Consider the following 144179-nt stretch of genomic DNA (forward strand, 5'->3'; position numbering starts at 1 on the left):
AATTTAGACTCAGAATAAGTTTTTTGCTTAATTTCATAGCGCAATTACATTTTTTTTTACATGGAGAGTTCTTTGTGGTATTTTTGTTTTAAAAAAAAGATACCTTTTGCAATGGAAATATTTTAAAATGATTTCTTTAAAAAAAAAAAATGATTCCTTTCCTCATATTTCTTTAGGTTTCTTTCAGTTAAAACAAATAACAAAGCCTTCAAACTCCACCTAGTGAGTCATCTTGAGTTTCTCAAACGTTGGCCAAAGGTAGATATTTAAACATGAAAATCATATTGGAATGTTACAGCCATACTGTGTCACAGCCAAAGTCTGCTTTGCCAATGGTCTTCAGAAGCAAAATCGTGACTCCAGCAAAATCAATTAGAGCTTTGCAAACAACTCTGAAAGGACTGGGATTTCATGGAAATTTCATTCTGTAGTACTCTTGCTGAAGCAGCTCTGAAGTCTCACAAGACAACTCTATTACATCTGTTTGTTTTTAACCACATCTGTTAAGATTATTGATTACGTGCACAGTTACAGGAAAGTGATAATGAAGAGGAATCAAATGTTGAAATGGATTGTTTTTCTGACATTACCATGTAGGAAGGAGCAGCTGTTGACACTGCATCAGCAATGCAACTCTTCTTCTTTTAAAAATTATAACATTTGTATAGAAAACTAATTTATGTGCACATATATACACTTTTCAAGGGCATAAGTGACAAAGCAGAACTGGCTATGAATAGCCATTACAAGCAGCTCTTCTCCTTCAACGGAGAAAAATGCGGCAAACTGCAAGTTTCCCCTTACAGACTGGCAGAATTCCAGCCTGCAAGTGGTGTTTTGGGGCTTGGGGGAGCACAAATCTGGGGTTGCCATGTTCATGCGTGCATGCACACATGAACATGGCAGCCAAGCAGCATGGTGGAGAGCAGCTCCTGCAGTTCCCTCCAGGTAAGTCTATGGAGGAATGGGGTGGCAGGGGGCAGAGGCAACATCCAGAGTACGGGTGGGCACAGGCAATGCCTCAGGATGGGGGGGAGGGGGGGGTAGATTTCTGCTCTCAGTGGGGCATGGGTCTCAGGGCTGCAGCCTGACCAGACCAGCTCCAGGCAGGAGCTGCCTCTGCAGTCCAGCAAGCAGGACCCGGCACAGAAGGAAGCACTGCACTGCCATGGCCACTAAGGTGAGGTTTGGTGGCAGTGGCACAGAGTTGTGCCACCTACTGCTGCCAGGCAGGCAGGGGGCACCTCACCTTGGCAGCACAGCCCTCCCTCCTGCACTGGGTTCTGCCAGCTGGACTGCAGAGGCGGCTCCCATCTGGAGCTGGTTTGGCCAGGCTGCAGCCCTGTGCCCTGCTGTGGGTGCACAAATCCAGGGAGGTATATATGTTCCAACCTCTGAGGCATTGCCTTTGCCCCCTCTGCCCCCACAATGCATTGCATATGCCCACACCCCCTTTCCCCACACACTGGAGGGGCTGGGGCATCGGCATGGGCAAGGCACTGGCATATCAGGGCTGCTCAGCACCACAAAGCAGCAGGAGGGACAGGCACAGCTGGAACCCATGTCCTGGTGAGCAAAGGGGGCAGGAGGAGCTCTAATTTTTTATAATAAGGAAACCAGAATCAAATGCCAAAATAATAGGTATTTACAATTTATTTTGTTATAATGATTGAGGCACTGGTAGGCTTTCAAATTGCTTTAAAATTGTAAATACATCAATAAAACATTATGTACAACTGATACCTATATAGTGGCATTTCACTTTAATAGCAGAAAAAATGCAGATTTGGGTTTTAAGTCAGGGAATCTCGGATTTTTTTTTTTTTATCAAAGGATCTTGGATTTTAAAATAGAGAAAACCAAGATCCCTGGTTAAAAGTCAGAGGATAGGAAGACACACAAATCAGATGTATTAAAACAATTTTAGAGCTAAAAAAATATCTTAAGGTAGTGAATAATGGGAAATGGAACACATAAAGAATAACATGAGAATTAACAAATCAGTATCTGCCCTATGACAATCACTAGAACACAATACTAAAAAGGTAATAGGGAAAGTCTTCTTGAGTCTCTAATTTCATCTGACTATTGTAATTACATACAATAACTTCTTGACTTAAAACACAGGTTGGCTGAACTATAACAGGTGAGAGGAGTTAGAATTTCAACAGTCTGCTGTTCACTGCAACATGTTTTATGAACACCAGCAAACAACTACTTGGGCAGACTTTTTGCTCCTTTTATATAGGAGATGCCTCATTCCTTACTCTAACTTCCAGAAATTATTAGGCTTTAGCAAAAATAAACAATAGTCTGATAAATATAGTAAAGATCTGACTTTATATAAAATTAACTTGAAGAGCTGCTTTTGCATAGGATAGAAAAATAAAAGCAATATATCACCCTAGTTTTACCATATGATATCACCAGAGGTGTAACTAGCAATTTTGGCATCCTGGGCAGAAGTGTGTGTGGAGGAATGATTAGGGGGGTGGGGTAGGAACTCATGTTGTTAGTTATTAGAAATTATTTTACCTTTAATATTTCCTCCCATATTCCAGCCCATTTGCCTGGAACTAGTTTCTCCCTCCCAGGATTTCCATAATTTTAAGTTTTTGAGTGGTTTCAAACAGCTGTTGTTTAAAAATAACAGCACTCCTTCCCCCCTCCTCTTGGCTTAGACATGGAACAGCTTCCAAATCACACTGATCCCAGGTTCTGGATGAACAACATTCAGCTGCATGACAGGTGTAAGGCCCACATGTATCGAAATCGAACAGAAGTGGGGGTTGGGGGAAAGTCAGCTATGGTAGATCAGTATATTCAGACCCTCAGAAAATGGGTCTGAAATCACAAATTTCTGTCATTGCTGAGGTTTTAAGTTCTCTCCCCTAGAAAGGCAAGTACAATTTGGAAGTGAAGGAGCTAAGCTTTTTAGGCAGGAGGAGAGAGGGATTCTAATAGTGATATCATGTTTCAAAGCTACCGTATTGTTCTCCTTATAAGTTGACACTGTATATGGGTTGACCGTACATTTTCAGGTTCAATTTTAGGAAAAGCCTCTTTTTACCTGACTGTAAGTTGATAATTTCAGATAAAGATCTTGAACTGCTGTTGCCCTTGCGGGGGGGGAATTGAGAAAGGAGAATCAAACAACAAGGAAAGGACCCCAAAGGTTAACTGAGCTAAAATACAATAAGAAAAACTGAATCAAAAACATTTCTGGCCTGTTATTTGTTGCATATATAGAACTACTGCAAGTGAAAAAGTCAAGACTGCAGGGTACAGGTCAACCCCAGCTATAAGTTGACTGTCATATTTATGGTTATTTTGGATGGAAAGAGAAATTCACAATGCTGTATGTAGGTGGTGTCTATGTTAGAGTCACTCAACCCAGTAGGTGGATTGAAAGGATAAAAACTTTCAGTCATTCAGACCCATTCCCGACAAAAAAAAAAAACCTCATTGAATTTAAACCACCAAAGGAATTGCCATGAAATTCTTCACTATGCTTTTAAGACACGGAGCAGAACACCTGCTTGCCAGCACATGCAAATGCAGAGTGGCTTTGTTTCATTATTGTCTGACCTATTGGAGCAATGGGATCATCAGTATGAGCAGCGTTCATGGTTACATTCCGCTTGCTGGAAAGCAGACACATTCCTGAAGCTGTTGCAAGCTAAAATCCTGGGCTCTGAGAAGTCGCATCAAACCCTGCCCATTCAATACTCTGTTACGGCTACAACACAAATATCATATCAACTTCTGGGCACTAACTTGAATCTTACAGAAAGGCGGAATCGCATCTTCGAATCTCCTTGCTCCAATGACCACAAAGTTGGATCTGTACCTCTATTTGGCACCCCCATGAGGTGCACAAAGCAATCCAAGCGTATGTGTGGATACCAGAGCACTTATAAAAATGACCTTTAAACAGAGAGGTGTGATGGGGGCTAATTCATCTCACTGTGAAGTTCTCAGCAGAATGAGAACAGGCCCTGGAGATAAATACAAAACAGGTCTGGGAGGTGTGACCTGTTCCCTACATCAACATCTCACTGCTTGAGCACCTGCTATGTGCCCCAAGCATGCCTGTTCCCAACACCTTACAGTAGTCTCAGCACCGTGGCACATGGCGATTGGTTTCGGCACACCTGTTTTCAGCTGCTAGGGATTTCCCAGATACCAGCTCACCTGGATAATTGAGGGAGGGGTTCAGACATCCCCCAGAGGGGCAGGGCCTCCACAGATCCAAGCTCACGAGCAAGGGGCAGGGAGAGACAAGGGCATGAACAAGGGACAGTTTCATCTTCCCTCAGAATTGCAACCACCCAAAACCCAGTTCTCGCGGTAGGAGCTCATAGACCTTTTGAAGCACATCCCTCCCCGCCAGATCCCTCCTTATATGGGTGAGCAGAGAGGATTCATGCCTCAGATCCCACGAGGAGCAGATGGAGCTGACTTGTTTCCACTCTAACAGCACCACCACTATGTCACCCAGTGCTCCTTCCTAACTTCTAACTTTTCTCCTGCACTGAATCCCAGAACTTGTGTCCTCCCTTAACAGTCATGCCTATTCACCTGCCTTACCCTCAAAGTCTCCTAACCCTTTCTCCCATTCTTGTCCCTTAAAACCCTTCCCAACAAGCAGCTGCAGGTGTAATTTATTTTCTTTTTGAAAACTAATTCTGAGTTCATTTGTGCTTAGTTTACATTTCTCTCAAATCTCTGTCCCTTTAACAGTCAGATTGTAGCAAGATGCATTTCATTCCTAGTTTCCCACTTCGTTCCTAGCTTAAGAGTCAGAACTGAATTAACACTAGCTGGATCCAACGGCTAGTCCACGTCCCCACCATGCCAGCCAGCTCATAGGAAACTGGGACTCCAGAAATCTTTTAGTTCACTCTTTGCACGCACAGTACAGCTTATCTGAGGAGATAGCCTCATGCCTTCCTTACAGAGCTTACCTTTTTTTGCAGTTTTCAACACTGCTTCCCCAGAAAAGGCAATGGATGCTAGACACAGCTAGGTTAAATGTTGGTGAGTGGGCCGCAACTTGGGCTAGTCCCTTAATCATGGCCAGTTTGATATCTAGTTATGGACAAAAAAAATTAAAAACCTATACTGGCAGAATGCCAACCTTAAGAGATGGTGTTTTTTAGGAAGGCTATATCTAAGGAACATCATATTTGGGACATGCTTTCTCTGGTACCCTTAGGAGGCACATTAAGGTCAATCCAAGTTAGCATATGAATTTGAGAGCACTTTGAAAAATTGACCTTTAAACAGAGAGGGTTTCTTTTTCTATAATTTTTCAATAAGCAATTCACTACACTGTAGTTTGAATGTCCATTTCATAAAGTTGTGTCGACACCTTGGTTTCAATCAGAATCGTATTTGGAACCACTCAATTAAATGACCATTTCACTCTGAGGCCTAACTGGAAATTTTAACTATCTGACCAAATGGCTTGAGAAAGCTTTAACAATTGCATATACATGCGTAAGCAATTTCATTCAATGAGATCTCATCTGTTTCTTCCCAAGATCCAAGTCAGTCAACAAATAAAAATATACTCTTCCACGCCTGATGCTCATAAGAAAACAAATGTGAACAAATCAACTTGTTTTTTGGATATCCCCAATTTCATATACTGAAATGAAACTCATTTGATTGGAGGGGGCAGTTCTAAACAAAAGGCACTTTTCCACCAAATACACAATAACATCTCATCGCTGAATGGAAGCTACTGTTCTAATGTGATATACCACCACTTTATTTTTTGTAAAGTATTTAAGGAGACCCTCTCATTGAGTAGATGGCAGAATGTATTCTCATAATTGCTACTGAGAAAATTAAATTAATAATTAAACCTGCTGGTTTTACTCTTCCTGAGAATTAAGTAGTAGATGGTAATGCAGAGAATGCTGCCACCTTCTGTTTAAATGCTGGCAGCCATCTGCTTTGTTTTGCCTTTTTTGGGTTTTTTTATATCTTCAACTATTGTGTAAATGCAGGCTGCTGTTGGCTACAGGAACATTACTATTTCAGTTATTTGCTTCTAATTTCTATAAATTTACAATTCAAATCTCCACTAAAAATCTGTACTGATGCCAGATCTAACGGTGGATAGTGGAGAAGAGATTTGGCAGCAGTATAAAGGGTTAATCTGTACGGCACAACAGCAAAAGCTGCACTGTAATAGAAGCAGTTTTTAACACAGGTAGGCAAAACTGCACTTGCTTCCCATGGTGCACAGCCCCAGCAGGCGGTGGCAGCGGCAGCAGCAGGTGGAGCACTTAGGGCGCAGGCACCTAGCAGGACACGCCACGTCTGGCCAGCGCTGAACATCATAGTGAAGAGTGCAGCCTCCACTAGGCCATATGTATCGCTGGTGCTCCCTGCCACTCATGCACAGCCAGACACAGAGGGAAGCCCCGGAGACTGGAGCCAGCTGCCTTCCCTCCCCTGCTGTACAGCCCCCAGGGAAGCCCCAGGCACCTTACCCTGGGGGGCAGGGAAGGCAGCTGGCTTCAGCACCTGGGGCTCCCCACCATGTCTGGTGAGTGCAGGGGCTGTGCAAGTGTGCTGGCAATAGAGACGGCCTAGAGACCACGTACCTTGCTGTGATGTGCAGCACTGGCCGGAGCTGTCCTGGCCAGGCACCTGCTGCTGCTGCACCACGGGAGGAGCATGGGGAGTCACCCCACATATATACAACCCTTCAACATACTCTGTGCCCCCTGCAACACACAGCCACCCCCCCCTTCACCCCCTCCCCCCAATATAAAAGGTTAAGAATTTATTTTGGGGTTATTATGCAATCCCTTTTATATACAGTATGCAAACACAAGTCATGACAAAAATATTTTTCATAATAAAATTAGAATGTGTTGTTGTAGACATTTGACTTCTAGTCTATGATTTGGTGTTTTTCTGGTTCTAAGATGGCAACCTCCCCTTTCAAAAGAAGTATTTCCAGGGGGCACAAGAAGGGACTTCCAGTGGCCAAGGTCAGGGGTTAGGGGTGGGACTTCCAGTTCCAAGATGATGAGAAGGGGCAGGGCAACATCAAGGTGCAAGGCTACCCATGCAGCCCTCGACAGCTGACCAAAACTAGTTAAGCAGCCCTCCACCTGAAGTAATTGCCTACCCCTGGCCTAGCTGGAAAAGATTCTGTGGGCTGGACTGCTGCATCAGCTGCATAGTGCCTGTGTATATTCTTGGCTTGTTGGCCACCTGTTTGGACTAACAGCCACTTCCTCAATGCTATTGGTCATAGAATCATAGAAAATTAGGGTTGGAAGGGACTTTAGGAGGTCATCTAGTCCAATCTCCTGCTCAAAGTAGGGCTATCCCCAACTAAATCATCTCAGCCAAGGCTTTATCTAGTCAGGTCTTAAAAACCTCCAGGGATGGAGCCCACAACCTCTCTGGGTAACCTGTTCCAGTGTTTTACTACCCTCCTAGTGAGAAAGACTTTCCTAACATCCAACCTAAACTTCCCTTGCTGATATGAAATCATTGCCCTTTCTTCTGTCATCTGCCACCACTTAGAACAGTGTAGCTCCATCCTCTTTGAACTCTGCCCCACTTCAGGTAATTGAAGGCTGCTATTAAATCCCTTCTTGAGTTTTCTCTTCACCAGACTCAATGAACCCAGTTTCCTCAGCCTCTCCTCAGAAGTCATGTGCCTCAAGCCCCCGAACCATTTTCATTGCCCTCCACACAGTTGTATCCAGATGTGTAGAGAACCGTCACTTCCCTCAATCTGCTGGCACCACTCCCACCAATACAGCCCAGTATGCCATTAGCCTTCTTGGCAACAAAGGGCACATTGTTGGCTCATATTCAGCTTATTGTCCCCTGTAACCCTGTCTTTTTCTGCACAGCTACTGCTTAGCCAGCCAACCAGTCCTCAGCCTGTACCAGTGCAGCTGCTTACCCAGCTCGACTCCAACCTGTACCAGTCTGACATCCACGATTACAAGTCAGAATGGGTACTGACTGTGTCATAAGCAAATGACTGGACTGAACTAAGAGGAATGTGTGCTTCTTGGGAGTGTCTTAAGGCACTAGCATCTTTTTCTGCAAAAGGAAATAGTTCACTTACCAGTCAGCTAAAAAGGATTTCTCTCTGCCTATTTTGTCTCAGAAGTGTTCACCTGCCTCAGCCTGACCATATAAACCTGCTCTTTTTTGGACTGTGAGCTCCATGTTCTGTTGACTTTCATATACGTTTTAGGAAATACATATGGGGGTTGAACAGCATATTTTCAGAGTTCTGCAAGACACAGAAAACATCCTACATAGCATAATATTTGGAAAGAGTTCACATTTGAGGTAGATAAAAAAGTGGGCTTCTGAAATCACTGTAACAGAAAATGAGGTTGAAAAAGAGTGAGCACACAGGAGAATGCGAGGCTGCCTGTAGAAATCTAACTGGAACATAAAGCAGGGGAAAGTCTTTATTGCCCTACCCATACATTTAAATTATTAGTAATTCAGGGATCTGGCCTGTGGTAGCTTGAGAGCTTCATGCACTGCCTTGCATGAGAAAGACCAGAATATTTTTAATACTTTCAAATTCCACCCCCACCTCCCAACTATACAAAGTACCTGCATAATATTGAGTTTTTCTGCACATAATTTTGAGTTTCTAGCTGTGCAATTAAAATTGTAATTGCAACATTTTTTTAATCGCACAACAAATTCTGTGGTAGCAGCTCTGAGAGCTGCTCTAGTTAAAGCACCCCCACACCCTCCACCCCAGAGCACATGCATAGACGTCCTTAATAAATTCATCCCAGGAGCTGTTTTTTTCATTTGTAAAGGGGAAACTTCAGAGCATGGAGAGATGAAGCGGTTTGCCCAAGTCAGGGTCAGAAACTGAACCTTTTCATCATATGTTCAGTATCTTAAAATCCCAGGACAATCCTTCTTTCCTGAAAACAGGCCACTTGTGCGCTGCCAACATGCTAACTAAGCATGGTCACAAAAAAAAATTCATTAGCCCATTATAAAAGCCTTAAGTCTAGGGGGTGTTTTTCCTGCAGTTAGGTATATTAACTATTTCCAGGTCTTAACAAAAATCTCTCTTGGCCATCAGAAGAAAAGAAACTTGTGCCACTTTGCATATGAATGTTAGCTTGGAGCCCCTGAAACCCTTACTTTTAACACCCCCCCCCCCCAAAAAAAAAACCCCCAAACAAAAACATAAAAAAACCTCTCTCTCTCCCAGGTACGAAGCTCTTTCTCCCAGGTATTTAGTTCTGTAACTTTGATCTTGGAAGTTCTGGGGCATCTTCCTCCAGGACTTCCTTACAAGAAACCCCTGCCATTGTTTCTATCTGGTATATGCCAAAAAGCCATAATTACCTTTTCAGTGATATTTTATGAACTAGTTTTTAAGTTCACCATCTTCTTCCTGGGTTTCAGCTGCTACAGAAAGCATCATTAGCAGGACTGGACAACAACAGAATGGCAGGAGAAATAAGCCCCCTAAGCTAAACAGGCCAAAATAATGGTGGAGGCGTACCCATGTTTTTTTCCCCCAATCCTTGGACAATATACAAAAGCTCCCTTATCACACTATAACACAGCTACAGAGAAGCTACCATTTTAACTGGCTCAAACTGGCTCTGTGAAGGTCCAGAGGCATTTCAGATTGAAGAGAGAGCTAGAATGGTTTTGCCTATCAAGTGAAGATTAGTTCTCTTCGTGATGTTTGTAAGCAAATGGTCTTCTCATTGCTTCCTCAACATCCACACCTCCTTTTGAGGCACACTGAGAGGTATCTACTACCAGCTCTTAAACAAGTGGAGGTTGTTCAACACTATTTAGGAGCAAGACATTGGTAGTGATGTTAGCTGTGGACCCTTGCTGTACATTTCAAATCCTGTGATTTCACTGGCTATTTTTAAAGAAGAGTGTAAAAGGGTGAGTTGTGAACTGTATTTTTTCATTTGAATAATGTTAGTTATTCCAGAGATCTACTTTGAAGAAAAAAAAAAAGACCTGATGACTGCACAACTAAAAACATTAAAATTATAGGAATAACTTGTGGTCCAGAATCAGGGGTTTGTTGTTCTCTTTTCAAACTGTTCAAGGTTTTGAACACTTCCCTGCACGTGAAAAACTGCCTTATTTTCACAGAGCATATTAAAGACTGGAATATAATGCACATTTCTAACATGAACATTTGTTACTAGTTAAAAGAGTGAGAGAAGTTGCCAAGAGCAACAATTGAGAATCTCAGAGAAATGAGTGTTGTGTAAAAAAAGAGCATGCAGTAATATTTCAGAAGCACTCAACTTCTAAGATCTTAGTAAGAGGTAGCTTCAGCCAAACAGTCCAGCAAATGTGAGATACTAAAAGGGACTAGGGAAGAGGGGAAATCCACCTGCATCAAGGAGAGATCAAATGAATTATGTCCTTAAAACATTTTAGGAAGCTGAGGTCATTGTACCTAGTAGAGGCCTGGATATCTTAGGAAGGCTAGGTTTGTGAGTAACTTGAAAGTTTATACATAGGTGTCTTTGATAGCTGGCCCTCTAGGAGGGGACTGCTCCCACTGAGCACCTACAACAGCACTCTGTGGCTTTTGGAGCTCAGTGACACTGCTCGATGCTAGCTGCATGAACTGGGAATAATAACCTCTAAAATATTGGTAGAGGTTGGTTATTTTGATACTGTATCTACTGTTCCCCCTCAGGTGTAAGCAAAAGAAAACCCAGAAGTTGGTTGCATTATATTTCTCTGATTTAGAGGACCAAGTGCTGTTAAGATACCTATTAAACTATTTGCATTGAAATTAGTGGATTGAAAATGTCCTCTTGTTTCAACATAACATTAAAAAAGGAATCTAAAAGGGAGACTGTTTTTCCAAGGATCTCTTATTCTTGTCAGGGATAGTTTTAGGATGACACCCCTTGATCTAAAAAGAAAAACTGGAATCCTCTTCACCTGGGACAACAAATACAAGAGAAGAAAAAGCACCAAGACGACAGCATGAACATGGTTAACTGGCATGAGGATGAAGTGACCTAAGGTAATAGATTGATTGATTTATTCTTTTGCTTTTGTAAGTATTTAAGGCAGTCTTCCAAACTGATACTCTTCAGAAATTCAAGTAGCTTTGCTTGACAAACTAGGGAAACAGTTGATCAGATACTGACACCACCTAGTGGTGTTCCACAGAGATGTAGCAAGGTAAAAAAAAATATTTAAAGCCACCTAGCTGAGAAAAAGTAATATTCAGTCTGTAATGAACCAAGATTTATTGTATTAATTCATGTTGGAAATAAGCAGGTATAGATCCAATAATGGCAATACATCATCAGAGCTCTTAATTATTCAGGCATTTTAATACTGGATCTTTCACTAACTGGAAGAAAACCCCAACTTGTTAAGCTAGGTGCTATCAGGTACAGACCACTGTATTTTAGAATTGTATAGACCAGAACTATTACTTTTTATACAGTTGTCTGTATTGGTTGTTAAAACATTACTGAACAGGCCATGTCATCTATACCAACAAACTGAAGTGATATAGACTGTGTATACTATTACAGTGTAAATTGACTTTTCCCTAATTTAAAAGATGGACCTTGCACCTTGCATTAGAAAGTTTAGGAGATGTTTAACTGTGAATTCAAACTTAGCCACATAAGTTTTATAGGCTGATTTTCATTTAAAAAAAAAAATGAACAGAATGAAAAAGGTTTTTGTTCAGTGCTTTCAAATCAGCCTAATTCTTTAGTCCCCGATGTGGTCTGCTCACTGGTATATAGATTGAAGTGTGTGCGTGCGTGCGTGCGCGTGCATTTCATGGACTACCAATGAGTGGAACGAGAAGGTCATAGTGCTGTAGCCAGAATTATTTGTTGGTAAGTTCCTTACCAGTTTAGGAACCACAAATCAAACAACCTGCTTTGAATTTAACCATTTTATTATACAGGCTCACAGTTACTCTGAAGTGGTTACAATGAATACAACTGATAGTTTGAATGTATTCAAACAACACATTACAAACTAATGTATTCAAACAAAATATTAGATAACAACCACTGTTTCTTCATGCTAGGTGCTGTCATTAGTTCCAAAGCATTTTACTGGTTATGTAAAAGAAACTGAGTTTTAGCTCTGCAACTGTCTGGAATAACTTTTTCAAGAAAACTGCTCTTTATAGACATATGAAGGGTATGAATATCTGGCATACAGAACCAAAAAAAAGGTCTCCGACTTTTATAGTTATGTCTTATTCCACTGTAGGAAAGTTTCAGCATAGGTTCAGACATACAGAAAAGCACACTATTTTAAATGTGAAAAGCAAGAAATTAAAGCTGGATGAGATTTCTTTTTTCTCTGAAGGACAAGTCTTCTGATGAGAAATACTGATCCCACTAGGTTGACACTTCTCTTTTAAAATACTTTTTTATACTACATTAATCTATAAACCCTAATATATTGGGTTTGTATCAGGTATCTAGTGTTATGTAATATAAAAAATATAAACAAAAAGTTTGCTTATGGCTTATGGCTGTTTTGATATTTCTACAACTTTGAGGGGGGGAGGATTACTTTTTGCTGGCAATGGACTTTTATACCAATTTGAAATGAAAGACATTATTGGAAGGCAACATACTTGTAATCAAAATACATACAAGCCCTATAAAATTTACCGTGGGAAGAATTTGGGCTAGGTTAAGGAAATGTCTTCTACATTATTACAATATTAGGGGTTTCTCTCAGTTCCCAAGGCTTAAAGGAAAGATATATCTATTTCATTGGGAACAACATTCTGGAAGTTAGTGAGGAGTTGCATATGGCATGTTCCAAATAAATTATTCTGTGTGAGGTGGCTCTTTAGGAGTGAAAATATTAGCATATGTGGAGCCTCACATAACAGATACACATGAACCAAAGACAGAATGACAACTGGCTAATAAGTAAACTTTGTATAAATATCAACTAACCTAATCCAAGGGTTCTGCATACCCTTGGGGGTACACAAGACGTCTCTGGGAGGTACGCAAGAGAAATCGTGCAATGGCGGATTTAATTTTCGTTATAATTACTGGCATTTAAAGGGTTAAAATACAAAACATGCTGGAAGGGGTATTTAGGCAGCTGGTAAATCTGAAAGGGGTATTCAATAAGAAAGTTTGGGAACTTCTAACCTAATCCACATATATTATTAAACCATTATAATAAAAGCTGGTAACTGTTTACAGTGTCACATTGCTGGTTGTGCTAATTACTATCCCTTTTCATGAAGATGGATTAAAACCAAGGCGGTACAAATGCTCATTTTTGATAAAGGTATTTACAAATGACTTAAAAGTTTTACATCACAGAATGTCTATCCATTCTGCACAAAAGAAATGCATCAGTTAATGTTAACTGATAAAGATATCATTAATACTAAGACCCCAAAGCAAATAACCAAAATCTTCTCAACCCAAATCAGGCTTATAATCATATCACAGTAACACTCTCAAGAAACCAAATTACTTGTAGGATTTTCCCCCTTCTAGTAAAACTCACTTTAGGTTACAAAGAAGATAGTGCTGTACTGCCCAGATTTCTCTATTTTAATTTTCTAAAAAAAAAAATAAAAATATGCAGCTCCTTCTACTCCCGTGTCTCTGCAAAGACAAATAAAGTACTGAACTGAACTGAACACACACTTTTAAAAGGTTTTAGCACTTTAAAATCTGTACTTTTAGCTGAGTGCCACATACCTATTAAATTAATTACTTTAATTTTTATCTTTATGTAAATAGTAAAATTATTATGCAACTCCACAGAAGAGACACATCAAAGTACAATAATTAAGGACAATAAACACCATATGGAACAACACACTCCTCCCCAATAAAGCAGATCAGGTAAGTGAAAAATACTATGTTATGGACAAAGCAGGACGTGTAAGACAGATTAGTACCTTTTTGGGACAAGACATTTACATTTTACAGTTTCAGGGCACAATTAGTCATTATACCTCAGTCACTTACAACTGGTCTCATTAAGAAGTCAAAAATGCACACAGTGAATAGCTTGTGCTCTCATTCAACTGGGACTTCAGATCTACTAACACATTAAAAGCAAGTTGAATCAAGTTCAGATGCAAGTTAAAAACTTAAGTTGAAATAATTTCCCAAATAAGCACTAATACATGTAATTTCTTGAAAATCTATCACACATCAGCATGTTACATCACAACATTGTTTATTATGTGACTTTTTACAATACAAACAAAAATACAGAAATGCAATATATGAATACAGCTAAATGCAAAATGGTGATGTTTTTTTCCCCAAGAGGTCATGATTCCCATTTCTAGTAAAATAAAGAAAGACTGCACACAGGTAGAAACAGGTTGGTAGCTAACTCCACAATTTTGTCTAGAAATGACCTATAAATGCATTTTCTGCTACTTACCATAAAATGTAAAAAGGGAGTTAAAGGAAAGTTTTACTCACTGGTTCCTACCATATGAAAGAAGCTATATTCTATTTAGCAGGGCCAATATATGGAAAAATATCTAAATTAAACGTTATTACAAAAATGAAGCAGTAACGAGATTCTTCTGGCTAAAGAAGTTACTAAATGAGAATAGCATATATTTAAAGAATCCAAAACAAAAAGGATTGTTATAAAAAGCTTTAGGTGCACTGTAAGCCTATAAGTTTGTTTTTCCATGTGTACTTTTAAACAATGGAAGTGTCAAAAATAGGGTCAACTGTGTTAGACTAGATTACATTATTGTATATGCTGCACTGAATGGAATTCTTGTATTATAACAGAGAAGCATAGTTTGTATCATATTATGGCAATTTATCCTCACTAAAAACCTCCTAAAATCCTCATAGTTTGGAAAATCCTGTAAACAATCAAACCACCAGAACATGATTGTACAACAGTAAAACGTTTTGTGTTAAAATGACAACCGTTTAAAAAAACAAACAAAAAAGGAAAAAATGGTACTTAGAGCTGTTATTTTCCAAGTAAACAACACCCTGACAATTCAAGGCATCTCAATTTCCATCAAGCTTAACAAAAAAAATTTGTCATGCTGTTAAATCCATTGTTATGGATACAACTGGTGCAAAACTGGTCATATGGATCCAATGAACACTGATGTCCAGGCTGGCATATTGGCAACTAATACATAACTGGTGGTCAATAGATGCATTTAAAAGATCTTCCCTTTCTTCTTGTTCTTTTCCAAGGTTCTGAGAAGATAGTACAAGATTAAAGAATGTTCTGACAAATAATTTGTACATAATTTGTGTACATTTTTAAAACATCCATTCATGATCAACATGTAGGCATCTGCCTTGCTTGGTTAGATATATAGTAATAAGATTATTTGCCTTGGCATACTACATAAAGAGTAGGTAGGGCAACACTCAAGCAGTAAATGCATTATTTTTACTCTGGCAGACAAAACTCTTAGGGTAGAGAAGTGATATCTTTTATTAAACCAACTAAATAGTAGCAAAAACTATTTCTACTTTTGCAAGCTTGTGGGCCCAAACACCCTTCATCAGGCAGAGGAGAATATTTTTCATATTTTTACTTTAATTTTCAGGAGTTAAAAGACTTGACAGCTTCCAGTTACAGAAGTATGAGCCCGTCCCTCTGATAAGATCCGAGGAAATACGGGCAAAACAGCCCTCCAATTCTAATAAATTTTTTATAAAAAACATGAAAATTATCTGTGGGGTTATACTTTTATTTAGTAGAAAGTAAGTATTTGCTCTGAAAGTGTAGAGTTTTACCACTATTTCCAGAAAATGTTTGTTTATACCCAGCAGCAGTTTGACACTGTGTTCCATTTAAAATATTGAAACTGATGGTCAAGCACTAGAAACGCATACATTTCTTTTGAAAGAAAAGCAAAGAAAATAAAAAACTTTCCTTTCAACAAACATTAGGTACAAATAGCAGAAGCAAGAATAATGCTTACCTGGAGGAATTCTGTTGTTCCAAAATACGTTGCTGAGTTTCCCAGTTTGCCTTCTCATCCTCAAACTGGCGGCGCTTTTCCTCCAATTCTTTGTGCTGTGCTTCCAGATTCTTTTTCATTTGCTCATGGCGTCGTTGAAGCTAAAGTTATAAAGCAAAATAATCAACAAACCGCAAAAAAGCAAGAACATTAGGGGTTGTAGTGGCTGATGATGCACATGCAACAGTACAAAAGATGGAGGATTCTGATAGGGAGACCAAAATGACAGTTACAGTGAATAGACTGTTTAGAAATGCAGGAATAGTATATTTGAGTTTTTAGATTTTTTTTAAAACACTGAATTGCTTAAGGAAGGCTATTTAAGTAAAAGTCAGTCTTTACTTCAACAACTTTCCATTTAGAGTCCAAGTGAAATCTATGTAACAATGGAAACTGTACTATAGGAGACTTACTAATTTAGGGGCAGGCAATTATTTCGGATGGAGGGCCGCTTACCCAGTTTTGGCAAGCTGTCGAGGGCTGCATGGGTAGCCCCGCCCCTTGACAGGTACCCCGCCCCCTGGTCACTATCTTAGGACCAATGTCCTAATGTCTCTGGTCCCAAGACATTGGGACACTGGTCCCATATCCCAGGGCCAGCACCGGTGGGGCCCAAAGCAGGGTACAGGCTGGCAGGGGTTTGTGGAGCTGGGCTGGTCTGCACCAGCAGGGAGGGAGGGGGAGCTGGCCTGGCTCCATAGAGCCCCTGCCTCCCTGCTCTGGGCCCCACCGGCACTGGCCCCAGGACACTGATGCAGGCCTCGTGCTCCTGCACCTGCTCACTCCCAGTGCCCCACTGCCTGCCCCACAGTACAGGCAGGGGGCAGTGCACAGCCCCAACAACTTGCTTGCCGGCAGGGAAGAAGCTGGTGCTCAGTGCAGGGAAAAGTGGCCCCTCGCCCACCCCATGGCCAGCATTCCTTGCTGCAGCCGCTCGCAGCCCACATAGGGCTGTCCTGAGCAGGCACAGGCAGCACCATGTGGGCTGTCAGCATCTGCTGTGAGGGGCGCTGGCCACGGCGTGAGTGAGGGGCCACTTTTCCCTGCGCTCAGTACCAGCTTGTAACCCGGCTTAGCCTGGAGCTGCGCGGGACCCAGGCTGGCAGTGTGGCTGGGTAACAAGGTGGTGCTGAGCATAGGAGTGGGGAAAAAGCGGCCCCTTGTCCACCCCAGGGCCTGTGCTGCAGCCACTCGCAGCCTGCCTGTGGCTGCCTGTGCCTGCTCAGGACAGCTGTGTGTGGGCTTCTTGTGGCTGCAGCAGGGAGCACCGGCCGTGGGGCAGGGAAGGGCTGCTTTCCTCTATGCTGGGAAGGAGCAGGGGGAAAAGTTAAGCATGGGGGGGTGGGGGGGGAAAGCGGCCCCTCCCCCGCCCCATGGCTGGCGCTCTCTGCTGCAGCCGCTCACAGCCCGTGGGGCTGTCCAGAGCAGGCACAGAGCAGGCTGTGAACGGCTGCAGCGTGGGGAGCCGGCCACGGGCTGGGCCAGGGGCCGCTTTCCCTCCTGTGCTCAGCTTTTCCCCAGGCCACTTTTCCCTGGGCTCCTTCCCTGCCCGGGGTCCTCCCCTGCCCTTCCCCACTCTTCCCTCTTACCTGAGGTTCTGGCCAGGGCAGTCACGTGGTCCCAGGCGAGAAGCCCCTGCTGGGGCTTCCAGCGCGGGGGGGGGGGGGGGGGCGGGCCGGGCAGGCCTGACGTTGTGGGAGCCCGCCAGGCTTCCCCTGTGTCCTACTATTCTTGGTTCCTGTCATTTTTGACAGGAACCAAGGGCAGAGTAATATTAATTTCCTAAATTTTTTAGGACCCCTGCGGGCCGGACAGAATGGCCTCACAGGCTGCATCCGGCCCACGGGCCATATTTTGCCCACCCATGTACTAATTCATACTAACAAGCAGAGAATGCATAACTAGTTAGTGGTCATAGTGAGTAAATGAAAAGCTAAGATAAACTACAACAAAGCAGTAGTCGGTATTTGGAAACTACTTATAAAAAGAATTCCATAGTATATTCTGAAATAGCAAAGTTTTTGTAATTCAAGGCATCACAGCAGCAACCTTTAATTGAGTCCCCTACTTTTTCATGTTTTTTTTCACTTTTAGGTTAAATGATTTCTCTTCACTCAATCAGTCACTTCATTTCATCCTCTTGGCGTCCTGAGTTTATTTCTGGATGAAGAACATTTGGCCACCTGACAACTTTCTTCCATCAAGCACTATACCAAAGTCCACCTTATGGCTATTAATGTTACTTTCCCTACAAGAATGCAGTACAAAGACTGGGGCATCACAGGGAATTGTAACATGAATTATAAAAACCACACTTCTGAACAATCACACATTAATCCATCCATCTCACTTTTCTTCTGATTTTAGTAGTCTCCTTCCCTTACATCTCCACTGTCCATCTAGTGTTACTGGAAATAGCTTTTTGGAAGCTAGCAAGAAACTAACATAGCTAACATTTAACCCCACCTTTCTCTTCTAGTCAAGATGAGGTTAAAATCATCATTGGTTCACTACAAATCCTTTCCCTCCTACTTTCAAATCTTCCACCATCGGCCTCCTGCTTGAAACATTAGTGATCTATACGACTCTTCTCCCCATCCATGATATCAATATCTATATCAAGATGGATGGAGGGATGGATATTCAGGCAAACTCTTGACTTTTGTAAATTTGTATTCTCTGCTTTGTAAGATTCCCATACAGCAGTTGTTTTGTAATCTGCAGCTATGAACTGTTGCACCAAGTTTACTAGGAGACACTGCCTCCCTAGCAGAATGAAGGGAAATGAGAATGAGAACTGTGGGAAACGAGGACATAATCAAATGTATGTAACAACTTCATACAAATGCAAGTTTTTAAAAAAAATGACAGTTGAAACAGTCGTGGGACATTCCTGGATACTCTTAAACTAAGGATCATTAATTAGTTGGCATCTTTTAAGTATCATGGCATAAATGCTTTTGAAGAATGGATTTCAGGAAAGGGTATGTAAGGCTTCAAGTAGTATATGTGGGTCACAAATCTCAAATAATATTTAGGGAATTTTAAAAATGCCTTATTTTTTCCAAACAAGGAATAGATTACTTTTAACAAGTGATTACAGGAAGGAAATCAGTACATACTTAAATGTGAAAATTATCTTGAAAGTTGGTATTTATACCATTTCAATAAGACAGAACTTTGGTAAAGGTTTAGCGTGGGTTTCATTTAAACTCTTCTTCCCCGTATAATATTACTTTGTGATACTAGGGAGCATTTAAAACATGTGTGTTTACAAATGTAAAGTCTCTGGGGAAAAGGACTCTCTCTACAATAGTTCAGTACAGAACATAATCCTGACATTTAAAACATATTTTGATTACCTCAGCTTCAGAGTCCTTTAGTTTCTGAACTTTTTCTTTGACCTTCATCTCAAAGACCTGCTCCATTTCCATCTCCATTTTTTTCATTTTGGCCACATGTTCTCTCCTCTCTTCTTCCATCTGTGCCAGGGGGCTCCTACCATTAAACCAGTGCAGAAGATTAACCAATATATTTTTCTCTCTCCCACACAACATATGAAAGCAAGGAGAAAAATTGAAACATTAAACAGAATGACGCATCTAATTGTGCTGCCAGCCTAAATGCATTCTGCATCGTTTCAGTGGCTGCAATTTTTTTAAAAATCAGCTGGACAACATTAAATTTCTAATAGACACGGTCTATTTTACAATATAAAATATTTTTTGTTCCATGCTTAATTTGTTTGGGTTAGAAATAATGCAACCATATTTTGAAAATACTTTGATTTCTGCCTTCTAACAGAACCTCTATCAGGCAGGGAGTAAGAAGCGGGATCAAATCAGAAAAATCTAAAACTACTATTTCAAAAAATAAGGTAACACCTTTCAAGTGACCTTCTAACTCTCAGCTCTTTCACCCTCAAAAAAGATTTGTGTAGGCAAAAGAAGAGAAAGTCTTAAAACTAGAACATATCAATAGAAAATAAAGTGTGAAAGGTAGAGAGCATCGAGATTTTTCAATTTTTTATTCCTACGGGTAACACCAAGTCATTACAAAACAATATTTTCAAGATTTGTCTTAAACCCAATCTCCTCCTGTACAGTTTCTTTTAAAGATGCAAAAAAATTTGCAGAGAGCTTTTTGGGCAGCTAGGCTTAAGACTTATTCATGACAGCACTGAACATGGAATGCTTATACTTAGTAAAGCATGCATTATTCAAATACTTTTAAAACCTTTTCCCCCCCCATATACTTTAAGGCAACTAATTTACTGTTTTAGAGTGTAGCCTGCATAATAGGATTAATGTGGAGGGTTATCTGCAAAACAGCATTTCAGATCTGTAATAATCTTTACCAGTCTGTAAAATTTACCACATTATAGATGCTACACATTTCATTTTTTTTCCTGGTGAATGACTAGATAATGTACAAAGTCAGCCCCATTGCAGGGGTAATTTACTACTCAAATAGCAAGAGCAATGAGAAAAATTAACTTCAGCCTGTTTCAGCATTGAAGTATGCTGTGAAAATGTTTTTTTTTTTTAAGGATCTTATTAGTACATGGATAACACAAATGCTTAAAATGTTTATATGAATATTATCAGTCTTCTGAATATTTATTGGCATGCAAATAAAGCGATCAATAAGCAAGGAGTGCCTACCCATTTTAGCTCACCTAACCCTCCTCTAGGACAGAAACTGTACCTGAAGTTGCTAAAATCTGAATAAATAAAAAATAAAGTAGCTGCTTTATTCCCCTGAGAGTCTGAAAACAGAAGCTTCCCAGGTTAATTATAGGCTTTCAGAATCCCTTAAAATATCTGTGGTAGATTAAAAATATTTCTAATATAAGAGCATCCTTTTCAACTCAAAACCTGCAACTCCTTTAAGAGTGCATCTGTTAGAGGACAGAATGTTTTCCAAATGCCTTTGAAAATTGTTTTGCCTACTGATGGGTCATTCTACACTCATGACCTGCATGCAATGACCAATAAAGTCTACAATTTTGGCATGGTGACTTTTAGTAAATTTCACAGCAGAAATTCTCAGATTTTTCTTCTTCTGTAAGGTTATTTATGTTGTTTTCACTACATCAACATAAAAAGGAGCTAATAAAATATTTGACATCAACTTCATCAATGCTAACTTTGTATAATTACAATAAATAGCTAGTGAAAAGGGTAACTGATTACGAGGAAAATATGGTGGTTTGTACTTTCAAGTAGATTTTCTTCTGGCTGTGAAACGTTATATATGTATATAGTGAAGTTATTATCCTTGATCCCAGGACTGCAATCTCAAAACAACTTTGATTAAAATAATATTTTCTCACTGTCTATGGTATAACAAACAACAAGAAACTTCTCAAAAGAGTAACATCCAGTGTTGAAAAAGCAATCTTTTAAGTCACACCAAAAGTCAACAATATTTAACCAGTTCTTAACAGAAGTTACTCTGATTAAAAGCCCATGAATTTGGCTTTTGCCAACACATCATCTTTGACACATGGAAACTTGTATCAAAAATGCTTCTTGATGTTGCCTTGACTGTGACTGAACAGTTGTCATGCCCTAAAAAGTTAGCAGTGAGTTGACAGGCAATGTACAGCACTGTGTAGGTAGGTTTCAATTTTCTTACTACTTCCAGTAAGAGGTTAACCAGTCAGCAAGGTCAGCCAAATGATTTTCTATTTTATGTGCTTCTGTATCTGATTATTCATAAACAGTAAAACTCAACATTCTTGGATCAAATGCTTCTATTGCTTAAACAGCTGTGTGTATTTTTAACAGCCCATGCAGGAAGACCACATATGCAACTGATGAACTGGAAAATACGCTCGAACGCTTCTTCACAAAAAAAAAATTCTCAATATGGTTGACACTAAAAAGGAACTGCTCAAACCAACTATTCCACTTTGTATATGACAGTGAAAGTGGTATTCCAGGTACTTCTCACTATCTGGAGGGGCTGACAAAACGGCATCTTATATGCGCAGGCAGTCAAACCTATTTTACTCAGATAGCAAATAACATTTGTAAATGCATTTTTCTATATTGAGGTGTTAAACATATGGCCCATGGGTGTGGTTCTGGCCCAACCTACACATTGCATATGCTGGACCTGGCACTGCATGTGCCCCATGCAACAAAGCAAGTTATTCCTGCATGCAGCCTACACCTGGAATCCCGTGCTGCATGCAGCAATTGGGTCCACCTGGCACACCACAGGCACCATGTACCCTGCGCACATGGCACACGGACTGGATCTGATGCTGCACATAACATAAGGGGTCCAGGGCACAGACTGTATGCAGCACCCTGGACTGACCCCCTGTGCTGCCTGTAATGCCAGGTCCAGCTAACATGCTGCGGGCAGTGTGTACTCTGTGCTGACCCTGGGGACTGGCTTGTGCTGTGTGCAGCGCATGGCCAGGACCTGGCATCGTGGATGCTCCACACGGAGTCAGATCTGGGCTGGTCTGCCGATCTGCTCAGATACACTCATTCAACCTGTGGAGCCAGATAAGATGATACCCCTGTTTGATATCATTAGCTGGAAAGTGCTTTTGGCCAATCTAAGTCACACACCGCATTTAAAAACAGCACAGACTTCAGCCTCACATTTTTGTTCCATATGCAGTACTACCACTTAACAACAACAGTAAATTTTACTGTTGCCCCCCCCCAAATTCTGTACAAATCTGATTACGGGGTAAAATACCTCCTCAACTCCAAATATAGTGATTGGTTTGACCCCAATCTAACCCCCACACTCTAGCCAGGAACTTCCAGGTTTTAGTCCCAGAAAGAACACTCCAGACAATCCCCAGCCTTGTCTGTACACAACACACAATGCTTTTGAGGAAGGCAGAAAAAGCAAGTGAACAAAAAACCCAAAACCCCTCACACAAATAAACCAACAACAAAACCAAAAGCTCTGACATGCATAACAACAGGAAAGAAAAAAGGTTCTTCCCAGGCCCATGTAGCAACCAGCAAAGCCCAGCCCAGCCCAGCAGCAAGAGAAATACCATGGATATCCATGCAGTGGGTACCTTGTTCACTATTTAAATCTATGATTTCATGTAGTTTATCAGGCAAGACTCTAAACCTGGGCTATCCAACTTCCAAGTGGCCAGGGGCTGCACACCACTCAGGCCACATCAACAGGGTCTGTGAGTGGAAGCCATGGGCCCCAGGGCTCCCTGCTATACCCTAAACCCCCCTGCTGCTGCACCCTGCTCCCCACTGCTGCCTGCACTCCCCCCAAACGTGCTGCTGCTCCCCGCACTGCACAGGGTGCTCCCCAGCTGGTGCTCCCCACATCCTTACTGCACTCTGTGCCATCCCCACCACTACTACTACCTGTGCCTCTCTGCTGCATCACATGCTCCGACTTACCTTGGCTTCTCCTGCTGTGTCGCACTGCTCAGACATCCTGAGCTGTGGGCTCCCCTGGCATTGTAGCCTATGCTGTGCTGCACCAGCCCACCTCTTCAGGCATAGTCAGGAAAGGCAAGTCAGAGGGAAGGGGAGCCTGGAGCTGAGCAATGTGGGAAGAGAGAGCCCAGTGGGAACCCAGGGGCCACAATTTAACTCGTTGCAAGGTGGCCATCAGCTGGATAGCACTATTCTAAAAGCTCCCCTCCGTACTAATGAGGAAATGCCTGCAAAAATAATATATACTACTACACTGCTAGAGGAGCATACTTGCTGAATGCTTACAACAGAAAAACAGTATCCTTAGCAAGGGAAAACCAGTGGTCCGACATCACATAACACAAAATTCTTTTTTTTTAGTATGAAAAAAATCCAAATTAGATGCATTATTAAACCTATAACGTTTTATAGAGTTTATTCAAATTCAATTTTGTGACTAACAAAAATCATAGCCTTACGGATAGTAAAGTGAAAAGTAAATATATGCTATGAGCCCAGGATCATTTGAAAAGAAATTCTTGTACTTTTAGAATATGCTTTAGAAGTGGTATAAGATATTATTAGTTGAATCTGAATTGAATTTTGCAATATTTGAAGAAGCAAATCAAGGGCTTAAAAAACAAAACAAAACACAAAAACCAAGCCCCCAAAAAACCCCAAATTTTTCAAATATGAACCGATCCTACTGTAAAACTGGAATTTACTTTTACTTTACAAAGGCTGAATGCTTGTGCCTGCAGTCCCTGTTATAAGCAAAAATGTATGTAAGTTACAGTAGTGTTTCAAAATAAAAGTCACAGTACGCTACTATATAAGCTTATATTTTATAAAAATATAAATAATACAATTCCTGGTGGAGTGTGCAAGATCTTTGTATGTCTAGAAGTATGAATGTAAGCAAACCAAATTATAAAAAAAAGAATATTTTGCCAATTCCCTTAAGATTGTAACACAATTTTGAAACTGAAAATTTTTCAAGTGTCTATTCTTCCATAACTATACAAGTCCTAGGGCTTATTGGCCCTGAAGTAACACTGACTCATCCGAATGGGAACAGAACTGGCTCCCTAAATACCCTGAATGTATAAAAGAGGCGTGGCTCATAAGTAATTTCAAGAAAGTTTGGTCAGTATTTCTTAGCAAATTCAGTAGATCAACAGGCCAATATTTACTAGATTTGTTTTACAACAATCTCATAATGATTATCCTGTTAAGTCTTAATTCCAATACTGAGACACATGTACACAACATGTAGAGAAGTCAAGGATTTAAAGAATAAGAAAAGTCCAAGAAAGCAACGTAAAAAGAAATGTTAAATACAGGTCTGGTCTAAAATTACACATATATACACTATGACAACCCTTCAAGGTCAACAGAAAAAAACAAAACACCTCATGGTTATTCTCTGCTGCACGCACAAAGTGGAACCTCTGCAAGCCATTTGTAAGATAAAACCATAGTCATAGTCAAAACAGACTAAGGCAACAAGTTTTTCAATTTAATAAGCATCTGTAAGATGTGGAGATAAGTAATGAAGAGTCCACACATTTTTGAGAAGCAGTAATACAAGTTGTCTGGAACTAACAAAAGTCCGCAGATCCAATCTGGGTGAATTGCGTAATTTTCATATCTTCAAACCCTAAAAACTTCTACTATTCTTTGTTCAACATGAAACCTCTCTCAAATATTTTGGGAGTAAGTATTTTACAAGATTTGTCACTCAAAATATTTATAAAACTTTCTAATCTAATGTTAGAGCAATTTTAGAACAGAAAATACTAAGGTAAAAAAACAAATGGCAAGAGCTGAACAAGAATACTTTAAAAATCTGAAACACTTAACATTAATAGCCTTTGTATTTAAAGAATTTTGTCTCAAGTCTTTGGAAAAATTTAAATGACCACTTACATGCCTTCAACTGTGTCAAATCTAAAAAACAAAAAATACAGAGGCTTAGCATGCTTAAATAAAAATCACAAAACTAAAAAGCAATAATTAAAAAAAAGCAAATTCATTAATAGATTTCTAAAACTAATTACGATTGTGTGCCCCCCCAAAAGCAAGACTTTTCATAGTAAAAAGAAAGATTGTTAAATAAAGCTGGTTACATTTATTTCAAAATTCAGTTAGTAAATCACTATACCATCTAAATATTAATGCAGATCTGATGCACAGAGATATTTCAAGTCGAGTTTACCTGAGTGATGTACTTAATGTATGCATGCTTTAAAAGTGATCTTAAATATTTTAGTGACATCAACTTAACCGCTTTGTCTAAATAAATGTTCTGAAACCAATACCATCTCTAGATTTATTTGCTTTTCAAAAATATCAAATTTTGGACGCTTATCTTGCTGGGGTGATGTGACCTCAGCTGACTTCCTACCCCGGGCTGGACCTGATGACCTCATGAGGTCCCTTCCAGCCCTAATGTCAATGAAATCTATTAAATCTGTCACCTAATAAAGAATATTACATTCCAAGTTAAAGAATGCTTGTGCGCTATGGAAAAAGCACTGAATTTCACTGGCCAGCAGAGGTCTCACAACAGGCTGTGCTCAACTCTAAAGAAATCTTACTATAATTATATCTGAGCTTAGGCTGTGTTAGCATAGCACAAATAAAATAATAAAAACCCCCCGATGAAAACAAGTTTTCAGCTGTTTGAAAATGAAGTATTTTGACATCAAATCATTTGCAACATAATATAAATCACGAATTGCTTTATATTAGATCTGTCCCCTAGAATGTAATGCTCCATCTATAGGAAGCAGAGAATCTTAGGAGTTATGGCAAGGTTACTAAAACAACAAGAAAATACCTTTACAGTCAAAAGAGTTAGAAGCAAATCTACATTAAGCAGCAGTTAAAGGTTCTAGGAATTGTTACCGTGTGTGACAGCTGTTTATTGAAAATGCCTGTAAGCCAGGTAAGGTCCCCCCCCCCGTATCAGAAAATATGTCTTTGGATGATTGAAAACAAGGTTTATCTTAAAAATCACTGAAAACACTAAATTCACACCAGAAAATGAAAAGTTTCCCAAGTTAAGTTTTTTCAATTTAATTCTGAATGTCAATTTTAGTATATGATACAGTGCACATGTACAGTTACACTTACTGAATAATGTGAAGAGACAAATCATCCATATACCTGAAGGTTACCCTTTGACAATATTTGCATTTCTAGAAATGATGTTGAAAAATGAAGAAAGCAGAGACTAAACCTAAAATTAAAAAAGGCTACATAATAATGGAAAACATGCCTTGACCGAGGCATCATCTGTAGAATAACTGACTCCCATCTCACTAAAGCAAGGAAGGAATTCAAAGTTATTCACTCCATAGAAGCAATTATTTAGTTTTGATTAATTAGTACAGTATCTTGCAGCAAATATAATTTTGTTTTCACATTCAATCTCTGGGAATGTGGAAAGACACAACAGTTATACCAGTAGATGCTGTTCCAATATACCTGGCTGGTGCCTCTGCTTCTGTATCAGCATAAATTGAAGTTTAATTGATGTAACTTGAAATGTGAACAAAAACATGGTTAACATTATAGCAGTCAAACTCCACATACTGGTACAGGAGTGGACAGTTATGTTGGAAAAGGATGCCTGTCCTCCTCAACAGCAAACTCTTTTCCATTTTAAGAAATTTGAGAAGCTAGGTTTGTCCACAACCTGGGTTATGTTCAAAGGAACAAGCTAACATTTACTTTAGAAGTACCAAGACCTGTGAAGTCTAACAGAACACTTGCATTTCCACCAGGAATAGACCAGTTAATAAGTGAAATCTTTTAAGTTCTCTCACAAGTAGTTATCAAGCTTCAAAACACTTAATACACTTTAAGAAGAAAGATCTGACACCGGCTAACTGAACAGAACAAGGTACATTATGAATACAAAATGTAGTATTTGGACAGTTACCAATGTAACCAAGTGTTAAAAAGTGTTGAAAACCCAGTCTCCTGGAGTATATTTCATTTAAATGTTTCAGGGTTAAACTTATCCGTCTAAAACCAAAATAAATTAAATCCTAAATTTAAGACTAATCATATTCCCACTTACCAACTAAGTGAGTCCCTGTTTTATATTTGGTCCTGTCACAACCCAAAGTTGTGGTTTTTGTTTGTGTGCGCGCTTCGGCACCGCTAAATTATTTCCTGCTATTTGTCGCTTTCTTTGCACGGTAGAGTTCTCTGCTGCGAGAGAGAACTCTGGTGCAACGGGGGATTTCCCGCCAAATTACAGCTTCTTTGCAGGGTGCATTTTTTCTGCATCAGGGATACACGCTGCAAAGGAGTTCCCGCCATTTGTATTCGGATTCGTGCCACATTATTGGCCCATTCCTAATGTAGGCACACGTGGCGGCTTGCGATTGGCTTGCTAGCTGTACAAAAGGCTTGGGTAGTTTCTGCCCAAGCTGGAGGAGGGAGGACGAGAGAGATTCTGTGTGAAGATCTCCAAGCGCTGCGGACCCTCGCGGACCCAACGCGCCTCCCCTAAGCAGGCAAGAGAGGCAATAGAACAGAACCTACGGAGCTTTCGCTTCTAGCCTCTCCCCGTCGCCGATCGCAATCCCAGACGTATCCTTTTCCCTGCCGGCAAGATTTGTAGACGGACGTGCTGGCCTGAACCCTGCCAGCTGGAACAACTAACATAGTTGTTCAGACGACCGGACCGTTTTCGTCGCAACCGCAAGCAACGTAAGTAAAGTTTTACAACCATAAAGCTTTCTCGGCCTCTCTATTCACCAGCCCGCCTCAACAAACGAGTAATTATTGAATCACCTCGAGTCGGTTTTGGCCGTCCGAGACATGGCGACAAGGATGGGATTGGGAGAGAATACGCTAGAGTTAGAATTGGTTAGGAACTGTCCTTGGCGAGATAACCAACGCCAAGTGAAAAGCTTTGAAGAATTAGAGATACATATCGCTTACCACCAGGCGGGCGGAACGGGTGAAAGATTTGTAAGCGGCCGTTTGTCGCTAAAGGGAGAAGAGGGAATCTCCGAAGACAGAGCCCTGAGAGAAAGGGAAGTGTACTTGCTCCCTGCGGCGTTTGGGTGTATAATGAGAGATGAGCGGGTCCTGTTTAGGCCCCTCGATACTGTGTCCCTCGCTGAACCCAACCTGGCGGGCGAAATGAACTCGACTTTCACCCGGGAGCGTGCCCAATGCCTACGATATGCTCGGGAGAATGAAGAACCGTAGCCCATCGGCCCGTTCCCCCCGGGGATGATAATGTCTAGATTACGGGGTCGCGAGTTTCCATCCGAGCTCCGCGAAGATCTGGAGACGGAGGAACGCCCCGCAGATGAAAGAGTGGCCTTGCGGTACAACAAGGGGGGAGAAGGTAGTGCAACTATTCGTACTATAATGAATCTAATGCAGAGGAATTTAAGTTTAAAGACCCAGCTGCAGATGGCGATCCGATCGGTCAAAGAAGCAGCTGAGAAAAAGGAGCCTGAAACGCCAGTCCAAGATGGCGCCAAGCAAGAGGGAGACTGCGTGGAAGAACCGAAAAAGAAGGGTGGAGCTTCTAACGAACCCGCGAGAGTTCGGTCAGTGACTCCGCCCATCGATGCAGCGCTGTCGCCGGCAACCCCGCCTAGCGATGCAGCAGCATCTTGGCCGACCACGCCTTCCTGCCGACGAAGAGAATCAAGCGGAGGAGTGCATCCGCCCCTCCTGCCTGAAGCAACGACAGCAGCAGTAACCCCGCTGCAACAGTTCAGCCTATGACAACATCGACTCCCGAAAAAGCAGCTTGCCCTGCAGCCACGGTCAACCAAGCAACTGATGAGCGAGATGTCGTCACCTGTCGCATTTGTGCTTGGACAGATCTACAACAACGGTATAAAGAATCTGAGATGGAATCTGATGAAGCTATAATTTCATGGCTAGATCTTATGGCCACGGAATTTAAACGTGATTAAAGAGTAGTCTTCTTTGTCAATTGCCAAGACTGCGTATCCTGATGGAGCCAAGATTATCTTTTGATCGGGACTGTCAACACCCGACTAGGCCCCAAGACACCAGACAACGTGGATCCGATCGCCCACCACTGCCACCAAGAACCCTAGAGGAGCGATACATGTCTGGATTTCTCCTACAGCGTTCCGGACTTAACAAGCGGCAACTTCGGATTTTAGGGGACGCAGGCCAATGGCAGTTAGCTTATGAGTTAGGTTTCCGTTATTTGGAAGAACCAGATGATGAATCTTCGACGATTTCGTCTAATTAAGCCATAAAAATCGTTTAAAACTGTAAGTTTGTTGAATAAGGTCATTAATCTGTTTTGAGAGTTTTTGTTTACAGATCCGGAATTCAGAGCGCGTGGCGAGGAGGAGCCCTAAGAGGGATGACACCACAGAAAGAAGTGAGGGCCTGACGTACGACTTTGTCACGATGCCCACTGAAGCCTTGATCGTACAATTTTGTTATGAATCAGATTATGTGTTTATGTTGATTATTATTTCTTGATTGTTATGTAACTTGATCCCAGGACAGCGAATTTTATGTTTGTGTATTTGTTTGTTGGCTTGTTGACTCGTTTGATGACCACGACAAAACTCTAGATTGTTCAAAGAGTATGGCATAATTTAGCTATGCTCTCAGCAAGGGGGGAATGTCACAACCCAAAGTTGTGGTTTTTGTTTGTGTGCGCGCTTCGGCACCGCTAAATTATTTCCAGCTATTTGTCGCTTTCTTTGCACGGTAGAGTTCTCTGCTGCGAGAGAGAACTCTGGTGCAATGGGGGATTTCCCGCCAAATTACAGCTTCTTTGCAGGGTGCATTTCTTTTGCATCATAGTGATACACGCTGCAAAGGAGTTCCCGCCATTTGTATTTGGATTCGCGCCACATTATTGGCCCATTCCTAATGTAGGTACACGTGGCGGCTAGCGATTGGCTTGCTAGCCGTACAAAAGGCTTGGGTAGTTTCCGCCCAAGCCGGAGGAGGGAGGATGAGAGAGAGATTCTGTGTGAAGATCTCCAAGCGCTGCAGACCCTCGCGGACCCAAAGCGCCTCCCCTAAGCAGGCAATAGAGGCAATAGAACCGAACCTACGGAGCTTTCGCTTCTAGCCTCTCCCTGTCGCCGATCGCAATCCCAGACGTATCCCTTTCCTGTAACTTCGGACCCGCGGAGCCTGAGCAACTCTGGGGAACCTTCCGAACCTCGAACCGGACCTGCAGAGCTTGAATGACTCCGTGGGAGCAATCGATTTGTCGTGTTCCTCTAGCGAGGATCTAAGTGGGAGCTGTGCCTGGAAACCTATCCAGCCTACACCAATACCATCTTTGGGTGTAAGTAAACAATCTTTTCAATCAACCATTACGCCTCCGTAACTAATTCTAGCTCGCGTGTAGCAAACCGCGCCGCCGGTTCTCTCCAGCCCTGCGTGCCCGGGCTGCTGGCCACAGCCCGCGTGTGCTAAAACAGGCCCGGCTCGCCCCCGGCGATGGGAATGAGATTGGAATTGCCGCTTCACATGGCGACAAAGGTGGGATCGGGGCTCGGCCCGCACAGGTCCCACAAGAAAAAAAAAATGAGACGGAATTATCTTGATCTCTAATCTTCTCTCAGTGCCTCCAATTTGATTTCTCTGATCTCTAAAGCTAAGTACAGACAGTCCCAAAGCCGGAGGCTGAATCGATTCAGTCTTTGCAGGTTAGTCTAAACTGTAAAGATTGAACCAGTAAGCAAATGAACAGACATTCACTTTTGAGTCATGAAAATGCAGCCACATGCCTGCAGTGGCTCAAGCCAGAAGCCGGGGGCACTACAGCACAGCTCTCTGAAACGTAGCCAGAAGGGTTTGTGTGTTCGTTTTTTCTTCCTGCTGCCCCCAAAGTCTCTGGGATTTGCCGTCCACACTCACAGCAGCAGGACTCTGCAGGGGTGCTCATCACTTCCTCTTCCAGGTACCTCTGAGATTTGTAGTCTACAGTCACAACCAGCATTAAGCAAGCATAGCAGAAGCAGCTCCATACTCAGGGGTAGGGTAGTTTAACCTCCCCCCACCCTCCCTCCCTGGCCCCAGACCCCAGCTGGGGTTTGTCTGGGGGGTGGGGGAAGAGGGAATGAGCCAGCCAGTGAGGCCAGTAAGCCAGCCGTCACTGCTGCAGCTAGGGAGCAGAGGGGCAAGGCTAGCCCTGCTCTCTGGAGCAGACAGCAGAGCACAGCCCAGCCCAGGGCTGCAAAATGCTGGGATGCTGGGGGACTCAAATTTAACTTGAACCAGGAAGAGGTCTAGGACAGAAGTTTCATAAACTGGTTTGACCCAAATCAGTTAAGTCTGATACTACATTTTAGCCAGGTTTATCTTAAACCAGTTTCAACCATTTTGAATCTGGTTTGTGTGTACTGAACTTCTATTCTGTTACAGGTTTAAACCAGTTTCTGATCACTTAAACCGGTTTATGTGCAATTTCTGTCCCTAGCCTAAGAAATCTATTTTAGCCTATTTAACTTCTTACAACAGACCCCAAGCTTCCTGTCAAGACCTGGACTTGGAAAAGTTAATTAGGGTGGAATTCTCTTTATGGCCACTACTGAGCCACAAAGGAAAAAAAATCAAACAGTAAATGGGAATAAAATATGCCTTTTCATATAACTCTTAAGGCCCAGGCCAGGTCAAACATGAACCAAGGTATTTCTTGTAGGAAGTTGTGATCCGTTGATGCCACTAAATTTCTAATCTGTTACTAGCAGCATGAATACAAAAAGACCTGAGAAATAGTGTCCTGCATTCAAAAACTTGTTTAAGTCTATCCCCATGGTGGCCAAACTGCAATTCACGAGCTGCTTGCCGGCACAGTATTTTCAGCTCTCTGGAAACTGGCCGAAGCCCTGCCCTGTTCTCCCCGAGTCGGTGCTGGGGGACAGTGCAGCCCAGTACCTTCCACTGCTCCAGCTTTCCCCACAGGGAGCATGCCCTGAGCTTACCCTCCTCCCTTTTCTGCCTCCAGGACTGCCAGCTCAGGTGCTGGGCTGCCAGGGTGGGGGTTGCATCCATGCTGCTTACTCTGGGGCATACTTCCCACAGGGAAAGAAATCCACCTCCACTCCGGATTGTTCAGAGGCCTCCCCCTCCACCAGGCCCTTGAACTTCAGTGAAGGATCAGATGTGGCTCCCAGGGTGAGCAACTCTGGCCACCCCTGGTCTATCCCAACCATGTCTAATAAAATCATCATCTACAAAAATCCTTGCATCTTGCAGTATGAATGCAAGGTTTTTGAGATTTTACAAATAGGCTCAACAACTTTGTACTTGAGGGTTTGTTTTTTATTCCTTATGCAAGTTTCCTGAAATTTCTTCACTTTTTGGTCAGTTCAATGCGGGGGGGGGGGAGGGGGGGTGTCTCCTGATATGGGGGAGGAACAAAAGCAATTCAATGATAGAAAAGATGGTGAGAAAAAAGTGATTCCTACAGGTATAAAGAGAAATGAAGATCTTCCTTTTCCAAATATCTGGTTTATGCATCTGCCAAGAATTTCAGAGGTTTGGGGTCAAGAACAAAGGTAAAAACCATATTTCTGAGTTTATACACACTTCTGTTGTGAAACAATTGGATAGGCTTCTGCCAGAGCAAGTCTCCTGACTGCCAACTAACTTCATCCTAAGAAAAAAAGGCTTCTTTTTCTATGAAGCCAACACAGGAAGATGTAATTATTTCCCAGCAAGTCAAATGCAGCTGAACACAGAATTTTTTCTTCCAAATAAACTCTCTAAAGGAAAAGGTATTCAAAGTTGGGACAAGATAGGCCTCCCTTAGAGCTGAATCGGATTCTCGGCAAAGCTATTACGAGCAGAAAATGCTGGAAAGAAGCCCAGAACTTTTCATTCAGTTGCAATACAAAAGGAATACTGGATAGATGTTTATTATACCTGACTAGGAAGGAAGAACCTAAGTGGCACACTGAAAACAACTGGTACACAAGATTTATGTGGAACTTTCCTACTAAAGGCGATCCTTTAAGACCACAGGACTTCAGTAACATTTCCTCTTGAGCATTATATAGCTCAGAGGAGAATAGCCACTTATCCACAGAAGCCTCCTGAAAGCATCCCCACTGAGAAAGCTGGGCAGTAGTCATTGATGCTCTGAAATCAAGGATAAAACTTAGGATGAAAGTTTGCAAAAAGCCATACCTCAACCAATGCACACTTTCCTCTTGAGGCTTTTCTCCTTTAAGCATGGTCCAGTATAGAAATAAAATCTCAAGAAGGGATGGACAGTCCTCAATAAAATTACTCTTTTATGGAAGATTTGAATTCACTGATTTGTAAGCCCTTCATAAGTGATTCTGAAGCTTCATTATGTAACTTCCAAGAGGCAAGATTAAAGTATCCTAGTAGGACCTGGAAGCCAGGAAGAATTCACTGATCTTCTTTATTCCATGGCCAGTGAAATGCTTGAGTGGATGGCTGACTTCAGGTCATGTAAGATTATACACTTCTTCAGAATCTAAGACTAAGACTCCCTCCACAGATGAGCTCTTTTCTCCTTTATGCAAATTGGGTGGACTGCTCTGTACACCACATTTAAAAGTGCCCTCAAGATAATGAAAACTATTTCTTTAAAACTGTTGAAATTTGAACTCTTCAGTGGAGTTTCATAAAAGCTACATACATACCCTATATGCTTTTTTCATCCCCTTTTGCTTTAAAGAGCAAACTCTAAAAGCAAAACTTAGGGTTGGTGGTTGTAGTGTTGATCTAAGGACATAGGCAGACAAGGTTCTTTGAGTAAATGTATCTTTTATTAGACCAACTAAATAGTTGGAAAGATTGTTCTTTGCAAGCTTTTGGGTACAAACACCCTTCTTCAGGCACAGGGAGAGCAAATTTAGACCCTTACATTTTGACACATCTTGGATTAAAACACTTTTTTTCCCAATACTTATAAAATAGATGTTTTAACTTTAAATTAATGGATAAGGCAATAAAGAGCAAAAGTGTGCGCCATGGTAAAGTTATGGTAAAAATTTTAAAAAGCCAAAAATCTGAATCACAATGAATAATTGTTGTGGAGTTTTCTTTTACCCCATTACTAGTAAACAACCCAGCTATCTCCATTAGAAAAGACAGTAGAAATCTGTGCAGGACTGAATTTGGAAGGGACTGAAAGTGGTGAAAGATTATGGGACTCCTTCCCAGGAAGTGAGCTATATAAGAACTATTTACAAAATCTGCAAGCAAATTTTTGGTTGAGTCTCAGAGGAGGACTGAATGTGCCGTCTGTAAATAAAATAACATCAAGAAGCTGTTATTCATCTCTTTGAACAAAACTGAGGGTTCAGTCTGTCAGTTATCTTAAAGTTATTTTTAATTTGCTTCAGCTACAGACGATTGAGGTGTTCTGACTACTAGTAAACATCCAGTCTGAAAAAGATTTGCTATAACAAAAAAAGTATTCAGAAGAGCTGAATAAAGACTTTGACTTTATTTAATAAATCCTATTTGAAAGGCCATGACAGATGGGATTGGAAATTGAGCTCATATTTTGGATTTTACTGATGGTACAATAAGTGAACCATGCTTCTGAAAGAAAATTATTGATCAAAATACTTAGGCTCGGTTTCCCCTGAAGAGAAGGGGCTGTGAGATAGAATTCTATCTACAGCTACTGTTCAAACTATACAACATAATTTGAATTGGGAGGCAAAGAAAAACAAAAATTTGGCAATGACAGACAACTTTTACCGTTACTTAAATTTTAATACATAAAAAGTAAAATTTTCAAAGCTTAAGTAGTCTGCCCCTTACTGTAAAAGTACATAGTATCAACACCGCAATTACAAAACACCAAAGTAAAACTGAATACATTACCTAGGAAAGCAGCAGCTTCCTTTGTTTTTGTCACTCCAGATATCTTTAAAGGTTCCCATTTCACCAGCTAGCCACAATTTAATGAGCTAAAAGAACAGCAGAGCTTTCCAGTCCTGAATATTAACCCTTCAAAGAGAGAGCACCCTTACTTTGTTTTACTCTCCTCTTATCTTTCATCTCCTATTTTATTCCTATAATCAAACTTTTACATGTCCATCCTCTCCATTTATCTTCAGAGCTGCTCTATCCAGTGAAGTACTTCCCTAGTTCTCAAGTTTAGGAAAGAGCTAAATTTGGCAGCAGCCAGTAGCAGCAGGCAACATACTTCCCTAGTACCCTGCTACTCTGTGCCGATGCTGCTTACCCCCTGGTGCCTTCCCAAATACAACTGGAGGTACGCGTACCCCTAGGGGACAACCCCTAGTGTAGACAACCAGCAGCATCGTGAGCATGAGCTGTGGGGTGGGGGATATGGTGATAACTGGCTATATGACAGTAATAAACTAAGATAGGTTTGTTGGAGATACAAGAAGGTAACTAGTCAAGATAAGGTTATCTACATGCTGTTCTCCTTTGGACTTGGCTTACTAGAAAATTTTGGCAAGTTAGCATCCTTGTGAAGCACCAATTGAAACTGACACAATGCTGCCTACTGCACTGAAGTCAAGGAAGAATGGGACAATTTGTGTTTAGCATTGTATCAACTCACTCATTCTTTCAAAATCATCTTTAAGCAATTAACATGTTAAGTGTGTACAATCCCTAGTATGAAACAGTCACATTCCTGTCATTCAAGAGACTTCAACTTACCTGTGCCTAGTTCAGCACTATCACTTACTGCCAGAGAGGTAATACTGTAACTGTACTGAATAGAATTGTTGCCCTTGGAACGGTATTTCAACATAGGTGTTAGTAAATCAATGAAATAAGTAAGTATATCACTTATGACTAACCTAACCTGAGCTACTTTAACAAACAAATACCAAAAATTAATAGCACCAATTATTTTAGATATGTTGTTGTAGCTATTACCTATGTGTATATTTACAGTTTTAGAAGTGCATATTGCTATCTAAACTCTTAAAAACACACAAGCTAGGTTGTAAAACTGAGAGAATAAATGCAAATGCACATTTTCGATAATTTAAAAAAGTTAATTAGAATGGCATGCAATATGCTACCACAGAGCTAACTGAAGTGTTTAATACAGCAGTTCCCAACCTTGGGTTTGCGACCCCATTTGGGGCACAATGATAAAAATGGATTTGCAAAGTATCACAGATGTTCTCCTTTAAAAGGACAAAAAAGCAGGAAACAGTCAGATCCCTTTGCAGGCTGGCAGACTTCCAGCCTGCAAGTGGCTGCTTGAGGCTAGGGGGGAGCGGGAGGAGGGAGATTAGGCAGGGGATGTCACATGCATGTGCACACACATACGTGCATGTGGCAGCCAGAAGAGCATCTCCCTCCAGGGAAGTCTACCGGGGGCGGGGGTGCAGGTTGAGGCCCACACGGTGAGGGAGAGAGGAAGTGGGGCAGGGCTACGGACGGTGCCCAGCTGGGCCAGTTCATGGGGCCTGGGCAAGAATGCAAGGCCCAGCTGGGGGAGCAGGATGGAGCCATGGGCAATTTGTCCAGGAGGTGGCAGGAAGGCATGTGCTCTCCCCCCCGCCCGATTTGTGCACAGGGAGGGGGCAGATGCAGATTTACCTATTGCGGGCTCAGGGTTCCTTGCCCTGCTGCCCTCCCCCCAGGGCCATGCAGCAGAGCAGGGTGGGGAGGCTCAGTGACACTACTGGGAGCCTGATGCCAGTCATACCACCATGGCAAAGCACCATCTGCCCACCTGGCAGTAGTGTGGGGCACAACTCTGCACCACCAGTGCAGAGGAGAGGTCAGGAAGCCCCAAGCCTGCAGCCTGTATCCAGCCCCCATCCCCATGGGCTCTGCTCCGGCTGCGCCACCTGCAGGGGGAGGGGACAGGGCATTTGGTGGGGGACGGCACGCTGCAGGTTGGAAGTGAGGGGCCATGCTGAGGAAGTGGGATCATAAATGGAATCATGCTGAGGAAAATGCTTTGCTGCCAGGCTACTTTGGGTTGTAATACCGTATTTGCTCCTACATCTCAAAAGGTATGGAGATTTAGAAAATTACCCCCATGCAGAATTACAACCTTCCTGCCAGGTGAGAGAGCTCAATAACCCCTAAAGAAGATTAGGAGAAAAATGTGCCTTATTTTTAAAGGTTATAAAGCACAATGATAAATGAATTCACCTGTTCTTCAAAATATAATGAGCATGCAGGTCCAAAGCACAAATAATGCCACTGGCAATCTGTACCAAGGAACAGAAGCCCTGACATCTAAACACTGACAAATGGTGATGTTTGAAACAAGATGCAGAGGTGAAACATTAAACTTATGGCTTGTCTACATGCCAAAGTTGCCCAAGCTTAACTGAGGCCAGTTAAGATAGTACAAACCTGTCAACTCAATAAGCCTAAAACCTACGCTTTAATTAAGCAAGCATTCAGACGACTGTATTCAGACTAGCCTATAGTAATTGGGGCAAATGACTGAAAACAACAACAAAAATATACAAAATGGTGAATCAAAAGGGCAATGCAACTTTAATGAGCACTTACTTTGTTAGCTGCCCTTTGTTTTTGTTGTTGTCCACTCCATTGTATGTAACAGCTGCCAGTTTTCTGCTCCTGTAGTTCTCATAATGTACATTGTTAGTGACATCCTTCAGGTCCTGCATGTGAGTTCTGTCAAAGCAAGAGTAAGATGTCAGCAGACTTCATAAATATGAAAAACCGAATGATCTACAAAACCAGTTCCTGGGGGACCTTGTCTTATATTCAAGTAAACACGGTAATTCTTAAATCTTAAGCAACTAATTCAAATACTAATCAATATGCATAACGACAATATACATTTAAGGCCAGATATTTTTCTTAACAAAGACTTTTATTCCTCCATTTAGAAGTTTGAATGACAGCAGTCATAGAAAATGGACACCATCTCGCATCGTACAACACTGCAAATCTGTAGGGTTCCACTTTTTATCACAAATCATCTACAAAACATTCATTTTTGTAAGAACTTGTAAATGAGAACTGATATGAAATAATGCTCTTTAGTCAAGTAGTAATTTTACATTTAAAACGCTTATAAACATTTCTCAGGAGATGATGTAGCAATGCAAGCTTTTTCTTTTAGTTGCTGGGCATCATATATTAGCAGCCAAGTTTCCAAGATAAAGGCTCATGAAACAAATATCCAAAATATAAATTTCAGTAGTATGAAAAAAAGCCTTTGGAGTGAAGCTAAGCTGTCAAAGAGTAATTGTTAAACAAATGTTTCTCACTGATGAGTTAAACACATGGGCCAGGCATCAAATTTGGCCTGCTGGGCTCTTTCATGCAACTATCAGGCACAATGCCTAAAACACAACACAAACTCTAACATGCTACAGGTAAAGCAACGGAAACAAAGGAACTGTCAATATCTTCCTGCTGCAAGAACAAGCAATAGATTTCTTTAAAAATACACTTGAGATGCAAGCATGGGTATCTGGTGCCTCTTGAGTCATCGGGGGGGCATGTGCTGCCCCCCCCCCCACCAGTCAGTGACGGAAGGGGAAGGGGGAACCCCCCCAGCAGCTGATATCACTCACCGAAAAAGTGGCTGCGCCGCTTCTGGAACTCCCGCGGCCGCTTCTGGAAGCGGCACGGCTGCTTTTGCTAGCAGCCCCGCTCTCTGGCCGGTGCTCGCAGGGGATGCTCCTGCCTACCCACCAGCTAAACAGGAAGCGCGGCCTGAAAGGGGGTGCACGTGAACCCCTGTGCACCCCCTATGTGTTGCCCCTGGATGCAAGGTAGAGCACCAAGCCCTCCCACTATAGAAGAGGGCAAAAACCCCTACAGCTCAAGCTGGTCTGACCCTGGCATAAAATTCTTTCCTGATCCCAGTGGTGCAATTGGCCTGACCCCCCCCATGGAGGAGCAAAACACTTCTAACCAGAAGTGTCCAGATTTTTTAAATCTCAGCAAAAGCATCCAATCAAAATGCCAGCACCGCTGGCAGCCAACATCAACTGCTTCTGAGGAAAGTGGAAAAAGAACCCCTAACCCATAAATAAGAAGGAAAGAAAAAAATTCCTTCCTGGCCCAACGCAGTAATCAGCCCACAAGCATGGGAAAAAACAAAACCTTTGCACTCTGCACTGAAGCCTAAGGTCTACAAACAAAACTTACGATATTATACATCCTAACTGGTCTCAGTTAAGGCCTCATCAATCCTGCATGACCAGAATGATGTCTTGTAGCATAACAGAGAAGTCTCTCTGTGAAATTTAAATTCAATGAGGAAATATGAAGTGTCTTCAAACAATGGTGCAATGGTTCAGATAGTGTAGAAGATAGTGTAGTGTAAGTTGCAGTTACTACTGATAAAGATGCACAGTCCTGAAACTGGCAACAAAGATAGTACTGAGGTCAGTGTCAAGGTTTACAAACAAATAGGTATGAAGGGCATCCCAACTGGTACCAAGGACCATGAGAAAGTTGGAACTAGGCTGGAACCTAGATAATGCCTAGTATAGCCTTTTCAAGTACTGGATGAAGGATCTGGGGATTGGACACCCTCTCTTTCAATACAAAGGAGAAGGCCTGAATACCTCAGAGAAAGGTTCAAGTTAAGGGAAATGACACCTCATCTCAGAATGCAGCCAGTGTGGAAAAGGTACTGACAATCCTTTTAGGAGAGAAATTCCTGTGTTTCATTGTTTGGGTACTCTGATTCAGAGATGATATACAATGATTTTTCCATTAAATCATTTGAGAAATTGGGCTTCTTTTCTGAAAAATTTGCAGATGTTGCATGTTTCTTTCACATATTCTTCTCCCCAAGACAAACTAAAACTCTTTAGCACCCATATCACTTGTGTGCATAACAACCTCACAAGAGGGGTTGTACTGAAGCCTTGAGTTTTCTGCACTAGAGTAAGGTGTCGGATAAAACCTATGAGTGAGGTCAAGAAAACAATAATATTTTTCCCATGCAAAAATGTTTTAGAAGAATACATTTGTGTATATATTACTGTTCATAAACTACAGGCAACAGGTGAAGCTCTTGCTTGAAATGCAAGCAGCAAGGAGGAACTGAGGAAGGGTAGGGTAGGTCTCTTAGCTTTCATGTCTTGAGTTGGAGGCATGGGCCATACTTATAGGGACTACTACAAAAATTCTGCAACTTGGGTGCAGGAGGTATACATACTTCTGTAAAAGGAATGTCTTTATATTTTTATATTATAGACTACACATGTATGGGAACACAAGCACTTGAATATTTGTATTTTATTTCATTTTATTTTTTTTTTTAAAGACAGCCTATAGTAATAGAGACTGTAGCTTCCACTCTCTCTGATATTCAACTAAAACCCTTTACAAAAGCTATGCATAATATTGCTTATAAGCCACTTACCTTATTAACATGTTTCTTAAAATTGTGAAGTCACAGTGCTCACCGTTTTCAACTGCAGAAATAAAGGTAAATGTATACTGAGACATCAGTATCTTAAATGTCAAAACACAGAGAGAAGATATTTACTAGCATCTCCTATGCATTTCCTTTTAATTCCTATTGAGAATCCTGTATCTTTCTTTAAGTTTTATACCTGTCATGCCAGACTATGCTTATTGCTAGAACTCTTTTGCCACTATAGGAATATTATATGTTATACCAGCCAAGTACACCTGTGGCCATAGTGACAAATTGTAGTCCACAGCAAGTAGAGCAAAATTATCTCCTATTAGTAAAATAAACTAAATAACTAATGAAATAAAAAGCACAAATATTTTGCTAAGTCCTGCCACAAGGGAAGTGCTCCTATGCTGCTCAAGGACCATACTAACCAGTCTGTATTGTAAACCCAATTTGTGTGTAACAACTTTACAATCACACAAACAAAACAGATGTTCATCTTACCACTTAAATGCACTGACTGTGCAACAGCATACAATTAATGAGTTTAGTGGAGAAAGTGAGCAGAGCTTTCCAAATGAATTTGATGGAGGAATTTAAAGGGGCTCCAATGTTATAAACAAATGAGGGATGGAAATAAGACTACACAAAACCCTTTGGTATGTAGCAGCTCAGTAGTTACAAAAGGCATGCACGAAGTCCCTTGAATAGGAGAGGAATGAGTAGCAGATTGTAGGAAGTCCCCAAAATAAAAAGGGGGATGGGAGTGTGACATGGAATTACAGGGAGTGAAGAAATTAACACAAAGGGCAAATTCAGTATTATTCCATTCAACTTCTTTAATCCGTGGTTATTTTACGCCACAGATAGGAATTTGCAAGTTCCTGCTACGACAGTCCATTTATGTATTGTATGAAATCGTGCTCCCAGGATAACATTAGTTCTCTGATCATTCTAGCAACAGGTGGTGTGGTCTTGTGAAACAGATCAAGAGGTTCTCTGTAGCTGAATGACAAGTCTCAGAGATAAGAGCATCAACTGACATTTATAGATGTTTGTCTGAAAGTAAATTTGTATATTTCAAAAATGCTAAAGCAAGAGCCTTAAACACTGTGCAGCTGCTTTTTACTTTATGCCAAACCCCATTTCCTGTCACATGTACTTCAAAGAGCTATAGCATTTCCTTTAAAAGTATTTACATGCACAGTGCTCTTCTGTTATTTAGTGTTACATCACATTGCATTGCAGTTAGCTATATTTTTGTCTTTTTTAATGCGTTATTTTCATTCGCTATAAAGTTAATTGATAGCACAGTTATCTAGGAAGAGTTCGGGATGGTTGTTTCAAATAGGCTGCAATCACACTAGGCAGAGAATAAGCCTTCAGAACAGTGTTATTTAGCAAAGGCAGTGTTTTAGTCTTTGTGCATGCCTGATTTTTCATGTAATACACATAGCAAGTAAATGGCATTAAATAATTATGTTGAAGAAAATCTGTTGATCTTCAAACATCTAAAGTGATAAACCATCTTTTTCTACTTGCAATAAAAATATTAAATTTTAATGAAATGTTATAACTGTAGACTAGCATTTGACCTGTTAAATTGAAGCATATGTTTCATTGTGAAATAACCTCAAATATGCTTAACCTTGAAGTTAAACAGGAAAAAATATATATTATATATATTCTGATGAAAACAAAACAAAAAATTGCATTTACTCTAAATGGGTAAAGTAGCATCCCTAACAGGAAAACTCCTGGACCCGAGCAGCTAGGAAAATTAATTTGTTCAATAAATCATCTGGATTTTTTTTTTTTAAATACTGACAAAATAGAAGCATCGCAAGTACCTGTAAAGGATTAACTTTAAGCATCAGCTTGTTTTATGTACAACAATGTATGAATTCAAATTAAAGTACAAGCTGCAGTCTAATTACAGTTCCTGCTAGGAGAATCCTCCATGAACCTACATAAACAAATGCAACTTGGTCTAAAGCTGGCAAATGAGACTTTTACACAAGCTACCTCAGAAAAAAAACAGCAAGGTTTCTTAAATTTTCTGGTGGAAATGCATCAAAATAAAATAGTAAATATTTTGATGCAAAGAATACATTTTTATATAGTATTGCAGAAGAATATAAGAAGAGTCATTTACTGGGTTAGACCATAGGTCCAATCTTGCCCAGTATCTTGTGTCACACAGTGGGAGAGAGTGGATGCTGGAAGGGAGAGTGAACTGGGTATGACTAGGGTTTTTTTCCCCACCACTGTTTCTCTCAAACTTGCAGCTTCCAACATTCAAGGTCTAGGAAGTTCTCATTCAGAGGCTGTACTCCTCACTCCCACACTCAATAGGAGAAAAATAAAATAAAAATCATACTCCTTGTTTTTCATATTATGGAATAAATCCCCTCCAATAGTATAAAAGCAAAGAAGTTATTACAACTATGTATGTTGTAGTAGTTCCTAATACATTCATGGAACAATAGTGCTACAAATAAGAAAAATCCTTACCTTCTGCAACACCCCAAGGATACTGCCTTCCTCTGACTCTCTTGCCATTGACTTCAATGATTGTGTTACTACCTACCACAGCAAGAGGTAAACGATCCTACAAAGTAAAGTATTGCTTTTCAATAGCAGTACATTTCTAGTGTAAGCCTTATCTAGGATAAAAGTTAGTCTTTATTGTATAGTCCTTCCAAAATGAAACAACACTTCCACTATTACTGATACTTAACCAATTTTATCATGATGTAGCCACCTCTGCAATTCTCTGAATTATGATAATTTCTTACAGAGATTTACAAAGCCAGGTATTTTATAAACTGTACAATATAAAAGTTAATTAAAAACAGTAGCTGCCAGCCAATCATTATGCATGAATCTGTATTACCACTGAACGTTTATCAACCTCTGTAGCAATTATGTATTTCCATCAACTACTATGATCTGTTATTTTGACTAGCTCTTATAGCCATAACTTTTTAGTTCTTCTCCATCAAAGATGGTAACTTCAGGTTCTCATTCTTAGCAGAAAAAACTCATGTTTATATACCAGCAACCAAAACCCCAAGAAAAAAAATTATCTAAAAGAAGCTTACAAGTTAAACCTTCAGACATCTTCCCCTTAGCTTTAACTCTGCTTCGTTCCCCCCAAGTTCGGAAGGTTTTCACCAAAATAACTTTTATCTGAGCTACTTGTTTTGCTTACCTTGTGAAAATGAAAGGTCTTCTAGCTCCAAATTTAATAATTCTTTCCCCCACCAAAGTAATAACTCTTTTAAAAAGTTTGATACAAGACTGGAAGAAAGCTATTATGAACTGTCCATGCAGTTTCAAAATTAACATTGGACATCTCAAAAAAAGAAAAAAAAGTGGAAGCCATTTAGTTAGGAAGAGTGCATTTCAAAATGCAATAATTATCTACCTTTATCTTTTTAACAATTTTGTTTTCTTCTTCATCATCTGTTTCTGGAAATTCATATATTTTAATTTTGTGCTCTTGGATTTCTTTCATTATCTAAAAGGTGAAAATGTTAGGTTACTAAAGAAACAATTAAAAAACGAACAAGCAAACAGTTAGTGCATGCTTTACTGCCTTTTCATTATTTTACTTATTGCTGTAAATTGGTCCCTCTTCCTCCCCTCCACCCCCCATTTTCCTGGTGAGTTGACTGGTTTCTAATCTGACTTCTGTAATCCCATCACAGTCCTTTAAATTAATTCTTAGCACCTCCAGATCTGAATGTTAATTACAGCTTGAACTGAACAGCCAACATCCCATTGCATTTTGAAAGACCCTAGATTCTTTTCCAGAAGTGTCAAGTATGTTTAAGTTCCACTTATTTAAATTCAAAGATTCAAGTTCCTTCTGTAACTATTCCTTCTATTCCTTGTAGGGTTGGAATGCTGCTGTAGCTGAGATTAGAAGCTTGTCACTTTGTTCTATGTCTAGAACTCCCTTTCAGACTTTTACATTTAACAGACAAAAATTAGCAAACAGGCCCAATTTGTCTTGAATCATATTGCACTATTAATATTTCTCCCCTTGGGGCAAGTAGTAAGGTAAACTCCACCAAGAATTATATTTAAAATTAGAGATAGAAAATGACTCAGTTCTTCTGTTTCAGGGTGTTGCTTCAGGGTTTAAATCTTCACTGTATGAAAAGTTAAGCCTCCATGGAAACCTATGCCATAAATCAAGCCAGACTGTAAATAACTAACCTGTTTCTTAAACTGTTGGCATTCCTCTGGTGTAAGTGTGTCTGCTTTGGCAATAAGTGGAATGATATTCACTTTTTCATGCAAGCGCTTCATAAACTCAATATCCAAAGGTTTAAGTCTGAAAAACAAAAGCAAAACCTTGCAAAATAATTATTTAAGCAAAGACTTGTTAATAAACATATTATGCTGTCCACATAACTACTCAAGAGATTTACTGGTGGCACCTGGTTTAGAATGAAATTCACTGTTTGTATCTACTATAAGAACTCTGTTAACATTACATGGTATTACAGCAATATGCCATAAGTTAATGTCATTAAAAGGTTAACACACTGCTACTCTGTTGACTGGAAGTTAAGTCTGTTCACATATGTGATCACAAGAATCTTCCTGCAGTTGGTCTGTAAGAAAGACCAAGCCCCAATACTGGTGTCCAATGGAGATGCTCATTAACTCAGCTGGTAGGAGCCAGCGTTGAAGTCCATTTTCTGTCCTCACTTACATGTGAGGAAGATCATGTCAGAAAATTGTGCTCATTTGTTTACAAACTCTTCTCAAAATAGGAGCTGTGAAACCTACATGATACGCCTTCACCTATGGAATAACTGAAAACAACAATCCTAATACAGCTCACAGACTACAGAAAATGCTTTTTTCACCTCCACAAACATGGAAGCTATTTGCCAAATAGAAACATACAAAAATAAAATAAAAATCTTTCACTAAGATATTGGGCACTGGAAAGACTGCCTTGACAAGTAGGCGACTTCAGCCTTTACTTCATAATAAAATTTCTGAATGAAAGTCATGCTTCTGTGTACGTAAATGCTATAACTTTAATTTCTTTGTTCTTTACGGAACTGGTACTTGCACAGGCTATTATCTTTTTAACTCCACTGCAGCTGGGTTTCTGCCCCCAATCCCTTCACCTCATTACAGTCATCAAGTGTTTCTCCATTATTTGACTTCTCCTAGACATGTGTATAAAAAGAGCTCCCCTACCAAAAAAAATGTTAAATTATATTCCTCATGCTGGCCTAGACATGCTGCAAAGCTTGATGCTATTTAAAAAAAAAAAAATAAAGATAAAGAAAAGCACTGTCAGAGACAAGCTACATACTAAACATCGACTCCTTAGAAAGTTATGTTCATAGTTTGCTTTAGTATTTCCTAAATTTTTGGAAGCAGTGTTTTCCCCATGAGGGACATCCAAAAAACATCAACCTCTTCAATTTTATCAGGTGGAGCTGAAAACCCACTCATCTAAATGTACAAATCCTCTGTCCCCACTACAGAGGGTTCTGCTCCTCATTCTGGAAAGTGATGACTTACTGGAAGAACAGACGCTAAAAATGGTAGTCTTAGATATTCTTCAGTTCAGTGATCTAACGAATTCTGGAGCCAGAAAAAAGGATACATTGGAATTCAACTGCATATTTCTGTGCAACATATGGGCTGCAGCTTTCCTGACAATGCTACAGAAAAGCAGATTAAAGGGATCTTAAAGTCTATAAATTTTAAAGTACTCAATTATATTCTTTGCAAAACAACAAAGTTAATTTTTTGAGGAGTTAGATACCAGAAGGCCAATTCCAGAGTGCATACATGTGCATCTTGTTTTTACCAAATAGCTTCAAATAGAACTTTAAAAATATCATTGCTTGTTCAAATCCTGGAACCCCATCACCCCAAGCAAAAAAACCCCTGGCAAATGTAAAGCAAGAAGGTAATTTACTACATCAAACTAATTTTCATTCTTTTCCATAACCACCCCATGACTTGTGCTAACACCAACACAGAGATTGGTAATCACAAAGAGATAATCTTGTTACTGGCTTGGACACAACCGATTAGCTAATTTACTGGTTAGCACATCTCTTCTAGCTAGATATACCTATGAAGTGAAGTGATTCCCTTCGTACAAAAGCTCAGCCCAACCGAACTCCAAAAGCTGGCTGTCTTATCTCACCATGCATTCATTCTTAAATGTTATTGTGGCAGAAATTTATAAATACCCACGAACAAGCTCATCCAATCCAATTATAAACCTGCTAAAATTATTTTGCACTAACTGCATGCTTAGGATAGGCTTAGACAAGGTATCAAATGCAATGCACAATAAAAGCAACAATTTTGCTTTTCACATATTTCCTGGACCACTGTGATACACTATAAAATTATTTTCTAAAAATTGCCTACTATTGGCATGCAAAATTACAGAATTTACTGGATAATCTTAACCTTTAACCCCAAACCTTTAAGAACATCTGATGGAAAAATATTTGTTAAAGCATTTTAAATGTATTCTGAAGCACTTATGTGAGACCAGTTGAGGAAAGACATCACACTAAGTAACTAGTCTTGTTATCAAGAATCTGATTTTTTTAATACCAGACAGTAAGAGTCTTCCAGGTCAAATGATCCCTTTGATAGTCTTTCAATAAACTAATGCAACTGAAAAGGGACAATACACACACAGGGAGATAGAGAACTGGCCCTTTTCATTTAACTGTAAACACACATGTGTATATATAAAGTGAGATACACAGACACTGACAAAACTAAAATTACAGGTTTTTTTTTCCCTTGGCATTTACTTCTCAAGGCTATTCCTACAGTCCATCCAAGGGCTGAGTTAGAGCAATTAAAATGAATGGCTCCTTTTCTTAATGGATGTTGGCAGAATTTGCAGAGCTCAGAATCTAAGCCTGTTCTTGACCAAAGTCCTAGCAGTGGGCATTAGTGGTCCTCTACTTTCGTTTATCTGGAATACGAGGAGAAAAATTTAATGGTTAAATATATATATTTTTCCAGTTACAAATGTTTCCTGACAAATTACAATTGAGTTAGTTTTAGCTGTGGAAAAGTGAAGGATGATGGAAGTCAAGTATCAAGAACACAGTATCAAATTCTTCAATTGAATGATTTTTCAAAGTACAACAGTCTGGTATTATGATACAGGTTAATATCCATTTTCCTTTAGTCTGCGCTTTGATGTTTCAATATTAAGGTATTTTAAAAAACAGAGAACTGAGACATTAGGACAAAAATAAAACCAGAAGTCTAAAGATTAAACACACTACCTGAATGCATCTTGGAAGGATGTATTACCCAGATATGCATTAGATGTACATCTAAGGCTTCAATAAACAAGCTCAAATATGAGCAGCATACTGGAATTTGACCAAGTAGTGGTCAAGAGATCTAGTTGCAACTGTATCAGTAGTTTAAATTCCTCTCCCAAAACTAAATTTAGTTAAGGATATTTGGGGAATATATTGTCAGATCTGGAAAACGATTGCTTATATGCTGAATAAAAACAGTATTAGCTAGGGTAGTACAAGCTTCTTCATTTCATCAAAAAACCCACTCAATTCTCTCTAGAACAGGGATTCTCAATCAGATTCCAGGGACCCTGGGGTAGAGAGATCCTCTGAGGGGTGCCTCAGGAAGCATGAGGAGATAAATGAGGTGTGAGAAGACGGGTAGATAGGGGCATGCTCAGGCTCTCCTTGGATGGCCCCTCTGCAAGGAGGTAAACACTGTAATAAGTCTATATCAAATTTTGAAACAGGGTGACAATTCACAGAAGTTGAGTCTAAAAAGGTTGAGAACCACTGCTTTAGAGGGACAAACCTTAGGGTGTGAAGTCAAATTAATTAGCCTGAAATCTGATCTATCAGAGGCCAAGACAGCCAGTAAGAACAGTCAAGTATATAAACAGGTCTACCAAGAACTGCATTCAATTTTCTTTCAAACCAGAGAAAGGCTGTGTAAACTTGCCTTGTAATTTTTTATCTATGAGAAATGGAGGCTGTTTATTCCTAAGGCAAATGCAGAAACCTCATTTTGTCAGTGTTATCATCACACATGCTAGTGATGACTAAAATATTGTAAAATACTATAAGAACCTGAACTTCTCTGAAAAGATTAAGGACTCTGTGCCTTAATCCACTTAAAAACTGTTGTGGAAAGTTATTTAGTTCCACACACATACTTTTATAAATAGCAGCTAGTGCTAAAAAAAATGCAGTAGAAAAACATCATTAAAATTAAATTTCCATTAAACAAAAATCAATGCATATTGAAATGTACCAAGTTTTAAAAGCCCATTTGGCTAAGAGTCCAACTTAATAGGTTTATCCCCAAAAACCCAAGCACAAAAAAATGAATGTGAGAGAAACACACTGAAAAAGATGTTTGCAACTGCAGTTAACAACTGAAGCATCACAATTACTCAAGCTATCAACACCATGATTTGGAAGTGAGAGGTTGATGAAACAGTTTTCTATGACAGATGCAAGCCAGAAAACTTAATCTTAACCCTTTAGGTTAGGATTGACTCAATCTATTAAACTCTACAACAGGGGTTGGCAACATTTTTAGGCACAGTGCCAAAAACCCTGCAACCTCGATTTGTCAGGGGCGATTGGCGTGCCAGGGGCAGATGGTATGGGACTCATGAGGGACCCAATCCTTGTGTGGCAGTGCAGCCCTAGCCTCTTCCCTGCTGTCCACTGAGGCACGTGTGCACCTGCAGCTGGCAGGGCTCCACAGACCCCAGCATAGCTGCTTGCAGCCTTCCCACTGCCTGTTACGAGCAGCCAAGGCTCCACTGCCAGTGGCCAGCAGCAGGAGCCTGCCCAGAGCCCGGGTTGGCTATGGCGTGCCGAGCAAAATGGCTTCCTTCATATGCCATGCTCTGTAGGGCTGTGCGAAGCTTCGGTCGCCGATTTGACCTGGCAGCCGAATCTCCAAATCCAAATTGAATCAGGAGACCCTTTAATCTCTCCTAATTGAATCGGAACCCCCCCCCCCCCCGAATCAATTCGGAGATAGTCGATGATTTGGACAGACACAGCTTTAAGCCTTTTTCTACATACCTCGAGGTACCAGGTAGCTCCTGAATGCCGAGATGCTGGGGCAGATGGAGCATCCCACGGAAGTTGGGGGGGGGGTGACTACCGTGCTTGGCAGTGGAGCCCAGAAATGGATCAGAAGTACATCCGAGTCCATGGTGAAGCATGCAGGAACCCCCTCCCCCAGCCCCCCGGATCAGCAACTGCTGCCTCCTGGGCCTGGGGGGGGCACCTGGGGTCCCCCTGCAGCTAACTGCTGAGCAAGGGGGACGTGGGGTCCCTCACACACTCAGCACAGGGCCCGGAAGTGAACTGGAAGTACTTCTGGTCCACTTCCGAGTTCACCACCGAGCATACAGGGGGCCTCCTGTGGGGCACACCATCCATCCCACTACCACAGTGTTCACCTGTGCCTAGTACCTCAAGGTACGTAAAAAAAAACAACGTTTAAAGCTGTGTCAATGGACAAATTGCTGATTCTCTAAATCACCATCGAATCTTCAGATCTGGCTAAATCGAATTGGGGACAGTGATCCGAATCAACAAATCGAATCACTGCCCCCAATTTAGGCCGAATCAGAATTGAATACAGCCCATTTCGCACACCCCTAATACTCTGGCACGTGTGCTGAGGGTTGCTTACCCCTGCTCTAGAAAATGCTGTAAAGATTAGTTTGTCAAGATTTCTGATGGTATTGATTGAAAAGACAGTGATGGTCTTAGGAAGGAACTAGCTCTCCTTCTGCTTATCTTTCATGGGCTGGCATTCCATCTTGGGTTTAATTTTTTTTCATGCAAGTGTCTACCACTTAGGTTAAATTTTCAATTAAAAAAAAATCCAGAAGGCAAAAGGAAAGAGACCTAGTCTACAAATGCTTTTACACACTGCAAATTACATTGTGCTATTCAGGAAGAGACAGATGCATTCCACTTGATAGTGACAGCTATATGAGCTACTGTAGGCACAGGAAACCAGATGAGAGGTTGTAACACCATAAAAACTAAGTCGGAAGCAAGTAATGTTCTTTAGCAGACAAGACAATATCCTAAAACAGGAAATAAGAGATAAATAGGCTACAACTATTTTAATTTCTCTGAAATTTATCCTCCTGAATTCAACAGTATTTTGGACCTGTTTATTCCATTAAGAAATGGAATTCAAATTACTTAGTCGACTTTATAATTTCTTCCCCAAGAATGCTAGTTTATTTAGTCATTTTCAGGCATACGCCTTCAAGCAGATAAACATTACTTCAGCCTTTAATCCTGTAAATTAAAATGGAATCTGTGTTTTTTTCCAATACCTGAAGCATTTACTTGTTTTCACATTTGCTTCTAAATTTGTGGTTTTTTTAAAACACTTCCCATTGATAGCAAAACTTTCACTGGTAACCAACAATATACAGAAACAAGTTAACAATTTGAGAAGGAAAGGCCAAATAAAATACATAAATAAATAAAGTTATTCAGATACCTATTGCTCCCAATTTCAACCCAAGCTGCCTAAAATACCTTTTAGAATCTAACCCATCACTTTCAATCAATAAGGTAGGATTCATCTAAATGATTTCTATAATTTTTACTTCAGTTAAACTGTAGTCTTATTCAACACAAAAAGTTTCAGCTTCAGGCTTTCACACTTGAAAGCAAACCTGCATATAAGAACAGCTATCAAGTGTCTATAGCATAAAGATCAACAGGTTTTCTACAAAAAACTACTGTCAAGGGGTTAGAGAGCAATGACCAAAAAAGGTTAATTTATTTTCAAATAATAACAATAACTCCAGTCCACAATTTTGATGGCACAGTCAGAAACCAAAGTAGGGCTCTGACCGGCTCATAGCTAGTATTCTCCACTGCCAAATAAATACTACCCAGAAATGTCTCTGTCCCTCAAAATGTCTTCATATGCTTCATCCATAGTGTAACAAAGCCAGTTTTTCTCCTCTTTCTGGTTTTCAAGGTATAAATTTATCAGGCAAGAAAAAATATCTTCCACAAACCAAAGCAGTAATACCATAATAAATTGCTGTGTAACCCTGATTTCAAATATAACATGACCTGATTTAGTACACTTAAAAAAATGCAATTCTCTCTCTCTCCCACTAGAGAGAGGTCTCACCAAGTTAAACATGAGTTGAAGGTGTGGGAACTGGCATAGTGTTAACTGTGAACTAGAGCAAGATTTTTACATCAGAACCAAAACTAAATTGGTCCTAGTTTAATTATAGAAAGTCAAAAAGACTTTAATATTAGTGCACATTCTTTTTTCCCCCCTTCTGTTTATCATTAATTTAAAACAAAGAAAAAATGACTGGTGAAATTCAAGAACCATCTTCTACAGCTCAGGTTTTTAATAAGTCATAGTTGGTACGGTCGGAAGGAACCTGAGGAGATCATCTACTTCGACCACCTGCCGTGGCAGGAAAGAGTACTGTGGTCAAATGACCCTGGCCAGATGTTCATCCAGCCTTTTTTTAAAGACTCCCAGGGTAGGAGCCAGCACCACTTCTTTTGGAAGCTGGTTCCAGGTCCTAGCTGCCTTGACAGTGAAATAGCGTCTCCTAATGTCTAGCCTGAAACTACCCTCTGCTAGCTTGTGTCCATTGTTTCTTGCAACTCCCGGGAGTTGCTCGGGGGAACAGAGACTATCCCAATGCCTGCTGGTCCCCCTTGACTAGTTCGTAGACTGCCACTAGATCCCCTCTCTCAGCCTTCTCTTTTGGAGGCTGAACAGGTTCAGGTCCCTCAGCTTCTCCTCGTAGGGCCTGCCCTGCTGCCCCCTGATCATGCGGGTGGCCCTCCTTGCAATGTTGCAAAGTCATTGCAACACAATAAATAACTGAAACACAAGTGGCATTAAGGGAATGAAAAATATACAAATGTTAACAAATGCCAACATTTTTCTTGGTGACTGTTGTGTGTTCCTGTTTCCTGACATTCTGATTTATTACCAGTTTGGTTATCTAGCGTTTGACAAGCCAAATTAAATTAGTGTATGAAATTAAACATGGCCTGTAGTCCATATGCTGAAAACATCCTGATCTGGAGCTTTGCATATCTGAGGAATGTCAGTCTGGATATGTATTTTAGATAAAGTTAAAAGAAAAAGATACATTAAAACAGTAAATTACTGACCCATGTCCTGAAGGAGCAATGAAGTATAAACAACACTGCACCCTATTGTCTGGCATCTGACGTCGGTTGACACGAGATTCTGCATTCAGGTAGTCTTCAAACTTACTGTCAATGTAGTCAATAACAGGCTGCCAACTGCAGAGTGTACATAAATAAAAATATTAAGTTACCTCACACATGCAATAAAAACCAGTTTGTGATTTACATAATAGCTGTGCCAAAAATATATGACACTTTCTGCTAAAATATCTGTCAAAGAGACCGATTTAAAAAGTCAGTATTGAACTAGACAAATATTGCTGAAAAGCTTTCAAGTAATGAAGCTATTAGAAGGGCAACTAGTAGACTCCTGAGACCTAGAAAGCTAGGTCAAGAGTTGTCCCTGAAGTCAACGAGATTTCAAACTGCAATTATGTACACTGCACAGAACTACAAAACAGTCCAATATGAAACTAAAACACTTTAGGTAGTATGTAATGGAAACACAATGAAAAAGAATGAAGGGTTACTTTTTAAATGATCATTCAAACTAAGCAACATAGCTGTAAACCATAAATCTGCGTGTCTACTGGAAAATCTTTTAACACACAATTATCTACACTAATAGTATTAAATTGAACACTTCACAGCATAGTAATATTAAATTGAACACTTAAGGGATACTCTTTAAAGGCTGCTAAAGGATTATAAATCTTGTGCCATCACAGTTATGATTATGCAAAAGACCTAAAGATTCTGCTGGCTTTAGTTTTTGGTTTTTTTATTAGAGAAACGGTGAAAGTGTTTTAACCTACATTACAAATAACAACAGGAGACCCAGACCTCAAAGTAAAGTCTACAGAACTAGGGGAAATTACAATTTTAAAGTTTGCTCATTTTTTAAAGAAGATTACCTTCCAGCTTAAATTGAAATACTGGTATCTTAAAATGAGTTAGGGTACTAAAAGATCTCAAAAAGACACCACTATTCAAAAATATTTTGAGAGAACATAAGGTAGTTTCTTACCAATTACTATTATCAACTGCATCTCCAAATCCTGGTGTGTCCACTATTGTTAGTAGTAACTGAACACCACCTTCTTTGATTAAAACCTTTGCCTGTTCAACCTATAAGATTCAAAGGGTATAAATTCTTAATAATTATAACAAAACTATGACAACACCCATTTTAATTAAAGTAAAAAGAAGAATCCTACTGGTATCAGGTTTTCAATACACACTATCCCAAACTGTCTGTCTCACAGGGATAATGAACATTTGTCTTGTGTAAAAAGTATGTGATGCTGTAGTATTAAGAGAGTCTTTGGAATACAAAAAGATACAAATCAACACAATTTTAAACCTGAGGAGCTTTGAAACCAAATGGTAGATGCAAAGAATCATTCTGTCCATCTCACCTGAGTTTTAAGCTTTTACATAAAATACAAAAGTATTAAAGTGAATGAAGACAATTTAATATTTGCATTGGCTTAAAATTATTTTTTAAAAGTCCAAACTGCACACAGTATAATTATGTACCAATTTACTAGTTAAAAAACAGATACTTATTAATATCAGTAATATTGACTGTAGTTTAGCAAGACATTGCAGGAGGTTGAAGAATCCAGATATCAGTAACGCAAAATGTACAGGATATCCTGCATAGCCTCTACGTTTTGAATTAGTAATATTTGGATACCTGGTTAATGCAAAGGTTCTGGAATTAGAGTGCGTGCATATGTACACATTTCCTCCATCCACATACCCATGTACCCAGTATTTTTCAAGGGGTTATAGTCTTTATTTTGCAGTTGGCAGAATTTTTCCAACATTGCTTTAAAAATAAGAGTATCAAAGTCTTGCAAGCCCTCGGGTCCTTTACTTACAAAAAGGGGGCCATAAACTACTGTTTTAGCACACTAATCCCATGCATCTGTTTTTATGTATAAAACATTCTCTATACTTTCCGATTCACACCTACAGCCCAATCCAACTTCTTGGCTAGGGACAGACATTCAAAAAGCCTGAGCCTGAATTGATTCAATCTTTGCAGGTTAGTTTAACCTGGCGAGGCTGAACCGTTTGGTAACTGGACAAACATTCTCTCTGGACTGAGGAAATTCAGGCACATGTCTGTAGTGGCTCATACTAGAGGCCAGGGGGCGGTACAGCAGCCCTCCCTTCCCTTGTAAAGTGATGAGCTGAAGGGGGGTGTGGCCAGGCCCAGGCAGGACCTCCAATTAGGGAGGTTTGTCTGCACCATCCCAGGCTTTTCCCTGCTGGCTGCTAAAGGGGCATGAGTGTTGCCAGCCCCAGCCCCCTGCTAGCACGCTCAGGCAATGGAGTGGGGGGCCGTGTTGCGCATGCATCTGCTGATGATACGGAGTTTTTCAATTTCCCTCTCCCTGACTCTTTATACTGTCTGCAGCAAACTGACAGGTGAGCAAGCCAGCGGGGGGGGGGGGGGGGGGATGATAACATTGTTTATCACCCCATCAGCAAAACAATAGCCTTGCTCCATTAGTTCAAACTCTTCTAAAGCAGCTTACCAGCTGACCTGTTGATTAGCTCCAAAAAGCCCTAAGTAGTCACTGTTCCGTCTGCCTGTCCCAGTGAAATTGGAGACACACACAGACACCTCTCAGCATTAGCAAGCATACCACATGCCTAGGGTCCATAGGGCTGGGGTCCATGCTGTGGGAGACTGGAGGGAGAGAGGGATTCCTGCTTAAGCAGCAAGCGCGGAGTAGGGCATGGGAAAACTAGGCAGACCCTGCTGTGGCTGCAGTTTCTGCGGGAGCTCCAGCCAGGGAGCAGAGGGGAGGGGACAGCCCTGCTGTGGAGCAGAGAACCCTGCCCAGCCCAGAGAGCATGCCGGGATGCTGGGGGTGCCTGGTTTATCTTAAACCAGCAAGGGGTCTGGGATAGACATTGTGTAAATCGGTTTGAGGCAAATCAGTTAAGTCTGATACTACGTTCAACCAAGTTTATCTAAATCGGTTTCAGCCATTTTCAAACTAGTTTATGTGCACTGAACATCTGTTCTGTTACACGGTTAAACCAGTTTCTGATCATTTAAACTAGTTTATGTGCAATGTCTGTCCCTAACCCTTTAGTACAACTTTTCAGGGGACTACCACTTTCAAGAAACCTCGGTAACAAGCATGATAGAAATCCCATCTTACTACTTGAGTGAGCCTTCTGACCAGTTACTACTTGGATGGGCCTTCTGCCATAATTAAAAGGTTCATGGTTTTAAGGGATGGGTCATATAAATATTTCACAACAGTCTTTAACACCTGTCTAAGTGCAAATGACAATACACTGTTGTGTACCACACCTGAAGTATGTTGTAAGAAATTGCAATGACTGGCATCATGGTGTAAAGAAGTGAGATATTCTAACAAATGGATAAAGGTTATTTAAAAATAAGCCTTGAAGGCAAAAAACTTCAAAGAGAGTATTAAGTAAAATGAAAAAGTTGTCCATAAGTAAGATACTGAGAGAGCTCTCTCACTTGTGTTCTCTCTCTCTCTCTCATTTGAAAAAGCCTCACAAAAAAAGTTATAAAAATCCTTGCTGCCAAGGAAACCTCAACAACTGTTAACCTCAATAAGCCCTTTAGCTCTGAAAAACAAAAATATTACAAAGTGTTGCGGGGGGAGAGGGGAAGGGAAAGTGAGGAACTGATGTGACTTGTGATATGTGGAAGAGGCTAGAGTGGATAAACTTGTAAACCCCTTTGTATTTAGGGTCTGCATAACTATGTTCCTGAAATGTGGAACACGGACATCTAAACATGAAACCGGAACAGTCAAACCCTGCCCACTTCAAGCATGCTCATTCTTCTGATAAGAGCAACTAGCTGAAGATCAATATTAAAAACCTGCCACGCAGCTTGTTTCTTTCATGACCTAAATGACTGTGTGTCCATACATGGTCAAATCTGCAGAAAGCAGCAACATCTGGAAGAGATCCAGAAAACAACTGTAAACTAGTGTCATTCATAGTTAGAGTCCAACTGTATCCTATCATCTGGTTTTACAAGTATTCCCAAGGGATTCATGGAAAACAAATTAGTTCTTGTCCTGGAATTTAAAACTTTTCTTAACAAATCTATTCCAAATGGTCATTTTCCCATGCACTTTAGTTAATCAGGTCACATTGATCTATTTTACAACATTACATTGGATTTTATAAAACTAAATAGGAGTCAGTTTCAAAGTTTTTAATGAATGAAGCATTTCTTTACCTATTTACAAGGAACCAAAGATAAAATAAAATGTATGTTCATGGAATAATTATTTCTTTGAGGTTTATCCTGAAATCAGCCAGCTAAAACAGTTGTGCTTAAAGTTCTGCCAGAGTCCTTATTTTTGAACCTGCAAGTCAAACCTGAAATGTTTCAATTTTTAAAACATCTTTTTATGTAAAACGTACTAATATTCTACTGCATTGAAAACTTGTGTGATTAAAAGAAAGTGCGTTATTAGTGTATGGTAGGAAAACATCACCCTACTTCTTCCCAAGATTATGTTAGCTACATCGGACATTTTTTAATATTAAGATGGCTATACTAAATAAACTAATGCTAAAGTACTTGTGAGAAAGCTAGTTCTATTACTGGAAATAAACACACTAGGAAATATTTTCTACTTATTAGCCTTTTAGCTCTACCAAATCTAAGCGTCCAAAAGGGAAAATGTTATTTAAGTTACTATACCACTTTATAGAATAACTGGTTAAGCTGATCCAAACAAAGCAGACCAAAAAAATCCTAATTGGTAATTACCCTTGGACAAAAACTTTTAAATGTAAGCATACTTCTACCTTGGCATTCTCTCTGCTCAAGCAAATAGCTTCCTAATTTGTAAATTTAGCCAACTGCATACTGGTGTTTTGAAATAATATTACTGCATGATACAAGTCTTTAAAATAGGCAATTTGAAACTCTACATAATTTATGTAATTAAAAATATTTAAAGCAGGGGGTTTGACTAGATGACTTCCTGAGGTCCCTTCCAACCCAAATTTTCTACGATTCTATGATTATTACAAAGGATACAAATTACAGAACATCACTACAAGCTTCATGAAACTCTGTCAGTTCAATTTTTAAAAAAAGACTAAGATCCTGACTTAGATCTTCTAGTGCATATTTAAAATATTTCTATAAACACAGAAACTATTTTCTTATATTAAAATGTCTCATCTTTTAACAGAATATGTGCGCACTATTCTATGCACAGAACTTGAAATCTGCAACTAGTATTTCAAACCCGACTCCTATATTTCATCAAGGCTACATTTTACAGAAATTTAATTCTCCAGGAAAATTATAAAATGCATAGAAACACAGTTCCTTGAACATTTTTCTTACTATTTGATATGACGGCTTCAACTTCAGTTTGTCAAAAATGAACATGTGAAATAGACAACTGAATTCTAATGGACGGCAAAAAGAGAGTAAAAATACGGGGATAATGGTTTGGAGTTGTAGAATGGGACAAGTCAAGACAAACAAAATGCCTATTTAAAAAACAACAACTAGAAACAGGAAAAAAAAATGTTCAAGAATTGTAACTTAAGGAAATAATAGAAAAAATTCCAAAGTATTTATCATCCCAATATTGATTGAAAATTTAGACATTTAAGAAAGTTCTGCCCTACAGTTTCCTGCTGTTGAACAGGGACATCTGGAATGACTGAAGGATAGAGGGGCCTAACTGCATAAAAATGTTATGGCAAGACTGTTGGCCACCTGAGAGATGTAGCCCCCTAGTTGGCAATGATACTAGCCAAATAGTAAAGATCATTTATTGATGTGCAAGGTACTGACTTTTTGAAGGGAAAAATGTGAAAGTCAAGAAGATTAATAGGTTCACAGAACAAAATATTGTCACAAAATTAGCAATATTTTGGAATTCACAAACAAAAAATTAACCTATACATACCTGTACAGTCTTTTTAATTCTATGTGAAGGACCTGGATACTCTGGGGAATATAAGTCTGTTAAGAACAGAGAGTTGATTAATGTTGATTTTCCCAATCCAGATTCACCTAAGGGAGGGGGGGGGGAAGAAAGGAAGACTTGTTAGCATATTTTTCCCCCCCAGAGTGCAAGATTTTTAAAATGCTCTTAAAATTACATAAAAATGCAATGCAAAACAATACCATCTTCGCCGAGTTTACAAGCATCTATTTCTTAGAACAAATACCAAAATTCTATGTTGAATGCATTTAGTAACTACTGTTTTTCTCGTTAAAAAATTCACTGACAACATATTGTTATGTGAAGCTTTAAAACAGGCCACCTATTTGGAACTGATGGGAAATGATCTCTTTTCAAGCTTTATTAGATAGTCCTATGTACAACAAAAGATTACCACTTTGACCTAGTTCTTGTGGTACTAGTAATTAGAGTGGAGTTTCAAATCTACATGATTTGCATAGGAACTTCACCCCCCCCCCCGGTAATTTGCTCACAAGTGACAATAATGCAGGCCTTGCAAAAGAATTTGTAGAAGTAATTGCCATGACAATTCTAGTGAATGCTTACAAACTCCACAGTAAAAATTCTGCCTTATTTACAACTCTTCAGAGGCTGGACTGTAAGGAATTTCAACCAACCACTTACTAAAAATGTTTTTTAAACCGAGTCCTTGACTTTGCAACGTGGGGGAAAAAATAAAGCAAAAATACACTTAAACAATTACAACATTCACACATTGGCATAAGAACAGAACAAAGGATATTTTCTAGCTTGACTCCACAGCCTGCTTCAGGTTTTAGTATTCAGCGCTAAGGTTGAGACCTAAACAGAGGCGATGACAAAGAAATTTGTTCCTAAACCGGATGCAAACCACTGGTGGCAAGTTTTCTCAAAGGGAGGAGAACCAGCTGCACTGCTGCTTTTTTACAGCAACTACTAGTTTATTTATAAAGCTATATTAGTAAAACTTCAGGAAAAAAAAGACTTTATAGAAAACCCTAAAATACTATAATTAGGTCCATATAAACCAGTTGCCAAATTAAAAATTCCTATTAATACTTACAATTATTAACTGCAGTGGATAAGGAGTCCTCTTTACTGCAACAATCAGCCAAGATAGTACACCTGATTTATTTTGCACAAGCTATCTTAGCTCAATTAAAAACTGGTCAGTACTGCAAAACCCTTGAACTACATGGACTGAAAGGATATGCTGCTGAAGTGCTGGAGCTGTTGTACCCACAGTGCATTACTCAAGCAGCAGCACTTGCCACTTCACACCATGCCTCCTGACAGGTTTGATTTGTGTATGAATGGATGTCTAGATAGAAAGGAGTAACACTCAAGCTATCTCAAGCTAGGGATGAGATGCTAACTTACTGCATTTCTGGGGGAGGGAGAAGAGTAGGGCGTGCACTGCAGTCTTGCAAATATCTAGTTTCTACAAGACACACACTTTAACCCTTCTGTTCATTAAGTCTTAATGCAGGGGTTATATTTTAGTTCAAATCCTTCCTTAATTTGCAAAAATACATGTCCCCCTGAGAAAGTCTGATATCCAGATTTGCAGCTGCAGTCAGAATTTAAAGCCATTTCCTATTATACAAGATAAATAATGTATAGAGATGCACACTTACATATACAGGTAAAGGAGTTACCTGTTCTACTACCTCTTGGCTTTTCTCTAAAGAAGAAGAGCACTGCCTTACTTTGTGATCTAGTTGACTGAAAGAATTTTAAAAATGCTTTGCTGTGCAAGATCAAATATCAGTAAATACATGGGATGCAGACAGGTTATCAGCATCAGTCAACAGAAAGAGTTAAATACTCCTGCCCCGCAAGCTCTCACAGTTGCTGATTTAATTGACCCCCTCTTAAGAACCTGCAGGACAAATCTTTAGTAAAATATTTTCCTCTTGCATACCAAGTCACTATCAAGACTGAACATGTGGAAATGCTGAATTTTTAAAGGATCTGATGGGACAGGTCCACTTTAGGTGGCTACAGCAGTGGCACCATGCCATATAGTTCTGTGCTTCACTCACTAAAGTTACAGTCCTCCACAGTTTTTTTCATTACTGCAGCAAGGCTGAAGAAAGGATTTGTGTTGAAGCTGCTAGACAGACAAGCAGACCAACTTAATTTCTGCACCAGCCTGTTCTTCTACATTCCCTGTCTCTTTACTATGGTTATGTCAACAGTGTGATCAAAGGAATGATTGCAGCCCAACTGTACATACCTGTGCTATTTTATGTCTAGGTAACAGCTATTTTAGCATAGGTACCAGCAGCAGTGTAAATTGGTGCACAGGATATGACACAAAAAAATTAGTACTGCTAGTTTTGTATCCTTTGTATCTTACTTTGTATTTAAATAACCTTATTCCTTTCTTTTTATTACAGCTGCTCCCTACAAATCCATTCACAGCCCCTGACTAAGTTCATGCATTTCTAAATGAATGAGTCTATAAGGTGCCACACTGTCCTGCCATCTGATTCAAAGAAAATACAAAGGTATCACCAGCTCGTTCAGCCTGCTGACTTCAATGCATCACTTCCTTCAACTGCTAATAACTTCATCTGTCAGTCTCTCCTTCGGGAAAGTTTACAGGAGATCACCATGCTTACTCAGCAATTAGAGAGAAGCAGGGTAGGAGTCAGGCTTGTCTTGTTTGCAGAGTATCAGAAACTCCACCCTGTCTTTTATTTAACATACAGTGCTGTTTGTTGGAAAGCTCACGGTAAAAGGGGTTTTCCAAGTGCACTGAAAAACAGAAGAGTAAAAAAATATATACATATCCTATCAAAGTATCCATGCCAAAAGCTTCTGAAATGTATCTTCTTCTTTAAATTAGGACAAAATAGCTCAGCTGCTTTTTGGAGTGGGGAGGAAAGGGAGAGAAAAAATGTCCAGATCTAGCTGGTGTTATCAAAATGGTGACCAGAAGTGAGGTAAACCTAGAATTTTCTGTTATACACTACATAATGTTGCTTTGGATTTTTAAATCCACTGTTGTCTTGCTTTTGCTGCTGCTGCAATCAATGGGAGTGTCACCACGGACTTCAGGGAGAGCATGAGTCAAAACACTAAACACTACTAAAAATTCCAGCTGTTTTCTGAAGTTTCAATATGCCTTGTACTGAGTAAGATAAACTTTCAGGAGCAAGTCTCCACCCATTTTCTGGTAATTGTTATAACCGCTCTTTTCACTACCAGATTAGTGCAACCACGTCTGTCTGTTTGTTTTTCAATGACTGATGTTGAATGTTCCACCCCGGGGAAGATCCTGGCTTTGCATGTAGGAGAGAGTCCAACCTCAGTTTCACCAAAAATGACTCATCATTAAGGTTTCTGAAGCTGTGTTCCAAGACTTTTCAATGAGCTATAAACACCACAGCCACCTCAATTATAGCAGACAGAAAAACTAGGACACTGAATGGAATTTGCTCAGCTTCAACGTTGGAGACTGAAAACTAGATTCAACAGTAGCAATCATACTATGTGTAATGTGGGAAAAATTCATTCTGGAGAAATTTTGCAGTATTACCTGAATTTGAAATAAAAGGAATATGAAGTGACAGGCACTCTTCTATAGCAGTAATAATTATAGCTCACTACTCAGCAGCAGACTATATTTTCAGATCTAGAGATGATTTTCACTGATACCAAGAATATTTACAAAGCTTACTGATTTGGATGTGAACTGAAATGCTTATCGCCTCGACTAATCACCTCAACTGTTTAGGTACCCGTAATTAGAAATTTGGTTTTTAAATTTATCAGAATAAACAAAACACTCTTGTTAGGTTGCAGCAGGAGCTGGCATTGTTTTTTTCTACCTGTGGCAGACTGGAATGACCCAGCTCGTGTCCAAGACAGGTTAGCATTAGGGGCCCAGTAGCTGCTACCTTATCCCACTGCCCCAGTGTGGGCAAAGCCCCCTGCCCCCAAATACTGCCAAAGGACCCCAGCTCAGGACCAGATTTGGCCTCTGGGCCACAGATGGGTTGTCTCCCCACCTTCCTCCTCCCCCCTCCTCTCCCCTGCGCTGCTCCCCCCAATCTGTGGTACAGGTAGTGATACACGTTAACAGATATTTCATAATTACTTTATATGACAACAATTTTCTGGTGGTACTTAAGGTTGTATCATTTTAAATTGGTGGTGTGCAATCTGTCAGAGTTTGGGAACTTCTTCCCCAGCAGAAACCACATAAGATTTTTGCTGCAGAGATGAGACTTGAAATATTTGAAGTATCCCTAGTATCCAGAAATAATTTTTTCATGTAGCTTGGTGTTGCTGCCTCTTATATAAAAGACTGTTTAACAATCTCTCTTTTCTGAGAAAAGTGAAGGTTAATTTTCTTTATTTTGTTTTTGGTGTCTCCCTATGAAATTATTGCTTCATACCAACTAGCTAGCCGCTATCAAATCTCATCTCTAGAAAGTTTCTCTCACTAAAGTTGATATCCCAAGCACTGTCAAAGTGCCTATTCCAACCTGGAGGAATTGGTGTTCATTTCTATTAATATATTACTGAGAGTGGTGAGAGAAAATGCTAACTTTGAACGAACAATTGCCTGACTGCCAGGGAGACTGAAATACTCATTTAGAAGTCCCTGACACTGCTGAAGTCAATCTTCATGAATTTCCTCAAGATGATTTTTTAAATACCAGCCCCACCCCCTTCCCATATTTTGACAATCACAAAATACAGATCTCTTGAAAAGGATTCTCTTATCTTAAGAAAGAACTCTAGATAGCAAATTCCTTGTCCTGGGTACAAAATATACTGAATAAGTGCCATGCACTTCCCTCTCGGAAGATAGCAATATGAAAAGTAAAAGGACATTTAAAATGATTATGAACTGATGGGGTTGTTTTTTTTTGTTTGTTTGTTTTTGTTTTTTAAATTTAAGCAAAATTTAGAGGTTGGAGCAGACCACAGTGATGATCTAATTTGATCTCCTGCATAAAACCACCACAGAACTTTACTCAAGTAATTTCTACATTAAAACCAGTAACAGTTGAACAACAATCTATCTTCTAAAAGAAATATCCAATCTTAAAGATTTAAAAAAAGAAGACTACAACACATCCCTTTGTAAGTTACTCTAGTAGCTACATTCTTTAGTTACAAAACCTACATCAGTGAGGGCCAACCTTTCTGGCACATATGCCAGAAATTAGCTCCACGCCCTCAAGTGTCTTCCTCTGTCTGATCTCCTAATCTCTGCTAATCTCAATACCCTATCCTACCTGCCTCTGTGCTGCTTGTCTCCTCTCTGATGTGGGGTACCTGCCATAGAGAGGTTGGCCGTGCCATTTGTGGCACGCAGGTTGGCCACTAGGCCTGTGAAAAGCAGCAAGTATTTGATTTGGATTCGGCCGATTGGGAGGGACAGTGATTCAAATCACTACCCAGATTCAATTTGGCCGATTTGGATTGAGAGATTCGGCCATAGACTATAATGGGGAATCACTAAAGTATCTATATCTTTGTCATTTTTTTCTGCAGATTCGGATGAAAACAGCAGGGATGGTAGCCCCTTCTGAGGGCATGAAGCTTGCCAAGTATCAAGGAGATAGGTACAGGTTTCTGTGAAAGTGCACCCCAAACTGTTGAAAGCAAAACTCGTATCCCTTGTGCATGTGGGGAAAGATCACAGTCACTGGCCAGCTACAAATGTGAATATCAGAGCAGTCTCCCCCACCTCGGCCTTTTAGATATAGATGGAAAGATCACCCCACTCCCTCCCTCTTCTCAGTTTCTGTTTGCTGCAGGCTTTCTGAATCTTTCCGAATCGATTCGGAGGCTTCCGATTCAATTCGGACCTTTTAATGGGTCTCCTGATTTGATTCGGATTTGGAGATTCAGCTGCTAAATCTCCGATTCAAATTTGCTACCAAAGCTTTGCACAGCCCTATTGGCCACCCCTATTAGCACAGCCCTATTGGCCACCCCATTCTTAGACGTATTATCTTGTATGCAGCCATATTAAAATGCATACCTGATTGTATCCAGTTTAACACTGATTCATATCACTCTGAAGTAATATTATTTACCCCACTGCCAACAGGCGAGCTTCATTAGCAATGTGTTACATCAGTAATTATTAAATAGCATTAAAGTTGCTTGGAGCCACATGTGTCCCCCACCAGACAAAAAAAAAATGGGGGAGTGGGTTTATAAGCTATGAATTAAAAAAAACACAAAACCAACAACATTAAAAATTATTCTAGTTTTAAGAGTTCACTTTTAATATTCAAAATAAATAAATGCATTAATTAATTAATTAATGGGTCCATTGTACTCAATTTAAATGGTACGAGGTTTGGTTTCCAGAAACACTGAAATATTTCCGTGAACCAAATAAATTTTAATTTCACTGTGGCTACAATTTTTAATACCAGCTTACCAGAGAGAAAGGTTTATTATGAATCTTACAGACCAAAGTTATTTTCCATAACTAATGTAATTTTATCCATGCTTACACCTATATTTTAGAGGCATACAAGTTTAAGTTTATTTGAAGTCCAGTTAACTTGTTTCTCATAGTAAGCTGCTTTAACATTAGAAGACCAGTAAGAGCAGATCAACAGTTAAATATATTTCTACTCAATCTTATGAAGGTAGAGACTTCTGTGCAATTTATTTTTGACTTGGTATCTATTTAGCAGTAATGCCACAAAATGCTTTCCTAACTGAAATCAGATATGTGCCTGTTTTTAGTAGTTGTTCAAGGTTTTGTGTTTGACCTTTTCCATTTCATTGGTTTTAAATATTTAACTGTTTTTGCAGGATATATTTATTAAAAATTGATGTAAAATTGGCATTTTCAACCATGAAAAAAAAGATCAGCTTGTCAAAAGGTATAAAAATATATTCCATCTTGTTTCATCCTTGCACAACTTATGGTATTTGTGCACATGAGTGCCTGCAGCTGCACATCAATGCTTCAGGCCTTTAATAACATCTTTGACATACTTGAAGCATTAATATAATTTTATACCTATATACTATATAAAGAGGTAACAACAACAAAATAATAAATATTTGACTGGGTTCAGAATTAAGTAAATGAGAAAGAGGAGGCAAAAACCTCTGAAAGTTAGGCTGGAACAAACTACCTTTAATATGGTTAATGGTGTTATACTACATAAATGAAGCTATTAGAATAGACCTCAAAGTTAAGGTTGCAAATCCCTTCCCAAGTCTCATTCTAGAATCTTTCTATGGGAATTCATTCACATTCCATAACATTTTTGTAAATAGGAATAACTCTGATGCATTGGTATGTTTACGTAAGATTATACAAGTGAAAATTATGTGGTTAGAGGAGAATGAGATATGAAGACAGTATCTCCTTTTTTAGATCAGACCTACAAAATTGTGGGATATAGCTCCATTAGCATTAAGAGACTTAGGAGTCTTGCAACAATAAGAATGGTATTCTATACAAGTATCGAAACAAAGACAAAAATAATCTGTACCTCCACTTCATGACTTCAGTTCTTTAATTTCACCCTGTTTTAGGGAAGTCTTATTTGGTCAAGTGACAAACAGTTTTCTGTTACTACAACAGCAGAGAAGCCTACAGCACATGAACTTTTACCTTTGTTTGCAGGCAAGTCACATAAAGAAAGTGCAAGGTTCTGATATTCAGTGCCGAGACATTTCCAGCTGACTTTTGGAGCACAACACAACCTTGAATTCAAAGTACAGCTGCTGTGGATAGACTCTTGGCAAATCACTGGTCATAATTAACATTTAAATGATGGGAAAAATGCATTCTTTAGCAACCATCAGGATAGCATAAAAATATTACTACTTCCTCAGTAACAAGACACACAAGTGACCATCTCTGACCTTCAGCAAATTAGGCAACTTGTCTGAAGGTCTGAAGATGTAACTTCATGCTGAAGTAAAATACTTTACCCAACAAAAGGAAACTAGATGCCTTTAAAGACAAGAACATCAATCTACCAAACCTGAAATTAAAATATCAATTTCTCTTTCCCTTATTCCTCTGAAATTCCATATCTCAGTTTATGCCTTCACAATCAATAAGGCATGTGATTTCACCACCTCATCATGTATCCAAACTAGCTTTAAATTAGTTAACTCTAGTGCCAATAGTGGCTAAGCAGGACAGGCTTCAGCATAAGACATACAAATCAACCCAAAACCTTGGGTTTTTTTAGCTGATGGCTGAGTCTCATACTACCTCAATTTAAGTAATGTTGATATCTGAGGCAGCTAGCGGAAAATTAGCTCTGATATGCCTACAGCTGCAGTCACACCTCAGATAAAGTACAAACACAGTCCAGGGCAGAAATAAAAAGTTGCCAGTGCTAACGTGCAAGTAAACTTACACCTATGGAAGTATCTGAATGAAGTAAAGGATTTAAACTAGATGTAGTATATCACAGATGTACGGGCATTCTGCTTTATTACTGTGGAAAGCATGTTATCCTCAGAGCATCCTCAGGATTCTGTACTTCAGATCCTGACCAGCTGTAATGATGAGATAACACATCCAACACACACATTTGAGATGGAAAGAAAAGAAGGTAACTGGTTAAGCAGAAGGAAAAGAGAAACCCAAAGGAGAAATTGAGACAAGGAAGCGAAGACACGGACAGAAAGAACTTTCCCAGTGCTCAAACAGAAGTTCATCTCATCTCAAAGCACTGCCGCCTGGGCTGGAAAAATTAAGAACATGAGGAGGGACCACCAAAGTCCAAACTTCCTATTTTCTATAAATGAATAATGTATAATTACTTGCACAGAGTGCCTGAAGAGGAACATGGACAGGAGAAATATGGACATAATACTTTCTGCTTGACGCATCTTTTCTGGCTGGGTAAAAGTGATACATAACTAACTTTCAATTGCATTTCCTGTACCTGCAATCATTCATAAAGACTAAGTCCATGAGCTATCCTTGAATGATTTACAGAGTGTAAACTACTTAGAATTAGAATTGCAGATCAAGGTCTGCCTGCTATCTGCTTGAAAAAAAAATCTGGTACTTGGCTGTTGTGAAAATCTGAAGAAATGCAGAGGCAACAGGGGTATTATGCCCTTGAGGCTATTAACAAAGAACATGATAAAGGTACAGGATGGACTTGGCTGATAGTTATGGTTTGTGTATTACTTTGCATTCTGCCTTGAAGAAAACTGGCTGCATGGTAGAACCCAGAGAATTCTCATGAACGGATCTGTGTCATCCTGGCGAGAAGTGGCCAGTGGTGTCCCTCGGGGGTCTGTGCGTGGACCTGTAATTTGCAACATCTTTGTCAATGATTTGGATGTGGGGGTGAAAAGCTCGCTGGCCAAGTTTGCAGCTGACACCAAGTTATGGGTTAGTGTGGCCATGCCAGAAGATAGGGTGCAAATACAGGCGGACCTGGACAGGCTGGAGAGTTGGGCGGACTGGAACCAGATGAAGTTCAACACTCTGAAGTGTAAGGTGCTCCATCAAGGGGCAAACAATCCCCAACATCCCTACAGGCTCGCTGGTGACAATTTAAGTTGCACCACAGCCAAAAGGGACATAGGGGTAGCGATTGACCATTATATGAACATGAACCAGCAGTACGATGCTGTGGCCAGCAGGGCAAACAACACGCTGGCATGCATTAACTGTTGATCTCATGTACAGTACAGCCAGTACTAGGAAGGAAAATTTTCCCAATCTCCCTAAACAGGCATTAAAAAGGAGCAAAACTGAAATACTGCAGTTAATTACTAGATGCAGTCCCCTCTGCAGCTCTTTCTCTAGCTGCCTATGGAGAGTGTGCCAGAGTTCTTAGCTATCTGGAGAAGATTTCTTCTTTAGTCAGAATCCAAAACCAATGCAAGCAACCACGAAGGCACGTCCACCTTGACACAGGCCGTAATCAAACTGCCCAATATGCATACCAGTGTTTGTGCTGGTTTCTTAAGCTAAGATCCAGGTCAGCTCATATCATGTATATTTCCCTGGGAGCTCTTGGCATTTCTTTACTTCTGTCAAAGTTGCTCAATTTTAATGTAAATACCTGTGCAAGATCTATGAATACCCTATCAAACACTTACTCTCAATTCTTCCATCTTTGTATTTTAGTGAAATCATGAGTCAATTTACTTGTCCTAGAACAGTGCTTCCCAACCTTTTCCTCAACATGATCCCCTTTTCTCAAGACCCCTCACTCCCAACCTACAGTCTCCCCCAGATGCCTCCCCCCCCATTGGGCCCTGCTGGTGCCCCTCACTCCCCAACCGCAGCCCCCCCCCGATGCCCCTCACTCCCCAACCAGAGCCCCCCAACCCTTTAAAGGATAAAACAATGTGTTTTTCTGTAGTGAACAGAATACCTGGATCCCTGTACAATCAATTGACACTGTTGAGTGTTTTGTGACCCTATTTTTATCACTGCAACCCCAAATGGGGTTGCAACTTCAAGGTTGGGAACCACTGTCCTAGAAGATGACAGGTAAAGGATCTTCTGACATAACATGGAAGCACATGGGACAGGCTGATTAATAACTATGTAAATGCTATTACACCCAAGGAGGTAACAATCTGACCAAAATGACCCCAAGCAGTGGGGAGTGCACAAGTAACCAGTCAATTCAATACAAATATGAATGTTGTGTAGAACAGCCCTGGGAGGAGTATTCTATTCAATACAAATATGAAAATACAAACTTTACAACAGAACTCATTTAAAAAGAAAGACTTGTACTGCTTCCAAAACAGATTAATTTCAGCAGAATAAAATACAAGATAAAAAGCAAAAATGTGAATGCAAAACAGCTTGTATAAAACTAAAGGCACGCTAAACTTTTCCATGTAAACCTTAGACCAAAAAGGGTTGGACAAGATGCCTACCCAGTGAAAATTGGGAGAAAAAAGTGAAAGTGACAGGGAGAGATAAAAGACAAGGCCTCAAAGAAATAAGAAGCTTAATTACTGTACAAAAATGTGGGACAGCCATCTGGAGAAGAAGGGAATATTTGAGAATCATCACTAAAGCAAAGGATGCCACACACTTACAGGACTGGAAATTACAAGAATGTAAAAGTGGGGACTGATGACAATCTTGACAGTATGAGTACAGACAAATGTCTATTTGTAGCAACTCCAAAAAGAGAGGGGGAGATGCTGCTGTTCAGGACTGCAAAGCAGTTGTAATGCTGTACCACTACAGGCTTATGCACAAGTAACAGTTATACGTGAAGCAAAACTGCTTTAACAAGGCTTCGTCCAGGGACAAGTTAGGATGATTTAGCTGTGACAGGTTGATGCACACCTAACAGTTAAGGCACTGGGGAGTAGTGTAACATGGGGTCAATGAGTGGATGACCAGCCTTGAGAGCCAACTTTGTAGGGGTATCAGAGTTGTGTCCCACCCCCCACAGAGCCTACACCAGGAGAGCAGAAACAGCCCCATGGCACTGCTCTTGCAGCAGTAGCCCAATGCACAAACACCGCACTGCTGCTATAGGAGGAACAGCTAAGGCAGCTCAGTTTTTTCTTCAAGGTTTATATTGAGCCTCTGCAGTCTTGTAGTCACTACTCTCCCATATGAAAACATGAATTTTGTTGTTTCCTGAAAATATGTACTGGTTGAAAGATTAAGTCAATCTGCAAGGTTTTGCCTAATCAAAGGTTTTCAGATAATGATGCCAGAGTGCCAAATTGTACGAGAATACTTAAATTAGCAAAACAACACATATTAGAAGAGCTGTTAATCCTTACCCTTCATAAAAGCTACTAGTGCAAGGGTAGGCAACCTCGGCATGGGTGCCAACGTGGCATGCAAAGGCATTTTGCTTGGCACGTGCGCCGTGGGGTGGACGGCAGGAAAGGGGCTGTGCGGCCATAACAAGGATTGGGACACTTGCAGCTCCCCCACTGTCTGCCCCTGGCACACCAACATCTTACAAGTTGAGTTTGTGGGTGTGTTTGGCATTCTGCCCAAAAACATTGCTGACCCCTGTACTAGTGTGAATTCATGTAGATATGGATTGCGACAACCACTACTTTATTTCCCACCAATAATCTCACGCAGTATTTTTCTTATTTGAATAAATTACAGTTGGCATGATAGGTACCTGATGGATAGGGGAATACTACCAGCCAGTTAACAATTATTATCATTGTTGCAACCTTAACTTTCATTTTCCTCCCACTTGAAATTCTTTGGATCTTAAAGGTTAGTCTTACCCCTTTATGGCATAACTCCCTCTGAAGCAGGCATGTGACCCTAATCACAATTAAAAGTACAAAGTAGTTATGGAAACTTACTAAAATCTAGGATGTTACTAGTGTTACTAAGACCAGGAAAGGACTAAAAGTGGGAGTTGATTAGCTATTTTCTTTCCACATTTTCCTCTGTATGATGTTGATCATCCTAGTTATGTACTGTATTTACCATATTTACTAGTTATTTACTGTATCCTAGTTATTTACTGTTATTTCCTAGTTGATCATCCTAGTTATTTACTGTATTTACAAGATAACCCTGAATTTAAGATGATCCCCCAAATAATTAGACTTTATACATGGAAAAATTACAAATTTGTTATAATTTTCCACATAAAGAATCTAAATAGCGGAGAGTCATCTTAAATAAATCCTCTTCCCTTCCCCCCACTGCTGCAGCAAGGAAAGCAGTAGCAGCAGGGCAGACAGTAGTATTTCCTCTGGCCACCCTGAGATCTTAGGCTGTTACTAAGCTGGGAGCAAAGCACCCGTTTTGGGAGTCAAAAGTCAGGCATCTGCACACAATGTCCAATTCAGCAAAGATGGTGCTTGAGGATCACCAACTCACTGCTGGTAACATTGGCTTCAGCATGGATGCTGGTGTTCGTGCAGCGTTCTTCCCATTTGATGTGGAGGATTTCCTGAGGCATTGCTGGTGATACTTCTCCAGGCTCTTGAGATGATGATAGTAGGTCGCCCATGTTTCACATCTGTAGAAAAGAGTGGGGATGACTACTGCACTGCAGACCTGAATCTTGGTGTCTTTTTGGAGACTGCAATAAATAAAGACACACCAAAGCAATTTTCCAAAGGAAGCACTTGCACACCAGATCCTGTGCTGGATCTCCCAAAATCAATGTTCACTCTCTCAGAGAGGTGGCTACTGAGGTAGGGGAAGTGCTCAACTACCTCCGGGACCTTTCCCTAGAAGGTAATCTGGGGGGGGGGAAGGGGGTCACATTCATAGTCTGGGGCAGGCTGATAGAGCACTGTAGTCTTCTCAATGTTGAGAGAGAGGCCCAAAGTTTGGTAGGCTTCTTTGAAAAGATCCAGCACAGTACAGAAGTTTTCTTCAGTGTGTGTGAGAATGGCACAGTCAATCATTGGCATATTGAAAAAGTCAAGGAATACTTCTGAATACTTCAGTCTTCAATGAAAAATGACTCAAATTTTAGAGCTCTATATCCATTTAGTCAACTCTGGAAGAAAGGTGTTCCTTAATGAGAACCAGGATGACTGTCAGAAAAATGGAGAACAGAGTTGGGACAATGATGCATCCTAGCTTGACCCCAGTTCAAATGACAAATGGATCCGTCTCTGATCCGCTACATAAAATGGTCATAGTCATCTGGTCACAGAAGAGCCTCAGGATCATGAAGTACTTTTCTGCACATTCAAATCTGGCCAGTACTTTCTACAAGGCTTCACAACTGATGGAATCAAAGGTCTTAGTAAGGTCAACGAAGGCTATATACACGTCCTGATGCTGTTCCTGACACTTTTGTTGGACCTGGGGGGCAACAAAGACCAGTCAACTGCTCCATGGGATGGTTTGAAACCATTCTGAGATTCCAGCAGGACTTTTGCTGCTGTGGAAAAGAAGGCAATGTCTCAATAGTTCCCACATACAGACTCATCTCCTTTCTTGAAGATAGTCATGATGTGGGCTTTCCTCAGGTCCCCAGGGATCTCTTCATTGTTCCTCACCACCAGTCCTGTAGATATGGATGACAACTAGGGCAGCAGTGACCACGGGATGATTGATTTCAGGATCCTGAGAAAAGGAAGGATGGAGGAGCAGCAGAGTAAGGACCCTGGACTTCAGAAAAAGACTTCAACTCACTAGGGGAACTCATGGGCAGGATCCCCTGGGAAGCCAGTCTGAGGGGAAGAGGAGTCCAGGAGAGCTGGCTGTACTTCAAAGAGGACTTACTGAGAGTGCAGGAACAAACCATCCTGATGTGCAGGAAAACTACCAAGTATGGTAGAAGACTAGCTTGGCTTATCAGGGAACTCTTTAGTAAACTAAATCACAAAAAGGAAGCTTATAAAAGTAGAAACCTGGACAAATAACAAGGGAAGACTGTAAGAGCATTGCTCAGGCATGCAAGGATGAAGGCAGGAAGGCCAAAGCGCAACTGGAGTTGCAGCTAGAAAGGGACATGAAGGGTAACAAGAAGAGTTTCTACAAGTATGTTGGTAGCAAGATGATGATCAGGGAAATTGTGGGTCCTTTACTGAATGGGGGAGGCAACCTTGTGACAGAGGATGCAGAAAAGGCTTAAGTGCTCAAAGCCTTTTTTTCCTCCGTCTTCACACACAAGGTCAGCTCCCAGACAACTACACCAGGCAGGGCCATCTGGGGAGGATGCGAGCAGCCCCCAGTGCTGAAAGAACAGATTAGGGACTACTTAGAAAAGCTGGGGCGAGATGGGATGCACCTGAGGGTGCTGAGAGTTGGCTGATGCGACTGCAAAGCCATTGGCTATCATCTCTGAAAACTCATGATGATCAGGAGAGGTCCCAGATGACTGGAAAAGGGCAAACATAGTGCACATATTTAAGAAAGGGAAGAAGGAGGATGAAGGAAACTATAGACCAGTCAGCCTCACCTCAGTCCCTAGAAAAATCATGGAGCAGACCCTCAAGAAATCCATTTCTAAGCACTTGGAGAAGAAAAAGGTGATTAGGAACAGTCTGCATGGATTCATCAAGGGCAACTCATGCCTGACCAACCTGACTACCTTCTATGACGAGTTGACTGGCTCTGTGGATGCAGGGAGACTGGTGCATGTGGTATATCTTGATTTTTAGCAAAGCTTTTGATATGGTCTCCCACAGCATTCTCAGAGGCAAGCTAAGGAAGTATGGTCTGGTTGAATGGACTGTAAGGTGGATAGAAAACTAGCTGGAGCATCGGGCTCAGAGAGTAATCATCAATGGCGTGATGTCTAACTGGCAGCCAGTATCAAGTGGAGTGCCCCAGGGGACAGTCCAGGGGCCAGCAGTGACCATGGGATGTTCAATATCTTCATCAACGACCTGGAAGATGGCACAGAGTGCACCCTAAGTCTGCAGATGACATGAAGCTGGGGGAAGTAGTAGATATGCTGGAGGGTAGGGCTAGGATTCAGAGTGACTTGGACAAATTGGAGGATTGGGGCAAAGGAAATCTCATGAGGTTCAACAAGGACAAGTACGAAGTCCTGCACTTAGGATGGAACAATCCCATGCACCAGTACAGGCTGGGGGCTGACTACCTGGGCAGCAGCTCTGCAGAAAAGGACCTGGGGGCTACAGGGGACAATAAGCTGAATATGAGCCAGCGGTGTGCCCTTGTTGCCAAGAAGGCTAATGGCATACTGGGCTCCATTGGTAGGTGTGTTGTCAGTAGGTCAAGGGAAGTGATTATTCCCCTCTATTAAGCACTGGTGAGGCCACATCTGGAGTAGTGTGTTCAGTTTTGGGCACCCCACTACAAAAAGGATATGGATAAATTGGAGAAAGTCCAGCAAAGGGCAACAAAAATGGAGAGGGGGCTGGGGCACATGACTTGAGGGAGCTGGGCTTATTTAGTCTAAAGAAGAGAAGACTGAGGGAGGTATTTAATAGCAGCCTTCAACTACCTGAAGGGGGGTCCGAAAGAGGAGAGAGCTAGACTGTTCTCAGTAGTGGCTGATGACAAAGCAAGAAGCAATGGTCTCAAGTTGCAGCAAGGGAAATTTAGGTTAGATATTAGGAAGAATTTTTTTCACGAGGAGGGTAGTAAAACACTGGAACAGGTTGCCCAGAGAGGCAGTGGAAGCTCCGTCCTTGGAGTTTTCAAAAGCCGGCTAGACAAAACTTTGGGTGGGATGATCTAGTTGGGGATGGTCCTGCTTTGAGCAGGGGGTTAGACTAGATGACTTCCTGAGGTCCCTTCCAACCTTAACTTCCTATCATTCTATGATTTCAGCAGGCATGCCATCTGGTCTAGTAACCTTACTGTTCTTGGTTTTCTTGATGGCAGGCCAGACTTCTAAGACAGGAGGGCTGACAAGGGATCCCCTTTCAGTGTGTTGGAGGATGGATTCAATGGTGGTATTTGCCACAGTAGATCCCTGATTCACGTGTGCTTCAGAAGGCTCTTTCCATCTAGCTTGAAAAGACTTATTGTCTTTGAAGAGTACTGAGGAAAGCAGAACCGCAGAAAGGTTTTGTTGCCTAGAAAAAACTACACATCACGTCGATCAACATACAACTGGATCTCTTTGGCTTTACCTTGCCACCAGTGATATATCTGATGCTCATTTGAGTTCTGGCTTTTAGGTGTTGATATATTTCCTTCTACCGAGATGATCTTGCCAAGCAGAATGAGCTTTTCTATTCCAGTTGAGGACTTGGATCTCTGTGTTGCTCTCACTGAACAAGTCTTGGTGTCAACGGGTGGTATAGCCAACAGAATCAGCACAGACCCGAAGGAAAGCAGTTTTAAACCCCTTTCAGCGTTCCTTAATGTTGCCTTCATTTGTGGACATGGCAAAGAGCTTTTTATAGAGACAACACTGGAGATCCTCACAGACTTTCAGGTCTAGATGAGATTTGGTATCGAGCCCTCTGCATTGCTTTTGGCTGTTTTCAGTGTTTCAGAGCAAGCCAGATGTTCATAATGGATCTGATAAGAGAGTGATCTGTCCAGCAGTCATTGGTTCCTTGCATGATATAGACATCCATTTGAACACGGACTAACAATTATAGAAGTTGAGGAGGTGACAGTGCTTAGAGCAAGGGTGTTTCCAGGTGGTCTTATATTTATCACTGTGTCTGAAGTTGGTGCTTGTGATGACAAGACTCTAGTGGCATCCTCCCCTTGAACAAATGCACAGAGTTGGCTTTCCCCACTCCTTTCTTCTCAGTGGTCGCACTCCAGAGATCCAGGTCACATCTGACTCTGGCACTGAAGTCACCAAGGAGAATGATCTTGTCCTCCATGTATTAGTTAGAACGTGGTCAAGGTTGGAGTATAACTGTTCTTTGACATCATCAACGTCAAGTGTTGAGGCATACACATGGACGACAGTGGTATACCAGTTGCTGCTGAGCTTAAGACAGAGGGCTGTTAAATGTTCGTTAATGCCCTGCAAGTTGACTAACAAGCTGATTCTTGATGGTAAAGCCAATGCCATGAATGCGTCTGTCCCGAGTCAGTTTCTTCTTCCAGAAGGTACAGCTTCCACACACTTCCCTCAGCTGACCCTCATCTGGTCATCTCATCTTGCTCAGAGCTGCAATGTTGATGGATCTCACTAGATCCCTGGAGACTACGGTAGTTCTTCTTTCTGGTCATTCCTTATCTTGGATATCCATCAAGGTGAGAACATCCCATGCAGAGACAGTGATCTCACTGGATGCAGTTATCCACCCAGGAGCAGATAAGACAGCCTAGGTTGAAGGCACTTTTTCTAGCCCGTTCATGTGGGGTGAGCAGAGGGGATTATGAATAGGGCTGCACAGTCAATTGGATCAGCTGCCAAATTATACCCTGTTCTCATCCCAGGTACAAGATGACCATGAAGCTACCACTGCTTGCATGCAGCAGAGCTCACCTGGGCAGTGTAGTATAGGTGCTCTACACCTGCCCCCTTCATTTGGCCTCAGCTGCCCCCATGACACTCTGCATAGGGCCAAGCCCTGCCCACTCCCACTCAAGGCAGCCTGCAACGCACTCTTAACCACACCCACCAATGGCACCACCAGGCCCTGGCCCGTGTGCACAGCTTCCCAGCAGGGCTGCCTTCCGTCCACTTGGCTGCCTGCAGGTGGCTGCTCATTATGCCCAGCAGGCAGAGTGGGCGGAAGCCAGAGCCCTGCACGGTGGGGCAGGAGCCACCCAGCTGCAGTTTCTCCCACACCTGGCTGGGCATGTGGTTCCCAGCACATGTCTCCATGGCTGCTAATGCTTCCCTGCACTACTACCTGCTGCCCAGAGTAGTGCAGAAGGAGGAGGAGGAGCTGCTGGAGGAACAGGGAGCCAAGCAGTACCTGGGGCGGTTGTAGCAGTAGCAGCCCTGCTGGGAAGCTGTACGTGCCAGCTGGGGTCATCCCTGCTCTGGAATATCTTTTCCAAAAAGGAATATGCTTACTCAGAATCTAAACAACATGGCCTCTTTAAAAATGTACATTTTAGGTTATCATAAGTTATTTGAACTCATCTGAAATAGTCACCGTTTATTTATGCTTCAATCTGTATTTTTTTCTAACCTGCCCCCTGACACTAGCAATATTTCCATAAGATAGAAAGGCAAGATAATGTTCTACTTCATTCCCCTTAAAGGGCAGTTCAGGTAGTAATAGGTTTTCATCTAATGAGAAATGAACTGGCATTTTTTCAAAGGTCTATTATGTAACATATACTAGCTGAAAATAACTGAAATCTCCCAGGACAGCTGGAATACCTGGCTGGGAAGCCCAATGTAACTGTCATGTGCTTAAATGCTGTAGAACTTGCTGGCACGGCACATCTGGCTAGTAAGTGTGAAAAGTATAGAACTGACTACCGTCAATACTCGCAACAGCATTTCTCTTCTAGCAGTTAAAAATGGCAAGGCATCTACTAATCTGCCTTAACTCCAACCTTAAATTTTAGAATGTTTTTTACTAATCTTCACAATCATAGCCTGCCTCTTCTAATACTCAATGCATTCTTTAATGATGCATGTAAAGAACTTCATTAAAGGGCATGAGATCAAAAAACATTAGAAGTAGTTTATTACAGAGGATATACAGTTTACTATGTCCCTTTACACCAAATTTTTCCAATACTATTAGAGTTAAATTTCAGTTCCTACAAAGTCACTTTTGCAGCTTCCATCACAGCTCAGGATGGATTGCACTTCCAAACTAATCTAAGTTACATAGGGGAGAGTTTGAAGCCTTAGGTCAAGAGAACTGTCTGAAAGCTATACACTGCAAATATTAAAAAGAATGCTAGTTTCTGTGAAGTTGCCTCTGCTTTGTTGGTATTCATTTTATAGAGGTAAAAAAAATGAGGAAACAACTTGGTTACTGCCAAGTTGCTGGTTAATTTGTTTTACTTGCCAGATTAAAAAAAAAAGAAAAGAAAAAAGTATTTTCATCTTCTCCATACTCTTCTTTTTATCAATTTCCTCACTTGCAGATCAATAAGTTATGTTCTTCTCCAAAGCTTTAATCACTGAACATCTGGAACACTTTCAGATGGACAGTATTATAGATATGACATACTTTCTAGCAGGATTCACTGTGCTATAGTGACCATTTTTAAATGTCTTGAACAAGATCAAATGGAGGAGATCATTAAAAACCCACAACCCACAATCAAGGAAAAAGCTGAAGTACATGCTAATTTCCTCAGAAGGAACAAGACAACAATAAACACTATAGTGGACACCTAAATGCTATCTTACAAGATGACAACCATTTCCACACTAAAGCTACTGCCTATTCACAAAAGACCCAAAATACTTCAGCCAGCTACTGCTGACAGAACTGCAGGAATTTCACTTGACAAGTCAATCCATTAGCAGGAAACAGTAAAGGAACTATTTTTGACCAAATTAAATTGAATTAATGCTTGTATCAACTACATGGAAGCAGTGGGAGATTCAGACTACAATTACTGTACTTCCTTCAAACTAAACAGCAAGTACTTTGTTAGTATGCTGTGGAACTTCTGTAGGGCTGAAGTTAAGGAAGTCAGGCCAGGTCAGTTATTGAGTAGGACAATTTTGAGAACTAGGTGGTACAGGAAGAGCTTTGGTAAGCAACATTTCCTCCAAAACCAGCACCAAAGGGATAGCGGATTTTAGGATTAGGAGACCAAGTACATGTTACGAAGCTAAAGCAGAGGTCCTGCATCAGAGACACTGGGAAGTCCACAGAACATCTTGCTTGCACTATTGTGTAAAACACCTCCTTCAATATTAACTAATAGGGGGATAAATATATTAAACTGTAACAGTATTTGTCAGGTATATTCAAAATGGCACTCTGGAGACAACTGAATAACTACATATAGTTTGTGCAAGTGAAATAGATGTCTGAGTTAAATGGAAGTACTTAGGGATGTCTGAATCATTCCCTGTTTACCATAACATAAGTCTGTTTACCAGGAACCCACATTCTTTTAAGGGTGCACAGATGAAAATTTTCTTGGCCGATACTGATAGCCGATGATTAACCAACCATTGTCTGATGCTGATGCCAATTCAATAACTGATATTTAGTAATAGTGCAAAGTATTTTAAACTGCTGACATAAATAAACCTTTTTGTTAGTTTGTTTTGCATTTATAAACATGCATACACACACACAAACACCTCCTGCCTGCTCCAGCCCTCGATGAGGAAGGCAGTGACTGCCTTATTCCCACAAAAATCACCTCCTCACTTATGGCTCCTACCTGCAGCCCTGCTCCCTGAGCAGTCCATGCTGCTGCCCCAGACAGGTGGGGCAGACCCTTGTATGAACAGCGATGCTGGGCGTAGTTGGGGCCCCAGAGCATGCCACTGCCTCAGCAGGCCCCATGCAGCTGAGATTCTGCACTCGCCAGGGAGAAGCCGCTTGTGCAAAGATGACCGGTGCCGGGGGGGGGGGGGGGGGGGGGGTACAGAACTCAGTTCACCTCTTACCCACCCATTTTACAAAAAGTTTCCTCTTTCCCTCCAGCTCACAAAACTATTTTGACCATTCTCACTCCCTTGTACAAAGTCTTCTACTGTTCATCGGTTAACTTTGTTCCCTTGGAGTGCTGTGGGACCTTTGTTTCAGCAGTAATGGAACTGATTTCAAGCCAGAACCCTCCTCTCAGACTGCCTGAAAGATATCATTAGCCAAAAAGTAAACACAAGGGAAGAGTTAACAGACTCTCTTCCCCATCAAGAATACTGCTGCTGCAAGCCAGCTTTAAAATCTCTGGACTCCAGAGAATATATTACTCTTCCCTTCACACAGAACATCTAGTCAGAGCAGATCTCTACAGAAGCAAAAGTTACAGCGGTACAAGTGTCCTGTAAGTTAACTGCTTCCCAGCTCCTTCGTACGGCCATCCAGTTAATTCAAATGCTGAGAAAGGACAGTGTTAAAGTCAACCTCATCTCTGTCTGCAACTGTTCAGGAAACTGAATCCAAGGTAGCATATTTCAAGCTATACAGACTCTATAATCACACAGCTGTTTTAAAGGTCTAAATCTTTCATAACTCAATTGAATAAGCTTTTCACAATAGCCCATAGGGTTCATATGACACTATGATGTTGAAGATGTAGGCCTATTCCATAGCACAATTTAAGATTGTAACACACATTTATATAGGCCTGGAAAAATTAAATAAGCACCATGAACAAAAGGAAAAAAAACACCTTTCCCTCCTATCCTAGAGCAGTAGAGGCCAACCTTTTTGGCAGGCATTCCACAAATTAAGCCTGCTCCCTCCCCAAATGCCACTCCAATCCCCTTCTCCCATCTTATCTGTTGCTCTGCTTTTGGCCTCCTACCATCTTCTGGCCACATAAACAAGCTGCCTGTGCCGCTTGGGGCGCATATTGCAGGTTGGATGCCTCTGTCCTAGGGAGATCCTAAGAAAGGTGGCTTCCCTCTCCATACCAGCCAGAGATAAAATCATATGCAAGAAGATCTATGCTCCAAGAAGATTCAAAATCTTTATCTAACTTCCGCCCCTTGGTCCTACATAGCTCTTATTCTGCACAAAACCGCAAAAAACAAACAAAAACCTTATATCTAATAGTAGCTATTTATGGTAGAAAAGTCAAATAAGTCAGACAAAGAAACTGATATATAGATTTTATAATCTGATCTGTAATATTTTGACCAAGAAAAAAGGTGAAAACAAGAACTTGCTTTTAAAGTGGCAACACCCAATAAGCAAAGGTATAATAGAGAGAAGTTTTTCCTTTTTGTAAACTAATTTCAAGATTTAAGAAAATACGCTCCCAGAGGGCAAAGCACATCTACCACAGAGTAAGCCTGATTCCAGAAGCTTGAAGATCTACACAACTATTTTGAATTCACAGAAAAATGAAAGTGTGAAAAAATGACCTGAAGAATACCTTGCCTTCGAAAGCACGTCCAACTCAATCCAAATTATGCAGTTGGTCCAGTAAAAGATATTACACAAAAAAAAAAATCCATCCTCAGAAAATAGATCCTAATTACAACTTTTTCCAGAATAATACCTAAACAAATTTATTAAGAGTATGAGAACCTTCCTCTTGGAAGCAGAAAAATAATTTGACAAAGATTACTTCAGGAGTTAACTGCAAAATGGAGATCTGTTTTTTTCATCCCTTCTGTTTAAGAGTCCATTTTCTCTTCCTGTATTTTTTTTGGATTGACAATTAGCCTATATAATGCTTACTTGCCCCCAAACAGCTAACTAAAACAAGCAAACAAACTTTTCTAGAAATGAGCAACTGCATGAACTGGGAATAGAATTATATATGTAATATATTATCCTGTTATTCAATGATACTATTTGAATGTAAACAGTTACTAACACTTGAGAGAAAAAAAGAGTAAAACTCCCAAGAGCGGTCCAGTTCATATCAAAGGAATCTTTAAGGCTAGGGACAGAAATTATACAAACTGGTATAAAAATGATCAAAAACAGTTAAAATTTGTAACATAATGTAAGCTCAGTGCACATAAAATGCGTTCAGTGTTCAAAAAGCAGTTTAAGATAAACCTGGATGGATATAGTATCAGACATAGCTGATTTAGGTTAAATTAGTTTATTGAACTTCTGTCCCAGATCCCCTCCAGATTCAAGTCAGCTCATAGTCCTTTAGCTTCCCAAGATGCTTTGCATGTCCCTTGCAAATCTCCCTCACAGGGTGGGCAGGCTAGCCTTGGCCCAGGCTGTCTCCTCCAGCTGAGCAGGGAGGTGTGTTTTAGTACCACCCAGCTTCTGGCTTGGCATGCAGCTAGCTGCATTTCCAGAATCAAAAGTGAATGTCTGTTCACTTGTTTATTGATTCAATCTATGCAGTTTAGAGTAACCTGCAAAGATTGACTCAATTTACCCTTGGGCTTTTTGACTGTCTGTACTCAGCCTAAGTGTCCTCTCCAACACAAAGCACAGTGCAAAATTTATTGTGATAAAAAAGATAAAAGCTGCAGATGGACTCACCAAAAACAAAAAGCTTCAAATATTATTAAGTGGCCCTGATCCTACAAGCTAAACATATTTGGTCTAGACTGGTGAAGAGACCTTGGATATTAATAGGAGGTATAAGAGTCTGTCTCATGCATTATAGAGAATCAGCCTAAATTGATTCTGCATTTCTGGCTACATTTTCCTGTCCAGATGCATGCAACTAAGCAAACAATAGCTATTGCTACTGTTTCCCCATTTATAGTTGTGAGGACTTTTAAATCATCTTACTTTTTAATTGTACCTATGTATAATTAACAGAATCTAATTTTTTTCTTTAATGATAAGAAGTAAAACCCCACTGAGCTTCAGTCAAAGCACAAAAACTGACACATGCAATCAAAAACAAAATTACAAAATCTAGGTCCAAACTTTTCATTTAGGCAAGGCAAATGAGCATATATAAATGAAAGTAAGCGTCTAAAGGCAAGAAGGGCATTAATATTAGTAACTATTGGCAGATTACCACACCACATGAGAAAGCTAGTATTTTCAATATTCTAAGTACATTTTTAAAAATTGCAGGAAAGATGAATACATAATAGAACGCAATTATCTTAATGTACTAAGCCAAATTTAGTATATACATCAGCTGTGTACAAATTACTGCACAATACAGTGTTTCTACCTCTAAGTCAAAGAATTACAAGGGTTTAACAACTTTCCTTTCTTATGGCATTTAAAACTTTAATGACTCAAGCTCATTAGTAGGAGATCAGAAAGACTGATTTCAAATTTGTACATGTTGACAGCTGAGATGCCTACAGTAATCTTTCATTCTTCAGATTGGTATATAGCAAGTGCTGAAGAATCTCTTTAAAAATTGCCTTTCTAAACAGAAGAAATGACCCAATGTATAATATATTGGCTGCTTACAGGGACCAGATCATCATGCAACTTTATTCTTCCACAAATGAAGAATCTAAAAGGAAAAAAAACCTAAATAGTCTTAGGGAGGGGGTTGCTGCATAAATTGTCTTCATGTAACTGAAAATCTACAGTTAAAGATACTTTCAGGTACACTGAGAGCCACAGAGTTAATCATTCATTGAAAACGTTTCATGTTGCTAGGGACACTGGAACTTTATACAGAACTACTAAAAATACCAACAGTGAATATCAGAAGACGTTAACCAACTCTCTTCCAGAAGAAAGACTAGAAGAACATAGGATGATGAGGTGACTATAGAAAATAGTAAAAAAGGAGAAAGGGAGAGATTTGAGCATCAATCTAGAGTCTGAACTTACTTTGTTTCAATAAGATGAAAAACTTAAAAAGGTATGAGGGCTGAAAAAAATTAAGAGCAAGGCCATCTAACAACAACAAAAAAAAAGTAAAGAAGAGTCAAGTGTTATCCCACTGTAACAGGGGGCCTGCTCAGGGCCGATCTCCGTGGCCCGCCCACCTGTTCTTGGGCCAACCACCCGCCTTCTCTGCTGCCATGCCTTGATGTAAATTGATTCACTAATTGATGTCAATTAAGCGGGAGGCTGCCCATTTTGGTGCCCTGATGCCAGGGGGCGCTCTCTGCGGCTCCTTTCCTCCCCTACACTGCAGCCCAAGCCTCGCACATGGCATCTTGGTGTTTACATCCTCACCGGCCCCCCATGCTGGGCCCCCAACATCGTCCTAACAGGACCCTCTACGATCCCTCCAATCAGACAGCCCATCCACCTTCATTTGGGCTACCTAGCCCCCCGAAACCATTTTCCCCTCTTGGGTGTGGTCCCCATGGGACCTCAGGCTACTAGCCCTGGCCCACCTCCAGGCCAGTCAGGACCCCAGGCCCCTGGCTCTTGGGTGTCCCTCGCGGTGGGCCTCTGGCCCTTTTGACCCTCCTGGTCCTGGCCCCAGCATGGGCCAGTCAAGGGTACTCTCTCGTTCGGGTCGGGTCTCTAGCCCCTTACTCTCTTCCAGGGTCCGTCCTCTGGGCCCCTCACAAACAGGGTTACCCACCCGGTGGTGGGGGCTAGGGGTTAAGGCACCCCGACCCGCCTTTCACCGGGGTGGTAACTGGCTTGGCATTTCCTGGGGGCTCCTGCGCCACTGAGAGCCCCACCAGGCCACCCACTCCTGGCAGGGTGCCGTTTTAGGTCATGCCCAGGACCAGGAGCCTCCTTACCATCCCCTACAGCTCCTCCCTTACCTCCAGCTGATCTCAGCAGCCCTCCGGCCAGGCGATGTTGCTGCCTGGCCTCCAGCAGCCAAACTGCCCTGTTTATATAGGCAGCCCTTGCCTCCAAAATGGCTGCCCTCGTCAGACACCTGGTGGCTGCCAGCTCCAGGCCCTTAAAGTGGCAGGCGCACACAGTGCCCTGCTACACCCACCAACATGGAAATAAGCATTATTGGTTTCAATATTGAAACATACCATCACAGAGTTTATTTAGTGTAATGGTATGTCACACTTCACACTTCATATGTTATTTCAAAAAGGGAATTGAACAATAGAAAATAAACTATATTTGACAAATGCCAAACATAGTAATTTATTTGCCAAGTATGAGCCGGCTAGGAAAAATCCTGAATAGCACAGAAAGCATATCTGCCATGTCTTTTACCTTTCTCTCTTCCATGTCATCTCCACTTACGCTAGTAAAAAATCAGGGTATATTTCATCCCACAGTTGTACTGCAGTTCCTCTCTATGATCCTTCCTCTTGCTTTAAGAGTCTATATTATTTCATCCTGTTTGGGAACCACTCCCTCTATCCTTCACCTACAAAGCTTTTCTACAGCATGCCTCTAAGTAGGGACCTACCTAAACTGTGGCAGAAGCGTGCTGCACAGCAGCTCCTTTAATCTTACTCTTTTGCCTGCACCCCAGACCCAGCTGCTGATTGTTGAAGGGCCCCACAGGCCCTGCCCTTTGCTACTGATCATCTGGAAGGCAAAAACCACGTTTTTAAAATATGTCATGGTTTCTGCATCCTGGCCAATCAGCAGCAAGTGGTGGGGCCCCTTAGGCAATCAGCAGCAGGAGGCAAAAACTGCAGCAAAATTTAAACTATGGGTTTTGCCTCCTGGCTGATCAGCAGCAAGTGGCCGGTGGGGCACAACCAAAGGAGCAAGATTAGAGGAGCCACTGCACAGTGCATTGTGCCACAATTTAGATAGATTCCTAACTACAAGTTACCCCATCAATAGTTTCTCATTTCCTGCCACTAGATCCACACAAGAGTTTGGAACTTACAGAACACATCTAATCAGAAAACAGGTGCATCGTGGTGGGCATAGTTTTTCTAGACTTTAGGAAGACCTTTGACGCTGTCTCTCACCCCATTCTCATTAAGAAATTAGGTGACTGTGGCGTTGATGCCTACAGTCAGATGGGTCGCAAATTGGCTGGAGGGCCGCACTCAGAGAGTGGTAGTGGACGGGTCTTTTTCGACCCGGAGGGATGTGGGCAGTGGGGTCCTCCAGGGCTCAGTCCTTGGGCCTGCACTGTTCAATGTCTTCATCAGCAACTTGGATGAAGGGGTGAAAAGCACCTTGTTCAAATTCACAGATGATACCAAGATGTGGGGAGAAGTGGGCATGCTGCAGGAGAGGGACAGGCTGCAACTAGTTCTAGACAGGTTACAGGGGTGGGCGGATGAGAACAGGATGGGATTCAATACTGACAAGTGCGGGGTACTGCACCTAGGGAGGAAGAACCAGCAGCATACCTATAGGCTGGGGAACTCCTTTCTAGTCAACACAGAGGCAGAAAAGGATCTTGGTGTCATTATTGATTCCAAAATGAACATGGGCTGCCATTGCGGGGACGCAGTCAGGAAGGCTAACCGCACCTTGTCATGCATCCACAGATGCATCACGAGAAGGTCCAAGGAGGTGATCCTCCCCCTCTACGTGACACTGGTCAGGCTGCAGTCAGACGCAAGCAGGCTTTGGCTTCCTGGACAATGACCCGCACATCACGATGAGGGACATGCTCAGCTGGGATGGGCTCCACCTGTCCTCCAAACGTAAGCGTGTGTTTTCTTCTAGGTTGGCGGATCTCCTCCGGCGGGCTTTAAACTAGGCTCGTCGGGGGGAGGGGAGTATGAGGGCAGGGGAAGCTGTGGACCACCAAACCATGTGGCACCCACAAGGACAGACCAGCCTGAAGAAAGAGACCATTGGAAACCTGAAAGCCATGGGGAGACCAGCACTACAGAACAGGTAAGAAACAAGAAGGTGAGAAACAATGGGCCCCTTGGGACTCGGAGCGGGGGGGCAGCAAAGGCACCAGTCGCAGGGCTCAAGTGCCTATATACTAATGCTAGGAGCATGGGGAACAAGCAGGATGAACTAGTGCTCCTGCTTGCACTAAACACCTATGACTTAGTGGGACTAACAGAAACCTGGTGGGATTAATCCCACGACTGGGCGGTACATATTGAGGGCTATAGATTGTACAGAAAGGACAGGTCGGGGAAGAAAGGGGGGGGGGTTGCACTTTATGTCAGTGAGCAATATACATCAACCCTCATATCAAGACAGAATCCAAGGTTGAGGAAGTAGAAGGATTGTGGGTTAGGCTACATGGGGGGCAAGGAGAAAGGGATTTGGTGGTAGGGGTCTGCTACAGACCCCCACACCAAGGGGAAGAAATAGATGCGGGCTCCTGAGGCAACTCTCGGAGACCATAAAAGCTAAAGAGGCGGTAGTCATGGGGGACCTAAACTACCCGGACATCTGCTGGGAGACGCAGACAGCAAGGTCCCATCACTCACGCAGATTTCTAACCTGTGTACAGGACCTCCACCTGAAACAGGAGGTGCATGGTTCCACTAGGGGGAATGCCATACTGGATCTGGTATTGGCAACAGAGGATGACATGATAGGGGACCTCCAGATCGGTAGCCATTTGGGAGACAGTGATCACCTAATAATAGAATTCAACATAAGACGTCGAGTGGGGAAGGTAACTAGTAGGGTGAAAGTGCTAGACTTTAGGAAAGCTGATCTCAATGCACTCAGGCGATTAGTCAAGGACGCACTGCAGAGTAGGAGTTTTGAAGGGATGGGAGCCCAAGAAGGGTGGCTGTGCCTTAAGGAAACGATCCTTCGGGCACAAAGCAAGACGATCCCCAAGCGAGGCAAAAGAGGGAAAGGGGCCAGGAGGCTTCCATGGCTGACCAGAGAAATCCAGGGCAGCCTAAGGGCCAAAAGGGGAGCACATAAAAAGTGGAAACAGGGAGAGATCACTAAAGATGAATATACCTCCTCTGCTCGTGCTTGTAGGGAGGCAGTTAGACGGGCCAAAGCTACCATGGAGCTGAGGATGGCAACCCAAGTAAAAGACAACAAGAAATTGTTTTTTTAGATATATTGGGAGTAAGAGGAAGGCCCAGGGAAGAAAAGGACCCCTGCTAAATGGGCAGAAACAATTGGTGACAGACAGGGGGGACAAGGCTGAACTCCTCAACGAGTTCTTTGCCTCAGTGTTCCTAAGTGAGGGACACAACAAGTCTCTCACCGGGGTTGTAGAGAGGCAGCAGCAAGGCGCCAGACTTCCATACGCAGATCCTGAGGTGGTGCAGAGTCACTTGGAAGAACTGGATGCCTTTAAGTCAGCAGGCCCAGATGAGCTCCATCCGAGGGTGCTGAAGGCACTGGCCGATGTCACTGCAGAGCCACTGGTGGGAATATTCGAACGCTCGTGGCGCACAGGCCAAGTCCCGGAGGACTGGAAAAGGGCCAACGTGGTCCCCATTTTCAAAAAGGGGAGGAATGAGGACCCGGGCAACTATAGGCCAGTCAGGCTCACCTCCATCCTTGGCAAAGTCTTTGAAAAAATTATCAAGGCTCACATTTGTGAGAGCCTGGCAGGACAAATTATGCTGAGGGGAAACCAGCACGGGTTTGTGGCAGGCAGATCATGCCTGACCAATCTAGTCTCTTTCTATGACCAGGTTACGAAACGCCTGGACACAGGAGGAGGGGTGGATGTCGTATACTTAGACTTCAGGAAGGCCTTCGATACGGTATCCCACCCCATACTGGTGAACAAGTTAAGAGGCTGTGACGTGGATGACTTCACAGTCCGGTGGGTGGCGAATTGGCTGGAGGGTCGCACCCAGAGAGTCATGGTGGATGGGTCGGTCTCGACCTGGAAGGGTGTGGCCAGTGGGGTCCCGCAGGGCTCGGTCCTTGGACCAATACTCTTTAATGTCTTCATCAGTGACTTGGACGAGGGAGTGAAATGTACTCTGTCCAAGTTTGCAGATGACACAAAGCTATGGGGAGAAGTGGACACGCCGGAGAGGAGGGAACAGCTGCAGGCAGACTTGGATAGGCTGGACAAGTGGGCAGAAAACAACAGGATGCAGTTCAACAAGGAGAAATGCAAAGTGCTGCACCTAGGGAGGAAAAATGTCCAGCACACCTACAGCCTAGGGAATGACCTGCTGGGTGGCACAGAGGTGGAAAGGGATCTTGGAGTCCTAGTGGACTCCAAGATGAACATGAGTCGGCAGTGTGACGAAGCCATCAGAAAAGCCAATGGCACTTATTTGTCATGCATCTGCTGATGCACGATAAGGTCCAAGGAGGTGATACTTCCCCTCTATCGGGCGCTGGTCAGACCGCAGTTGGAGTACTGCATGCAATTCTGGGCGCCACACTTCAAGAAGGATGCGGATAACCTGGAGAGGGTCCAGAGAAGGGCAACTCGTATGGTCAAGGGCCTGCAGACCAAGCCCTACAAGGAGAGACTAGAGAACCTGGACCTTTTCAGCCTCCGCAAGAGAAGGTTGAGAGGCGATCTTGTGGCTGCCTATAAGTTCATCACGGGGGCACAGAAGGGAATTGGTGAGTATTTATTCACCAAGGCGCCCCCGGGGGCTACAAGAAACAATGGCCACAAGCTAGCAGAGAGCAGATTTAAATTGGACATTAGGAAGAACTTCTTCACAGTTAGAGTGGCCAGGGTCTGGAACGGGCTCCCAAGGGAGGTGGTGCTCTCCCCTACCCTGGGGGTCTTCAAGAGGAGGTTAGCTGAGTATCTAGCTGGGGTCATCTAGACCCAGCACTCTTTCCTGCTTATGCAGGGGGTCGGACTCGATGATCTATTGAGGTCCCTTCCGACCCTAACATCTATGAATACGAATCTATGAATCTATGTGTCCAGTTCTGGGTGCTGCACTTCAGGAGGATGTGGACAGCATCAAGAGGTTCCAGAGGAGGGCCACCCACATGATCAGGTGGCAGCAAGGCAGGCCCTACAAGCGGAGGCTACGGGACCTGAACCTGTTCAGCCTCCACAAGAGAAGGCTGAGGGGGGATCTGATGGCCATCTACAAACTGGCCAAGGCGGACCAGCAGGCTATGGGAGAGTCCTTGTTTCTCCGAAGCACTACTGGGATTAATGAGGAATAATGGCCATAAGTTGATGGAGAGTAGATTCAGGCTAGATATCAGGAGGCACTACTTCATAGTCAGGACAGCTAGGATCTGGAACCAACTTCCAAGGGAAGTGGTGCTCGCTCCTACCCTGGGGGTCTTCAAAAGGAGGCTAGATAATCACCTAGCTGGGGTTATTTGACCCCAGCATTCTTTCCTGCCATGGCAGGGGGTTTGACTTGATGATCTGCTCAGGTCCCTTCTGACCCTACCAGCTATGAAACTATATCTACTACCTATAGATCACAATGAAAGATGGAACGCACCTCAGGCCTAGCTGTGGATCTGTTCTAGCTGCACATTGTTTATCACAATCCTATTCAGTAGTTTTCATGTACTGCAGCTTCTGTATATTCCATGGCCAGAGTGGGTAGAAAGATTTATTTTTTAAGGAAAGGAGTTATTTAAGTTATATTACTCAAATTTACAGTAGTCTATTTAAATATTGTGGTTAAAAACGAAAATATATTCAAGTGTACATTTGCTGCTGCTGTTATAAAGAAAATCAAAACAAGTAACTTACGGAAGCCGTAATCAAAGCAAGAGTTTCTGAAATTCTTCAGTAGCTTTTCACAGTACAGCTACCTCTTCTAAAAGTACAGAGTACTTTCTTTATTATGGTTTATTCACTGGATTCATTTCAGTGACATGTCTATTACAAGTTAAATGTATCAGCAGTTGTCAACCTTTTTAGACTTGAGGCACCAGTCAGAAAATGCCAGCTCCTAGTTTTTGCTTGATTTTTGATTAAGGGAAGCTAACAGAGTAATTCTGCTGCTGCTGCTGCAAAGAACTTGGAAAAAACCACAACAGGTAAAAATGTTCTTAACACTAGGCAATTTGGATCAGGGAGAGCCGTGGGAGAAGCCACCGTGGCTGCCCTGCCCAGCTTCCTGGCACTTAAAAAAGAAAAAAAAAAAAAAAAAGAAAAGAAGACCCACACACACTGGATACAGGAGCAGCAACTGGGACCTCTGGGTGCTCATGACAGAGTCTCCCCCACCGCACAGAGCAGGGCAGTGGGGGACTACGGGGATCGCCTACCCCACACACCTCTGCTTGGTACCTGCACAGCAGCTACCCCGTGGCACAGGTGCTGTGCAGTTCAGCAGGACACCATGCACTGCCTGGGAGCTGGGGCAACAGGCTGAGTGGTGGTGGGCTCTGGGTGACTGCTGGGGCCACCCCAGATCCCATACAGCACGCAGCACCCTGCCAAGCTGTGCAGCACCTGTGCCATGGGGCAGCTGCCACGTGAGTGCCAGGCAGGCGGGGGGGGGGGGTGATCCCCGCTGTCCTCCACTGTGCAGGGGGGCTCTGCCATGAGCACCAAAAGGCCCCAATAGCCACTCCTACAGCTGGTGTGTGCGGGGGGGCTTTTTTTTTTTTTTTTTTTTTAAGTGCCAAGAGGCTGGGCCAGGCAGGGGATGGGGCTGGGCAGGGGAGTCATGGGGGCTTTTCCCACAGCTCCCCTGGTTGTGCCTGCCTCTGCTTTGGTGGGGAGAGCCACAGGAGCTCTGCCCTACTGTCACTTGCCCAGAGGGCATGGGGGGGGACGGCGGCAATGAAGGCATGGCTCATCTGCGCAGCAGCAGGACATAGCCCCTGTTCCCAGCGCCCGTATCAGTGCTGAGAGCAGGGGCTCTGCCCTGCCACCGCTTGCCAGCCAGTGCAGAGGTCATGGGATGCGGGCACGGCAGTGCTGGGAGCAGGGGTATGCCCTGATGCCACTTGCCCCCTTCTGCCTGGAGCGAGCCATACCTGCATCCCCCCCCCCGGCTGGGCAAGTGGCAGCAAGGCAGAGCCACCGCTCCCAGGACTGCCACACCCACATCCCATGCCCCCTCCTCCCCAGCTGGGCAGCTTGTCCCAGCTCCAATCCCTCCCTCCCCCACACCCTTTCCCTCCTTCCTCCCCCAACCACAACAGACTTGCCAGCTGGAGGCAGCTGTCAGCTGCCTGTTTAGTCTATGGTTGAATCTCCAAATTGATTCAGATGCTTCAAATCTATTCAGAGCTTTTACTTGGTCTCCCAATTCGATTTGAATTTGGGGATTCGGTCCCCGAAAATCGGGCCGAATCTCCCCCGAATCAAATCAGCTACTGATAGGCCCTATGAGGAGAGACTGAGGGACCTGAACCTGGTTAACCTCAGCAAGAAGAGGTTGAGGGGGGACCTGGTGGCTGCCTACAAACTCATCAGGGGAGATCAACAGCAAATAGGTAGAGCCCTTTTCGCCCCAGCACCACCTGGGGTGACAAGGAACAATGGTCATAAGCTGATGGAGAATAGGTTTAGGTTAGAGATCAGAAGGCAGTATTTTACAGTTAGGGTGGCCAAAATCTGGAACCAACTTCCCAGGGAAGTGGTCCTTACTCCTACCTTGGGCAAATTCAAGAGGAGGCTGGATGATCACCTGTCTGGGGTCTTGTGAACCCAGCATTCATTCCTGCGTGTGGCACGGGGTCAGGCTAGATGATCTGTTCTGGTCCCTCCTGACCCTAGCTACTATGAAACTATGAACCTGAAGCTTCACACAGGCCTAGAATATAGCCCCCACAGCTCAGCGACTCAAGTGCCATGCAGTAGCAAGGACAGGACAGAGTTCTTCCTTATAGCAATGATCTTCCCTCAGACTGTCAAAGGAATGGCATGGGAGGAGGTGGTACTGGACTGCTTCAGTGACTGCTTTGTAGTGGAAGGGAGGTACACTCCTGCTCAGCTATTAGCTCCAAACACAAGAGATCAGGACTTGTGGGAGGGACCCAGGAAGAAGCTATAATATCTAGCTTACTGCTAGTTCCTTCCTGTCAACTACCACCTGTTTTAATGCCATGAGACCTGATGGGCACTCCTGGTAAATACTCTCCAGAACTCTGTTTCCAGGTTATCTTTATCCAGGAAGTTTTGTATGACAACAAGCAGGAAATGGGCAAAGAAGCTGTAGTGCTGCTGGGCCAAAATGTTTAATGTGCTAATTACATAATTATTCAGGGAAACAAGCCAGCTTTGATGCATCATTTTGACAAACTGGGACTAGTCTGGGGCAGGTGGGGGATGCTGAAAGGACAAACAACATGCCAGTGACTCCTAAATCCTCAGAACTTCTTTGCTAGAACTCCTTGAGATGCATGAAAACTCGACTGAAAACTTCCAAATGGTACAAATTGTCTACCTCTAGAACTCTTTGAAAAGGAAATTAGGGTGCCAAAATCTACCTGGAAGAAGTAGTAAAAGCTAGAAGGTGAAGAGATTGAAAGCCAATACTGTAACCTACTAATGAACTCCCAGATTTATATGATATAAGCTTTCTAGTTATTTCCAGATAGTTTTGGAAGATAACAAATAAAAAATAAATAAATCAAACTACTTCATTACTGGCTTCTCAGCCTAGTTATGCTTTTTTGGCATGCACTCAAGATTTGACAAGATTAACACCAGTACCAGACCACAGCACAGAATAATTTATTTTTCTTCTAGTAAATGTTTATGCATACTAGATAAAATAAGACTTTAAAATATTTATCTTTTAAATGAAAAGCAATACAGTTTAAGTGTCAAGTCAACTTTAGAAGAAGGTAATTAACTTATCCCAGAAATTTTGAATTGTGCTCTCAAGACCTGCACAAACATGAACAAATTAGCATTACTCTTAACATAAATATCTGTATAGTAGAATTACTGTACTAACTGCAGTACGTTAGTGATTCTCATCCATGGCACAGTGGGGTGCCTGCAGAACCTCTCAAGGGTGTTACCGAGTGCCATGCAATGTTAGGTATGCAAACATGATTTATGAGATAAACCCGGAGATTTCAAATAGGAATACATACTGTTAAAAACCTTCTGACCTATTGCTGTCTTTCCAAGTTCTTGGTAATAGAAAAATTGCTATGTTTCTGTAGTTTAAAAAAAAAAAAAAAAAAGTAAAAGCAGCCAGCATTTTCCGAGGGGTGCCTTGAGTTGAGATTCATTGCAATACACAATCATGAGAAAGAAAGGAATGGTCCTTCGAGATGGCAAGTATTTATAATGTGTCCTCCAGACTATGAAAGTACCAGTCTGACTGAACACAACTCTAACTGACATGCAATATGAATGTGAAAACATATCCGACAACCGCTCAAGTAAATAGTATCTGTTTAAAAGTTTGTTTCGCTTTTACATGTACGTACCTGAAAAAAATAGATCGCATTCCCAATAACTGACACCAGCTTGTTTTATACTTGCCGAACAGAGTTTAGGAAAACACAGGTCACTGTGGTCAAACCTGAGTTATATGCCCAAAAGAGGGTGGGGAGGGGAAAAGGAGGAAACAGGCAGGGCTCTGCTCCAGGGCAGAAGCCACATGTAGATCAGAAAGTGAGATTAATTTGTGGGGTCACTAAAGCCAAAAGAAGTCTGTGGGCTTCGGATGAGGCATTAATCAGATTAAAACTCTTGGGGCCAGACCACAAACTACAAAGTAACATGGACAAGCTAAGATAAAATTTGCTGAAGGTCAGAACAATGTGTATGCAGCTCTTGGAGAGCTGTCGGAGATGGAACAGGATGAAGTAGTAAATGCAGTCAAACTTCTTGTTAAACCATTTCAGATACCCACAGTTCAACAGTATCACATAGTTTAGTCCAGAGTTCACTGTAGTTGCAAATGCAACATAGGCACAAAGTGTTAAATTGGTGTATTTGAATCTGGATGTACAACTCAAACAGTATATACATAATTTTTCTTCCCAGAACAACTACTACCAGTGCAAAACAAGTACCAGCTTTACAATGGATGCTTCCCAAAAGGAAAGCTCAAATTAGTTGAGATACACACACAACAATCTTTCCACAGCCTGTATAACAATGTATATATAAACATCCTTGTAGCACTACAAAAAGGCTGTGTACAGGTATAGTGTAACAAACATGGCACAAGCACACCAAGGAGGGGCAGAGGGATAGCAGCTGCAGTGGGCTCAATGACAGCCCACTGCCCCCAGACACAGCTCTCAATGACAGGGAACAAAGCTGCAGCACAGCTGACACCCACTAATCACTGTCAAACTACCCACTCTCTTCTTCCTTGGAGGTCTGTCACTGACTGGCCTCACTAATGGGTTCTTCGGAAGAGCAATCCCCTATTGCTCCTTGACTAGAGAGTACAGGCAGGCCTCGACTTAACAATGTTTCAAGTTACAAAGTTTCACACTTAAAACATTTATAAACTGATACTGTTTCAACTTTATGACATCTGTTTCGACTTACAACGCTTGATCCGATGCGACACCATGCCAGCAAACAAGTTTGCTGTGTCGCGCATCTCCCTGGAGAACATCTGTGCAAACTTGCTTGGACACTTCCTTTAAAAAGCAAACAAGACTCCAGAAAAACCTACAGCCAAGACTCCTGAGAAGACTCCAGCCAAGAACCCTTCAAAAAGTCCAATGAAGTCACCTCAAAGAAGTCCTTCCAAATCAATATGATTGCTATTTACAATATAAATACATTCATGTAGCTATATTACTCATCTATAATTGATCAAGTACAAAATTCTGGGGTATTTTTGGTGAAAATAGGGTATCGGGCCTTGGTTCCGGAACCAATCCCCCATTTATAACATTGTTTCTTACGAGAAAATTGGTTCCGAGTTAAAACGTTTCGACTTAAGACACGGTTCTCAGGAACCAATTGCATCGTAAGTCCGAGGTCTGCCTGTACATCTTTGCAGTAACTTTTTAGTGTTCCACGTTGGTATGCCCTTTGTGGTACTGCCACTGCTCAAAAGTGCAAATCACTCTACAAATCACTCTGTACTCCTAAAGTTAATCCTTCCTTTCACTTCTGCACTACCTTATTTCTTTATTCCTTCTAACTTCCAGTGACACTTCCCATCCATGGCCTTCTCAAGTTCTTGTTTTCTATTTCTTCCCCTCTAAATGCCTTCCTTTGTCCTGTCTACCTCTTTAATTGTTATATCCAAAACACAAATAAAAGCCATTTCTTTGGGCTGGAAATTTACACATTCACTACAAAAACAGTGGCCCCAGGCTCTCTCAAACACACTATTGATAGCCCGCCCCAAGAATAAATATAAGTATATTTTAGATAGGGCCTAAACATCTCTCACACAGAACAAAGATTACAAGTTACTTTTAACATTTCTTTTTCTCCCCTGAAAAGAAGTGTCACACAGATCTCAGAAAAAATGTCAATACTTCTGCTAGCCCTTACAGCCTTCGCTGTAGAGTTGTTTTTAGAGGCAAGCAGTTTCATAGTATGTTTTAGAATGGTATGTCGAGACTAATCTCTAATTGTATAGTAGTAGAAAACTATACTGTAATTACTCAAAACAAGCTATGCTTTACACCGACTGCACAGATTACGATTACATGCAACTTTCTTGAAGAAATTTAAACACAATCTTACTTACCCCATTAAAAAAGTGTTTCTATTTACAACAGTTGTAAAAACACTCCATTTGAGCCAACCCATTTCAATTATGTGAGCATTTGTCGAGTGAGAAGCCCACAGCGTAGAACTAAGTGGGGGAGGGGGTAAGAGATGACATTTTCCTCAACTCACACCACAGTGCAAGGTACTGGAAATAAATGGAAATAAAATTCTGTGGATACAACATGAATAAGAGTCTACCTCAAATCAGGTTTTTTTTGTTTTGTTTTTCTTTAAACTGCTAGCTTCCCTTGAATGGCATTTACCCATAGCAGATGCATTAAGAATTCTTATTTCTTTAGTTGCATTCAAATGAGGTATTGCTTTGTTTCACTTTGCTTCACCTGAAAGAAGCAATGCATGCCTGTCCCCAAAACAAGTATTATATATGGTGGGACATTACCAAGAGATGGCTCCAGAGTGTATATCCCAAAATGTGACTCCAGTTCGCATCTATTTTTGTTTTTATCACAGAGAAAGAGCACCACATATAGAAAACTCAAGTGTAAGAGAAGGCTGGTGGGAAGAAAAATGATATGCCCTCAGTTGGAGGGCCGGGCAGAGGAACAACTTATAGCTTATGCATCTTTGATTCAGTTAGCTGTTGTTTGAAAAAAGGAAAAAAAACAAAAAAAAAGCTGGTCTCCAGATGTATCAAAGTGCATTTCTATTCTACCTTCTGCCTCACTTCAAAACCTGAATAGTATGGACAGGTAGTTAGCTGCATTCGTCTGTTTACACTAGACTTGTGATTGAAAATCTCTAATAGCTGCAAACCGAGTTATATTACACTGTTTTATTTTTAAATTTGGCACGTATTTGTACCTGATGGAAGAGAGTTTAACTTTCAAATATGCTGTCTTTACTTGAGAATACTGTGAAATATTGTGTGTGTTCAATGGGCTCTTATCTGGGAGTGGGATGCTTCCAAATGAAGCACTTCTATGGGGGGCGGGGAGAAGGAAGGGGGTCATTACAGGAAGTGTTCCACAGCCAATAAATTAAACTTCTGATACAGGAATAAAATTGACAAAGATACAGACACAAGTAATAAGAAATTTACTGCAAACTTCTGGTTTAGTTAAATAAAAAAATAGCATGTGTGCACAAAAGATTTATTGGCTTTCAAGTCAAATTCAACACAAATTCTCAAAATATATAAAATTTTGTGCTGAAGGGTTTGATTAGTTTTAACAACTCAAATTGAATTCTCCTCTATTATACAGCTTAATCAGTTTAATAACTTAAGAGGTTAATGCAGAGATGGGCAAAATATGGCCCATAGGCTAGATCCGGCCTACTAAATGATTTTAATCTAGCCCACAGCTGCTCTATGGAAAGTGAACTGTATCAGGCCCATGACTGCCCTGGCTTTTGGTGCCTCTTGCCCTTCTTTCCCCATGTTGCAGCTGGCTGCAGTAGCAGCATCTCTGGCTCCAGTGGCCAGGCAGCCACTCCCCTCCCCGCTCCAGCTCACCCTGCCCCATCCCTCAGCCCCAGTATACACTTCAAGGCAGGGGGCACTGAGCTCCTGGCCAGACTTCTGACCAGCGAGGATGTCTGTGTGCAGCTTCAACCCTGTGGCTGTTTGCAGACCAGACAGCCCAGCCCCCAGTGAAAGTTGAAGCTCAGGTATGGTTCTGTCAACTGCCAGGGAAGGAAGTGCAGGGGAAGAAGGCCAGGAGCTGTGGGTTATCCATGGGTGCAGCTGGAGCAGCTCCTGCCCAACCCAGCTGCATGCCAGGGACTTGAGGTAGGGGGCAGGGTACAGGAACAGCTGTGAGGAGTTCACAGCCCTCAAGAGCTCACCAAAACTCATTAAGTAGCCCTCCAACCCAAATAACTGCTGGCCCCTGACTTAATGATATAATAATTTAAAATCTATTATTCGGTTTGGAAAAAAAGGTATTTTACAGGAGAAAGCAGCTCAGCCAATCAACCCAACCTCTGCAAGGATGCTGCACAAGCAACCAAACTTTAAGATCTTCCTGAAGAGGACCACATCATTCAGCAAACGACTGTAGACTACTCTAAGTATTTACGAGTCTGATCATATTTAGTATCACCAACATGGAAACTCTAGAGCTCAAACTTTGAGTTTGACTGAGGGTAGAAAGTCATCCCCAAGATGTGGGGTTCCCAATCCCAGAGGGTAACAAAACCATTTTGCTGTACTACAAGTCTGCTGAAAACCAAAACTTAAGCTCCATCCATGTGCATTCGGTACCATTATGATGTTTTAGGACATTAGATCAAAGCAAGCCACTGAACAATCTATTCTTCTTCTTTTTAACTACATGTAGTCCACTACCAAGTTCTTCATTACCACAAAGCAGCTATTAGTGTTCCACCTGAGCACCTGACTAGTCAGATACAAGTAGTCAATGATACAATGGGCAGGTTTGCACACTGCATTCCTTCAGGTTCTTTTTGACTGAAGCTTGGAAACTCTCTCTGTTAGAATGGTAAATGTGTCAGTATAAGCATCTGGGCCAAGTACAGACAGTTAAAAAGCCTGAGACTGAATCAATTCAAGCTTCACAGGTTTGTCTAAGCTCCACAGATGGAACCGATAAGCAAATGAACACACATTCTCTTTTGGTTCCAGAAGTGCAGCCACATGCCTGCAGTGACCTAGGCTACAAGACAGGGGGCACTAGAGCACACCTCCCTGCTTGGCTGTATCAGGTAGCTGGCCCACTGGGGGAAGGGGTGGGATGCTGGGGGACTGAGTTGACTTGAATCTGGAGAGGATCTGGGACAGAAGTTCAATCAACCAATTTAACTTAAATCAGTTAAGTCTGATACTACACCCATTCAGGTTTATCTTAAAGCAATTCTGGCCATTTTGAAAGCAGTTTATGTGCACTTATTTTCTGTTCAGTTACAGATTTGAACTGGTTTCTAACCACTTATACTGATTTATGTGTAACTTCTGTCCCTAGCACTGTAGAAGAGCTGAGATGCTTCAAATATTGGTTAATCTGACAATTTATCACTTTAAAATGATACAGGGTAGCATCTATTCAGTTTCTGAGACCTTCCTTCCTGTGATTTTGTCTTCTGAGTTAAGATATTATGATTACTACCTTTGAAGGAATAACTGTGTAGTCATGGAAGGCAGCCATGCTCCATATACACCTGGATGCAAAGGCCACAAGCATGTACCTGTACTTGCTAAGACCAGCTGGTTGTTATAAAATGATTTATTACTATTTCCATCCATGTTCTACTTATTTGTTTTGTCATCTCTCTTCATTAAACAGGTCATACCTCTTTCTAAATTCACCAACGTTGCATACTCAGTTATGGGTCACAGCACAATTTTTCAGTTAGAGATGGATAGTTAGACTCAGATTTTTAAATAAGGTCAACAGGAATAGGTTTGATTCTATTGGAATTATGCCAACATACGGGCCAGATATTTGTCTGGCATAAGTGTCAAACTTCAGGCTGAAAGCAAAGAAGCCAAACTGACATATTTTATTATAGTTCATGAATTATGATAATTTTGGATCCCTGACATCCATAGATACAGATGCTAAGTTAAGCGATCCAACTACCTTGTATAGGGCATGGATGTTTCTATGAATTCTCAAATCCAAGGATCTGAATTTATGACCGCGATTTAAAGAGCCTAAACAAAAGTGAAGCAATTCATGCTCCCTATCATGACACTGATAAGAAAAATCTAACTTTGACTGACAAAGAAACAGAAATTTTGAAAAGAAAGCTTCCTGCCGCAGTTTTACCTAGACACAGCCAACTGAATTGCAAATACCTTGTTGCTAATAGTTCAGCTAAGCTCAGTTAAGCACCCATTTGCACACCACAATCTTTTTGTTAGGAAGTCTAAAAAGAGGTGTATATAAAATCCAGAAAACCAAAAATGCTCCAAAGCTGCAAAAGTTGTCAGCTGAAAATACAATCAAGGGTTTTACATTTTAGCCTGCCTTAAGTTCTCCAAATTATCTGTGAAATATTTACATAATATAATGCACAAATCATGTACATAAAGCTGATGGTAGTTATCAAGTCATATATATATTTTACCTCTGCATAAAGTTTAAAGGGCATTGCTTCTTCTTTACAATAGATCATTAGCAAGAAAAGATACTAAACTTGTAGGGAAGTTTATCTGAAAGCAGATCAAGTCTGGTATCCAAGTAATCAGTAATGAAAGTTGAATGTCTATTTGAAAAAACTGTCTAGCACGCTTTACAAGCCCAACAGTATTAAAGTAAGTTGTCTCCCCCATCTAAAAATCAAACACTATGAACTGAAACCAAATCTATTTTAATCCACACTATACAGACGCATTAAAAATATGGAGTTAGAGGAACTGGATTTAAAGACATTTCCTCTAAATACTAACTTGTAATCTGTAAACTATATATTTCCCCCGCTTCTACAGAGCTGTTCAAGTTGATCCAGTCCAACTCAATTATTTGCTTTTTTGGCTCTAGCTGGATGAATGAAAATGCAGGAAGTCTCCACCCCAAACCAAAGAAGCCTAAAGATACAAGCCAAGAAAAACATTAACTGTTGAATGAATGTGAATCAACAGTTTTAACTTAAAGGAATCTCAATCAAGACAAGGAAAAGTGGCAGCATTAAAACTAAGTCTGCCTTGGCAATAAAGCTGAGGTTCTTAGAATGCAATTCTGACTTCAGACATACTTGCTCCGCTGCCAGTGAGGATGAGAGGATATAAACTGTTGGCAAACTGAGACAGTTTAAATGTTTATAATTGGAGCGGCATTGCTTACTGCAACAGAACACAGGGAACAAGTATAAAACGTCACTTCAGAAAAGAGCAAGTAACCCATTCCTTTCCTTAGGCAAGTATTTTATGTACGAGGTCAAGCGCTTTGATATACTGCTTACTTGCACAACTTCAGTATTTATTTCTGTACTTGTGGGGGGCCAGAGGGGGGAAACAAACATTGCTGTATTCGTGTTGTATGGATAGCAAAGCACAAACTGGGGAGAGGATATCCTCAAATAGAATAAAGGTATAATAGAGGAAGTCCATTTATTTTGTTTAAGAATATTGGAATCTTTTTTTTTTTTTTTTTTTTTTGGATGGAGGCTGGGTAGTGAGAAGAAATGGAAGAATTGTTCAAATCTTTCTAGTAAACTCATGAGTTAATTCCAGCCGTGGTTCTCAAACCTTTTTGTACCAGGACCCATTTGTAAACATCAATGGCCGGACCTGACCCAGTGTCCCTCACTCCTGACCTCCTCCTGTCCCAGGCCTCAGCCCCCCCCCCCCCCCCCGTGTGTGGGGCAGGTCAGGCCCAAGCAGCCCCTCACAGGCTGGAATGCTGCCAGCCTGCATAGGAAAAGCCACAGTTTCCCTCATTTTTCTCTGTTAAAGGAGAATCCATTTTTAAAGTTTGTTGACCCATTGTTAAAAGTTTGTTTGCAACCCTTTCATATATTCTTACGACCCACTTTTGGGGTGTGACCCACAGGTTGAGAAATGCTGAAATACAGCACTTGGGTGATATCTGACAAAACCCGCAACCTTAAAAAAAAAAAACCAAACAAACAAAAACACCTTTTGAGTTTTGTGCAATTTTCTTTCCTCAGGTCCCACAAATAACCTGTTACAATGCATCTGTCTCCAAGTCCTCTTTCATTCCAAGTCCACCTGCTTCCTTTTCGCACTTAGGAATTAAACACCTCTGACACTATAACGGCCCCAGTTTTGCTCCACCTTCCTGACCCTTCTCTTTTTATGTTGACCAATGCACCTGTGCGTATACATTTAGCTTCCCTGCCACACTGCGGGTGGGGGAGTGGGGTGGGGGCAAGGGGATGACCAATTCAAAGCTTATCAAGGTCTGTCAATTTTGATATACTACTGAAGCAACTGCTTGAAAAGATGCCATATCCACAGGCCTACCAGCCTAAACGTTGCAAATCCCTCAACTGGAAAAGACACAGGAAGAACAGGCTCTAACTAGAAATCCCATGATCACCTAAAATACCATTGAGCTTTGCTTCAAATGATGCAACTTAATCAAAATACATCCCTTGATTGAGTAGGTCAGGAAAAGGCCAATTCATACAACATCTAGATAATGCAGTGATGAGCTCTACAGAGAAAGACCAGACTTATATACTTGGATAAAGACACAGTGGCATGTCATACTGTAACTACAGACTAATGTTCTTCATAAACTATTTTCCACATGGCCACTTCTCCATGCAAACGTGTTTAAAGGTTTCACTTCTAGGTTTAAAATGATGTGTGTGGGCACCACCAACACCATACAAGTCTCACCTGTCTTGATTCTCCATGCCTTCCAGTTTTGATATTATAAAGCAAAACATGTGTAACCATCCCTGCTTGTAGGAAAAGAGAAAACTGCCCCCCCTCACTGTTTCCTACCCAATTTTTCCCAAATACATGAGATGCTCTGCACTGTGGTTTTAACCACTGGATTCGTTTTACAGCTTATTTAAATATACTTAAATGTTATGTTTCAGCACAAACCATGACTGAAGAAAAGAAATTTACAAAGCAACAAAAATTAAGAAAAAAAGGGATGTATTAACAGAAATGCCTTTGAAGGCAACTGCTCCAAACTAAGTCTTGACTGGTTTTGAAATAAGGCTGTGATGCATAAAGGGACTGAGGCACAGTGATATTCATTATTGTCTTGCTTAACTTTTAGGCACCCGGCTCCCAGAGTGGATTCACAAGTTAGATGGCAGGATTCCCCATGAGGGGGGAGGGAGGCATGTTAAGAATGGGATTCACAACAGCCAGCACACCAAATAGAGGGACTATGGATGGCAACTGAGTCAAAATGCTGACTCAGTTGAGTCTTTAGTCTGAAACCCTGCCTCTTCCCAGGACTTCAGCACTACCATGCAAGCCTCAAGTTAGATGACTCTGCAAGACTGGAATTCAGAGTCCAAATCCTTCTTGGCACCCAAGTTATCCTTCTGTATACATAGTCTCATTCATGTCTTAAAACACAAGGAAGTGATGTTCAACTTTACAACAGAGGTTAAAGCACGTGCCTAACAGTTCAGGACACAGATACAATACCATTCCCAGACTTAGGGGCTTCAAACCTATACCTGGCCAGGAGAGTGCCCCAACCACTAGACTACAGGCAAAGCTGGAATAAGGCCATTTCCATTTGTCTTGTTCAGACTGTGCAGTAAGAACTCAAGATCTGGAAGTGGGGTGCTGAAGGATAAGCACAAGAGAGTGATGAGATCTTTTATATGGGTGTCTCAAACATATCCACAGGAGAGCCTAGAGCTCCAAGCTTCTCACCACTGTGCTGCCACTTGCCCCAGGGAACAGACTGAGGTTGTACTGGAATAACTTCTCATTCTGGCAAGCCTCAGCTCCACTGCCCTTATAATGGACCGTGCAGCTGCAGCAAGGGAATCGCTGTCAGATCTAAGTAACATCCATGTTGGGTTATAAAAGAAAATTCAGATCTCCCTTTCTATACAAAGGGCTAACCTGGAATATCCCTTGCCCCAAAATGACTCTTTCCACAGGAAGAGTCAATTACAGCAAAATAATTTATTAAGTAGAAGAAAAGAATTATACAAGTAAAACCACAGGTTTGGTGACAGAAGTAAAAAGACATGAAAAGGTCTCTTTTACCCTCATTTGGCCATCCCCTAGCCCTCCTGAGAGACTTGCCAGCATTTCCAGAGTTCAGCCTTCTTGGTGATTATGCCAGCCGTGACTGCTGCCCAAGATTCAAATATAAAGTGCATGCTACAAACTAGCTTCCGACATCACTGTGGCGGCCAGCAGTACACCACAGGTAAGCAATAAGAGGCCCTTTGGGCATCAGAGCTGGGGGGCAACAACGGCGCCAGTCACAGGGCTCAAGTGCCTATACACTAACGCTAGGAGCATGGGGAGCAAGCAGGATGAACTAGCACTCCTGCTTGCAGAAAACACCTACGACTTAGTAGGGCTAACAGAAACCTGGTGGGATCCTTCCCACGACTGGGCGGTACACATTGAGGGTTATAAGCTGTACAGAAAGGATAGAGTGGGAAAGAGAGGGGGAGGGGTGGCGCTCTATGTCAATGAGTGATACACATCGACCCTTATCAAAATGGAATCAGAGGAGGAGAAAGTAGAAGGATTGTGGGTTAGGTTACACGGAGGTCAAGGAGAAAGGGATTTGGTGGTAGGGGTCTGCTACAGACCCCCACACCAAGGGGAAGAACTAGATTTGGGACTCCTGAGGCAGCTCTCGGAGACCATAAAAACTAGGGAGGCGGTAGTCCTGGGGGACCTAAACTACCCAGACATCTACTGGGAGACGCAGACAGCAAAGTCCCACCGTTCATGCAGGTTCCTATCCTGTGTACAGGACCTGCACTTGACACAGGAGGTACATGGTCCCACTAGGGGGAATGCATTACTGGACCTGGTATTGGCAACGGGGGATGACATGGTAGGGGACCTACAGATCGGTGGTCACCTGGGGGACAGCGATTACCAAACAACAGAATTCACTATAAGACATCAAGTGGGTAAGGTAACTAGTAGGGTGAAAGTGCTAGACTTTAGGAAAGCTGACTTCAATGAACTCAGGCGGTTAGTCAAGGACGCACTACAGAGTAAGAATTTTGAAGAGTTGGGAGCCCAGGAAGAGTGGCTGTCCCTAAAGAAAATGATCCTTCAGGCACAGAGGGAGACGATCCCGATGCAGGGAAAAACGGGGAAAGGGGCCAAGAGGCTTCCTTGGCTGACCAGAGAAATCCAGAGCAGTCTACGGGCAAAAAGGGGGACATATAATAAGTGGAAACAGGGAGAGATTACTAAAGAGGAGTATACCTCCTCTGCTCGTGCTTGTAGGAAGGCAGTTATAAAGGCCAACGCTACCATGGAGCTAAGGATGGCATCCCAAGTTAAGGATAACAAGAAATTGTTCTTTAGATATATAGGGAGTAAAAGGAAGGCCCAGGGTGGAATAGGACCTCTACTGAATGGGCATAAGCAGTTGGTGACAGACAGGGGGGACAAGGCTGAACTCCTCAATGAGTTCTTTGCCTCAGTGTTTCTAAGCGAGGGGAAAGACAAGGCTCTCTCTGGGATTGTAGAGAGGCAGCAGCAGGATGCCAGACTACCAAGCATAGACCCTGAGATGGTGTAGAGGCACTTGGAGGAACTGGATGCGTTTACGTTGGCAGGCCCAGATAAGCTCCATCCAAGGGTACTGAAGGCACTGGGTGATGTCATTGCGCAGTCACTGGTGGGAATATCTGAACACTTGTGGCGCACGGGCCAGGTCCCGGAGGACTGGAAAAGGGCCAATGTGGTCCCCATTTTCAAGAAGGGGAGGAAGGAGGACCCAGGCAACTATAGGCCAGTCTGTCTCACCTCCATCCTTGGCAAAGCCTTTGAAAAAATTATCAAGGCTCACATTTGCGACAGCCGGGCAGGAAAAATTATGCTAAGGGGAAACCAGCACGGGTTCGTAGCAGGTAGATCATGCCTGACTAATCTAGTCTCTTTTTATGACCAGGTTACAACACCTGGATGCAGGAGTAGAGGTTGACGTCGTTTACTTAGACTTCAGAAAGGCCTTTGATAAGGTATACCACCCCATACTGGTGAACAAGTTAAGAGGCTGTGACTTGGATGACTACACAGTCCAGTGGGTGGCGAATCGGCTAGAGGGTCGTACCCAGAGAGTCGTAGTGGATGGGTCGGTATCGATCTGGAAGGGTGCGGGCAGTGGGGTCCCGCAGGGCTTGGTCCTTGGACCGATACTCTTCAATGTCTTCATCAGCGACTTGGACGAGGGAGTGAAGTGTACTCTGTCCAAGTTTGTGGATGACACAAAACTGTGGGGAGAAGTGGACACACCGGAGGGCAGGGAACAACTACAAGCGGACCTGGGCGGAAAACAACAGAATGCAAATCAACAAGGAGAAATGCAAAGTGCTGCACCTAGGGAGGAAAAACGTCCAGCATACCTACTGCCTAGGAAATGACCTGCTTGGTGGAACGGAAGTGGAAAGGGATCTTGGAGTCCTAGTGGACTCAAAGATGAACATGAGTCGTCAGTGTGACAAAGTCATCAGAAAAGCTAATGGCAATTCATCGTGTATCAGCAGATGCATGACGAACAGAACCAAGGAGGTGATACTTCCCCTCTATTGGGCGCTGGTCAGACCGCAGTTGGAATACTGCGTGCAATTTTGGGCGCCACACTTCAAGAGGGATGTGGATAACCTGGAGAGGGTCCAGAGAAGGGCCACACATATGGTTAAGGGCTTGCAGGCCAAGCCCTATGAAGAGAGACTAGGGCACCTGGACCTCTTCAGCCTCCGCAAGAGAAGGTTGAGAGGCGACCTTGTGGCTGCCCATAAAAGTTCATCATGGGGGCACAGAAGGGAACTGGTGAGGCTTTACTCACCAAGGGGCCCCTGGGGGTTACAAGAAATAATGGGCATAAGCTAGCAGAGAGCAGATTTAGACTAGACATTAGGAAGAACTTCTTCACAGTTAGAGTGGCCAAAGTCTGGAACGGGCTCCCAAGGGAGGTGGTGCTCTCCCCTACCCTGGGGGTCTTCAAGAGGAGGTTAGATAGGCATCTAGCTGGGGTAATCTAGACCCAGCACTCTTTCCTGCCTATGCAGGGGGTCGGACTCGATGATCTATTGAGGTCCCTTCCGACCCTAACATCTATGAATCTGTGAATCACCTTTAACCAGCCCCTTACCACCAGTACTCTCACGGGTCCCTGGAGTCCTCCAAAAAAAACCCAAAACAAAAAAACTCCTTTTCTCTCTAAGACACGTGAAACCCATCTGGCTCAAGGGCTATTTCTCTTAGTAGCCTCTCTACTATGAAACAGATTTCATCACTGCAGGCAGACAATATCCTGGGCTGCCCAACCCAAAAACGTCTCCTTCTGCCCACATCTAGAAGTAACAATTGTTTTTAAGTAGGCATTCCTTAGTCACTTGGCTAAATCATGCCCAAATCTATAAAGATATACAAAGACAGAATACCATAATCTGTACAGCAATAAAAGCAATGTAAATGGAAATAGCAGAACATGAGTTTTCCCAATGAGAGCACACATACCATATCAGTACAATACAGTACAAGAAAACATTTGTGACATGCCACAAACCACCCCAAAACATAATGGGGTTTGTGACTATGGACAAGTATAGAACTGGGTTCTGGGTCCTCATTTCTGAGAGCTGCTTAAGCATTTTGCACTAAACTCATTGATGAAATGCAGAAACAGGGGCAATCAGACTTTATGAAGAATAACTTACAAAATAAGCAGTCAGCCAAGGTGACCTTTTGGTCAATGTAAGGCCAATTGCCATTTTAATAAGGTTAGACCTATCTGGCATCTGATGCCTGCCTTACTGACAACTAAGGTTAAATTTAGGTGAACAAAATGTTTGAGTGCATGACTTAAGACTTGTCATTTACCTAAACAATTTAGTGGATGCAAAAATGAGAAGATTTTTCTGTTCTTAAAATAGCAAAGCACTTCAAATGGGTTCTCAAGTATTTTGACAAGTTTCAGGCATCCTTAATGTATGATACTTACAAAGACCAAGATTGGCAAGGACAAAGGTACCATCAACATTTCTTTATTTATGAGCTTAACTTTAGAGATTCTCCCTCCCAAATTTAGATTTAAGCTTTTAAAAAATAAGTATTACAAAAAACCCACCGATTTTGAAAGCATCCAGCATTATGCATTAGTTTGAGATTATGCATAAGGGAAATCAACAGAGGATGTCTATTTTTGTCCAACACCGATAAGTAATTTTAACTGAACTAAACTGAACTGAAACCTTGTTTTAGCTACTGACATAACTATACAGGAATGAAATAGGATAGTGTCTAGATGGTTTCAATTGTCTATTTTCCCATGGAAACACTTTTAAGTTTAGAACAAGTTACTTTAGTTTTTAGTTAACAACAAAACATGCTTTAGAGACATTCTGAAAAAGGCAATATAATTTTCCTATTTGCAAGAAGTACAGGTATGCTTCAAGCAACCTATTATCTATATAATGTCAGACAAGAGCACATACAGTTAAGATATTTCTATCTTCTATTAAACAGAGGATACTTTTACAATTAGAAGATTACTATAATACAGAAAGAATAGCCCTTCCACCAACATGGTCTTATTTTTTCATTGCTTATACGTACTTTACCCTCAGGTCAAAATTCTTCAAACTGGCACACAGTAACTGCTTCAATACCAATTTCAATGAAGAACTTTCCCTGGTCTCAAAATAAATTATTATACAGGGAAAAGGTTTGAAAGATTCACACAACAGCAAGCAACCCAATTATAATTTATACCATTCACCTAGCTGAAATACATCATCATCTAAAGATGTGCCCCACAACTTATACACTGCCCAGTTAGACAGGTCCAATCTAAAGTTACCAGCTTCCTGCCAGCCAAACTCTGTGAAAGGTCTGGCATTAATCAAGGAATCAAGTAAAAAAAAAAAAATCTATTCATTTTTTCCACTCTAATGAATATAAAAATTAAATCCCCCTTCCAATCAATAGGGTTACTTTCCTCATTACCACCAAAACAATTCATAATGCCTCACCAAATAATTTAATACTGAGTAAATCCTCCAAAATAATATATACTGTACCATCTTACCCTACGTAGTGACCAGTTTAGGCTGTTCCTGTGGAATTAAGTGAGGATCCTCAAAACACTCTCATGCAGGAAAATACAAGTCCTAGCTCCTCAGGGAGACCTTCCTAAGAGCATTCCTTGTCATGCATACATCCACCAAAGCAGTAAAGAGATGTTCACCATAACCTACAGCAGACAAACTCAGTATTCCCTGACAACAGATATATTTTTGCACGTTTAGGAAGACATCACTATAGGAATTCTCTAGTTCACATTTATAAGGCTTTCCTGCAATAAAAAGCATGCAACGATTTCAAATCAGACTCTGCAGAATTTGATATTGTGCTTAGTTAGTTAAGTTTGTTAACCAGCCTGAACTAAAACAATGGAGTCCTGCCCTTAAGTGTATGTCTACATGTGCGCTTTAATGCGTGGTAGCCTATTTTACTGTGCATTAATCATGTCAAAACCCATGCTAATACGCTCAAGTGCAGTAAAAACAGGCTACTGCACATAAAGCGTCACTAAAGAAGCACATGTTTTCAATACCAGGTCTTAGGGTAGCCAAATGCACATTTATTTAGTACCTCACCTCAGAGGTATTAAATTTAATAAGACAGTAGCAAAAGCACATTAATGAATGTGTAGATGCACCCTATGGCTTGTCTTACAGTTTAAGTAGTTTTTCCTACTTCATATTATCAGAAGCTAAGTGGAAAAGCACAGTTAGTATTGCCAAAACACAGGAAACATTTGCTTTACAGCCTTAAAATAAATAGCAAGTTATTGGAGTTAGCTATCTTTGTGTGGCAATCCAATGTGATTACTACCTTAGTTCAGATTTTTTTTTTAACAATTTAGACAAAGTATCATTCACTGCAATTTCTAGTCTGCAAACTAAGTGAAAAAAGGCTAACTCTCACTGTTCGTCACCCCCAAGTATAACCTACTTTTCTCCTTTTGTCCTTCTTTTGGTATGTTCATGCATTACTTACATTTTTCACTTCAGAACAAATATATAATACACTACCATTGAAGGAGCTACTAATAAATATATAGCTAACAGCTAACAAGTGAGTACTTATGTGAAGCCCCACAATGAAAAATGAAGGGGGAGTGGAAGGCTAAGAGAACATTTTAGAATAGCCTTCTGGAATATTAAATAAGTCAGAGCCAGGATATCAGTGCTGCAGGGGGCAGGGGAGGCTGCCCACACAACACATGGCTAGGAGGGGGGCTGAATGGACTGACCATGCAGCATGAGCAACTGGGGGGTGGGGAAAGAGGTGGGCAGGGAGGGGGAAGAGCTCGATTGCCCACATGGCCCACAAACCTATATGGCATGGGGGGGGAAGAAAACCCAAACAAAACACCAGGCTGCTCATGTGGCCAGGAGGATGAAGGAGATGGGTTGCCTTGCACAGCAGGCGAGAGCTCTGGAGATGAGTGGCCCCCAGGTCTGCAGCAAAATCACCATGGGGCCCCCAGCTGCCCAGAAAATAGACAGCCCCAACCTCTATATCAACTATTGTTGCAAGCTCTCTGCAGGCTTCAAGGAAACACTCTACTCTGTTTATAGTTGGTTTTCTTTGTAACCATGCAAACTAGAAATGCTTCTTTAAATTAAGGCTTATGGTTCTCTAGCAAATTTTGTGGCCAAAAGAAATACAGGATACAAAGAATCCTGATTACAGGTGATGTTTAAGGAGAAAAAAGAAACCAATTTGACCTTTCAGATCTTCAGTTGGATTTCGTGCACTAACAACTAGGAGATACATTCTTACTTATCAACTGGAACTCAAAAATGTTTATACTGCCAAAAACACTCTGCCACCATTTTTGCAGTCCCTTTGTGGAGTACACCCATATTACTATTTTTTTTTTTATGAACTAGCACAAACTCTGTTGAAAGTTGCTTATCATCTCCATTTCTTTAATTAAAGTGGCAAGTACAGAAAGTACTCTAATGGGGTTATTCAAATGAAGCATCAATAGCTGCAATATGTAAAATATACTCCAAATGTAGTCTTCTTATGAAGATGAGTCACCATCCAAATGCATAAAGAAAATAACTTACCTACTACCATGAGTGTGAATTCAAATCCTCTCTTCACAGACTTTCTGTAAACTTGATTTGGGAGATTTGCAAATCCCACATATCCTTCAAGGTTCTTCTGTTGCTAACAGAAAAAGAAGAAGCATTTGAAGCATCTCTAATAGCTGTTAATATTCTTAAGAATTGTTACATCAATCTAGGAAATTCAAGACATTTACACATCATATTGTAAACTTGTTGCTGCAACTCAGTAAATTCTGTTTAAGAATTTATTTTTGGCTCTGACAAGCAAGACTGAGCAAAAGGCTGGCTGGCTAGTCAGGCCTTCTACATTGGTAATATTTTGCATCAATATAGCCACATGGTGATCATTCTAAAACTTCACTGATTAAGAACAGGTTTACAATTCTTCCAGGACAAAAGCATCTAAAGATGCAGATGGGTGCCTTATGGGATTTTCAGAAGCATATAGCCAGGTTTAACTCCCAGCAGGACCAGTCATCCAGCTCCCAGTATGATGAACGTAAGCTAAATACCTTCATAAATCTAGCTCATGGTGACCAGAAACCACCTGTCAATTAAAAACCAATTAATGTGTCCTTTTTAAGAGAATCTTTGCATTTTAACTATGACATATTTTAGTGTCACTGATTATTTTTATATTTATTTTTGCATATGTATCATGCACATTTATGATAGTTTTACTTAATAAAAATAGTTTTAAAATTCTAGTTTTGTACAAAGATAAAAGTGAAAATATCTTATAAAGGTTTGATTCACTACCATTTTCTACCAGGAAGTAAGAGAGATAAGAATGGAGAATAAGGCCTTAAGTAAGTGCCTATTTTACTAGATAGCAAAAAACCAACAAACATTTGGTGGAAAGGCTACATATTTAACTGTAAATATCTATGAGAATAAGCCTAGGACAATAAAAAGTACAAAAGCAAAACAAGATTAAAGGCAAACTGAGATTTCCTGTTTGCTGACTTTCATCATGTTTCTAACAGGTGATTTAGAAGTCAGAATGAAATCAATTCCATGCCACTTGTTTTTTTAGGACTTCCTACATTCCTACCTTTTAAATTCCTCCAACAGATTTTGAAAACTATTTCGCTACTTTTTCAGTGAAACATTTACCTCCAGACTGTGAATAATGCCGGTTTAGAATATCATATTTCTAATACCTAAAGTAGTTTAATCTTAACATTTTATCCTCAGCTTGATTTTCATCCAACTGTAACTTAAGAGTTTTAGTTCAGTTACTCAACTTCAACATTTATTTTTACTATAACACGAGTTGTCATGTAATTGCAAAAGTAACAGTACTTACAGCTACTTTGTAAGCAACACAATTCCATCATTCAAGGTTCCAATTATTGATAGGAAACATCCACAGTGACAGAGCAAAAGTGAAGAATTCCAAATGTTGCAATGATCGGCCCAGTGACACACAGCAGCAATACAACAGAAACAGAAAGGAAACAAAAAATAAAACGTTACTTACATTTGATCAACAATAGTCTACAGCACTGTCTATTTATGTTTTTTTTTTTAATTAAAGTGTTTTCCATGCTATAATACCAACTATATTATAATTCTAAAACCGTAATTCAAGCCTCCCTTCCCATCCTCCCCCCTCATGTATGCAGTTAAGATAGATATATTTCATGATAGCATGTTACTTCCACAGGGCTCCTACCTCACTTGGTGACCAGGATACACTGTCAATTTTTTTTAACCCCTATTGTTTTGTAAGCTTGTTTACTGCATTCAAAGTCTGAAACAAGTCTTGAATTATTAAAATGTCTTTAGGATGGTTTCTATAGCACACTTGCAACAGCATGCAAACTCTTCAAGATGTTAATTTTATTTGACAATAACTGTACAGTGAAATTATATTATCCCCATTTTAAAACAAGAAACACACGAGGTAATATTAACTTTAATCTTTTAAATGTCAATTTTTGGTTCCAAACTTGATATCTATGACCTTATCTTTCACAGTATTTAGCACTGTAATACTACGACATGTTCAAGGCACAGTTCCACTGTACTTTACTTGGCATTATGAGCAGTGAAGCATTTCTACAAGCCTGGCTCCAGGTGTCTTGAATTCCCAGAAAGTGAGGAAGACAATTAGTGGCCACAAATGAAAGTTTTTCAGCTGCATGGCCTGCCACCATCATCACAGAGCAACTATGTGGTAGCAACATGAAAATAATTTAGTTGAGTGACATTTAAATGCTTCAAATCTCAAGACCATTCCCCTCCTCTCTCTTTCCAGAGTTTCTTGCCTTGCTCTCTGCATACTTCCCAACTTTCAGAGAAGTGTACTGAGGGTCCTCTAGACAGCAGCTTTCTTCAATTCACTATCACGATTTATTTAAAAATTCATCATGTGGAACCATACTCTTCTCTTCCCCCACCTTATGTCAGCAGCCAGGTTGGGGACTTCTCATTGCTACTACATAGTCACTTCAAGTAAACTGTTCCTCTGTGGGAATCAGCCATTAGAAGAGAATGACATACAAAAAACTAGAACTCTTGGTTCCCAAATGATACCTTGTATTAGACCAACTGGAAAATGGCAAGAAAACTGTCCTTTTCTTTTAAATAAAATTCTCCCTTCCACTCCTCTTTCAAAAGTCTGCCTGCTTGCCCTCTGTTACTAGCCATCCTATGTAACTCTGCTCCTGACTAATCACCTGCAACTACCCTGGAGTCAGGTTGATTCCTGGGCATCAACATCTGGAGAAAAGGAAGAGTACCTCCCTCCTTTCACTTCTGCTGTCCGTCACCATAGGAGCCCCTCACTTCCCAGCCGACAGGAAAAGCAACTGAAGGCAAGTCTTTCTTAGACCACAAAATTCCAGGGCTGAGCATTCGCAGTCAGTCATTCTGTGGAATTAGTACGCAAGAACTGTTTGACATGCCAGAACTATGAGCTCATAACAGGGTGGAACATATTCAAAATCAGATTTTTTTTTTTTTAAAAGGCTTATAACTTGGCCGAGGTGTAAATTTTCATGGGGGACAAAGGAAGAAGCAACCCTGGGGCTAGGCCACCATCCTTACCAAAGCTTCTCACTGGAATTACGTATATTTTTTAAAACATGCTTGGAACAATGCGATGAGTTATACATCCTAAAAGATGACCGCTAGCTACCTACAGCACACATTAAAAAATGACATTTGCTTTATTTAATTGCTAATGTTAGTATTTTAATTCTTTCCCCATGAACAGTTACAAAGATAAAGGAAATTTTATTTTATAAATATTTCAGAGGTGGTAATTTGCTGCAGTAACAACATACTTTAAGAAACTCAGATGTATTGAAAGCAGGATTTTCACTGCATAAAAGTTTGTTTCCAAAAGGCTTCAAGCTTCCAAAATTCAAAGCAATATCATTTTTTCCAGTAGAGATGCCTAACCATCTTCCCTAGAGAATATTCGTTTTTTGCTTCCATATTTCTGTGCAGCTAACTACACACTCACGATGCTGGAAATAAAGCTTAATTAGCATTTTTTAGGTAAAGAACAAACAAACATCAACAAACAATTTATAAGACTTCTTTTTTCAACATAGTGTATATCTGAAGAAATACAATTCCTGCAGTGTTAAAAACTATCTAAAGCTTTCCAATGGACCTTAAAAGATTCCTAAACTTGCTCAGCCTTTAAGTGGATAGCATAGTGCTGTTAGAACTGGAATACTAACCTGGTGCCATTAGTACCAAGGTATATCAACAAAGCTGTGAAAAGCCCCAATATCTCGTTCCAGGCAGTGCTAGTAATATTATTTTCTTTTAAAAAATTACCAAATTGATAAACTGCAACACCACACCCTGAACACACATGTGTGGTACAAATACCACAAAAGGGGAAACCATTTATTCTGGCTTATGGAATTCAACTTATTCAAAAGCTTCTGCAAGTAATTTTTTTTTTCTTGCTTCAATATTTTGAGTTAATTAAAAACATCTGCTGAGTAAATGATGACTAACTTATGATCTGGGTGGCAAGGATTTAGCCCGGACAGAAAGGAAACTAGCAGTTCTAGTCTCACCAACAGGCACCAGCTGTAGCTAGTGGAAACTATAAAATAAGATTTTTAAAAGAGTAAAATAACCTTGTCTACAAACGTGAAAATTTGAGGTCCAGCCTACACTTGAGAAAAAAAAAAAATCAAACTTGCTTTTCCATTGAACAAACTGAAATGCACCTCACAATAATGATTCTCTCTCCAATTACAGTTTATCCTTGACATTCCTAGGTACGGGCATGTCTGGTTGATTGAGTCATCATGAAACACCAGCACAACTAACTGATACACTCAACTCAAGAGCTGTCTCTCATCCAGACTCAGTTAGATCTGGAAGGGAACATGGTATTTGAGAGGCTGAAGAGCACAGGTAATACTAATAACTCTCCTCTTCCTCTTACAAATTCAAACACTGATCATAAACTAATGGGTCTCAACCATTTTTAGACTTAAGGCACCCTGCAGAAAATGCCTACTCTTAGCTTTCACTTATTTTCTGAGTGCAGAAAAATTACAAGAAATTCTTCAGTCGCAGAGAACTCAGAAAAACCACAACAGGTCAAAATGCTTTTGATGCTATAGATTACTATTTGAAATCTCTATATTTATCTTGTAAATCAAGTGCAGATGTTTACGCTCCTAAAAGGGCTAACATTGCACATCACACTTAAAAGGATCCTGCAACACCCTCGTTGAAAATTACTGTCATGTAATTGGCTGAGACTGGTAAGGCACCTGTGGTTTGTTAAAACAAAAGACTGAATGAGCAAACCAGAAACCATTCAACAATTAAGACGTGACATAACTAGGAGACCAGAACAGCAGCATCCTGGGAGGTTATGGGAAAACAAAGGTAGAGCTCAACCTTCTCTGGTAGCAATGAATGGATCACCTGATGGGAACAGGAGGGTAGGATTAGATGGTGTGAAAAACAGTGCTGAGGAACAGAGAGATTGGAAACAGAACTCAGGTGGCAAAGCTAGGCAATTCACCAGTTAAGGGAGCAGTACATTTTAAAAGCCACACATCTCAATCATAAAGGCACAAGGGCAAACTTTAACTAGGCCCAGGTTACCCAGAATGAAGGCAAAACAACTAGGTGCTATAGTACAGACAAGTCCAACAAAATGAATTAGACAGCTATTTAGAACAAGTCATTGTATATTTTGTTTCAATTTTATCATTCATTCGGGTTAGCTGAACAGAGCTACTCTATTCTTTCGTCAGGAGAGAGCAACTGATACGTTCCTGTGTGTATTTAAGAGCATATTCAATAGTCATTGCTACAATATTTCTTCTATTTAATGTTTAATATTAAGATAAAACCCTCTAAAAGAGGGTAAGGAAGCATACCGGGGGAGTAAGTCAGAAGAATAAGCTCTTAGCCAGCATCAGGAAGAAAAACAAATTAACAAACGTCAACTGTATTTTACATTGTGTCCAATGACACTTCTATTCTAACCTTTCTTCCCACCTCTTTACCTTCACTACTGTCTATCCGATTTATGCCAACACTAAGCTAAAGTTGCTAAAGCTATCTAAACATCCTTTACCTGAGAATCATAAGTTATCTGTAAAAGTTTTCAATTGTAACAAACACCCAAGATTACTGCAATAGAGATGAGAAAAATCTCTCTCACAGGTTTAGTTTGTTCATGACAGTGCTTTCTCTATTCAGTTTGTGGTTTCTCACATAGCAGAGATCTACAAAATGATTACAGCAGCAACATTGGAAGATGGGATCATCAGGAATAAAAGGAAAGGACTTTAAAAAAAAGCACAGTACCTAATCTGGTTTACAACTCTCATGAAATCAACTGGACTTTGTTGACAGTATTCCTTGGGAAAGAATGATTTTTCTCCCTAGCAAGACAGTTACCCACTTTCAGATGGGCCATTTTAAGTGCATTTTCTGTCTTTACACAACAGAAGGAAGAAGTGTTCTTTTCAAAATTTACAGCTGAATAGCCATTACAGTAAGTGTCTGTAGAACAGGGGTGGGCAAAATGCAGCCCGGAGGTGGGATGCAGCCCAGCAGGCCATTCTGTATGGCCCACAAGGCCCCTAAAAAATGTAGAAATTTAATATTAATCTGCCCTGGGCCGCCTGTCATGAAGCCTTTGGAGGCTTTCTGAAATTCAGTAAGCGGCCCTCTGCCCAAAATAATTGCCCGCCCTTGCTGTAGAAGGTGCAGTTAAAGCCTTAAGCTTTCAGATATGCAAGAAAGTATTTTGTTGATGTTCCATTACAAACATTTAGGAAAAGGGAACATTTCCTGTCTTAACTCCAGAGTCAATTTGAGGGACAGTGCCTCTCCAGAAACTAACCTTTGGCATTTGGGTTTCAGTTCATAAGGCATGATTTTACACATGCCGTCTGTGATGACCTATTCCACGTGGTGATGGATAAGAGACATTCACTAAGTTAACTCCAGTAACATGCTTGTAGAGTCCTCCAGCAGGAAGACTTCCTGACAAAGGCCATAACATTTACTATGTAATACAAACTGTTCTTGCATTTGTAAGCCTTTCTAAAGGATTTTCTCTTTAAAATAGAGGCCAGAAGCCAGGGCACTTAATTGCTTCCCATTTGGGAATACATATGCACATGTGTGTTAGTTTCCTTCTATTTTATATATTTATAATATTATAGTCTCTATTTTCCTAGACTAGTTGTACATGTTTTTGAGGACTTAAGAGCTTTTTCCCCACTTAAGCTTAAGTCAGGAAGTCACTCAGAAACCAAGACTTCCTTACTGTGCACCCTTTTCAAGTTTTTTTTAATACTATATGCTGCAGAAAGGTTGTTGTTTCTAAGCTACCTTTTCTGGAAGCAGAGCTACCATTTGTTAAAGGCCAGGGAAGTGACTGGAGATTCAAGTAGAGTGTACATGTTTAACTGCCTACAAAAAAAGGCTATGAGCTTAACCAAACTCGCTGTAAACCATCTTGACTAACTACAGGACAGACTGTATGTAGTTAATGAGGCTTTTTGCATCTCATTAATTGTACCTCACTGAGGTTACCTTGTTTCTTACAGCCTTATGCCTTTGCTACCAGAAGCACTGAAACTGACATTATCTAGTCATAACTCAAGGCTTCTAGTCCATTTCACCAACCATCCACTTAAAACAGTAATAGTATTGTATAAAACTGAAGAGTTGGGTGCACTTAATCACATGGCTAACTACATCTCTTTGTTGGCTGAAGGCAGCATAGAGGTGCACCTTACAGATGCATAAGCTTTTGTGAGCCTAGGCATCTCTGATTCAGTTAGTTTCTAAGGTACACCTCTATCCTCCCTTGTGTCAGACACCTATCAGCTGAAGGACTAGCACACTGCCTAAAAGTAAATGTAAGAATGGAAGAAGGAGTCAGTACACAACCAGGAGAAACTTTCCAATGAAAAGCCCAACTCCTTAGCCACGGGCTAAAAGAAAAATTGGGAGGGTATCTCTGGGCATTTATATACATACTTTTTTGTCCAGCAATGCACCGGAAATCCGCCGCTTTGGAGCAGACTCGATAAATGCAGGTCAGCACACAGGAAGTGGCGGTGGTGCGCTTTTGAAATAAAGCACCTCTGATGTACTTTAATTCAAAAACACACCGCCACCATTTTCTCAGCACTGATGCGCATTTCACTGCTTATACAACTACAAGCGTCGCAGTGCCAGGCACTTTTCAAAGCACCTGATGCTGTGGTGCTTGCATGTGTAAAAATGCCCTATAAGACGAGGTCCCCAAATCCCATTTAGAAGCTTCTAGCTTTTCTACCAACCCCACTTGGAAGCTTTCCTGTTAGACTTACTAGTGAGTTTCAAATTTGAAGCAGACGTTTCCTGAATCACTCAAAAGGAGAATGAACTTTGTCTATAGAAATCCATCAAGTAGGCTGAAGTCAGTCAAGCAAAAGGCAAAGCCACCTCTCCTTTCTCTAAGGCAGAATTTCCCAAGACATTTGCTGTGGAATTTTGGGCTGAAGCCACGCCCCCTGCCTTCTGCCACAGACCAGACAGACCAGACAGTCGGCATGGCTCCAGCCAGTGATTTGCATGTATTCTGTGTTCAGCTGCTCCTCCCCTTGTCATCCTCCCCCGTCCGTGCCCGGCTGCTTGCCACTGCCCCATTAGGCCCGTCTGCCCCCTGGTGTGTGCTGCCACAACTAAGAGGTTGGGAAACACTGCTCTAAGGTGCCACTGGTATCCTTTGTCCTGCCATCTACTGAGAAAAGACTAAAGAAACAAGATTCATACTACCTCCCACAGAGGGTTATTTTATTTTATTTTTTTTTTTTTACTCGTTCTCCACCCCCACCCCCGTTCCTGAACTCCATTGCTTCCCCTTTATGAACTGCAGCAACAGCAGCATGAAACCTGCATAATTCAGAAGGCAGCACTGCACTAGCGCATACAAGCTCCCAAATATGAACAGTGTAAGTGTTAAAAAAAATATTAAACAAAAATTCAGATCCTGTAGAAGATCAGCTTCTCCTAGTTGCTTGGGGTCAGTAAATTTTTCAGCCCCCGATTCCAAAACATTTGGCAGCCTCCAAAGGAAACGAATATAATCTTCAGTTATTCCTTTGATTTATTTAAAAGCATCCAAGTTTAGCTGCTAAATTAATAAGTGCTGTTTACATTTTCGGAGACAAAAAAGCAAGATGGGTTTCCTGGCCTCCTTCCACTTTGGAAATTTCCAATGTTCCAATTAAAATATTTAAGCCTGCATTTGGAGCCCAAATGTTTGAGCCTTAACTCTGCATTCTTTTATTACCCTTTTTATTTATTTTTAAAACAAAATATTTAATATTGTACATACTGAGAATCTCATTCCAGAGGAACTCGAAGTGCTTTACAGAGGGAATCATTTTAACCAGAACAAATGTAACTACTTGTGGTAGCTGTTTTAACACCCCTCAACATAACTGCTCAGTTTAGGACAAAATGTCAACACAACTAAAAAGGGAATATACCTAAGGATAGTTCATAGGAAAGTAGGGCCAGAAAGGACCTCACAAGATCTTCTAGTTCAGCATCATTACAACTGGAATTTGACCTGGATTAAAAAAACATTAATTACAAAAAAAAAAAAAGAGGGATCTTCAGTGGTCAACAGTATGGCCGGACCTGAGTTACACAACTCACTCAAGAGACATTACTTGTACCGTATTGGCATGTCATGCTGGGTGACTGATCCAGTTTTGACTGGCTGGGGAGGAGTGGTACCTACTTAACTACCAATATTACCTCCTGCATTTGGGAGAAATTTTCTTTAAAATCTTTGCATGTAATATAACATAGTGGAAGTAAATACTTAAGTTATTTGACTAAAATCACCACCACCAGTCTGCTGCCTTGAACAGGTTAACAGTCACCCTCCCTAGACTATTTGAAGTCCAAAACTTCCTCCTGAAATCCCTTTCCTGTTTTCAGGTTTATTAATTGATAGTAAGGAAGATGTGTTTATACTCAGCAACAGGGCAAACCAAACAGGGCTTAAGTTTATTACAGCATATTCATTTGCTTTAAGAATTGGACTCTTGGCCCTGAATGCTTGGTTATATAACACTTTGCCACCTGAACCTCCAAAAGAGACATATAAATTACCTTAAAATGTCCAAGGGCAGTGGTTCTCAACATTTTTAGACTCAAGGCATCCCTCACTCGACTCAATGCACACCTCAGAAAAGACAAGCTCTGGTTCACTCAGTTTTTGACTACAGAAAAATAAATCAATTTTTCTCTTGCAAAGAACTCACTCAGACCACAATTCAGGATGCCTAACACTATGGATTCCTAGCTGAAACCTCTGGGTCTATCCCATGAATTACATATACACTCTTAACAACACTAACACTGCATGGCACTCCATGAAACGTTTGAAAAGCTCTTAAGGCACTCCACGGTGCCATGGCAGCCTGCTTGGGAATCACTGTCCTAGGCAATCTACAGACTAGATAAATAGCTCCCATCTGTCTCTCTTCAGTATCTGTATTTCTGGAAACTACTGACTTTGCATGGACATTTTCTGAACTTCTACATATCTTCTACAACTGCCAGTTTCATTGAAATGGTAGCATTTCAGGGACTTTAATACCAGAAATCATTAGATTGCCCATTCAACTTTTTGTATAATACAAGCAATAGAATTTCAATGCAACTAAAATGTATCTGGGGGAAAGATATCCAGTCCTGACCTGATGATTAGACAGAGGATCCATCATTTCCACTAGTAACTCATTCCAATGAGTACTCTTTAGTTAAAGGTATAACATTACATTAGAAATGAGGCATATACTTTATCTCCCATACTGAAAAGCCGTTAATATGTTAAATTCTCTCCATGGGCATCATTTCTTGATCATTTTTGTGATATCCAATCCCAATCCCCTTTGTTTTGGAGGGCGAGCAAGTGCTAATATTTTCAATATTGGATGCAAACATCTACATGCTAACTTTTTACCCTTTACATGTTATCACTTTGACACAGAAATTACAACTTGGGGAGAAAAACTGGAAATAAGATTTTAAGCGAGTAAGAACAAAGCTATTTAAGAAACAAGCTTGAGTATGTATTTCGTTTTCCACCATCCCCAACAACATAAATAAGTGACTTTAAAAGGACTAAAAAAAATGCAATAAATTTACCATTGTCACAGCATTAGCAACTACTGTCATAGGTAGGCTTGGCAGAATTTGAGTTTTATTTTTTAATAATTCGGACGAATAATACTGATGTTTATTTTTAAGCATTTGTTTCAATTTTTTTTTTTTTTAAATCGATTTAAATCTTCAGGATTGCACAAAATTAGGGGTGGGGAGACGGAAAGTTTATTAATGATAATATACTATTATTATAGCGATGTTTAACTGCTCACCGTGACAAACGTAACTACTGTAGGACTGCTGACAGCTGAGCGGCAGAACTGCCATCAGTTCCAGCTCCACTAGCCCGTAGCTCCCCTCATCTGCTTTGTCATTTCCTCCTCCTTTGTTCCCAATCCCCTGGGGTTTCTGGGAGTCACAATCCAAACTATGGTCAGCAAGGTTCTGTAGGACTGCTCCCCCTCTCATTCCACACTTCATTAGCCATCATTTTTCTTACGTCCCCTTTCTATAAATTTTGATTATTAACAGTGGAAATACTTTTTGGTCGGTCTGTGAGTATGAGGCGAAATCAACATTTATCAATGTTTACTAATAAAAATTTAACGCTGCCAAGCCTAATTATGTGTATGATGAAATTAGTTTGAAATTCTTGGTATTAAAAGACCTGTCAGAAACATGCAGTACTTATGGCCAAGCAGAAATAGAAACATCAGTTCAAAAGTTGGGCCCCACTGGTATGATAAAAACTAAGCTGTATGCAGAGTAATCTTTTTTGGAATGGAATCTTAATATTGTGCATAAGAATAAGGTTCATTCTTGTATCTTGTAGACACGAAGCAAGCATACATTTTTTACTTGCTGCTTGAGCAGTACCATTTTCTGCAATGCTTTCAAACCTATCAGCTGTGCATCTTACTCCTAAAGATAGCAATGACAATCCTTAAACAGCAGTCTTCTCATTGCCATGCTTCATTGATACAGTAACTATCTGAGTTTGCTATGCAAGGGCAGAAAACTCAATGAAAGTGAAACAACAAAATACAAAAGTAATTATTTGATTCTTAATAAAAAAAAAAAAAAACAAACACCCCCCCCCACCTATAAAAAGACATCCTATCCCAAGACAAGATGTTAAAGAGGTACCTTAAAATTGTGATTAAAAACATCCAACAAACCAGTGTGTTTTTTTCACCATTGACACACGAACTTCTCCCTGGTCATCAAAACTACCAATTTCTGCAGAATTTAAGTTTTTGTTAAAATTTCATAGCTCCTCTCACAACTGAAAGGGCTAGAAACTCAGGCACCTCATTTATGCCATTTTCCCTCCTCTCCCAATCCAGGACACAAAAAAGGTCTGTACTCATTAGTAACTAGGGTTTATACACCCCTGCTTAAGAACAGCTTACAGTTTAACACTACTCAAAATTAAATAGTGATTTGAACAGTGGTTAAACTACTCAAATCATAATTAAATACCACTCTAATTACTTAGGACACAGATAACTAGTTTCTTTCATGTATGAAAGAACAAGTTTTAGAAAGCAAGAACATAGCAGACATGTACATCTATGGTCTAAACGGGGTATGTGAACAAAAGTCCTGCATCACATTTAAGTAAAATGTATACATCTGCGATTAGACATCTACACTATTGCAATGACAGCCTCCCCTAAGCACCTCCACCAAAGGCTTCCCTCATCACCCCATGCAGGTCTCCTACACATCTTGAGTAATGATCCAGTCTTCCATATGAACTATTTTTTCTTACTGGTAAGAATCAAATTATGCTATCACGGTTACCCTTAGCAATAAGATACCCAAATGACAGAGTAAACACAGACAAGGAAACACCTGACCACAGGTAATAAAAGAACAACCAGCTCAACAGCTGCTGGATTCAGCAATTCACATTCCAAACAGTTTTTTTAAATAAAAATCAAATCCCAATTCTGCCATATAAGGAAAACATTTTATTACCCTTTATTTAAAAATTAATGTCTGATAAATCTTTATATTTTTGTACCGTTCACAGAAGCTGGTAGTTAAAGAATGTACCTAAAGCACCACTCTAACTGAGACAAGTTACTTGACTTTGTGGGTAAACTGAAGGAAATACTGTGGTATAATACCAGAGAACAGAGTTCTGTTGTACATTTGTCTCAATCTCTGGATGACTAACTAGCAACTTTTTATAGTAACAGATACAGAGAAGAGAGGTACTTTTACTAAACAGCTACATTACAGGAATGTAATATGTAATGCACATATGATAGGCTTTAACTTTATCATGGAATATTTATGTGATTTACATGCCTCTCTTCAACAAGGGCTCAGGGAATCTTACAATAAGACAACGGAAACAACTTAAAAGGGCAACTAACATAAATAAAATAAAACAAAGCAGAGATCCAGTAAACAACATCTAGGCCTAGCTATGGCTACTAGATGCCTGCCCAAATAGAAAGGTCTTGCAGCACCCTCTGAAAGGTGTCCAGGCTTGGGCACAGCTCAAGCAAAAGGATGTTCCAGAGCTCAGGAAAAACTGCTAAGAACAACTTCCCATATGTTTTATGTTCAGACATGAGGGTTTTGGTTAGAATGACCCTGCATCATCTGAACAGTAAATTATATACATAGAGAGGAAGATGTCAACCAAAAATTTTACTAATCTATTTAATTTGAATGAGAGTAGACATTGTACAGGGCACCCCAAGCTATGCAGCAGCCATATATTTCAGTATAGTCCAAGTGAGGACTGATTTTCAGAGTTAGATCAGGTACCAGCCTATTGAATCTATAATCATCTTTTTTCCCCTATGACTTTTTAAAACTTGTATCCATACACAGAGTTTCCATTTATTGGGCCTGGTTGTAAAAGTTTCGCTAGAAAAATGCAAATATTGCCTAAAGCTAAAAAACTACTGCTCCTGCTCTGGACTTAAAAAACTAGCAATCCAAAGCTGTCACTTAATGCTTCAAAATATAAAACACAAGTGTCCCATTCATTTCCTTACACTGTCATGAAGCGTATGTTGTAAATCCCATATATGCATATATTCAAGAGGAAAGGAGAAAGTAATTCTCCTATATTTTCTTTCCTAGAAAATACCAGGACAATTACTAGTAAAATACTAGTTTTGCACTTCAAGAACAGACACAAAAAAGCCTCTACCACATTTAAATATAGTCTCACCTGCCAGTTCACTGACTTCCTTTACCTTCACATGTTGTACTCCCATCTAGCTCAGTTATAGAGAGAGGGGTGCAAGGTGCAAGGAGGACTGTAGAAACAAATGAGCAAAAGCATGGCAAAATACCTTGACTGGGTGACTTGATCTAGTGTTCTGATCCAGTGGCAATCATAACAATTCAACTAATCTGATCATCCTTATGACCTTAGTTTAAGAGCATCAGTAAAAGTAACAGTTTGGTGTAGAATTTATTATTCTAGTCCCAGCAAGACACTGAAGAGAGCCTAAAAGAGGCATGAGCTGTCCTTTAGCAAAATGACATAGAAGCAGACCTACCTAATTTTCAAAGATGGCAAATATGCGCAGAGTCACAGAAACAAGGGTTTTGTAGGACAGTATCTTTTATCGCACCAGCTGCGCAACTGGGATGGAGCTTGACACGTTTCTGAACACGAGATGTTCTCCATCCCAAGAAAACAAGAAAAGCTACCGCCCGACAAAATCCTTGCCGCTCGCGTCATTTCTGGACCAGCACAGTTACAACATCATGGCTCATCCGTTACCATATTCAAGCAGACACTTTCTTTTTCTCATTTGGGCCTATGCATATACCATCATATAAACACTTAGGATTTTCTTCTCCCCCCCAGCCTCAGGGAAACACATGTCGCATCTCCCTGCTCAGCCTTTCCACCCTTATGCGAGGGACAGCCTGGAGGTGTCACAGGACCACCTAAGTGAATGCCATACAGGAGAAGAAAGAACGAAGAGTAAACCCATATCCTGAGTAGATACTGTCCACGCAAAATCCTGGGGGGGGGGTGGGGGGTGGGGAGGGGTTGGATGGTGGGGAGGGAAGACAACATCTACTCAGAACTGAGAGGAAACCAAGATCCCTTCTCCTCCTACACAGCGTTCGCTCAGGCAGCCCTGCGACACCTCTGGGCTCTCGCCCACGTGACAGCGGAAAGGATGTGTGCGTGGATGGGGACACGCGTGCTCCTCATAGGTCAGGGAGGAAAAGCATTTTAAAGCCTAAGCTTTAGACGCAGGCACACATATGCTGAAAATGAAAGCAACCCCTCTACAGCAGCCCTCTGAAACCCTGCCCCACATCCCCCCAGCCCCACTGCAACCTCCTCCCGCCCCTCCCAGCGCAAATCTGTGGCGACGCCTTGGGGGTTAAAAAAAGAAAAGAAAAAAAATCCGTCTCCCAGGACCAGAAAGCCCCGCTGCCTGCAGCGAAACCCTCCCTCGCTGCCAAAATTAAAAAATTAAAAACAAAGGTCCGTGCCTCCCGCATCCCCCTCCCCTCCCCTCCCCACATATTTGCGGCGCACCCTCTCCCCCCACAAATACGAACTAGGGGAGGGGGCACCGCGGCCGTTGGGGACCCGCCACCCATGACGGGGGTGGCGGCGCCTCCGGGTCGGCCCGGCCGAGCTGTCACGGCCGCGCCCCGGGCTGGAGACTCACCCATGGCGCTGGCGGCGGCGGCGGCGGCCGTTCCTCCCCCCAGCGTTTGCTGCGGCGGCGGCCTCCGCCCCGCCGATTCTCCAACGCGCTCTACGCCGACGCCGCGGGGCTCCCTCCGCGCGCTGCACGCCCGCCGCCGCCTCGCGCGCTCTCCTCCTCCTTCCCCCGCCTGCCCACCCTCCACAGCTTCCGGCCCTGCCTCGGACTCGCGCGCAACTTTGCACACGTTCCCCGCCGCCCCGCTCCCACGAGATGATCTCAGTGTCCCCGCCCCCCGCGTGACGTTAAGCGGCCATTTTGCGGCCGGGCAAACCCGCTCCCCAGAACGTTATGGCCAAGGGGGAGCTGAGCCTCAAGGGTGGAGGCCTTGCCCGAATCCAATATGGCGGCTATGCTTGCTGCTCCTACCGCTATTCCCGCAGGGGCGTTACGCTTTCCGTAGCGTAGGCTGCTAGGAGCGCCGTAGCGCCTTACGTTTCCCGAGGAGCTTTACGCAATCAGCGCAAAGGCCGGCGGGGGTGGGGAGGAACTGAGGTCCTGAGTGGTCAGCGCGCAGCGTCCTCAGGCAGGGGCTGGGGCGGTACCCGGCTGTGTGAGCATTGTCGGAGTGCAAACTTGGTTCCCGGGGTAACTCGGAGATTTCACGCAGGATCCGTAGCTGTGGCTCGCTGGGGCCTTGGCAGCAGAGAAAGTGCTCTATTTCTTGTGGGCATAAGGCAAAGAATGAAAACCAAGAGCTGGCCCTTTCCCAGGGGGGGCTCCGGTCTAGCCAGGGGGGCCTCTAGTCTACCCAGGGGTTCTTCAAGTTACCCAAGGGGTTTCAAATCTACCTAGAGCTGCCCCTGCTCTACCCAGGGATACTTCAGCTCTACCCAGGGCTGCCTTGGGTCTAGCCAGGGGGGTCTCAAGTCTACCCAGGGGTTTTTCAGGTCTCCCCTGGGGGGGCGCTCAAGTTTACCAAGGGTGGTTTGAGTCTACCCAGGGCTGCCCTGCTCTATGCAGGGGTACTTCAGCTCTTCCCAGGGCTGCCTTGGGTCTACCCAGGGCTGCCTCCAGTCTGGCTGTCTGGGGGGGCCTCAAGTCTACCCAGGGGTGCTTCAAGTCTCAAAAGGTTGAGAACTGCTGTAACTGCATGCTTTGGCAAAGATGCAAGAAATGCAAAACCTGCCTCCACATCACTACCCCCACTGTTACTACACCCCACAACAGAGCCATCAGCATCCCAGGATCTTACAGCTGCACCTCCAGGAATGTAGTATACTTCATCCAATGCACCAAATGCCCTGATGGAAGATATGTAGGAGAGACCAAACAACAACTGCGCACCAGAATGAACGCACACCAGAAATCCATCAAAGACAGAAACACCCAATTACCGGTGGGGGCACATTTCTCACAGGAGGGCCACTCTCTCTCCAATCTCTCAGTCCTGATCCTCAAGGGAAACTTACACAACACTTCCCAGAGACGAGCCTATGAGCTCCATTTCATCAACCTGCTGGATACTAGAGATCAGGGACTAAACATAGACATTGGATTTTTGATACATTACAATCTGCCTGGCAACTGACTCCCCAGCCCAGCCCAGCCCCTGGCTTGTTTACTTTTCATTCCATCCAGGAAGAGCACGCAGCAACTGGTGCAGCGTCCTTAGCCTGATGAAGGGTTTTTGAACCCGAAAGCTTGCTTAATAACTATTCTCCAACCATTTGGGTTGGTCTAATAAAGATATCAAATTCACCCAAGGAACCTTGTCTGCCTATGTCCTTAGACCAACATGGCTACAACCTAAACCCCTGCTTTGGCAAAAGAAATTCAAGCCCAGGCCCAAGCTGGCTACCCACTGGAGGCCCTGAGTACCCTACTGTACAAGGCAAAGATTTCTTCAAGTGTTTCTTTTATTGAACTGATCTATGCAGTTGGGATAAAGTTCAAGGAGCTTTCAAATGTAAGACATTCTTCCTCAAGTCTCACCTTCCTCAGGTCTTGCATTCAAATGCTCGTCAAACTTTCTCCCAACAACATAGTCAATCCAATAAAAGCTATCACCCTAAAGAAAGCCTTGCCTCTCACTTAATTTCTGGACCATCATGGCTACAACATCACTCTTACACTACTGACGCCATACTGTCCTGCTCTCCAGGGGTTGGTTAGCCCAGGTACAGCACTCTGTAAGTCTGAAGTCAGGCAGGGCAGGGGGGCACACACATTCATCTGATTGTTGCCTACCAAAGCTCATGCCTCTCTTAAACCAGTTAGTTTCAGGTTCTCAAACTTGTTAGACCCAAGGCTCCCATGCCTCTGCCCTGGGAAATGCCAGCTCTTAGCTTTCACTAATTTTATTTTTGATCATGGGGAAATAAGAGCAATTGTTCTTTGCAAAGAGCTCAGAAAGACCCCAAAAGGTCAGGATGTCTTTAATGCTGTGGATTCCTGTTTGAAATCTCTGGGTTTAACATGTGAATCATGCGTAGGTATCAGCATATCCAATTGTGCTACAAAACCCTTGAAAGGATCTCATGACACCCCAGAGAACGACAGTGCCCTGGTTGAGAGTCATTGCTCTAAGGTACTTTCTGCTCTACCTTCTGCCTTGTGCGTAAATGTGGACCCAACTTTTTCTGCTGGTTCCCAAAGTGATTTTTCTCTTTTAAAGAAAAGCCCTGTCTGAATGCAGGTATGTGCAGAAGGAAGGAAAAGAACAAAGCTAAAGTTCCTCCTGCTGGACACTTAAGGTATGTTCCCCAGGGGCAGTAAATTGGTTCCTCAGCATTTATCTCTGCCTAAGAGATATTTCTATTGCTGACATGGGCAGAGTGGTAGTATCTGAGAAGCATGAACACCAGCAGAAGCAGGAAAAACACTTCCATCTCCCATTCTTGTTTCAAATATCAATCTCAAAGTTAAGAATGATACGTGTTTATTCTGGAGACGGTGTTTCAGAATCTTTCCAAATCTTGTTCTTACCCACCAAAACTGAAGATTTTAGGTATCTATACTTAGGGCATGCAGTTGTAAACTGTTGTACTTTATTTTTCGTTAGGCATGTCATTTGTACAGTCTGTGTTTTGCCACATACTGAATGGTACTCTACTGCCGTGTTTCTCAGCCTGTGGTATGTATACCCCTGGGGGTACTTGAGATATGGGCCAGGGGTATACAGGTGCTGCATTTTGGTCTTTGGCTGCTTGGGCCAGAAGTTCTGGTCACCGCCACTCCTGCTGTGTCCGGTGTGCTGGGGCTTTCACTTCTCAGCGTCAGTGCACCGGGGGATAGGGAGGGAGGCCCCACGCAGACTACTTTGCCACAGTGGAAAAGGTGGGACTTGGCTTGCAGTGGCAAAACTGAAAGTGCCACCGCGGGACTTCCAGTTTCGCTTTTGCCGTGTCAATCGGCAGGGGGTACGTAAGGTACCAAAGGTTGAGAACCACTGCTCTTCTGTACCAGGGAAAGTGCTGGCAGAAACGAAGGACAGTTTTCTAGTCTTGTTCTATCTAGATGCTATTTATTTCCAACATTTACAATCTTTTCTCCTACACCTAAAGAAAAGGGTGCTTGTGCCTGGAAGCTTGCAAATAAAGAATTTTTTTTTTTGCAAAAATCTAGTTGGTCTAATATAAGATATCACCTCTACTATGAGTTCTGATTCCTTTTGCCTCTTAACCAATATGGCTACAACCTGGATACCTGATTTATTTCCTACTTCATTAAGAAGGAACTTTTAAATGCAGGACTTGTTAGTAGAGAAGAAAACTAGGTTTCTTACAATTCCAAGTGATGTTTTAGGACCATAGCACTGTTGTAGAACAGTGTTTCTCAACCAGGGTGATGTGGTACTAGCGTGTCACAAGACCTTTTACTGACTGCAGCCAGTAAAACTACCCAATATGCCTCTATTTCCAGGAAGGCTGTGCAGGACTGGACTAAGAAGTGGAGGAGGGGGTGCCCCTGCCTGCATTAGGTTTATCTGCACCCCTTCTTGCAACAGTCTCTTCTTAGTCTGGCCCTGTATGCACTTCCTGGAAAATGAGGTGCCACTACATTTATAAAAATTGTGGAGGAGTGCCATAAGCCTAAAAAGGTTGAGAACTCTGTTGAAGAAGCATAAGGAGAAGTTTGCTCATTAGTACTATGGTAAAAAATGTACAAAAGAGCAAAATAAAAGGGACACAGAATGTCTTCAAGATTTTCTTTCTTTCCTAGATCCCAAGTAAAGAAAATCTCGGTGGTATTTATTTTATTATTTTGACAATTTTTAATGAGCAAACAGCTTTATGAAAACACTGAAGGTGCACATATTTAGATGTTTATTTTCCATGCTGTTTAATAGTTGGAAGTGTTACAGTAAAATGTGGTTCCAAGATGCTCAAGAGAAAAAGACTTTATCATCTTTAGCCACAAGACTGCCAGATAGCATTTGCCACATGTTTGTATCTTTCACAACAGATGAGGTAAGAAACAGTCTTTTTCACTCTGGTTGCTGTGGATGGTAATGTCCATGGCACTGAAGTATATCTACATGGCTTTTGTGGTCAACTGAGTGCCAAATAAAAACAGACATTTAAGACCCACAAAAGTTGTTTATTGCATAATGTGTACGCTCCAGCATGAAAAAAACAATGCAGATGAACAAACAGTGAAACAGCACAAGAAAAAGTAATATTCCTATCCATCTCTCCCTTGTTGTACTTTTTTTTTTTTTGTCATTTCCATTGTATTACATTGGGATCACAGCTAATCTACACATACCTGATTGGGGTATTTTAGATAAGAAAAAAGAAGTTTCCAACTAGGTTATGCAAATAAGAAATTGCTTAGCAGAGTCATCTGTTGTGGAAAAATGTGAGGCTAGTGCATCTGTGACCCTAAACTGCTTGATATCTATGACAAATCTCCCCCTCAATAGGATGCAACACTGCACCCAATGTTATTAAAGATTTGAGATTTTGTGAGAGGTGAATGTTCTATTTTTCTGGGTTTTAGATAGCAGAATATTTTCTCTTTCCATAAAGTAATTCAAGTCATTAGTAGAAGTGCCAAAAGTATCTACTATTTGAGAAGAAAAAGAAAATGCAGATAGGTGTCTGAGTTATATAGAGCAAAACACTCTGTGTACAGTATAATAAACACTGTAACTTACATTTCTTTGGCAATCTCTGTTTTTCTTTCAGGGAAAGGCTGTCACTCCTCCTCTACTAAAGTTAGAAAAAATAAACTTGGAGAGGAAATTTCAAGGCTGCCCAGATAACTGATTTATTTGAAGGAATGCCACAAAGAATGTTGTGATTATTTCGTCTGGTGTGAAATCCATAAAATATTTTTTAAAGTTAAGTGCAGTGCTGATTACTAACAGTTGGGAAGTGTTGGAGTGGTGTTGCAGTTGTGATGACCCAGGAAATGTATGAAAGGCTAGGGCTTTTTTCCTATGATATCTTGCATTGGACCAACTGCATATCTTTTCTCTCCCAACTTTTAGGAGAAAAATGTAACAAGCTTTTGGACACACATTCTTCTTCATGTCACTGAAGTATTGAAAAGTAATAACTGAGAAGCCGTTTTCATCCTGCCCATCTGCTGATATAGGGACAAACCCCACTCACCTTATTTACATGCTATAGGCTAAAGACAAAATCCTGCAAAGTGATCAGGGCCTCTAGTTAGAAAAGTGAGCTGAGGATACTGAGCACCTACTAGCAGGCAAATTATCCTCCTTTCACCCCCACTTTAAAGATCTCCTTCCTTGTCAGAGCCACAGAAATCTCAACAACAGTTTGAATGTGCTGACCAATACTGTTCTGTGTGTTTTTTGCACGCTTATCTCTGTCTCCATGTGTGGTCTTTTCTACTTAGATTTAGGGCAGGAACTGTCTTTCAGGTTGTATTTGTGCAGCTCCTTGTACAATGGGCTTGTGGTGATAATATAATAGTATGAGGCATTTTGCATCCCATATGATTGGACCACTGATGCCCAGTCTGTCATGTTCTTTCTTTTGTGAGAAATCCCATTTAACCAGTAGGATTATTTGCACAACTGAGAAGATGCAGTACAAGTCCGATGTGTAAAAGCTATTCTGTTTCATTTGATGCTGTTGAGGTCAATATGGCAGGCATGAAGTAGCAATTTACCTACAACCACAATAACCAAGCAAGCAAGCAAGCTATGTCTTTAGTCCTTTTGTCACTGACATCACTTCAGGCTGCTGATATTGGCTGTTACTCATGACATTCTTTTACAAGTATGCAAATTAGCCATTAGGGCAAAATATATGTTTTTCAGCTCCTTTCAAATATTTTAATATATGCTATTTTACCAAAAATCCGTTGCTGAAAACAGTAAGAGGTATCATATTTGCCTGCAAAGTTGTATAAACAATTGAAAAAACGTATTAACAAAACTTCCATTGAACAATTACTGTGAGAAAAATACAGCATCACTTGTTTTGTAGTGTGTTTACTGTATTGTACTGGTATACGTCCATTACTTCAATTATCTAAAGAAAGAGGCTTTTATAGATTATGACCCAATGATGCGATCTTTGTGAGAGGCACACACATATACTTATTGTTTGAGGTTGAAAATGGGTGCTTTGTGCAATTATGGTAGTGTAGTCATGAAGAATCTATACCAGTAGAATCAGGAAAGCTGTCTAACCCATGGTTCTATATGCTTAGAATTAATATTTACCTAATTAAATGATGTGTGATGTAGCCATCATGGAAGTAATTGAACAGGTTTAACTTTTCTGATTCCCATGAAGGACACTGGGTAATTTGGTAAAATGCTTGTTTGATAGTAACACGAAAATACTACAGTTTACAAGACTCACTGACTGCTATATATATATAAAAAAAAATACTAGTCATAGTGTGATAGACATTTTACTGACAGTAAAAAGGCAGATTCCCTGACTCAGAGTTACAATAAAAAAAAACAAACCAGGATTCATTCAATAAAGTGAGTGTTCAGAGTGACAAAAATCAATGTGACTTCAGTATGGAGTGCACATGTCCTGTAGTTCCAGTTTAATGTTTATTTATTTGCTACTAAGTAAAACACACTGGGTATGGGTAAACTTCTCTTGCTTCTTAGGAGACTCTGGAGGTGAATGTGTGCAATTATTAATACCCAATCCTAAAAGTGAATCTGTATAGTACAGAGTCTCACAGGTGTATAGGTCTGCACATACTGATCTCTTTGCAAGATCAAGGCCTACAAGAGTTGAAGCTTAGTAAACATTTGAAGTAGAGAGCACTTTATACTGTAATAAAGGTACTTTCTTCTGTAATACGCAGTGTAAGTCATGGTTAGACATGTTATTATATAATGGAACACTTATTTATTGTCCAATATTTTTTATTTAAAAGGAGACAAACTACAGAAAAAAAGGTTCCATATGTGTTTTCTTGTCTTCAGAAGGCTTCCTTCATTTTTTCTGTCTACATATTTTAAAGGGCAGGCAAAATATGGCCCACAGGCCAGATCCTGCCTGTCAGGAAGTTTCATCTGCCCTATAGGTGGGTGCCTACTGGTTCAGTGTATCTGGCCTGGCCCAGCTCCAGGTTACCCCTGCTGTGCTTACATGGGGCAGAGCCCCCTTCACTCTCACAGAGGCAGTGTGTGCTGCACTCACACCCTGACTCACGGGATGTCCCTGACCCCGGCCCCACAGGTAGGGAATTGGGGGGGGGAGGGAGAGAGTGGTGGGTGGGCAGTGGGGAGTGGCAGCAGCAGTAGCAGGTGGGCGGTAAACTGGTGGCAGCGGGTGTGGGGGAGTGGCGGTGGTGGTGTGCAGGTGGGTGCAGTTGTGGGCAGGGGGAATGGTGGATGGGCAGACAGGCAAGTGGTGGTGGCAGGTGGGAGGAACAGCAGGTGGGGGAGGAGTGGCATGTGGGAAGCAGCAGCAGCACTGCCGGGCATGCACACAGAAGGGAAAGTAGGGAAGTGGCAGGGGAAGGGCAGCAGCAGCAGCAGCAGCAGGCATGAGCAAAGCAGCAGTCGGACAGGAGTACAGGGCCGGCACCAGCAGTGACCCAGGGTGGAGTGGCAGGTGTGTGGAGCCCAGGCACGGGGTCTGCCTGGCTCCATCACGCAAGGCTCACATGCAGTCCACCCGAACCACATGCCTCTGGGGAGAGCCCACACGATGGAGCTGGTGGCTTGGCCCCGCTCACTGCTAAGCGCAGGTCATGGGGAATAGCAAGGAGCTCTGTGCTATGGAGCTGGACCAACTTTGCCCCTCCCACTGCCACTTCAACTGAGCCCCATGACCCACACCAGCAGCTTCATCTCACAGGGCTCGGTGGGGTTGGCCTTGCACTCTGCTACCACCTGCAGCTAGGGACTAGGGTGGGGGTGCAGGCAGCTGTGCACTATGGGGCTGGGCAGAACTGACAGCTCGCTGCCACCACATGCAGCTCCAGGGACTGGCACTCCAGGGACTCCAAGGCTCCCACCACTCCTCCACACACATCCTCCCAAACCTCCCACCATACCTCCAAACACACCCAAACCTTCCCACCATAACTACACACACATCCACACCCTCCCACAGCCCCCACACACACTCCCACACCCCCTAACATACTCCCAAAATCAACCCTCCCACGCATACATAACCCCATACCCTCCCACCCCAACCACATACCCCACACCCAACCCCTAATCTCCCCCACCCACCATACCCACAGTACACACGCATACATATACACACACATATTCCTCAACCAAACCCCCCCACATACACCCCCCTACCCCCCACAAATTATACAAGAGTAAGATTGTATTTTGAGCTATTATGGAATTGCCTCTAGATACACTGTGCAATCAGTGGGGTAAAAATAGACCACAGTATGAATATGAGCTGGCAGTGCGATGCTGTAACCAGTAGGGCAAATAATACTCTGGCATGCATCAATCAATGCATCTCCAGCAAAACCAAGAAGGTGATTCTCCCAGTCTACTCAGCACTGGTGAGACCACCACTAGAATACTGCATCCAGTTCTGTGTACCACACTTTAACAAGGATGTGGACAAGCTTGGGAGAGTCCAAAGAAGAGCCACTCATATGATCAGAGTCTTAAAAGGGAAGCCATACGAGGAAAGGCTAGGACTTTTCAGCCCATTGGCAATGCGTCACAGTTGCACGCAGGTGCATGTGCACCCCCTGAGATTGGCAGTGCACCCCCTGTGAAAAGCACCACCAACGCTGCTGGTGGTGCCTGTGGGCAGTTGCCAGTTGCCACCCCTCCCCCTCTCACCACCGACACTGCCAGCAGTGTCTGCGAGTGGTCCCTGATCACCACTGGCCACTGCTGACACTGCCAGTGGTTTCTGCGGGTGGTTGCCAACCGCTGGTTAGCACTCACCACCCCACCCCCAACACCTCCATGGCTGCCTGCAGGAGCTCCCTGCTTGGCCCGCCCTTGTTGACATCAAGTGTGACTGCCTGCAGGAGTTCCCCGCTCACCTCCGCCATGCCCCCGCCACTGACACCACCACTACTGCCTGCGGGTGGTCACCATACTCCCCCAGTCTCCAGGAGCATGTGGCATTCATGCTTCAGCCTGAGGAAAAGAAGGCTGAGGGGACCTGGTAGCAGCTTACTCCTATACTAGGGGAGTACATAAAGGGTTTGGTGAGCAACTGTTCACCAGGGAACCCGAGGGGAAAACCAGGAGTAATGGCCACAAACTCCTGGAAGATCAATTCAGGCTCAACATTAGGAAAATCTTCACAGTCAGGGTGTCCAGACTGGAATAAGCTCCCTCCAGAGGTGGTGCAATCAACTACCTTGGAAATCTTCAAGAGAAAACTAGGAAGTCACCTTGCTGAGGTCACCTGACCCCCAGTTATCTTTCCTGCTTGGTTCAGGGGGCTGGACCAGGTGATCTTCCAAGGTCCCTTCTGGCCTTACAATCTATGAACACACAAATTAGGACAAAAATATTTTTAAAATAAATTTAAAATAAGTTATAGTAGATGTTTGATTTTCTTTAGTATGATTTGGGGTTTTTTCTTGTGTCAAGAGGGCAGCATCCTCCCTCCCAAAAGTAGTACTTCAAGGGGCAAGGTGTGGGATTTCCGGTGAAAAAGGTAAGGGGTTAGGGAAGGGACTTAAGGTCCCAAGATGATGACCAGGGGATGGGGCATCTGTCAAGGAGCAGGGCTACCCTTGCAGCCCTCAGCAGCTCACCAAAACTCATTAAGTAGCCCTCCGGCTGAAATAATTGCCTGCCCCTGTTTTAGAAAGATATGTTCCTTTATTATAAATAAAATTCTATGAGAAAAAAGAAGTGGCCTCATAATGTATCATAGTTGATCGTATGCATGTACTTCATTCGTTTCTTCCCAGTTGTTGTTTGCACGAATAATACCAGTTTAGGCATATCCTAGATGGTTGATTTTGATATGAATGTAACACGGCATACTGTGACCTACTGCTATATACTGTTTTAGGGGTTTTTGTGTTTCTATTTGTGTACTTTTGATAACAGACATAATACATGAGTATTGAGTTAGGGTCTGATCCTGCAAACATATAAGTGTAAAGACAATGGTACTATACATGTCCATAAAGTTAAGTGTGCATGTAATCGTTTGGCAGATCAGAGCCCTAAATACTAATGCTGAGCAACTGAAACAAGATGTTGTTGAGTCTGGGCCCAATCCTCCTGCAGGTACATGTATATGTAGTCCTTTTGATCTGATTTGGGACTCAGTAGGAAAATAAATTCCTGTAGATAGCAATAGTGGAACTGGACCCTTTCATTATATTGTAGTTATCTTTTAATTGCTTTTCTCTTCTTCATTTCCCCTATAAAAATATGGTTATACCACAGCATGCTTACTAAGGCAGCTCCAACCTGGGGCCTCTCTGAGTGCCCCCTCACATGCACACCCACCATGCACATGTCTGTTTACCTCCTGTTGTAGTGAGTTTGCCCAATGTAGCCAGTCTTCCCTCCTGTGGGTATTTCTGTCTTCTCCACAGGAGCAGCATTGGATAATAGAACCTCCTCCTTGTAAGTCACATTAATAGTGTCCCTTTGATCTCTAGATTCCAACCTCAGCAGGACAAACCCTTGGCTGAAGCTTTTAAGTGGCATCAGCCTTGTCTTCTGTTTTTGTTTGGAGGTGGCTTATCTATATCCATTGTCTGGTCCTCCTGGCTATTTATCTAAAAGCTTGCTATTAATCTGAAAAAAAATCTACGTATGCAACTACCAGTAAGTCAATATAATTACCTAATACCTGTCTCTTACAACAAACAGGATCCAGAGAAGGACATTTTATGCCTGAACATCTCTCACAGCTATACATTTGAACCAGTAAGAGACATTACTTCAGCTCATGAATCTTGCTTCTCATGTAACAACTGAACAATCTTACTTAGTATTTGCAGTTTAAACAGAGCAGACCCTTCATCCTTCACACACATATATTGTTGTAGGCTTGTTTGACAGAAATCTAGGCTTGTTTAAATATTTAATTCTGCTTCTATAGAAATCAGAAATCAGGGATTTTTACAATGGTTCAATGGTTACACTATCTGTCCTAGAATCAAATGTGTGTGCTATTAGCAAACATTTTTACTAAACAGTTTTGTAGAACCACAGCAAATAGCTAAATACATGAGCCTAATATTCTACAAATACTCAAAAACTGGCTGCTTATCCCTGGATTAAGTTAACAAAACTATGGTTGCCAGTCACCTGGAAAAAGAACAAATTACAAAGTGAAATGCTTATCAAACAGGAGGTAGAAACCTAAATTCAGGAGGTAGAAACCTAAATTTTCTGATCCATACTTTGGATTGCAATACTTTGAGCTACTATTTTACATAAGAAAAATAATCCTTAGTGATTTTGCTGTGATGACTGAGCAGTATTTGAAGTATAAGCCCATCTTGAAAGAAATCAATTAAACCAATTTTTGAATTCATGATGGAACATAATAATTACAGTCTTTTTGATTGTTCAGACTACTTAAAAAGCAGAGATATTTTAACAGCCTGTTTCAAACAGGCACATCAGAAAAACCCAAGAAAACTTTTTAGCCTTGCTGTCACAGCGGGGTCCTACAGGAGGGCCGTGATCTCCTTAAGGCCCCTTCCTCTGTGCCAAGTCGGCCCAAGGGCACCCTCGGATTCTCGTCCACCACGTCTTTGATGTTTAGATAAAGTTGGGAGGCTGCCTTATACCCTCTTGGTCACAGTTTGCTGTGGCTTCTGTCCCTGTGGACTCCCGGGCCCCTCGTGGGTCCCACTGTATGATGGGTGCTTTAGGGGCACCCTAGCCTTAGGGGCTATGTATGGCTCCAACCACCCCTTATACCATGCCCCAAGCCTCACAGTTGGAATAGACGTTGTTCAGTCTCTCTCCCTCTCTACATACACTGCCGCCCCGTCCTGGGGCTCTCCGCACCCACTCCGGGCCTTCTCTGTACGGTTGCCCTCTCGAACAAACCGCCCACTCCTAGGGCTCTCCGGGGCTGCACTGGGCCTTCTCTGTATCGTTGCCCTCTCTCGGGGCCTTCTTAAGTGCTGCCCCGTCTCTGGGGCTTGCCACGCCTACACTAGGGCTTCTCAATAATGCCCCCTCCTGGGGCTTGCCATGCCTGCACTGGGGCTTCTCAGTAGTGCCCCTTCCTGGGGCTGGGGTCTATGCACCCCATATGCTGCGCCTCTACTGGCACTGGGGTCCCCACGCTACTGTGGGTCCCCTATGAGGCCTCCTTCAACCCCCCAATAGCCTCACCCAAACCACCGGTGTAACAAACAACAAAACAGAAACTCGAGCCTCTTGACTACAACTTAAACATAAGCCACCTGGCTGTAACAACATTTTCCGGACATCTTGGAGCTGCTCCCCTTTACTCTGCTAGCAGTACCTCCAGTCAGGCTTCTCCTCGTATCATTGCTCCAGGAGCTCCTCTCTATCTGGCTGCTGGCAGGGAACTGCCTCTGGCCTCAGCCCCTGGGCTTTATAAGAGCCAGGCCTTGCCCCTTACAGCCAGCTGACTGCTGGCAGGTGTGGGTCGTTTGGCGACTCTCGATGCCCTGGCAACCACCAGCTGGGCTCCTTATTCACTGCTAGAGCTCTTTTTCTAGCAGTTTTCGCCCTCTAGGAGCAGGGCACCTCAGTGCTCTGCGACACTTACAGATAAAAACTCCATTAATTGTTACAGAGCGATACCGCTACAGTGCAAAATGAAATTACATGCTTTATAAAGTGGCAGGCTGTAGCAGCTTTTTCTTCAGTTTATGGAACAGAATATAAAGTAAATTCTTTGTGCTTGATTTAAAAAATGAACAGTTTTGTTTTTGTAGCATGAAAAACCTATGTGGGTTCTACAAAACAAACGAAAAGTTTTCACATTATTTTTCCACTTCTGTGGCTCACAAAGTTATTTCCTGTTCTCTTAGGCTAGATACAGACATTCAAAAAGCCCGAGGCGGAATCAATCTAAGTTACGTGGTTTTCTGCAACTAGCATAGTTTAGATCAGTAGCAAAGAAAACTCACATTCACATTTTGGTGGCAGGGGGAAAGGGTTTACGCCATTTTAAATCAGTCTGTGTGCTGGACTTCTGATCTATTGCAGGTATAGACCAATTTTGCGTGCCGCACTTCTTTTCTGTTATGAGTATAGACTGATTTCTGATCCCTTATACCTGTAAAAGTGTAATGTCTGTACTTGGCTTTAGGGTTAACTTACAATATGGACTCTTCAGATTGCAATACGGAATGCTTAAATATGCTCCTGACCAACATCCTGTATATTTCTATAAATGAGTTTGTAGTGTAATGACCATTACATTGGTCTGTGGATGCTACCATCATCTATATAATAAATGTCCATTTTAGTTATACACTGATAGCATTATTTATCGGTTATTTCACTGCTTTGTAGACAACCTGAAGAAGTTCAGGAAGAACTTCTTCACGGTAAGGGTGGCCAGAATTTGGAATGGCTTCCAAGGGAGGTGGTGCTTTTCCCTATCTTCGGCGTCTTTAAGAGAAGGCTGGATAGGCATCTGGCTGGGGTCATCTGATCCCAGCACTCTTTCCTGCCCGGGGCAGGGGGTCAGACTTGATGATCTGTAGGGGTCTTCTGACCCTAGCATCTTTGAACCTTCATTATGAAAGGTGCTAAACAAAAGGAATTTTCCCCAATCATATGATTTTATATTTTATGGGGTTTGAATTTAGTGTTTGAGATAATCATATCAATTTTTCAGATCTCAGTCATTTTAACTGAATATACTCTGATAGAAATGTAGTAATGTATCTATATTTTTGAACCCGAAAGCTTGCTTAAAAATTGTTCTCCAACTATTTAGTTGGTCTAATAAAAGATATCAGATTCACCCAAAGAACCTTGTCTGCCTATGTCCTTAGACCAACACAGCTACAACCTACACCCCTGTAGTAATGTATCTGACACTCCACTGCCATTTGATTTAAATGTGTGTTTTACCTTCTGAAAATAGTTATGGCAAATTTTGTTGCATTAATTTGTACTGAAAATGGAAAAATAAACTTTAGAAAAAGAGGGACTAATTGTGTAAGAAAGCAAATATTTACTTAATCTATTTTTCCCTTGAAAATATTTCTCCTGATTATTATTTTTTTACAGTCAAAACCAAGATTTGGAATAATTCTACTCACAATACATAAATACGTTGTTCTGTCAGTGACTATTATATCTACTAGCTGTTCAGGTAGTTCAGGACTTTTAATTCCACTTTGCAAACCAGAGATCATCCATTTCATATCAAATTTATTTCTCAATGTTAGTCTACATTATTGTATTTATCGTCAATATTTAACAAATATTGAAAAATATCCCCACGGCAAGAGAGTCCACTTGGCAGAAGTATATGTAGGGACCTACCAAATACATGAAGCCACGGAATTTAATGAAAATCATGTAATTGGCAGTCTCCAGTGAAATAGCCAGTTCCCTGTGAAAAAGCACAGGGGACTGGCTATGTTAAAAAAGCTGGCAAAGAGCCAGAAAAAAGCTGTCTCCTAGAAGGGCAGAGGGAGGGGTAAGGGAGCAAAGAGAAAAAAATAGGCAGACTGCCCACTTCCTGAAGTGGGGAGCAGGGAGAAAGACTGGAAAAGTTCCCATCTCTCTCTCTCCAGAAGAGGAGGGGGGGAAGCAGGGAAAAACCTGCCAAAAGTCCTCTTCTTTGTTGGGGGGGGCAGGATGACAGCTGGACTGGAGCAAATCAGAGGCTGAGCCCTTGATATCGGCTCAGTCCAGGAGCCAGTCAGGGGTCAGCCTGGGAATTTAAAGATGTGTGCAGGTACACTGCTGCAGCATGCCTACTTGTCTGTGCGACACTTAAACTGTTTGCTACTCAGTAATTTTTGCCCCCTACCCTTGAAGCAGGTGATAATTACTGAATTAGCAAGCCAGGAAGCTCCAGCTAGGGCTTTTAATCAATGCCTGGGAGGGATGGGACTTGCAGTGCCCCTCAGCCAGAGTCTTGGGGGGCCTGCTTTGCTCCGCCTTCAAAATGGCACTCCTGGCCATGATATCAGGGGCTCCAGCCATGTTACAGCTGTGTAATCGGCCACCAGGGCTCATGAATTTGGTAGGTCCTCAATTATATGAATTATAACAGGGGTGTTCAACCTCTGGCCTGCAGGCCAAATGCAGCCCACGGAGCCCTTTTATCTGGCCCATGGGGCTCCACACGGGTCCAGAAATTTAGCAGTGGGAGAGTAGTGGCCTTTAATATGGTCACCCTGCCCCCACCCCCCCCAACAAATTCCCAAACCCAATTTTCTGAGCAACCATTAGAGCGGAGATATGACCCTTTCCCCTGCAAGGCTGGGCCACATCCCCCGCTTCTGGGTTGGGGCTGGGCCATGCCCCCTTTCCTCTCTGCAGGGCTGGGTTGGGGTCTGGCCATGCCCCACTTCCCCTACAGAGCCAGGCTATACCTCCTTCCCTCACATTGGGGCTGGGCCACACTCCCTTCCCCTTGGGGCTGGTTTGGGGCCTGGCCATACTCTGTTGCCACCCAGGACTGGGTTGGGCTATGCCCCCTTCCTCTCTATGGGGCTGGGTCAAGCTCCTTTCCCCTGAGGGGCTGCATTGGGGCCATCTTGCCCCCCTACCCTCCCTGCCTCCACACAGCCAGATGGAACCCACCAGTGCTCCCAGTCCACCCCTTCTCTGCTATCTGCCCTGAGGCGTGCGTGTACCTACTGCCAACAGTGAGCCAGCCTGGGGCTCCATGGCAGAGCTGTCCCTAGGGTATGGTGAACTGGGGCAACCACCCCAGGCCCCGCACTTGGGGGGAGCCCACAAAGCTGGGAGGAGTGGCCGCAGCCCCTCCCACAGGGCCCGCTTAGAGCTAGTGGCTCAGCCCCATAGCACGGAAAAAGCATGGAGACTGCCCCCCCTTTTGCAGGGGTACCACAGCCCCACACAGTGTTAAGGGGGCCCCACACAGGCTGATATGCCCCAGGTCCCGCACCCCTCCTAGGGTCAGCTCTGCTCCATGGACCCGTGCAGCTGCTTGCAGCCTCCCCTCCATCTGCTATACGCAGCCTGGGCGTGTAGCCTGCCCAGAGCCCAAACCTGTGTGGCAGGCAGCTGGGAGACTGCAAACAGCTGTACTGAGGTGTGGCAGAGCCCCGGGCCAGCTGGTTGCTGGGCATGGGTGCTTGCGCACCTTGGGGTGGATGGCAGGGAAGGAAACAGGGCTGCACTGCCACAACAAAACCTGGGCCCCCAGCAAGGATCACCTCTGCTGTCCGCCCCTGGCATGCCAACATCTTACAAGTCAAGGTTGCTGGTGTTTTTGGCACTCTGCCCAAAGATGTTGCAGATCCCTGGATTAAGGGATAATCGAAATATTGCAAGGAAGCCAAGATGAAACTATGAAACGATGGTAGAATCAGAAGCTGTTTATTGGACATAAATCAAATATTGATCTTATTACGTGATGGACAAATGTAACGTGGCTGGTTACCAGAGTGGCAAGAACTCCTCTCCCAGCCCCTACCTCATTACCCCTCTGGCCTCTCAGGGTTCACCCACTCCATTATCTCACCTGCTATGCCCTGTTATAATTTCATAGGAAGTCAGCCCCTAGGGGGCAGAAATGGGTTTTGGGGGTAGGTCCTTTTCTGCGCTGAGGCCCCACCCCAGGCCTTGGACCACTTTAATCTAGCTGAGTTTTTCAGCCCAAGGTATCAGAACCCCAGGCTCCCAGACCCCAATTTGCCCCTTGCGGGCTTTGGGCCCCTCAGCCCCCTGGTTTTGCTCTTTGCTGGCTTTGGGCTTGCGCCTCCCCATGTCTTCACTGCTAGGTGCTTAGTTATCTTGTACCAAAGCCCCCAGTTTTTCTTTTTTTTCCTTTTAAAATGCATTCCCTCCCATTCCCCAACAATTTCTGACTTTTTCTTTCCCTTTCTATTCCCTATAGATAAGTATAAGTGAGTTAAGACATGGGATAAGCTTCAGCATTTTATTTTGGTAGCAAGTTGTATTTGTTTTGTTTTTTCTCCTTCTTTATATTGCATAATTATTATGTTTACATTGATTGTTACAGTTCTATATTACTGTTTTACTGGTACTATATGATTTAGGCCTACATATGTAAGTTAGCATAAGTCATGTCGAGTTTCCATTTTGTTTGTCAAATCTCCATCCTGTCCCCAGGCCCGGTTGTGTAACGCATGACTCACACCTACCCCTCCTATGTAACTTGGTTCCTGAATGAATGGGGATGAAAGAGGGTGCTTGAGAGACAATGGCAGTAGGTCTAAAAATAGCTCCCTCTGAATGACCGAACCATGAACACCAATACCTGGACCAACCACCCAGCCCTTGGAACCACCCTCAGCATTCAAGAAACAAAAGATGAGGCAACCCAC

General features: G+C 41.9%; 1 protein-coding gene across 2 annotated transcripts; it reads right to left on the reverse strand.

Annotated features, from left to right (window-relative positions):
• Positions 1 to 14215: 14215 nt before the first annotated feature.
• SEPTIN7 (septin 7) lies at positions 14216 to 112371 on the reverse strand. 2 transcript variants are annotated; one of them, XM_059728686.1, is made up of 14 exons: positions 112286 to 112371; positions 110974 to 111076; positions 58941 to 59047; positions 54014 to 54114; positions 53008 to 53142; positions 45011 to 45128; positions 44214 to 44306; positions 43298 to 43394; positions 40784 to 40835; positions 37939 to 38064; positions 25366 to 25386; positions 19378 to 19513; positions 15977 to 16116; positions 14216 to 15239 (listed from the first exon to the last, which is right to left on the reverse strand). In XM_059728686.1, the coding sequence occupies exons 2-14, from the start codon at positions 110981 to 110983 to the stop codon at positions 15200 to 15202; spliced, it is 1176 nt and encodes a 391-aa protein (XP_059584669.1). In that variant the 5' UTR covers positions 110984 to 111076; positions 112286 to 112371; the 3' UTR covers positions 14216 to 15199. The 2 variants fall into 2 exon arrangements, with proteins under 2 accessions (XP_059584669.1, XP_059584670.1); XM_059728687.1 differs by lacking the exon at positions 25366 to 25386.
• Between the last annotated feature and the right edge of the window lie 31808 nt (positions 112372 to 144179).

The sequence above is a fragment of the Alligator mississippiensis genome, chromosome 5 (genome assembly GCF_030867095.1).
Source record: "Alligator mississippiensis isolate rAllMis1 chromosome 5, rAllMis1, whole genome shotgun sequence".
In the NCBI taxonomy this organism is placed as follows: Eukaryota; Metazoa; Chordata; order Crocodylia; family Alligatoridae; genus Alligator; species Alligator mississippiensis.

What these genes read in the sequence shown, in the direction of transcription:
- SEPTIN7 (XM_059728686.1), bottom strand. An exon ending in ATTGCTCCTTCAGGACATGG is followed by an intron (nt 45,129 to 53,007) that starts GTCAGTAATTTA and finishes TTTGTTTTTCAG; the next exon opens with ACTTAAACCTTTGGATATTG. An exon ending in AAATTGTTAAAAAGATAAAG is followed by an intron (nt 43,395 to 44,213) that starts GTAGATAATTAT and finishes TTTACTTTGTAG; the next exon opens with GATCGTTTACCTCTTGCTGT.